General features: G+C 48.9%; 1 protein-coding gene across 1 annotated transcript; it reads right to left on the reverse strand.

Annotated features, from left to right (window-relative positions):
• Positions 1-2,177: 2,177 nt before the first annotated feature.
• Arhgap35 (Rho GTPase activating protein 35) lies at positions 2,178-104,774 on the reverse strand. Its single transcript, XM_051162454.1, has 8 exons — positions 104,654-104,774; positions 58,818-58,924; positions 55,019-58,782; positions 43,857-44,001; positions 10,743-10,820; positions 9,365-9,496; positions 3,087-3,192; positions 2,178-2,551 (listed from the first exon to the last, which is right to left on the reverse strand). The coding sequence occupies exons 3-8, from the start codon at positions 58,697-58,699 to the stop codon at positions 2,194-2,196; spliced, it is 4,500 nt and encodes a 1,499-aa protein (XP_051018411.1). The 5' UTR covers positions 58,700-58,782; positions 58,818-58,924; positions 104,654-104,774; the 3' UTR covers positions 2,178-2,193.
• Between the last annotated feature and the right edge of the window lie 24,381 nt (positions 104,775-129,155).

A 129,155-nucleotide genomic window follows, 5' to 3' on the forward strand; every position in this document is an offset into this window, starting at 1 on the left:
TACACCTCAGGGCGTGGGGGCAGAGCACAGAGTACCCTCACTTAGGGCATGCAGCAGGCCTTCAGGGATTCCCCCACTAGACCGTGGGTGGAGGCAGAGCACAGGAGGGCTCAACCTGCCCCTCTGGCCTGCAAGCTGCTCTCCACGTAGAGGGAGAGCCAGTGCAAGGGCTCCAAGAAGCCTGCTGCCTGCCTTGGCTGGGGAAAATGGAGAGAGTGGGGGCACACACAGAGCACCAGACATTTCCATGTCCCTACCAAATGAGATGAGAAAGGTGGGACAGTGCAAAAAGAGTGACACCACCCAGTGTACAGCACAAACCCCAGCCTTGCGAGCCATGGTGTTGCTGGGTGACACCAGGCTGGGGCCACCGCCAGGGAGACCTTCTGGACAGGGCAGCAGCTGACCTGGCCACCCATTCAGGGCTTATGACAGCAACCAGAGTGCCTGGAGAAGCAGGAGTGGGGGTCCAAGCAGGGCCCTACTGGCCATGTGCCTGTCTGCCACCCACTGCCACATTACACAGTAGGCACATGCAGCCGCCTCAAAGATGGCTGGTCTGTTCTACAACTCTGTTCAAAGCAGGATGGCCCCTCCCCCGTTCCGATCTCTTTGAGCCATTTCAATGGCTGTGGGGCTCAGGGCGTGAGGGCAGGGCAGGGGACTGTCTGCAACCTTAGTGGACACCACACACATTCTGCTCCTGTTGACTCCAGGCTCACAGCACCCAACAGACCCCTGGGGGGAGGAACATTTACGTACAACACATTTGTACCATGGGTTTGGTTTTGTCTTGGAGATTATACTTTGTAGGGGCAGCTTAGTGTTTGCAAGCACCTTATGTTGCCAAGTACTAGATGGGGAGACAGCTACCTTTGCTACGGCAGAACCCTGGGCCAGAGGCCAGTCACCCTACAGCAGCAAAGGCAGGGTGGCAGTCTACCTGGGGCCCTTGGGAACACACCCACGTGCTATTTCTAAAGTGCAATGGTGCGACCCATGCCCCTCCTATGCTCAGGGTACCTTAGTGTCAGATTTCATGGCCCAGTGCTTAAAGTAGTGGTGGTGGGGGGCAAAGGCAGGAGGAGCCAACTAGGGCTGCCATGTCAGGGGCAGAGTGTGGGGAGGCTGCTGGGGCAAGTGGCAGGGCTGGGTCAGTGCTATGTGACAAGCCAGGCACAGTGCCTACGCCTGAGAACAGGATCCTGTCCCATAACTAGATATCCCCGACACTCTTGCTGGTGGCATCCACAGCAACACCAAGCATGCCAGCCTGGGCGCTGTGTGCACACACCTGTAGTGTTTCTATAGTAGTGCATGTAGCGTCTTGGTTGGCAGTAGGAATGGGGCCCACGCCAACAATCCAAGGGCCCTCTAACTGTCTCCTCAGGGAGCGGGGTGGGGCAGTGGGTTTGCAGTCACTGCCCAGGTGTCCTTGCTTTGCTGTCACACACAGACAAGGGGCTTTTTTTTTTTTTTTTTTAAAACCCAGTGGTCACCTGGCAGGTGGAGTAGAAACTTGAGGTCTGCTTTCTTCCCGTGCGTTCTGTCATCCTGTCTCTGTGGGGGTTCCATCTGTCTTCCAGTGTTCCTTTGCTGAAGGGAATGGATCAGAAGCCTGGCAAGGGCTGAAGGGAAGCCACACACTGGATCTAGGCACAAAGCTCTCCTCTTGCTGTGCTGTTGGGCCACGACAGTGCCCCAGTGTGTACCGTGGGGCAGCAGAGCTGTAACCCACATGTTCCCAAGGACCCACTGCAGGTGTGTGTTGGTATGGAAAACGAGAGAGGATAAACTGTGGGAAATGTCCTCTTTAGAGGGGCCAGCCCTGCTGGGGTACAACCTCTGCCCCTGGCAGAGGCTGGGGTGAGTCCCGACGGTGGGGCCTGACGCTGGTGCAGGCAGACAGGTTGGGCAAGGGGTCCAGGGAGCAGTGAGGGTGCTGGGACCGCTGTCTGGTCAGTTCAGTCCTCAAGAGTGGTCCAAGCCAACGTCGAGACCTCACACCTTGCCACAGCCAGGGCCAGGTGAGAAGCAGGCTGCAGAGTGCTCGACACCAGCTACTGCCGCCACTCAAGTCTTAAAAAGGCGCTTGGCTCCAACCTCCACCCCAGGGGACCTGATCTTGTTCAAGGCCAAATGCCACCCTGTTAAGAAGACGACTGGCTTCCCTGCCTCCTGGGCTGTGGTGGCTCACAGCGTGTGTTCGGCTTGGAGCTGAGAGGAGAGCAATGGCTGCATGGGGGACTGAGGGGTTGGAGGAGGTGACTGGGGAGGCGACGGCTGACTGGCAGCAGGTGTAGAGGTGAGGAAGGGGACCGTGGGAGCCACAGCCGACGGGGAGCCAGGCATGGCCCCCGGGGGCTCGCTGATGGGCCGGTTGTAGAAGAAGAAGGGGCACTGCTGGATGAAGAGCTCGATGATGGTCTGGTAGGAGCGCGTGGCTGTGAGCGCGTCCATGCTGCTGAAGTCAGGCCGCATCAGGGTGGGCCAGAAGCAGATGGACAGGTTCTCGCTGGTCATCAGGTTCACCTTGTTGTTGTGGCTGACTCTGCAGGTGACAGTGCAGCCAGGTCAGAGGTGCATAGGGCCTCAGCTCAACCTGCCAACAGCTCCAGGGAGCTGCAGGCCCAGAGGTTGGGACACACAGCCCTACAAGCCCCCAGGAGGTACAGTGCACAGACCCACCAACCACAGCAATGGAAATGCTTGTGCTGGGCTGGAGGTTAGTACATGGCTCCAAAACCACCCTCTGCCAACAGGCCCAACATGAGCAGACAAACCCAGGGATCAGTTACAGGTTTTGCACACACGGCAGGCTGCTGCCCCAGGGCACCCCTCCTGATATGAGATCGCCTCACACAAATATGGAGATGTGGACTGGAACAGCTGTGACAATTCTTGGCTTTTTTGCTCCTGTGACATTTCTGAAGGCAATAGCACCTGCCAGAGAAACTACCCACCCCTGCGGACTTGGAGCCAGAGTCAGAACAAAAACTAAGGATGCCCAGGCCCTGGCTGTGCCCTGCTGGCCGCCTCTTTCAGCTGACTAGCCCAGATGCCTGTTCACACAGGAGGAAACCTACTTGTTGAGGTGGGAGATGACGTATTTGAAGACTTCGTGGTTTTCCTTTGGGAATCTCTTCAGCACCTCCTTAAGAGCATGCAGCTTCTGCTCTCGGTCGTTGATTTCTGAGAAAGAAAACAAGAGGCTTTCAGGGCTGAGTCTGGTGGGTGCTCTGGGGGTGCAAAGTAGAGGGGAGGCAGCTGGTAGGACATGTGGCTGCTGACTAGCCCAGGTGTACTCTGCACATCCTCTGGGAGGGCAGCCCCATCCTACTCTGTGCCCAGAGCCTGCAGTCATGGCCGCACACCTGGACTGGGGTCCAGGCTGCTTCTATGTCCCAGGCCCCTGCTGAAGGGCAGTACTGTGTGCCTGGGCTTCCTGCTCCCCCTCACCCCCCAAGACGAAGCATCCACAGGCTCTACCATAAAGAACACCATTCTTTGCTCATCGGTTGCCCCTGGAGACAGGCACCCCATGCAAAAAGACTGCTTGCTTCCTGGCCAGACGGAGGGTGCTGCCACCCACCCACACTGACAGACCATGGAAGGAGGGGGGTCTGCCACAAGACCAGGGCTCTGTCCTTCTTGCAGACATGAGGAGCTCTGCACATGGTGCGGTTGGAGGGGCTGCTAACAGTGGGCGATTCTTATGCAGCTCACCAAAGGGACTACACGCCCCTGTTCTTACTGCCGCCTCCTGTGCCCACTGAAAGTGCTAATGTGCGGTGGCAGGAAGCATGTCATCCGTGCCATGCCAGGTCAGTAGTCTCCACAATCTGCCCTGTTTTGAGGGTGGGAAAGAAGGAAACAAGACAGAATGGCTGTGGAGCCAGGATCTGAGCTGGCCAGCTGCAGAGCTGAGCTGAGCTAGGCTGATTCTGGCAGGGAGGCAAAAAATGGTCCAGATTCCACCTAGAGTGACACCTGGCAAACTCTGGTTCCTCTGCACATGGAAAGGTACAACCCCCCTGCCCCCCCCCCCAAAGGTTTCTTTGTGTAGCCCTGGCTGTCCTGGCACTCATAGGGACCCGCATGCCTCTGCCTCCCAGGTGCTGGGCGCATGGGCAAAAGCATTATCTGCTAAGCTTGATGACCTAAGCTTGACCCCAGGGACCTCCACGTGTGTCAATTTTCTGGGATTTGGGTATGTATGAATGTGTTTCCTGAGCCTTTTCTTTGGCTCTTTTCTTCTGCTGGTTTGCTTGTTCTGCCCTATTCTGGTTTGTTTTTTACTTTATCTTATTATTTTTCAGATGCCTGTTTGTTTCCTAATGAGACAGAAAGGTGTGGTAGGGCAGGTAGGAAGGTGGGGAGGATCTGGGAAGAGAATCTATAATTAAAACAGATTGTAGTAAAACCAAAATCTGTTTTCAGCTGGGTGTGGTGGTACACACCAGAACTTGGGAGGCAGAGGCAGCAGGGATTTCTGGGAGTCTGAGGTCCGCCTCAGCCTTCTATCTGTAAGAGAGACTGGAGGCAGCAAGAGGCTCTCAGTGAGCTCAGGGTTGGGCATGTACTAAGGGCCTGGAGCCGCTCTGACTGCAGGGAACCTGCGCAATGGGAGCCATCTACCTGTCAGAAGATGCCAGGAACCACAGGCATTGAGGTGACTAATCAGAGTTGCTTCAATGGTTCAGCCTCTGTGGCTGACCTGTAGCCCCGAGTTTTAAAATAATTTGTTATGTTTCAGTAAGTCTGTTTAGCAGAAGGAAGCCGCAGGACGGAGGGCAGAGGACTGGTTCCACAAGAACACACGGCTCACTCTCACTAGAACAGTGCACCCTCTCCAGATCTTAAGCATGCGTGTCCCTGTAGGCAGCCTATGACACGAACATAGCTTTTCACCAGGCACTGTGTGGCAGGGCGTCACAGACAGCAGTTTCACTCAGGAAATGGACCTGGCCTTCCCACCTGAGGAGCAGCACGGCTGGGGCTTCCTTCCTTTATCCAACCCTGGGGCGATGCTGGAGCTGTTCTGATGCTCATTCACGCCCCGCTCCCGTGGCCGCCATGCTCCTGTCCCGCACCCCCTCTCCCTACCTCTGTGATTCCAGCTCCCTGTACTCAGGAGCGCCAAGTGTCTGGCGGGAGCACCACCAGGAGAGCTTTAGGGTCATCCTTGGGAAGTTTGGCCCTGAGCCTCTGGCGTTAACCAAGGCTGGTTCCCTGTTTAAGGGGCTGGGGATGGAACCTAGGGCCTTACACATGCCAGGCAGCACTGTCCCACTAGGGCAGACCCCACTCCACCTTGCCCATGATCTAGCTCCTCAGCCACGGGCTGCAGTACCTGACATGACATCTTCTTGTGGAGGAGGCTCACACCTAACCATGCCCATCAGTAACAAGTTGGTTTGAGCCCCAACTGTCATTGTGCCAGTGGACACCCCTTGCCTAGTCAGGTAGGTAGGGCGGAGCACTGGGTAGGACTAGCGGTTGTCTTTTCGCCCACGCAGTCCACACAGCACCTCGTGGCAATATGCAGGCTAGCCAGTGCAGCTGAGGTTGGAATCTATGTCCTACGTCCAAAAGTGAGTGCCATCTTTAGCAAGAGAATCCTATCCCTGAGTTATGATGGGCAACCAAGCATCACGGTACGATCCTGTGTTGTTCTGGGTGCTCCATGACCAGAAGCGAGGAGGGAGGCCTCCCATTCCTGACACTGAGATTGTATTTAGTCCCCCTGTTAATATCTGCATGGTGATAGTGTGCCCTGGGGACCGTTTTCCAGCTGCTCTCTGTGCAATCCTTAACAGGCACTCGGACAGAAGTGGGGCTGGACTTCAGCCCTGCTCTCTGTACCGCACCCCCTGCCCTGTCCTGGAGCGTGTGAAAGGAATGGAGTGGGGTTGTGGGTAGGGGCCAGACCAACTAAGCTGAAGTCTGCATATACACAGATGCAGCCCAGAAGATCCTCGAGAACCCGTAAGGAAGAGGCAAAGTCATGACTTTCAGAGCTTGAAGGCAGCATGTCCTATAGAGTAAGATCTTGTCTCAAAAATCCCAGACCCAAACCAAACCAACCGGCCAATCAAAAACGTAAACTGTGAAAAGGGTCAAGAGCTGGCCCTGTCTATCAACCCCGTGGCGTGTGGCGAGAACCCGATCCCCACTGTCCCCACTCTGGGTGCTTACTGCCAACTAAATTCCAGGCTGCAAACTCTGCAATTTATACTAAACAACAGGAGAAACTGAGTACAGGCTTGAGAAATGTACACAGGCCCAGATGTGTCCTGGCCTTCCATGTGGCACAGGCCATGCTGGACTACGCTTGCTCGGCTCAGAACGGAACAGTTAAGACTACTCTGGAGGCATGGTCACACAGCAGCAAGCTGGGCAGTGTCTCTTCTCCACCAGACTGCAGGCGGAACCATATACTGTCTGTTAAAGCTGTGTCTGCATAGGGCCTCACACAGGTACTTGTAGTGGGGGACATGGGGTCCTTGAGCAGCCATCTGGACAGATAAGAGAGAGCAACATCCTGATATAGCATAAAACAGGGGCCCACAGGGCAGTGGGCACCATCCACCCCACAGCCTGGGATGTCAGTCATGCAGTGCCTCTTGCCTAAGCTGTCTCATCTGCCCGTCGGAAGGGTACACGATAAGCCTGCATTGAGTCGACAACCGAGCACCAGCGGGGCCTTGGCCTGAACCTGAGCCAAGGTGGACCTAGTGTAGGACTCCAACAGGGAAGGGACTGGCTATGTTGCTGGTGGAGAACAGGAGAGGAAAAGAAGGCCACGCAGGCTGGGACCATGTCCTGGGTGGGATGAGGTGTCAGGGAAGAGAGGGCACCACAAAGCTCCCACCTGCTGCACACAGCTCAGGACCCCTCCGCCTCACTACTCCCTGTCACAGAGCTTTGTGCACTTGCAGCTCAGCTCGCTCGAGTCTGTCTACAGAGACCACCAGCTTCCACCCAGGGAGAGCAGGAACTCAAGTTCCAGCTTGCCGGCCCCCAGCCGTGTGACCTGGGCCTCCAGCCAAGCTGTGTCGCTCTCAGAGCCTTGGGCTCCTCTGTACCATGGAGAGACAATCCTCTACCGCTCTGGTGACTGAGAGCATGCACCAATAAATACCCAGCAGAGCCTGCTACACACAGCAAGCAATGTCTGCGAGCTCTTGTTGCCATGTCACTTCAACTGAGCCAGGGAAACGACTGGCCATAACAACACAGATTCCACGTGGTGGGCACTATTCAGGAGTGTTCAATACTGTCAGATTCTAATGCACACACAATAATCAGACAGTGACCTTGGTATCTGTTGACGGGAGGCACAGCCGCATGCAGGTACGAACACACAGATACAGCTACTCTGAGGCAGTAAGTGACAAGAGCTGGTCAAGTTGCTGTTGCCATGGAAACCTGTGCTACCTCAGTGCATGGCAATCTTCCCTTGACAGCTTTCTCATGCCTGGCACCTGACTCAGTTAAGCCACCCTGATCCACAGAGCCCTGTGATCCAGGTGCTGCTTCTGCTGTGAGGTGCCATGTCAGCGAGGTCCCCTCCTCCCTGTCAGGCTGTCAAGAAAGGATAGACAAGAGGCAGCCCGGCTGACGAGAAGGGCTCAAAAAGTAGACAATGGGGAGGAAGTTATGAGACTCCGCCCTTCCCAGGCTGCTGTGTGGCACCTTCTGAGCTGTGGGTGGCAGAAGGAACTGTGGAAGTGGGGCTCCTATCAGCAGCACCCTCTCCTGCCCCTCCCCAGACAAAAAGGTGCCATGTCAGCTGTTCCAAGAAACAATGGCATGCTGTTGGGTGCCAGTGTTCTACACGCCGCTAGATGGCGCCAGGCCAAGGCAAGTGTGTGGAGAACCAGGTCTTCAGCAGCTGGGTACTAAGCAGCCCACACCTCCTGAACCTCCTCAACCATCACTTAGGGAGACAGCATGAGTCTGAAATGCTTCCCCACTGGTGCTAAGTGCTGCTTCCCAGCCTAGGTAGGTGAGTAAAAAGGAGAGGCCAGCAGATGTGGAAACAGGCCATATGCAGGCTAACCTGAGCTCTGCACCTTCCCCAGCTGGGGATGGCTTCCTTAGAGGAGCAGGAAGCCAGGACTGGAAGCCACCTGACCCATAACCTAACACAGCCTTGAGAGTAAACTGCCAGATTCAGGCAGGGGCGAGCTAGCTGAGGACCACACCTCCCCTTTTCTTGGTGCTTGGAAAGTGACCCCCACCCCCCAGCATTGTACCATTTGGCTGTCCTCAAACCCACAGAGGAATCCTCCTTTCAGCAGCTGTGGAGAAATTGGTGTTTCTTTTTATCCCCTGCAAGGGCACAAGCTTCCTTTGGCTAAACAATAGTAAGTGCCCTACAGTGGGCAGCCCCAATAGGCCAGGTCCCTTATGGCACAAGGCATTCTCCAAAAAGCCAAACAATGAGAAAACTCCCACACAACGGTCACCCTAGAGCAGGGGTTCTCAACCCTTTAATACAGTTCCTCATGCTGTGGTCACCCCCAACCATAACACTGTGTTCCTTGCTACTTCATGACTGTAACTTTGCTACTGTTATGAATCGTAATGTAAGTATCTGATGTGTAGGGACACCTGCTATGTGACCTCTGTGAAAGGGCTGTTTGCGCTCCAAAGGGTCATGACTCACAGGCTGAGAATTGCTGCACTAGAGACTGCCATTAAAACTAGGGGTTCTAAGACAGAGATGGTGGCACACTATAATGCCAGCCCATAGAAGGTAGAGGAAGCAAGACAAAAAAGGAGCCCGAGGGCACCCTGGGATATACAAGGCACTACCTCAAACAGCTCACAGAAAATCCCAGAGTACTTATGTGCTGCAGAGCCTTCTGATCTTCTGGACACTGGACACCCTCCTCCCCATCCAGGTAATTTTCCTCTTAAAATTAAAAAAAAAAAAAAAAAAAAAAAGTGTTACTTTTACCTTGTGTGTGTTGCCTGCATGCATGCCTATACATCATGTGTTTGTATACCCTGGAATAGGAGTTACGGCTGACTGTAAACCACAACGTCATGCTAGAAACTGAACCTGGGCCCTCTAGTGTTCTTAACCACTGGGCCATCTCTGCAGTCCCAGAGGTAACTTTCTAAGAGTTTATATGGCCTCAGATCACAGGCAGAAGAGAGGTGAGGAAAGAGCCCAGGACAGTCTGTGTCACAGGCAGTTCCAGCTTTACTCCAGAGAGCAAACTAAGGGGAGACACGGGAGGTCAGTCATAGCAGAGGTTTAGAGACCTGCAACTGTCCCGGTGGACCACTCAGAGAAGCACCTCTGTCCAAATGGCAGGGCTGCCTGGAACCTCTGGCTGCCTGTACTTACTGTGTGCTTCCACCAAGTCATTCTGCATGCTGTATGGTACCAGGGGGTCTGGTAGCTCTGAGAAAAAACTCTTCATGGCCCCTGCCACGGTGTTCACGGTGAAGTCTTTCTCTGCCAGGTCCAGATTGTGGTCTGAAGGCAAGCCAAGAAAGTGAGGCCAGATACATCTGAGTTAGCAGAAGGCACAAAAACACTCTCGATGCTGCCCAGGGGCAGGGGTTTGGGAGAAGCACCAACCACAGAGGAGCTGGCAGCCTGGGTTCAGAGACATGGCCTGAGCAGTCGGTCACCTCCAGCCTCTGGTCCCCTAGGCCACTTGCTCATCCCACTTGGCTCTGACTTCCCTTCCCGCCAACCATACAGTCACTGCCTCATCGCATGGCGCATGGCTCCATGGACCCCTCCTCTCATTTCCCTTCTCTCTCGGGGCCTTACTGCATGCTTGAATCTGTAAGACTTGCCTACAAATGGGTAAGCATCTCCCTGGGCTACCAGCTGCTCAGATTCTTACAGGTAGTCATGGACCACATAACCACTTTGGCCAGCAAAGGTCTGAAGAGGTGATTCCACTTGGTGACATTGTGACTTACCTTCAAACAGTGGCCCCTGTCAGCTGGCTCTCCCGTCCCCTCTGCTTGCCCACTCAGCTGCTGGATGAGAGGATTTCACTGCTCTGCTCTGGCACTGATGGTATAGCCTGGCATTCAGTGTGGGCATTTCTCACATTAAGAGCTGAGTTCCTAGCTGGGAGCCTCTCACACCTGACAACGTTAAGAGCCAGGCAGCTGCCCCATCCAAAGCTGATGTGACTAAGAGTTCAGCTTGGGAGCTGCAGTCCAGTGCCTCAGTTATCCCTCTCTCTCTCTCTTCTCCTTCTCTCCCCCGAGAAAAGGTTTCTTTTCACTTTTGTAGACCAGGTTGGTCTCGAACTCAAAGAGATCTGCCTGCTTTTGCCTTCCGTGTACTGGGACTAAAGGCGTGCACCACCACACCCAGCTACCTCAGTTATCTTGAAATATTTTTCCAACGTTTTTCTCCCACAAGGCCACTTTGAGGAGAAATGTGCTTGATGTAGACACCTCTGTCAAAACAGACTGGATCATCAATTCAAACACTGCCCTAGCCCAGGGAGGCTTTCCAGGAAGTGAGCCTGGGCCGGGGAAACCTGTGGTGGTGCCTGTAGACAGCAATGAGCAGCCCCAGCAGGGACAGTGTAGTGAAAGGTCTGGTCCCACACAGGGCCACACGGGCCTGGCTCCGAGCCAGCACCTCTTGCTCGGGTTCGGGGTTATGGGTGGAAGGAGCACCCATGCCCTGCTGGCAATACAGCCATGGCATCTGCTGTGGACCACTGACGCATGGCCAGTCTGTGCCTTACCTTGATCAAACTGTCTTTGCAAACTTTCCATCTCTGACTTGTTCCCGCTGACCCGGTAGATGCCTTCAGTGCTCAGTCCTGTGGAAAAAGAATAAGCAGGGCCTGTAACGCAGGGCTGGACAAGGGTGGTCTGCAGAGTCCACAAGGCTCCCACTGTGAGGGAGAAGCGGGGTTAACACTACTTTCTTTATTTCAGTTTTCTTCGAGACACGGTTTCTCTGTGTAGCCCAGGCTGTCCTGGAACTCACAGCGATCCGCCTGCCTCTGCCTCCTAAGTGCTGGGATTAAAGGTGTGTGCCATTGCGCCCGGCTATCACCCACATTTTAATGTGTACAGTCCTGAGTATTTTCCTAAAACACAAATTAAAAAATCATCACGTTTTGCCTGGGTGTATATCTGTGTACCACTTGTACGCCTGATGCTAATAAAGGCCAGATAAAGGTGCTGGTTCCATAGAACCTGGTTCTATGAAAGAACAGTCAGTGTTCATCTCACTAGCTCCTTTACCCTTTTCTAAAAAACAAACAAACAAACAAACAAAAAAACCCAACCCACTCATGTAGAAGGAATCTCTTGTGTCTGTATGGAATCATCACCTATCAATAAAAAGCTAATGGCCTATAGCTAAGGCAGGAAATAGGGGGTAGGACATCTGACACACAGAAAGGATTCTGGGATAGAGCCAGGCATGAAGCATGGCAGATTTGCCTGGGAAGATATGATGAGGACAGATGCATGTTACCTGAGCAGAGGTAACCAGTCATGTGTCAGGATGTAGATTAGTATAAATGGGATATTTTAAGTATGAGCTAGTCAGGGAAGAGCCTAGCTATATGGGCTAGGTATTTGCATATTTTGAGTCTCATGAGTCATTATTCCGGGAGCTTGGGGCTGGGAAGAAAAATTCATGCAACACACTTAGTTTAGTTTTGTTCGTGTGTGTGTGTCTGTGTGTGTGTGTGTGTGTGTAGGTGTGTGTGTAGGTGTGTGTAGATATCATGTAAGTGCAGTGCCCAAAGTATGCAGAAGAGGGCAATGGGCAGCCCAGAGCTAGACGTACAGGCAGTGGTGAGCTGCCTGAACTCAGTGCTCTTAACCACTGAACTGTCTCTCTAGCATGAGTGCTTTTCTACTAAAGCTAAAGATAAAAACCAGGCATGGTGGTATACACCTCAGTTCTAGAAGGCAGGAGCAGAAGGCCAGTCAGGGCCACAGGATAAGCTCCAGGTCTGCAAGGGTAACAGAGTGTGACCATGTCTCAGCAAGCCAGAAAAGGAGCTTGACCAGACAGTTCAGCAGGGAAAGGCACAGCCAAGGTTTTATCTCTGGAACTCACAGGAAGGAGAAACACTTACCTCCACCCCCCAACAAAACAAATAAAAATCAGCAAATACAGAAAACTCAGAAGATAAAGGGCTGGAAGTGTGGTTCAGTGTGGAGCAGCTGCCTGCTACGAGCAGGGTCTTTATTCTAGTACCAGAGACACAGAAACCAGAAAAAGTGCAGCGTGTGTCACCTCAGCTGCTCACCCGCTGGGCACTCAGAAATCTTCTCTTGACCACAAAGAAATGAAATGTATACAGTATTCTGCTTGCCTGTACAGCAACACACCAGAAGAGGGCACCAGATCTCATTACAGATGGTTGTGAGCCACCATGTGGTTGCTGGGAATTGAACTCAGGACCTCTATAGGCTCCTGAGAGCCAGGCACCTCAACCTTGGTCACCACTGTGACTGCTGCATCTGGAGAAGCCGTATGATGAATAAAATGCCTCGGCTCATCTGTTCTAGGGCCTTGGGACAGGTAGGTGGGTGGGTGGACTCTGACAATCATGAAGACAGAGGTCCCCAATTCCTGATCTAAAAAACTAAACGCCCACAGGCCTTTGGCCCAAACTCAGCAGCAGCAGCTGGCCAGAGAAGCCACCATGTCATGCTATCCTCTGCCTGCTGGCCCAGAGTGTCCCCACACCCACTCACTCGTGAGCCAGGGAAGCGGATGTGAGCACTGGCTAGAGAGAGCCAGCTAGGCCAGGGGAGGCACAGCTCTTTAAGCTCATGTACCAGCTGGGGTCCAGGCGCAGTCTCCTCAGAAAACTGCATGCTGCTTTTTTTTTTTCTTTAAACACCCTCCACCTCCAACCTAAATTTGCTGGGCAGTGGTGGTGCACACATTTAATCCCAGCACTTAGGAGGCAGAGGCTGGTGGATCTTTGAGTTTAAGGCCAGCCTGGTCTATAGAGTGAGTTCTGGAACAGCCAAGGCTACACAGAGAAACCCTGTCTCGAAACACACACACACACACACACACACACACACACACACACACACACACACACATACACAGAGAGAGAGAGAGAGAGAGAGAGAGAGAGAGAGAGAGAGAGAGAGAGAGAGAGAGAGGGAGAGACCCTGTCTTGAAATACCACCCCCTAAGACAGCTTAATTTAAATTATGTGTATGAACTAGGTAGGGGGTAGAGACCTTTAATCCCAATCACTGGAAGGCAGAGGCAGGAGGATTTTGGTAAGTTTGAGCTAGGCTAGTGTATCTATATAGAGTGCAGAGCACCCACCCAGGGATACATAGTGACCCTACCTTAAAAAACAAACAACCCACTAAACAAACATTTGTAAGTCTGTATACAGGTGTGTGCATGTGATTGTAGGTGCACCAGGTCCTCTGAAGTAGGTGGTGTGTGTGCTCAGAATCAAACTTAGCTTCTCTGTTCTTTAAAATAAAATAAATAAAATAAAATAAAAGATTGTTTTTTGTTTCCTTTGAGACAGGACTTCTCTGTGTAGCCTTGGCTGTCCTGAAACTTGCTTTATACACCAGGTTGGCCTTGAACTCACAGAGATCTGCTTGCCTCTGCCTCTTGAGTGCTGGGATCAAAGGTGTGCGCCACCACACATGGCCTCATTGCTCTACTTTAAAAAAAACTTGCTGCATCACATGTATGACTGCCTTGCTTGCATGTAGGTATGTGCCTGGTACCCTGAGGCCACAAGAGAGCGTTGGAGCCCCTGCAATCAGCATCATACACGGCTGCGAGCCACCAATGGCTGCTGGGAACCAAAGGCAAATCCTCTGCAGAAGCTGCAAAGCTGCTGAGCCATCTCTCCAGCTTTGGAGATGGTTGTTTTTAACTCTTGTCCCGTTTTACTGATTACCTCTTGAGCTAATCTGTTTTTGAGAAAGGGTGTCATATAACCCAGGCTAGCCTTTAGTTAGCTCCTGCGTGCTGTGCCGCCATAGGCTTTCTACATGCTAGGCAAAATCCTTACCAACTGAGCTACATCTCCAGCTTTTTTCAGATGCTGCCGCCGCCGCTGCCAATAATGATGGCTGCCTTGCAGCTATGGCACCCACTGGAAGATGATGGTGTCTTGCTATGTAGTCCAAGCTAGCCTTGACTTTATGGTGATTCTGCCTAAGCCTCACTGGGATTACAGGCACACACCATTACTAGTCTGGAGCCATGTTCCAGGCTCTCTTCCCTGTCCGTCCCAGGATGGTATGGCACTCCTGGCACCAGGGCTCCCTTGGGTCAGGCATCACCCCACTGCACAAGAGGGCAGAAGAGAAGCCACGCGCTAGCTCTCTGGAAATGAACTAGGGTGTGGGCTGCAGCCCCACTACAGGATCATTACAGGGACAGCACATCTGGGAACAAGAGGCCAGCTCAGAACATCAATTAATCATCAGCTCAGCATTTCCTGTAAGCAGCCTGCCTGTTTGTTTTACCAAACCTCATTTTAAAATAGCAATCCTGCTGCTGTTGTACCCAACGCCATGGCATAATTTAGGAAAGGTATCATTAGCGTGGTGAGCACATTTTATTACAACCACCACTTAGAATCAATTAAAAACAAACAGCACCAAGAGCTGACTGTGCCTATCATGAGGGCTGAAAGTGACCAGTGGACACCAGGATGCTGTACAGGGCAAGGCCATTGACATGGGCCTGAGACCACACCGAGAACCAGAAAGAGAATTCTAGGGTGACATGCTCACACCTGCCAGCAGAATTCTTGATTATAATGCCTGACATGAACTATGTCAATCTCCCGGAGACTGAGGCATCCTGCCTACCACGAGTCTCCAGAGAACCCCTCTTTAATAAAGCCCCCTTGCCCAGCAGCCTCTCATCTCTTACATGCCTCTTCTGACCTACATGTCTTCTCTGGGGGCTTGCTGTGCAGCCAGTCTGGCTAAAACAGCAAGTTCCAGATTCAGTGAGACTTGGTCTCAAATGTAAGGAGAGGCAAATGAGGAAGACAGCCAGCTGTTAACCCCTGGCCTCTGCATGGGTGAGCTGTGCATGCACACACACAAATAAAACAAGAAAAAACCAACAGTGGCCAACGTCACTATTCTCAAATACCTGAACAACTGCCATGCCATGTGCAACAGTCTTGTTCCAACAGCTCTAGGGAGCGGAGCTATGACTAAGAATGGAAATTACAGGACAGCAAATATTCTCTCAATACATAAAATAACTATTAATAGCCATGGATGTCACTTAAAGAATGGTGCAGAGCTTTTCATGTCCCTCCTTCATGGATAACCATCTGAATGGGATGCTGTTTAGGATCAGTATCTGGCCCAGGGAGGAGGTACCCAACAATAATCTCCATAACGAGCCGCATGCCAGGTGCTCATCAGAAAGAGGCCCGGGTGCACGGTGCTGGCTTGTCACAGATATGAGGACAAGCACCGGAGTCCCCAGAGCAGCTCCTTAAGGCAGGCTCGCTGCAGGGATAGAACACTGAAGTTAACAGACGGCACAGCACATACAAGGTGGAGAGCTTCCACAGACACCGTCTTCATTCACCCTGGTGGATTCCACCCATTCAATAGGGTGCTTTGCCACACGGGGGGGGGGGTGTGGGCGGGGGGCGCGTGGCTGGGCTTGAACAGAACAGGCTCCCGCATCCTGCTATGCTTTGGAAGGGAACAACACATTTCCAAATGTGGCTCTAAAAAGTGGCCATTCTAGAATTTATGTCTTTTCACTACCTAAATTCCATGAGTATCAATAAAACCTGTGGACAATACAGGCAAAACAAAGACGCCTTCACAAATAAGCTTGTCCAAAAATGCTGTGACTGCTCTAAAACAAAACGAAACTTTCAATTGTGTGCCTGCGTGTGTATACATGACTGCTGGTGACCTGAGACCAGGTGTTGGATCCTGGAGCTGGAGTTACAAACAATTCTGAGCCACCCAACGTGGGTGCTGGAAACCAAACCTAGGTCCTCTGGAAAAGCAGTACATATTTTATTTTATTTTTTCATTTTTTGGTTTTTCAAGACAGGGTTTCTCTGTGTCCTGGACTCAATTTGTAGACCAGGCTGGCCTCGAACTCATAGCAATCTGCCTGCCTCTGCCTCCCGAGTGCTGGGATAAAGGTGTGTGCCACCACACCTGGCATTGTAGTACATATTTTAAACCACACTGCTTAGGCAATCTGTCCAGCCACCCACCATACCTTTTTCTATGTAAACAAGCCCGTAGGTGTCACTGAATTTTTAACCATGGTCACATATAATAGGATTGGGTATGGTAGTGCACACCTTTAATCTCAGTACTCCAGAGGCAGCCAGATCTCTATGAGTTCAAGGCCAACCTGAACTCAACCATCGCTCACCCTCTAAAACAGATAAAAGCAAAATCTATTCCTTCATTCAGTAAGAATTTACTATAGCTGGGTCTTATGGTAGCACTATTCTCAATTTTCTGAGAAAGTTCCAGAATGATTTCCACAGTGGTTGCGTAAGTTTGCACTTCTACCAGCAATGGAGGAGTGTTCCCCTTTCTCCACATCCTCGCCAGCATATGCTGTCACTTGAATTTTTGACCTTGGCTATTATGGAAGATGGAATCTTAGAGTCGTTTTGATTTGCATTTCCCTGATAACTAAGGCCTTTGAGCATTTCTTTAAAAGTGTTTCTCAGCCATTTGGTGTTCCTCTGTTGAGGATTCTCTGTTTAGCTCTGTACTCCATTTTTTAATTGGATAATTTGGTTTAATGGTGTTTAATTTGTTGAGTTTAAAAAAAAATATTTTGGATATTAGCCCTTTGTCAGAAATAGGAGTGGTGAAGATCTTTTCCCAGTCTGTAGGCTGCTGTTTTGTTCTGTTGACAAATGTCCTTTGCCTTACAGAAGCTTTTCAGTTTCATGAGGTGTCATTTATTGATTGCTGATCTTAGAGCCTGAGCTACTGGGGTTCTGCTCAGGAAGCTGTCTCTTGTGCCAATGAGTTAGTTCAAGGCTCTTCCCCCTTTTCTTTAACAGATTTAGTGTGTCTGGTTTTATGTTGAGGTCTTTAATCCACTTCGACTTTAGTTTTGTGCATGGTGATAAATATGGATCTACTTGCATCTTTCTACATGTAGACACCCAGTTAGACCAGCACCACTTGTTGAAGATGCTTTCATTTTTCCATTGTATGGTTTTGGCATCTTTGTCAAAAATCAAGTGTCCATAGGTGTGTGGGTTTCTTCTTGGGTCTTTGATTCAATTCATTGGTCAAGAGATGTAAGGACCCAGAGGGTTCAGGAACCCCACAAGGAGACCATCAAGGCAGGCAGACCTGGACCCAGGGGGGGCCTGCACAAACTGTTGCACCAACCAAGGGCAATGCATGCAGTGAACCTAGACCCCACGTTCAGATACAGCCGATGGGAAGCCCGCTCTCCAGTTGCCTCTGACATGAACTCTGGTGCTCCCCATTTCATCACCTCCCCTTGGCAGGGAGACCATGCTGGCCCACAGATGAAGGGGAAGAAGGCTATCCTGATGAGAGCTGATAGGCTGTGGCCAGATGGCGGGGGAGAGGTCCCACCCGATCAGAAGTCTAGGAGAGGGGAATAGCACGGAAGAGGGAGGGCGGGAGAGGAGGGAGATAACAATCGGGATGGAATATGAACACACACACAGACACACACACACAGAACTGACTGCTGCTTTTTGTCCTTTTGGCATGCCCAAGTGGCAATCATGAGCTCACTAATGTGGCAGGCAAGTTACTGTGCAGAGCCCTTAGTATTGGTGAAAACTAGTTTGGCTACAAGTGGCCCATTTTCATTCTTCAACCATCCAGATCCTGAGAGAGGCCAGTGGCACAACGTCTCACAGGAGCCTGAGAACTTAGGGAGAACTGGCTTTTGGCCAATGGCTGACAGGGTTTTTCTACATAGCCTTGGTCAGCATGGAACTTGCAGAGAGCTGCCTGTTTCTGCCTCCTGAATGCTGGGTGCGCAATCACACCCAGCTTTCTGAGCAAATGTGAACAGCCAAATGAGCTTCTCTCCCCACACCGGCAACCCGATGGCTAGGAGTCTTTCTGTAAGGCTGCACCACTGTTCCTGCACACCCACCACTCGGCTCTTCTGATTTCCTTTTTAGCAGTGAATCAATACTTCCTCCGATGCAACCTGGATTTGCTTATGTTTTTACTTTCTATATTTGGATATAAAAATTCAGCACTTTAGCTTTTTTTTTTTTTTTTTTTAAATAAGGAACTGCACATTGAAACACTCTACCTAGAAAGGATGGACAGTATGCAGTTCTGTGGACTTTCTCAGAGGCAGAAGGGATGACATGGCCCATTCTTATCCTTTCTGATGTATCTGGGGGTCAAGGGAACATAGTACCACACCACACTCTTTTCTCGAGGACTGGCCCTCAGGGGGCATCAGCGGCTCTTCCTTTGGGACAGGTGCCCACAGTCTGACATCACCTCACCAAACAGGGTATAGAGTGCTGAGGGTTGAGCCCAAGCCAAGAGCAAATGTGCTGCATGCCCTTCTGTGGGCACTGAAGGCACAGAACCTAGCTTAGCAGAGTGGTTTCCGTTTGGCTCTGTGTTTAGAGTGGCGTCTATCGTAATGTAGCACTAGCAGGCGCTGCAACACCAAGTCCCGCTGCCCGAGCTCCTCCACCTGCCACCACAGGCACAAACAAGTGAGGCCCTGCAATATCATGCCTGCTCCTAGCTGTTTCTGTAGTGTGCGTTTTTGTTTTTGTTGTTTTTAAATCTGGGGTGTCCCACAACAGGTGGCACTGCTTTTGGGGCTTACCCAAGTTCTTGGCCTCTTGGATACACTCAGCCTTCCCAGTTAATCTACGTGGGTCTTTGACAATTTTTGTAACTGGCCTCAAAGGGCAGAACCGGGCTTGTTGCAGACAAGGTTTCTTGGCTTGGCCAGTGATGTTTAGTGACCTGTCCTCTCAACTGCCCAAAGCTCACCTCAGGTCTATAAATGAAAGTGGGGAAAACTAATAGACCTCCAAGCTGGACTGCTGTTTCTATGCTGCCTACAGAGCATCAGCATTGAGTCTTGCTTGCAAGAGTGGTGTGCTCAGGAAGGCAAGGTGGCAGCATCTGCCAGCGCCACTCACTGCTACCAGCAGGACTGGCAGGACACCCACCCTTCAGCTCTTGGAAAGCTCAAGTGAGAGGCCCTGAGTGTGATGCTTCACCCAAGTAAGATGGAGGAATGGCGATGCAAGGACAGACAGATACTAACAGGTCAAGAGCCAAGGCCAAAGGAACTCCCTAGGTCTCAGCTAGATGGTACAGTAGGCCAGCCTATGAAGGGACACCCTCACAGGACAAGCTGCTGTCCCCATGACCCTGCTTTCCTTGCATGGCAAAAGGTCCCCTCTCTGTTCACTTAGGGCAGGGCAGCCTGTCTCTCTGATCTTCTCCAACACACCGAGGGCCAAGGCAGCCAGGCAGAGTGGGCCTGTTGGAACTGTGATGGGGACTTGGGCTGACACCCAGACTATTTCTGTCTTGGACGGAAGGCAGGGTTACTTGGTGAGACATGCTCCACTTCTCTTTGGCTGCTGGGCTCTCCAGGCAGCATGCCAGGGCGTGCTGTTCTGATCAGGCAGGGCACGCAGCGCTGAGGAAACCCTCTAGCATGGCACAGTCAAGCTAAATGAGCTCCACTTATCTGAATCATGCAAGAGCTGGCGAGATGACCACCTGGACGCGTGGCAGTGAGGAATTTTTGGAATGCAAGTGGCTTGTGCTTGCGTCACTTATAAGGAAGCAGGGACACAGGAGGGTGATGAGGGACAGCACAGAACCACAGAAGAGGAGGGGATACTAAGTCGCACAGGCCGTCCAACCACAGCTTCTTGTGTCCTAGCGTCTTACCAGCAATGGGAAGGGCACAACGCAGGCCTCACTGTTGTTGTGTCCTCACTGTGTGTGCAGGCTGTAGTGCATCTGTAGGCTCCCCAATAGCTCTGTCTAGTCCAAGACTCTAACTCACAGTTCCATTATGCCCAAGCACAGAAGGAAGGTCTGCAATGATGCTGTGAGCAGCCAGTGTCTAAAGGACCCTGGGATTTTTGTTTTCTATTGTAAAAAGGGATTAGTGTGGCTTTGAGGTTAACACTGTCCAGCTCACGAGAGATTAGCTAATGTATGGTGAAGCCAGTCTTCGAGGAAAAAAGCTCTCCAAGGAAAAAGATGCCGATGCGGATGGGGGTAGGGGGCCTACGTGCGCTTTCCAGCTCAGGTTGCGGCCTCTAGGCCCCTTGCGGGTCTCCTCAGGGGTTGGAAGAAGTACAACTCCAAGGATTGGACGTAGGAATACTGAGGAGGGCAGGGTGGTGTACCAGGTGTTTCTAAATGCTCTGGAAATTTCCTGCCAACTCTGGAAAGTAGAGTCAACACTGGAGTGTGTGGTGGGTGGTGTCATCCTGTCAGATTTGGACACTCAAGAGGCAGGCCCTTGGGCGCAGAGGAGTTGGGACCCAGGACAGACTGAAGTGCTATCTGGCCTGATTCTGCTCCCCTGGGAGGCTCCAGGGGTATGCCTGACGTGTCTTTTCTGGCCTCTGATAATCCCAGCCATGGGAAGCTAGGAAGACAATGGCTCTAGGTTTGAGTCCCAGGGCAGTGGAGGGGCCAGCTCTTAGGGGTGTGAGGAGGGACAGAAAGAGAACTAGGAAACCCAGAGCCTGGCAGGTGAACTCCAAGTCAGTACTTGGTGTGTACTGTCCCTTGAACACCCACAGGTGTTATTTTTGTCTCATGCAACAGTCAAGGAAATGGGCACCCAGAAGTGGAGGAACTTGCTCAGAGCCACTCTGGCCACGTTGCCGCAGACGCTGTGTTGGCACCGTGTCATGTGCTAGGTCCAAATAAAAGTGCATTTCCTAACTGGATTGGGCAATCCGGGAGTTCACCGACAGCTGGGAGGAGTCAGCTCGGGCAATAGTTGGCCTTTTGTCCCGCTGTCCCCCATCAGGGAGACACTGTAGTTGGCTGGGTTAGTTACAGAGCTGAAAACATTTGCATGTCCAAACTCTTAGCGGCTATTTTCCATTTAATAGCTTGGTGGAATTTTTTGGAGATTAGTTCCAGGAAAAACTGGGTTGGTCTTTTCTGAATTGTGCATCACACTCTCAAGTGCTCCCTAATGCTAGACATCTATTTCCCAAGATCACGTGAAATCCAGTACAGAAGTGTGCTACTGATGAGAGATAAACCAAAGCTATCTCGGTGGCGCACGCCTTTAATCCCAGCACTTGGGAGGCAGAGGCAGGCAGATCTCTGTGAGTCTGAGGCCAGCCTGGTCTACAAAGCGAGTCTAGGACAGCCAGAAAAACCCCGTCTCCCAAAACCAAACCAACCAAGCAAGACAAACCCACAAAAAAACCCAAAAACAACAACAAACAACCACCACAAAACACAAAAACCCAAACAAACTGAAGCTATCCTCAGACTCCAACACAACCAGATGAGAGGTCTAGCTAACTAATTTTGAGCCTGTTATACGGAGGTGAGATGAGGGAGGTAAAGCCAAGGGTGAACTCAGTACTGTGCTTAAACAGCTACTGGTCCCCACTATCTGCTTGTTGTCAGTGTACTTTCGGAGGGATGCAGCTGCAGGGACGGCACTGAGCACCGCCAGAGGCTGACACCAGGTGACTGGGACTCCACTAGGCCTTCCTTTGTGAAGAGCATACCACAACTCACAGGCTCAGTCACCCTGAACCCTCCCTCTGGGGGCTCTCTCATCTCTTTTAAAACACTATGCCTCTACCTTTGAAGGCCAGGATCTTAGAAGGCTGAACCACATGGTGGGTATTTCACAAACACTTTGGCCAGATAGTATGATGGTTCACCTTCATGGCCAGCTTGACTTGGTTTACTGTCACCTACAAGACAGGCCTCTCAACTGAGGGTGAGAAGATCTACTGTGGCGGTGGGTGGCACCCAGAGGAAACGCAGCCCTGGACTCAAAGTGACCACCTGTGCTGCTCGCACGCCTTCCAACTGTGAGCCAAAGCGAACCTTCCCTCCTTAGGTGCTCCTGCTGCAGCACTGCGCCAAGTGACTACACACAGTGCCCTGGGAGGGGGCACCGCTGTGTTCATCACCAGATGCAGGATATAAACATTCTGTAAACACCCATAGGATGAAGTCTCCATGTCGACTTTCAGGTCCGGATCTCCAGAAGCTCACTCAAAACACTTAACTGAACACCCCAAGGGTCAAACATGTAACTGCAGTTTTGCAAATGAAAGGTGGCAGGGGTCTAAGAATCTGTTGTCCCCTATTTTTGTTCTGTACCGCAGTGGGGACCCCACACATCAAATGCTTAAGTAAACTCCAAGGACAGCATATAGTAGCAATACCTTGTGTGGCACTCAAAGATGGAACAACATTCGTATGGAACAAAAATGGAACACCGAGTGAGGACCAAACACAACACGGAGGATAAAGGAAGAGGGCCGTGCTGACCAACTGCAGCCAATCAGAGGCCCTGAGGGGTCAGCGCCCATGACTCAGCCTGTACTATATCTTATGACTTGGTTTCCTTATTCACCTTACCTTTTCTCCCTTAAGCTATTTCTTGAAAGTATTTGGTCACAACAATGAAAAACCAACTGGCACTACCAATGCTGTTTTCCTTCCCAGCCTCCCAGGCGCCTCACCAAGTGGACACCGCCTTGAGCAGGCCTCTTCTTTCAAATCAACCCCCCCCCCCAACTGTGGACTCAGTAATAAACTAACCAACCCTGGAGAAAGGTATCTACTTATCCTCTACTTACTGTTACTATTTTAGAACTGTTGATTAACAATCCACATTTGTTTAATTCATTCAAAATATACAACACGAGGGCTTTGTCCGTCCCCGCCCCCCAGTAGGTCTAGGAAAATCAAACATCAATTCTACAATCATTCTATCAGCCCATAGAGAAGCTATCTGCATGAGCAGATACTCCAAATTCCTGCCTCCTTGCGACTGCTACCCAACTTTCTGAAGAGACAGGTTTACCTGTTTTGGACAGTTTGAGCACCCTGGGTTTTGTGACTGGTCTACTTCAATGACTGCACTGTTCAAGGACTTTGAGTACTCCACCCCTATGGCCCAGAGCCAGGCTGCAGTGTGGACGGGTGCTACTGTAGTTAGTTAGCCAGGCACAGGTTTGCTAGCTGGGCATTTACCCCTCTAATATGAACAGAAATAGCTCACCACAGTACTTCGTTACTTTCTTTTCCCAGACTGGAATCTGTTGCCAGCTCCCACCGGAGGACACCAAGTTTCCCATGAGCGTTTCTAGGCTGGCTGCTGCCTCATTCTGCTGGCTGGCAGCTACCAGTCTCATGCACGCTCCCTGTCTGCAACCTTCCCTTGCCGCACACCAAAGACAGAGGGTACTGTTCCCGCCAGGACACTGAAACCTTGCTTAGGACCTTAGTGTTACGTGTGTCTCTCCCTTTCCTCTTTTCTGTGTACACATGCCACATTTTCATGGCTAAATGGAGCTTTTGAGGGGTGGGGTCTTTGGAGTGCTCTACACTATTCACTCATTCATAAACATTTACTAGAGTCTTGTGCGCTTGGCTTGAAAGAAACAATGATAAAGATGCAGTCTCTTCCCTTGAGGAACAAGGCAAACAAGCAGGGTCTAGTGCATAGAGAGATCTTGTAGAGAAAGGTACGGGGCACACAGATGCTGCGGGTGGGCTCTGGCTTAGGGGGCAGGCCAGAGAAGGGTTCCAGGTAGGACTGTGGAAGAATGCTGGTAGTTCTGATCGTGACCTTACGTTTGGGGTGAGTGAAGAGGCAAGGCTGGCTAGCTGTGCAGATGTGGGACGACACCAGACTCTGCACCCAACATCGTTCAACTTTGTCCAGGATGACGGAGAACACTGACAAGGAAGTTGACACGGGCTCCACTGACTTTACAAGGATACTGCAGTGGTGTGGATAAGCAGCTGGCAAGATGAGCGACCTCTCACCAACGAGCTATGCTGGTAAGTCCAGGACTGATTGAGGCTAAGCTGGAGGCAGGGACCAGACTCAGGGTACCCTGAGCAGGAAGCCACAGCAGCACTGACTGACAAAGCTGGTTGCGGTGGAGTCACTCCCTAAGGCAGGCCAGCAACTTTCTACACACAAAACCTTTTCCCACCCCCTTCCCAAAACCTTTCAAAACCTATCTTCTCAGTAGAAACAATGATGGGAAAGTGAAAGTGGGGGCAGGATATCTCTTTCCCAAGGAAATCTTTTTTTTTTTTTTAATTTTTTATTTTGGAAATCTTTAATAAAATTGCAAGCCCGAGCATCCTGATGGGCTGGCCTATTTTAGCCCCCAAGGAACCTAAGGAAGAGTCTGCAACACCCTGAGCAACCCCAGGTGCTGCAGGCTGACCTTCAAAGGGTAAAAGCAGTAAGCCTATCACCCCTATCCACCACCCCTGCTTTGCACCAGTCCATCTTTCCCTCCCAGAATACTCGCCCACCCTCTGTCAGAGAACACGGCCTCTCTCACAGAAGACAAGCCTGCTTCCTTCCTGACGTTCCCAGCACTGAAGGCCCGCAGCTGCTTGGGCACTGGGTAAACAGGCCACACTAGCTCCCAACGACTGCTCTCAACATTTTCTAGCCAATCAGCTCTCCGGAGAGGGCTGGCCTTAGGCGTTCTTAAGGCATTCTGTGCACTGGGGACACACTGTTTGAACTCAACGGGATGCATTTTCAGATGGACTCACCTGCTGCTAAACTTACCATCCATAGAAAGGTGACTACCATAACAAGAACATATGAGACAGGAAAAGGAGCACAAGGACAGCAAGACTTTGCACTGAAAGTCCAAACACATGACAAAGACATTCAACTGCACATTTTAAACATAAACCAAGTAAGATAATGAGCTGGAGATGATGTTGTCTGCCTGTAATCTCAGCCTGGTTGCAAAGCTACGACCCTACTGAAAAACAGAAACAAGAATACATCTCTGGGAGCTGGAGCGATGGCTCAGTGATTAAGAGCACCACCTGCTCCTCTAAAGGTCTTGAGTTCAATTTCCAGCAACCACATTACATCTGTAATGTAACCTGGTGCCCTCTTCTGGCCTGCAGGTAAACAAGCAGACAACACTGTATACATAATAATAAAATAAATATTAAAACAAAAAAAAAACAAAACAAAACAAAAAAACACTAAAGTGCTGTGTGAAGACGTGACAGCAGGGCTGGGGACATGGCTCAGCGGGTACTGAGCTCAGCGGCCAAGCATGAGACTCCAGGGCCAATCCTGGGCTCCATACATGCCTGCGACCCCAGGAAGATCACCTTCCACTGCTTCCGGCTCACCTAGGCTGAGTCCCTCAGGGCATTTTTAACCTTTAGCACCAAACATAAGCAGTAAGAATTTAACACTATGAGGATACAAAATATTCTGGAGAAAAATTAAGAAAAAAAAACCAAGGGAATGGAAATTGAGTTGAAAATAATTACTTTTATAGCACACTTAAAAATAAGAATTTAGAAGCTGTGATTTTGATATGAGAAGAAAGTAAAATCAGTAAGACAAATTTTAGAAAATCCTTGTTTTACTTTATAATACTAAGTGTGTGTGCACAGACATGTTTGTGCACACCATGACATGTATGTGGTTAGAGAAAAACTTCGAAGAGTTGGCTCCCTCCCTCTACTATGTGGGACCTGAAGATAGAACTGGGGAGCCAGCCTTGGCGGCAAGTGCCTTCACCTGCCCAGTGACTTAGCTGTTAGAAAAGACTCAATATAAAGACTTATTATTTGTGTATGAGCCTTTAACCTCAGCATTCATGAAGTGGACGCATGCCTGTGAGCTCCAGGATGGCCTGATCAACACGTGAGTTCCAGGCTACTCAGGGGTTACATGGAAGCACCGTCTCAAAAAACAAACCAACCCTACAACACCACCAAAAAACCCTCCAAAAACAAAACAAAACAACAACAAAAAACAGAACCAAGGTTTATTATTCAAAGGGGCTGGTGAGATGGCTGAAGGGTGGGGTGTGCTGGATGCTCCTCTAGAGGACTTGTGATTCAACTCCCAGCACCCACGAACACCTGTAATTCCAGTTCCAGGTGACCTGATGCCTTCTTGTTGGCAAGCGTGGGCACCAGTAATGCACATGGAACACAGATATTCATGTAGGCAGGACACCCACACACAAAGAATAAAAAATGGAAACAGAGTTACCGTTCTATAAACCAATTGTTAAAACTCTAACAGAAAGCTGTCTAGAGGTAACATGACAGCTCAAAGCACACACGGAGGAGAATGAGGTCACATTGGGTTTATGTTTCGTATTTTGAGAAGCTACCCCAGAACTTGCCACACTGTTCTCCTAGAGTCCTGGGATCATAGATAGGCGCCCTCTTCCCTGGCTGAAGCTGCAGTCTTCTGCAAGTCTCTGTGGCTCTGCTTTGTCCTCATGTACACGCTCCCACATGCATGTTTCTCACACTGGCTGAAACGGAGCCAAACGCGACCCAGGCAGAGCCGCTTCTCTGACACAGCCCCGCTGGCTGCTCTGCTGGCCGAGACAGCTCCACTGTGCGCACACTACTACTCCAAACAGAGGGCTGGCTGAGGTGTGAGCTGCAAACTGCACACAGTTTATTGGACTGTCTGCGAGTCTCTGCCATAGCCACAGGTTCACAGAACAAACTAAAACTTTAAAAATTAAATTGATAATAATTTCACATGACAGTGATCTGGTAGGATCCACAATGGCATTAAATAAGCAGGGTATTAGGACTGGTGAGATTGCTCAGAGGGTAAAGGTGCCTGCTACATGAATTGTTAACCTGAGTTTCATCCCTGGGATCCACATGGTAGAAGCAAAAACTAGTCTCCCGAAAGTTGTCTTCTGACCTGCACATACACACTATGCTACATGCACGCACACACACAATTACAACATGTAATAAAACATTATAGAGTATATTCTTCCCTTGGAATCCACTCTGGGAGTTCTTTCTCACGTTCTCTTGGTCCAGTGGTTCTCAGTCCTCCCAATGCGGTGACACTTTAACACAGCTCCACATGATGCAGCCACAACATTATTAAATTGCTACTTCCTAACTGTCATTCTGCTACTGTTATGAATCGTCATGTAAATGTCTGATTTGTGACCCCTGTGAAAAGGGTCACAACCCCTAGGTTGAGAACCACTGCCTTAGTTCTCTTTGTTTTATGTTTTTTTTCCCTTTAAATCTATATACACTTGGATAGATAATCAGAGCAATAACTGAATTAATGAGATGCCTCAGCTGGTAAAGGAACTTGTCACTGGGCCTGACAACCCAAGACCCACATGGTGGAAGGAGGAAACGGATTCTCGAGAGCTGTCCCGACTTTCCCCTTCTGTGCGTACATTCATGTACTTAAGTAAATGTAGCAAACAAACAAGCAAAGCAACAAACTACTGGAAGCACACTGTTGGGGTATGGGGACACAAAGCAACCAGCTTTATAGGATGCTGTGGCTTACTTAGGAGGCAAGAGAAGGTGGGAAGGAAGCCTCATTGAAAGACAAAGGAGCCAAGTCTGCAGAGTGACCTGTAGTGGCATGAGATGAAAGCACACTGTGTAGCAGCCAGCTGATTAAATAACCTAATATACCCAAAGAACAACTATGCAGGGGAAAAGAGATGTGGGGAGGGGGAGGGGCTTACATAAGGTGAGCTTGGAAGAGGCCTGCAATCCCAACACCACAAGACTTGAGGTGTTAGTGAGACACTGTCTCAATAAAGCAAAGCAAACAAGCAAAACACATCATACAAATGCACTGTTATTTGAATTTGTTGTTTCCTTCCTTTCTTCCTCTTTTGGATTTTCCAGACAGGGTTTCTCTGTGTGTCCTTGGCTGTCCTGGACTAACTTTGTAGACCAGGCTGGCCTCGAACTCACAAAGCTCCACCTGCCTCTGCCTCCCCAAGGGCTGGGATTACAAGCGTGCACCACAGGCCAGGCTAATTTGTTGTTTCTTTGAAAGAACTACAACAAAACCAAGAATATGTGCATATGCAGAAATCTCTGCAAGGGAGTGGCTGGAGAGATGAGCAGCAGTTAAAGATCACTGGAGGGTGTCTTGTAGCCCCAGTATCTAACACCCTTTTGTAGACTCTGGAGAGCACCGAGACTCACAGGGTGCACAAACCCACACAGACGAGCATGTATCACAGAAGGATGGCTCAGCAGACAAGAGCACTTGCAGAGGACCTGGGTTTGATTCCCAGCACCGGTATAGCCCACACAGACCAACAAATAATAAACTAAGCAGTAATATAAAAAGATAGAACTCCAGTTCCAGGGGATCTGATACTCTCTTCTGACCTTCATGGGCACCAAAGCCCATGTGGTAAAGAGACATACATGCATGCAAAACACTCATACACATAGAATAAACCTTAAAAAAAAAAAAAATAAGGCTGAAAAAAAAAAAATAAGGCTGGCCATGATGGCAGAAATTTTTAATCTTTAATTTGGAAAACAGAGGCAAGAAGATCTGTGAATTCAAGGGCAGCTAGCTCTACACAATGAGTTCTAGGTCAGCCAGGGCTACATAGTGAGACCCTGCCTCTTGAGAACAAAAAAGCACCTCTGGTTAGCAAGGACAACAAAACTCTGTCTGTGCTGTCTGTCTTACGATGTTAAGGCCATGGAGGCTGGGAAAGTGGCTCAGTCAATGTATTACTTGCTCACAGAACCATGAGAACCTGAGTTCAAATCCCCACAAGCTGGATGTGGGGTGACCCTGGCCCTGTAGTAAGGGGGAAGTAGAGACAGGTGGGTTCCTGGAGCTCACTGGCAGCCAGCCTAGCCTAGGGCTCAGTGAGAGACCCCTTCTCAAAAAGTCAAGAGTGTTTGAGGAAAACAACTAAAAGAAAGACACTTCTAGCCTTCACATGTATGTTGCATGCTCATCCAGAAACATAGATACCCTACACTCTCTGCTTTTAAAGCATAAATTACCTACTTTTGTTTGTTCATTTTTCTGAGACAGGGTTTCTCTGTGTAGCCCTGGCTATCCTGGACTCACTTGGTAGACAAGGCTGACCTTGAACTCAGATATCCGCCTGCCTCTGCCTCTGGGATTGAAGGTGTGGGCAGCCCCTGCCGCCGCCGCCACCACCACCACCGGTCACTGTTAAGTGACAATCACTTAATAGATCTGCTGGAAGAGAAGCTGTGAGAAGCCACCTCCTCACCTGGAGAGGAAGAAGGCTAATAGCCTCTGATCTTGCATGTTTTATTGCTCAGGCCCCAGGCATGCTATACTGGGCAGGTGCTGTCACTGCGCTGCGCCCACACAACACTTTACTCTCAGTATCTGCAAATCTTTATGTCCTTGTCAGAAGTCAGCCTCCCAGAGCTGCTGCACAGATCAGAAGATACAGGCCCTAGGAAGGCCCTAGTCAAGTTAGTGGAAGTCCTACTTCAAGTTAGGAGACTAACATGGTCTCAGCAAAAATAAGTTGTCAAGTTTTATAACTTATGGAAAGTATTTACATGCATTTCTCTTTTTGAGATCATCTTTCTTGGAGCCTAGGCAGAGAAGATAGGGCCTCCATTCCACAGCCAGGTTAAGGACGAGAGAGCACCAATCACAGTGCTGTCACTCCTCAGGGCCGTCGCTATGGTGCTGGGGACACAACCCAGAGCCTCTAGCACACACTCTATCGTTGAGCTACACTCTAGCCTTTCCCAGCCATTTGAACACAACAAATTTCCATGCAGCCTCGAGCTCCCATTTGTTGTCTAACGCCTAGGGACCACAACTGTGCACTAGTCACACTAAACCATTCCTTTAATAAATCAAATCAGGGCCGGGCGTGGTGGCGCACGCCTTTAATCCCAGCACTCGGGAGGCAGAGGCAGGCGGATCGCTGTGAGTTTGAGGCCAGCCTGGTCTACAGAGAGTCCAGGACAGCCAAGCCAAGGCTACACAGAGAAACCCTGTCTCACAAAACCAAAAATAAATAAATAAATCAAATCAAATCAAATCAAATCAAATCAAGTCATACCCCCTCACCACCACCACTAAAGGGGAAAAAAAAAAAAAAAAAAGAGAGAACAGTTTGGAAGGATTTTTGTTTCCCAGTGCTGGCCAGGCAATCGTTGTATAACTTAGCTACACTCTGGAAGATTCTAGGCAGGAGGCCCTACTACAGAGCTACACCTCCAATCTGTTACTGGTGGGGTCTAGGCAAGCACCCCATCACTGACCCAGGCCTACAGCCCTACTTCCTAAGCGCTGAGATAAAGGACATGCTTGGCTTTAAAAATCATTTTAAATGTGGAACGCTAAGACCTATAAACAAGTGTTTCCCAAATACTTAGACACAGTTAAACATAGGATAAACAGATGCTGGGTATGTGTCTGTAGCTCCAGTTACTTAGGAAAACAAGGTAGGAGGATCCTTTTTGTTTGTTTTTCGAGACAGGGTTTCTCTGTGTAGCCTTGGCTGCCGTGGACTTGCTTTGTAGACCAGGCTGGCCTCGAACTCACAGCGATCCACCTGCCTCTGCCTCCTGCATGCTGAGATTAAAGGTGTGTGCCACCACCAATGGCTCTGGTAGGAGGATTTTTTTTTTTTTTTTTTTAAGATTTATTTATTTATTACATATACAGTGCTCTGCCTGCATGTACACTTGCACACCAGAAGAGGGAACCAGATCTCATGATAGATGGTTGTGAGCCACCATGTGGTTGCTGGGAATTGAACTCAGGACCTCTGGAAGAGCAGATGGTGCTCCTAACCTCTGAGCCACCTCTCCAGACCCTAGTAGGAGGATCTTTAAGTCCAAGAGTTTGAGCCTAGCCTGAGCAACCTAGTAAGATCTAGCGCCAAAAACCAAAAACTCAGGACAACATAATATGCATGTATCTGAGTCAAAGAGATGCTTGGCAGATAAAGGCGTCTGTCAAGCTTGATGCCCTGAACGCCACCCCTGGGACCTCCACGACTGAGGAGAACCAACCCCCTCAAGCTCCTCCGACCTCTACACAGATACTGTAGTACGTGTGCAGAGCCATGCCCATGCCCAGCCAGCTGCTCCACATTATCACCCTTCCAGCAACGTGGTGCTTAGATCTGTGTGCAAGGCTTGCTCCTGCTTTTTTCAGAACAGAAAAGATGTGCCTGGGATGTAGATTTGTGCTGCTGCAGCTTCCCTAACAAGGATTTGTGTTTCATGCCCAGTACCACAAAGGGGGGAAAGGGAGAAACTGCATGGCAACAACACAGCAATTCTATTTTAAGTAAAAAGAAAGGAAGAAAATGTTTAGTTCTTCCCTGCAAAGATCACTTAAAGATACAGCCTCCCTGCCCTAATACAGGAGCATGAGCAACATAGTAGGAGACGCACGGCTGCTGCGACAAGTCTGCTGAAAGGTAACCACGAGATGTGAAGATGCCTCTAAAACAGTAGCCAACCCAGTCTGAATTATTATTAAAAGAGGCATTACCACACTCTTCTCATCTAGCCTGTGTCCATTTTAATGTCTTCCAAACCGGGCCAACTTAGTGTCAATGCCCAAGCCTCCCACTAACCACCCATCTCTATGGAGGGGGCAGCCTGGGATCAGAACCTTGTTCAGGGGCTGGGGAAATGGCTTAGCAGGTAAAGGTGCTTGCCATGCAAGCCTGATGATCCAAGTTCAGTCCTCTGGAACTCATGTAAAGTGGCCCGATACAGCAACGTGTGGCTCTTAGTCCACGGCTACTTTGAGATGGGATGTGGAGAATGCCTTGGTGCCTCCCAGTCCACCCAGCCTGGAGTACCATAGCGCATCATAGAAACTGTGTCCCTACTTCAATGAGATGCGAGTAGACTCCTGAGATTTGTTCTCTCACCTTCACAAGGGTGTAACAGTGCACACACACACACACGCTGCACACAAGCACATATAGAGAGACTATGTTTAGGCTGAACAGAGGGGCAAGCCTGTCATTTCAGCACTTAGAAGAGAGCCTGTGGCAAGAGGACTGAAAAGTTCTAGAGCAGCCTGAGCTATATATGTAGCATGACCACATCTGTCAGAATCAATGCAATCCTATTCAGTCAAGTCCAGGGCAGGCGTCCCTAGTTTCTATTCTTACTCCATCGTCACAGACCTTGCTGTTCTACTAGCATAACAGGCTAGGGGCATGTTGAAAATCACCTCAAGAGACTTGTGGACTTGGGGTCCTGCAGCACCCTCTGCTTAGAAGAGAGCACAGCCCCCCTCTTCGTGGAGCAGCCAGCCAGAAGTGAACACCTAGCCCCAAACTGCTCACAAACACTGTCCTGCTGTCACAGCCCAAATATTGGCTCCTGACAACCACAACAGAAGAAAGAGTTCTCTGTTGTGGCTTTTGAAACCCACAAAATAGATCACCAAGCACAGAAACCAATTGTAGCTTCACTTATCAGGAGCTCTGGGACACACACTAGAAAGGTCTCATTTCAACACAACTGCAGCTGACGTGAAAAGATAAACTGTGTTTTGTTTTAAGCTGTTGGGAGGCCGCCGAACTTAAACAGCTGAAGGATTCCAGCCAAGAGTGAAAGGACCTAAACCAGGGTGAAATCACAAGGTCTTGCGCCATCTCTCTTTGCAAAAGTGAGGTTTCATTATCCGGTTCCCAAGTCATCTTCCATTTCAAACCAGCTCGGCAGCTGAGAGCCAGGCACCGCACAAAAGAGTATCTTTATCTTTCCTGCCGGGGGTTCTCAAGTGTACGCTCACATCTTCATCTCCGCCTTGTCCGTCTGACTCTGTCGCCTCAATTCCCGCTCCTGCTGACCCAGTTCTTTGCTGTGTGGTCTCTCTTACTGAGGCTCTGGGGAGTGGGGAGCTGGGGCTGAGGAGAGGCTGGCGGAGTGCTGATGCCCTAGCAACCCTTTTGCTTCAGCGCTCACCACTCTAACCCCAAAACTCATCCAAAGCTTACCCCAACACCCCAGACACTGGGAAACAACACAACATTTACGCTCTGAAACTTGTGGAGCTAGAAAGTTCAAGATCAAAGTGACAACTTAGTTTGTGGTGAGACCCTCCTCCTGGCCTGAAGAAGGCCTCCTTCTTGCTTTGCCCACGTACCCAGGCTGTCAGTCAGCAGATTCTGAGAACCAAAATCTTATCTGTGGTTTTAGAAGGCCTGGTGATGGCTTACTCTGGGGTAAACACCAAAATAGAGATCTCCCCAGAGCAGCAGGCTGGGTAACACTGGACTGTGTCCACCCTAGACGTCTTAAAACTTGTCATTGAAGCTGTCTGTACGTTAAGAGAGCGCACCTTTCATGAATACAGATGTGTGCGTGATGGAGCACGCCTGTGCTGCTGCAGCCAGTGCAGAGAAGGAGCAGAAAGCGAGCAGTCTCCAGCCAGGCCCTAGTAGTTCTTTCCCTCAGGAAGGGTAAGCGCTGTCCTGTTCATGGTCCAAAGAGAGCAAGAACAGATGAATTCTCTCAGGGCTTTTCTTATGAATGGCAACGCACAGACAGACAGACAGACAGACAACTCATCTATAAAGAGATGTGCTAGGGGCTGGAGAGGTGGCTCAGTGGTTAAGAGCACTGTCTGCTCTTTAGAAGGACCTGGGTTCAATTCCCAGCAACCACATGGCAACTCACAACTCTCTGTAACTACAAGATCTGACACCCTCACACCAATGTACATAGATTAAAGTTAAATAAATATTTAATAAAAAAAAAAAAAAAAAAAAAAGAGATGTGCTATATAGCAGCCTGCCAGAGTGGCCCAAAAGACAGGAAGGAGAGATGAACAAGGATGTGGAGACATGGCACATTACACTGCCTGTGTAAAAATAGCAGGCTTGGGCAGACAAGCTCTGTCTATGCTGTGTTTTCCCAGCGAGGGCTCCTGTTCAGGTCACTCCCAGGTTAAGCTGCATCACTCCAGCTGGGACTGCAGGTTTAGGGGTGTAGCAATGTCGGGGACCAGGAATTCTGTGCCTTCTCTCCTAATGGAGGAGCAGAGTCAGACTTGTAGAAAGGCAGCTACAGCAAGAGCCCTGGAGCCCTCTAGGCTCAGGCAACCTACAGTGACATGGTTGCTTTACTTTTTAAAAGGAAGACAAATCCCACCTCTCCACTCACAGCCCTCAACCAACAGTGCTCTTCCTGAGCACCAAGGGCTCTGCCAACAATATTGCAGTCTCATGGCCTTTCCTACTCACGACCTCTGTCTGAAGGTTCTTCTCCAGGACAGAGAATGGCTCCAGTTCTGATCATTTTTATTCTCCTCAAAAGCAACTTAGCCCAATGTGGTAGCACACACCTGACATCCTCTAGCATTTGAGGAGGAGGCAGAGGCAGGAAGCTCCTGAGTTTGGAGTCGGCCTGGGCTCCATAGTGAGTATCAGGGTCAACCAGAGCTACACATTAAGCCCCTGTTGCGATAAACCGATCCACCCAAAAGCCTAGCTCTCCAAGCTTTACTACATGATGCTTAATCCAGAGACTGCCTATTCTTGGGGACACTTCACTTCTTTTCTCTGAAGCACTCATCACTAGTATCCTTCCCAGTTTACTCATAAGCACTGCCCTCCTTTTGCCCACGGTGGCATTTGCTCCGTAGGGGCGAGGGCTTGTGTGCTGTCCTGCAGTGAGTGTCTAGCATCCTGAAGCACGGGGTGCTCAATCTCTACTTGCGGAGCCTCGACTGACGCAGGCTCACTTCTCGGACTCTCTGAAGCAAGCAGGTGTGAGATCTCTGGGGGGGGGGGGGGGGGGGGGGGGGGGGGGGGGGGGGGGGGGGGGGGGGGGGGGGGGGGGGGGACCAATTCCTAATTTCATGGCAGACCTGGACAGTAGGAAGTGCTGTGAACAGAGTAGTGGGATTTCAACCCTAAGAGTGAGTAACAAGAAGTTAGAAGTGAAACTTCACAGCACGGCTACAACAGCTTCCCACTCACTGTTCTCAGGTTGTCTGAGCTAAGCAAGCACTTTATACACAAAGTTTTTGAGGTTCAGTCCTAGAAGGTGGGCAAGGGCTGTAGAGACAGGAAGCAGTTTGGCCTACATACACAGCGTAACATATGACGTTTTATTGCAAATTATACGGCTTCCAGAGTTCATGCTGACCCACCCTGCTATGACCGTTAGCAGTTCATATTGTGGGGGAGGTCGCCTTTTCTAGACCCCGAGAGGGGCACCTCTGTGTAGAGGGCAGATTAGGATGCCGTATGCTGGACAGTGTGCACAGCAGCCACCGCAGAGGCAATGACAATGGGCTTATTAGTTATGGCCACCAGCTATTGCTACAAGGTCTGCAACACACTGACTCATCCTACTGACTCAGAGTGCTTTCACCAGCCCCATTTTATAGCCCAGAGTGAAGGCTATGCAAGGTTAAACATTTGCTAGTAAGGAGCAAAGCCAAGCCTGGGCTTGAGGTTCATGAAGCACTGGCGAGAAAGAAACACCACCAAAATGTGCTAAATGCATAGCAGGGGCGTATGCTGAAGGCCTCTGCAGCAGACCCACTGTTAATAGCGACAGTGGCACTCTGCGCCCTCCCCCACAGGCATGCTCAGTTGGCTCTGAGAGTGTTTGCTGCAAGGCTGTCTCCCAAAGGCCCCTGATCTAATGGCAAGAACTGTTCCCTGAGGATGTTCCCATCAATTAGCAGTGAAACCTAAACCTGCCGTGCAGAAAGCACTAGACACACTTACCCAAGCAAATGAGCTCAGGGGGAAGGCCACAGCTCCGAGCCGGTCTGTTTATGGAGGGCTTCACTAGTGCTGAGGAGCTGGGGGCTGCCTCTGAGTAGAGACATTAACACTGAACCACATACACAAGAGCACAGGGAGTAACAGAAGTGTGACTGCAGGCCCCTGGATGATCTAGAGCTTGTTTCCTAAATTGTCCTCCCACACCACCTGAGAGCTGACCCTTCTGCTCTACGGTCTGGGTGTGAGACCTACGTGTCATTGTCAAGTGTCACAGAGAGCACCCTTGCCTGCTCCACACATGGGCAACATTTAAGCAAAGAACAATGGCCAGGCAAGTAGAATCCTGACCTCATCAAGATTCTGTGAATCAGTTTGAACAAGAAACCACAGAAAGCCACAGTAAAGAGAGGAGCTGTAGCCGGGCGGTGGTGGCATACGCCTTTAGTCCCAGTACTCAGGAGGCAGAGGCAGGTGATCTCTAAATTTGAGGCCAGCTACAGGACAGCCAGGGCTACATAGAGAAACCCTGCCTGAAAAACAAAACAAAACCACCAAAAGAGAAGCTGCAGGGCACAGGTGCGGCCAAGTGCCTCCTACAGGAAACCACAGAGCCACCATGTTCAGCATGCTAAATAGAATCATTCAGCCTGCTTTCCTTCTAGGTATATGCCGAAGCGCTGACTGCAGGACTGACTGCTCATAACTGCCCCACAGATACCATGCTGAAGGAGGGAAGCCAGGTACAGAAGGAGAACCTGGTGCCGTTCCACTGTTAAAGCTATTCCACCTGTCAGAAGCCAGGACAGCGCTTACCCTTCCTGAGGGAAAGAACTACTAGGGCCCGGCTGGGGACTGCTCACCTTCTGCTCCTTCTCTGCACTGGCTGCAGCAGCACAGGCGTGCTCCATCATGCACACATCTGTATTCATGAAAGGTGCGCTTCTCTTAACGTACAGACAGCTTCAGTGACAAGTTTTAAGACGTCTAGGGTGGACACAGTCCAGTGTTACCCAGCCTGCTGCTCTGGGGAGATCTCTATTTTGGTGTTTACCCCAGAGTAAGCTATCACCAGGCCTTTTAAAACCACAGATAAGATTTTGGTTCTCAGAATCTGCTGGCTGACGGCCTGGGTACGTGGGCGAAGCTGGTTGGCTTCACACTGGGCAATGCAGGGAAGGGCCTTCACTGCTATCGTATTAGGTCCCCTTGTTTGCAATGACTTTTTTGTTGAGGTTGGGTCAGTCGTCTTGTAAATACAGCACACTTGCTTTATCCGGTCGTTGTTTCGTGATAAAGACTCAGATGAGATATTTGGCAAGGTAAGTTAGGATGCACTGCTAGTGGGCAGGCTACATCCAATCACCGTTAGCATGATACCTTAGCCCTCTCCAACATTAGGCACCTCAAGTACTAGGTAACGTGCTTGGTGATCTCTTTTTCTTTTCCTTTTTGTGGAGGAAAGGTCTAACTGTGTGTCCTGGCTGGCCGACAACTCACTAGTTAGACCAGGCTGGCCCCCAAAATATAGATCCAGCGGCCTCTGCCTCCAGAGTGCTGAGATTAATGAAATGTGCCACCATGACCAGTCATTTATAGCTACACAAACATATGTAGACAATCATTTATTGCTGAAACAGCTTCTCTTGCTTCAGCCTCCCAAGTACTGGAGGCATGAACTATCACAGCTGACTGCCATAGGCTTTAAGTCCATAAAACATTTAAGACTTCTGAACCATTCAGCCAGCAACTCCAGTTCCTTAAGACCAACTTCACTAAAGCACGGTTTACTGAGGTATCCATTAAAAGTACCAACTATAAAACTTGTGTGTGAGCAAAATCACCACCATTAAGACAGTGACCGTTGCCCCCTCAGGTTCTTTGTGGTAAGTCATTCCTGGGCCAGCTCCTAGGCTGCACTGATCTGCAGCTGCCAGAGTGTCCTCACTTCCAGAGTTACGGAGTTATTTCTGTGGTTTTGTGTCTGGCTTCTGTCACTCTTGGCAGAATGGCAGTCTATCCTGTTACTATTGCCTTTAGGTTCCATGTTGTACTCCATGGGTGGATGTGCCACAGTTTGTTCTTTCACCTGTTGAAGGATATCTGGGTTCTTTCCAACAAAGCCGCTACCAACTGTGGTATCTGAGTCTGGGTCAACAAATGCTTTTATTTCTCTTGGGCAAATAAACACCTAGAAGTGGATGGCGAGTATATATTTAACTTTTTCATAATGTGTTGAAGAGCTCTGTGAAGCCACCCACTTTCCCTATGGCCCTCTGTGGTTTCTCTGAAGGTGCTAACCACTCCACCTCCTCGCCAACACTTGATCCAGCTAGTCATTTTATTCCTTTTCACTTTAAAACCCAATCATGTTCTCTGCTGATTAGTTATGGGTATATAATTCCCTCTCTCTCCCTCTCTCTCTCTCCTGTCCTGGACATCATAAGGGCAAGCCAAGTTCAACATAGTGCTTAGCATACAGCAGGTGCTTAATATTTGCCAAATATTGGCTGGACAAAATCTGTCACCCCCCACCAGCAGATTATTTTTAGGCCTACTCATGTTTTCAGGAAGCTTCTGTCTCCCTACAAGCATGTGGTCCTGCACCTGGGACTTCCCCACTCAGGCAAGCCTGACCAGTTACACTGTCTAGCAAAGTTCAGTGTTCCGGAAGGGTAGATGGGCCAGCAGCAGTGGCTTCACAGACCACACACTGCACTGTAATAAAGGCGGAGCGGCATTACTTCATTCTAGGACTTCCCACTTTTTTCAGACACGACTTCACTATGTAGCTTTGGCTGGCCTTAAATCCAGAGCTGTCTGCCTCTGCCTCCTTTAGTGCTTATACGTCAACACCACACCTGGCCTACAAGGAACTTTAAAAACAAATGGGCTTCAAGTGCAACACTGCACCCAACTCCGGCAGCTCTTAGGGATGCCAGGCTTCCTCAAGGCTTGTGTGGTTTACGCGGCTCCTGAGGTTAGAGGGCGGGAGCACATGCACTGCCATCTTCTCTGCAGTGATGCTAACCCTGTTCTGCGACGGCAGCAAGGTCCTCCCAGAAGGACAGAGGGTTAGGATGTCCCTGCCCACCTAGCTTCCCACCACCCCTGAGTTTTTCAAACAATAGAAAAGCTATCATGAAGAAAGAAAACCTATCATGAAACACACACACACACACACACACACACACACGTCCTAAACAATGGTAGCTCACACCAACATCCATAAACATGTACAGATTAGGCAGTGTGGCCTGATGACAACAAGCCATCTTGGCATTATCTGGCATCTACCAAGCTTCCTTGACTTCAGGGACATTTTTAATCCATGGGAACTAACTAAAATTAAAATGTGCCAAGAGTGGGCTGGAGAGACAGCTCAGTGGCTAAGTGCAGTGGACAGAGGACCCTCAATTCCAAGCACTAACCTGATGGCTCACAACTGTTCAGTTCTGGGTTCAGACCCCTCTTCTGGCTGCCACAGATCCTGTACACACACAGTGTAGACACACACCCAAATAAAACACCCACATATATAAAAGTAAAGTTTTAAAAAATGTAACCTCAGATTTGAGGCCTACCAGCCATGCACACAGAAACACCTGAGTATTATGATTTAGGACAGCAGACAGGTCCCTTCTGCCCACAAAACCACTTCTGCCCGCCACGCTTCCCATAGGGCTGAAGACTGGGGACCCCTCAGAAAGCAAACCAATTAAGAAAGGCCTAGCATGGGGCTGGAGAGATGGCTCAGTGGTTAAGAGCACTGCCTGCTCTTCCAAGAGACCGGGGTTAAATTCTCAGCACCCACACGGCAGCTCACAACTGTCTGTGGCTCCAAGACTGACACTTTCACATTAATGCACATAGATTAAAATTAAATAAAATATTAAAAAAAAAAAAAGAAAGGCCTAGCAGATGGGAAACCGCTGGGTATCACTCTACCCCATCCCCTCTCAGAGAACAAGGTTAGAACTCACAGCAAAGTTGGTCTTACATGTTATTGTGCGCCAAGAGCAGGGTTTACCTAAGTGGCTACAGGTGAGGCTGTGTCACAGTCGGGGAAGAACCCCTATGTCCAGTGGGTGCCAGGCGCTGAGTATCCGGGACACACTGAGGAACAAGGCCCTCATAGGTCCTGTGACTCTACAGCACGAACATTTCCTGAACCACCGGAAAGCCTGACTCAATCCGGCTGGAGACCCAGGGCAATTCCAAATCAAGTCTTCTTCTGAGCAGGTACTCTCAGAACAGAGAGGCTGTAAAGTGACCCCTCACCCTACTTCTAGACACATAAACTGTGTACAGCTGAACACTCCTACTTCCTGCCATGAAGCAGGGAGCTCAATTAACTTGGCCACTATTCTCCAGCACTTAGGAGTCACACTGCTCCACGAGGGAGCAGTGACTCTATGGCCTCAACCAATTTTCCGTGTAAATGAAAACCAAAGGCCAGGGAGGGCATATGACAGGAGGACAGCCTCCCCACGCCCAGCGACTCTCATGGAGGTCCCAGAGCAGCTGTGGTAGTAACATGCTCTCTTTCAGCCCCTCCATGTAACTGGAGCTGAGAGGATGGAAAATCTAACACCCTATTAGCACAGCAAGCACAGAGGCTGACCCCACAGCTGCCTAACAGCATCTGCAAATCAATCCGGGAGCTCTTCTAACCACTGGCCACCGCCTCAGCACAACAGTTTCAGGCAACACGAGACAAAGGTAAAGAAACTGGTCATGAAAAAAGACAAGATCAAACCAGAATCAGTCTGCTCCCATGATGTCCCAATGTTCACCTAAGGAGACAATGTACTCAGGGAGAGCTTCAACAGAAGCCAGGTTATAAACACAACATTGAGAAGGGCAGTTTTCACATGAGAAAGAAAGCCAGGCTGGGCGGTGGTGGTGCACGCCTTTAATCCCAGCACTCAGGAGGCAGAAGCAGGAGGATCCCCGTGAGTTCGAGGCCAGCCTGGTCTACAAAAATGAGTCTAGGACAGCCAAGGCTACACAGAGAAACCCTGTCTCGAAAAAAACAAAGGAAGGAAGAAAGCCATGGGAGGTGGAGCAGAAGGATGAAGAACTCACAAGTTCACCGTCACCGAGCCTGGGCGCCATAAACCGCGCCCCCCAAAAAACCCCAACCAACCACCACAACAAAACCTCAAACCCCACAGTTTCTAAAGGTGCAAGGATGGCGTAAGTGTTGTGGACAGTGAAGTCCCACTCTGCTGAATGTGCTCCTGCCACTTGCACTGTTTATGCTGGGGGTGGGGGTCCCACCATGGGCCCCGAGGCTGCGGTCTGAGCTTTCAAGCCCTCCCTCTGCAATGCAAGGTGCAGTGCTTGTTTTATCTGCCAAAGACATGAATCAAAGGTCCAAAAATGAAGGGGACAGATGCAGAAACTGGGGTTCAAATGATTTTGATGTTGGTCTGCTCAGGCTTGCTTGGACACCCATATCAAACTGTGCAGTTATATGGTTATTCCTCCTGTGAGTGAAGAGCAGGAGAGATGAGACACCAGTGACAGCGCCCTCTCTCCTGAGGGAAATAACACCAACCTACAGGGCTCTCAGGGTTCCCATCACAGATGTGCCCTGCCTGAGGGGGATGCAGTGGTCCCATGTCCACAGCACACTGGGGACTTATCCCAGACCATGCTCTGAGGAGGCTGTGGGTAGTGCTTACATGGCCTGCAGAGAGGTCCAGACAGCACTCTACACCAAAGGGCTATTCTGGAAGGCAACTGTCTAGAGAGGTCATGTTGGCAGTAGGGATGGTGGTGTAGGGGTGGGCGGAGAGAGGACAGTTCCAGTAGTCAAGTGTAGTGTGCAAGTGTTTGCATCCTAACAGTTTAAAGTCAGCTGAGCAAACTCAAAATGGACTGCTCGTGAAATGACACTATTAACACTATCAGGGGGAATGATATTCTTCTTTCAGGGCCTGGAGGTGAAACCCACAACTTATGCCTGAGCAATGAGATGTGCCCCAGCACTGTTTTCTTTCAACATTTATTCGTGTGTGTGTGTGTGTGTGTGTGTGTGTGTGTGAGCGCGCGCAGGTCAAGGACTTCTGAGGGGGCTCTTACCTTACACCATGGGTTGTAGGTTTGCTACCAAAGGCTTTTTTTATCAACTGAATATACTGCCAGTCCCCTGGTGAATATTCTTATATTCACAGGTGGCAATGGCAGTGTACTATGAATGTTCTTTCAACTGTTCAATAGCTTTTACTACCTTCAAATTGGCAAACTAAGAGGAAGGGGTGGGGTGGGGGAAGACATGGGCGTGTGACACACACAGCTGTGATCCCAGCAAAGAGAAGGCAGACCAAAGAGGCCAGCTTGACCTGCAGACCAGAGTTCATGACTCGCTTGTTTGTTTGTTTGTTTCTTTGTTTGTTTTTTGGTCTTATTTATTTAAATTTTATGTGCATTGGTGTTTAGCCTACATGTATATCTGTGTGAGGATGTCGGATCTTGGAGTTACAGACAGTTGTGAGCTGCCTTATGGTTGTTGGGAATTGAAACCCGGTCCTCTGGAACAGCAGTCAGTGCTCTTAACCACTGAGCCATCTCTCCAGCCCCCAGGCTTACTTTGTTTTTCTTGCATAAAGCCCTGATTCACAGTGGAGCCTGGCAGGGCCCTCTGAACAGACTCTGTGGAGTGGGCTTCCACAAGATGATTAGTGAGCGCCTGATAAGGAGGCCTGCTGAACACAGGTGGCCTGGGCATAACTGCCAGGGTGGCAGTGTAGCCCCGGCTGATGTGTAGCCGTCATCAATGCTGGCCATCATCAGTCGCTTCTTGGGCACACTAGCAGAGGCAATGCCAGTGCCTCTATGGGCAGAGAATGAGATGAACCACACAGAGCCACAGCAGCCTGTCAAGATTCAGGACTCTTAGAGCATGCCTATGGGCAGTCACCATCACCTGCGCCTCTCATACTACGGCCCCTCCACGAGGCAGGCCACTTACAAGTGGTTATTGAGCCAGTGATGGACAGATGACTGAGCAGTGATTCTGCTCCAAGCAGGGCTATGTGTTGAGAGCTCTGTCAGGACTCCAGAAGACCTGTACTAGCTATTATGCCCCTTCTTCTGACACAGGGTCTCTCTGTGTAGCTATGGTTAGCCTGGAACTCAAGAGATCTGCCTGCTACTGCTTCCCAAGATTTAAGGTGTGCACCACCATGCCTGGCTTCCAAGCTTACATTCTTTTCTTTCTTTCTTTTTTTAAAAAAATATTTATTTATTTATTATAATGCATACAGTGCTCTGTCTACAAGTACACCTGCCAGAAAAGGGTGTCAAGTCACATTATAGATGGTTGTGGGGCTGGAGAGGTGGCTCAGAGGTTAAGAGCACTGACTGCTCTTCCAGAGGTCCGAAGTTCAATTCCAAGCTTACATTCTTAAGCTCAACCAATAATGCTTGGGAATTCAGTGACAGGTGCATGCTCCAGGGCCTCCTCGAAGGTCCCTGAGAGCAGCCAGGAGAAAGTAGAGAGAAACAATGGTGTGAAACTGGAAGACACAGAGACTACGCCTGAGCCCAAGTCAATAAAAGGAAGCAATCCACAAGTAAAATTGTGTTATCTCAAAAACAGAAAACCTTGAAGGCAAGTTCCCTTTGATGTGTCTCATATTCTCCTGTATACATATTTTTTTTAAACCCACCTACCCGATCACAAGACATCCAAGCATTGTGACTGTTTTCTGACCTCAGAGCAGAGACCCTGAGAGTCTCAGATGCCTCATCAGAATGCCAGAATGACAACAGTCTCAAATACTTGTTCCTATTATTAAATGTAATGTGTCCCATATAAAGCCCTGTCCCTACTCTCAAGTAATTTACAGACCTACAAGGGGGACACAAATAGCCAGGCGACTACCAAGCAGCTAGCCACGCGCTAAAGCAAAGCTGCTCTCACATACTTTTATGTCTAGCCAAGGCCACATGCAGGGTCCTGACTGAGGCCGCAGCTGTCAGGCCACCCAGCTCCTTCTCTGTTAGCAGCTCTCATTTCCAGAAAGCTCACAAATCCCAGCTCTCCCAGAAGCTCCCTGCAGGGAGTGGGGGGCACTATCCACTGTGACGGATGCTTACCTGTGGCTTCAATGTACTCAATGCATCTTTCAATAAAAATGGGGATTGGCTTCTCTGGAGTCACCACGGTTGTTAAGGGCACCCCAAAATAGGTACTCTCCCAGGTTGCCTTTGTGATGGATGGCCGGGGTTTGGGCTTTGGTTTCTGTCCAGGAAAGAAAAGAAACACAAAAGCAAAATGAGTATCGTGTGTATCGGCAAGGGCTGCAGAGAGGAACTGGCAGTTGGCACAAAGTGCTGAAAAGATGTCAAGCAGATGAACAGACCCAAATGTGCTCATCTCACTAATGGCATTTTCTGGCCTCCAAATATCACACAAGATACTGGAAAGCTGTCGCATGGCCACACCTTTAGTGTGACAGTGCATTATTGGAACAGAGATGTTTATAAGAACCAGGCCAAGTTTACTTAATAAAGTTAACCACATAACGGCATCCACATCCTCCACTGGGGACACGCTAGAGTAAACAGGAAGTTTTCCAAACAGTCAACATGGTGATAGACGGCAAAGACTCAGAGATGGCTGATGCCTTGGAAAGATCAAACATGGGTGCAAAAACCAATACATTCTTTTTTCCAGAAAAGAAGTATAGTGATCTATTGGCCTGTGGTTAATTCTTGGTGTTTTCCACATTAGGAAATAGTAAAGCCTACTAACCAGAAAATAACATGACCCATGCCTACAACTTCAGTCAATAGGAAGCTGACCCAGGAATGTTACCAGTTCCAGGCCAGCCTGGGCTACATAGTGAGGCCACGTATCAAACCAACCAGCCCACCAACCAGACAGATGGGGCAGTGATAGCCACTGAGATTTTATTGTTACCAAACAAGTTCCAGAACATACATCCTTTAAGACCTCAAACCCTTTTACCTTTCTAAGAAAAAGAAGTCTCACAGACCTAAATGACTCAATTAGTAAAAATGCTTGATCACCAAAACCTAGACTGTCTAACCCTATAACTGAGACAGAATGCCTCAAAATCATTCAAACTGTGGCCCCCCCTTAAATTTTAGTACTCCTTATAAGGGGACATGTTACTTCCTATTAGTCTGAGATTCTTTAAGAGTTTCCTATGCAATTTAAGAGGGGTGGGAGTATGTGTTGGTATTAGAGAGGGTAGAGACAAATTTAAAAGTATACTGGGCTGCTAATTGGAAATAAATCAAAAGGCAAAGAGAGCCCAACTCTCAGCCTGCTAAGTAATACAATGTGGAGGTCCATGGGTCCCACGTGGCTTGGCCCTGCCAGACACAAGCCATACTCTGAAGGCAATGACTTTAGGGAGAAGCAAACTGGTGACTTGTAATCTTTCTTTATTGCCCAGCAGTGTCTGTGTGATGCTGCCTGCTAACCTATCCGTGTGTAAAGCTCGACATAATGAATGTAAGCTCCGCTGCCGGGCACTATGTGCCAGCCGTGTGCTCAGTGGTGTGACTGCTGTGGGGTAACCAACTGTTTCCTGACTGTCGCTGAGGCCTGCTCCACAGGAGGCGTGCTGGTACAGTAAGCCTGGTGGAAACTCCAGCATGGATGAAGGAGGGACTCAGGAGGCTTCATCTAGCTCAGGAGCTATTGACATATAACATTTGTCTTGGAGAGGGAGCCAGTTTCCTTCCGGGATGTGGACACTGGTGTGCTGACCATGTGCATGTAGCTAACATCACTGTACTCGGTGTATTATTAAAAGAGAGAGAGAGAGAGAGAGATGAAGGCTAAGTGGGTGGTATGGGGGATGGGTTGGAAAAGATAGGTATCATCAAGTTACCCTGTACATGTATGTATGAGATTGTCAAAGAGGTGGAGTGGTCGCCCACACCTTTAATCCCAGCAGGGCGACGGAAGCAGGTAGATCTCTGTGAATTTGAGGCCACTCTAGTCTATAGAGTCTAGGACAGCCAGGGCTGGAGAAAACCTATCTAAAAAAACAAACAAGTAAATAAAGCCTGGTGGTCCCAGAAGGCAGGATGGCAGGCAGATCTCTGAGCTTAAGGCCAGCCAAAAAACCACACTGAAACTCGTCCCCACAGTCCCCAAAGAATTTAACTTGCTGCTCAGTTGACAGCCTGCTGCCTAGCACACAGAACACTCTGGGTTTGATGCCCAACAATACTAAAACTGGGTGTGGTGGTGCATGCCTTTACTTATAGCACTTGGAGGTGGAGAAAGAGGATCAGAAGTTCAAGGCCATCCTTGACTAGATAGCGAGTGTGAGGCCGGGCTGGGTTACGTAAGACCCTATTTCACAAAACAAAGAGATTTCAAGGCTTTCAATATGACTGATGTGGCTTGGGTCAAGTATTCTACCATGTCTAGCTGCCCCCCCCCCAATAGCACAGAGTGTTTTGGGGGGAGTCTTCAGCTGATGTACACTGTTGCTCTCCTTTTGACCATCCCTGCCTTTTAAAAGGTCAGTTCTGGAGTGTGAACCACCAGTGATGACCGGCTGGCTGTATTAAACAGCACTTCCACCAGTCCTGACAAATTTCTCTGGCAAAATGCAGACAGCATTACTCCTCTGGAAAACGGAAGCGACTTCCAAAGAAAACACTGCTAAGGCAAAGAGTGGAACTCAGTTCTCCCAATCAGCACCAGATGCCTTGTAGCCCTAGTTCTAGCATCTAGTCACACTGACACAACAGTCCTGAGAACAACGCTCAGGTGCATGCTACCAAGTTACTGGCTACAGATTTGTTTTACCCAAGTTTTCTTTCTTTTTCTTTTTTTGGTTTTTCAAGACAGGGTCTCTCTGTGTAGCCCTGGCTGTCTTGGACTTGCTTTGTGACCAGGCTGGCCTCAAACTCACAGCGATCCTCCTGGCCTTTGCCTCTCTGAGTGCTGGGATTATAGGCTTGCGCCACCGTGCCCGGCCACCCAAGTACTTTCTATGCATCACATTCCAAGTTTCCTTCCTTCCTTCCCCCTGCCTGAGCCTAGGGCAGAGAACCTCACAATAGCAAGCACTCCACTACTAAACTCCCATCCCAGCCCCTTCTCGTGATCCTAGGATAGCGCGCTACTGCTTTCCATGCACCCAGGATACCCCACAAAAAGCATGCACACTAACAACCTGGGGCCACTGAGCTGGTTCGGCAAATAAAGGCCCCTGTTATTAAAGGCTGTGGACCCTTTTCTATTCCCAGGACCCACATGGTGGAAGAACAAGCTGTATTCCTGAAAGTTGTCCTCTGATCTCTATAGGCACAAGACATGTCTGGGCCTACACAGAAAATAATGGAGGAGGAGGAGCAAGAGAAAGAATGAGGGAGGGAAGGACGGAGAGAGGGAGGGAGGGAAGAAGAGGAAAAGGGAGGGAGGGAGGGAAGGAGGGAAGAAAGAAAGGTAGAGAGGAAGCCTGGAGGTCCCCCCCAGGTGGGTCTGTGAGGTTGCGGAACTTGTGCTTCTAGCACTACAGTTTACATAAGCTTCTTGGGAGTTCTTGGGATAGGCAGAATGAAGAAATGGATGCTGGGAAAGGACTAAAAGCGCATCAACTATTTGGAGAACTTCTAAAAGTAATGTACATTGGTTTACCAAAATTCACTTGGATTTTTTCTTTTTTCTTTTTTTTTTTTGAAGATTTTATTTGTGTGTATGTGTCAGCTTGCTTTTTATTGCTGTGATAGACCACAGGTAACCTGAGGAGGATAGGACTTTTCCTTGGTTTACAACTCTCTATTACACTCCACCATTCAAGGGAGTCAGGGCAAGAACTCAAGGCAAGAACCTGGGTACAAGAACCGAAGCAGGGACCATTGGGGAATGATCTTCCTGCCTGCCTGCCTGCCTGCCTGCCTGCCTGTCTTTCTCCTATTTTGGTTTTTGAGACAGGGTCTCACTGTGTAGCTCTGACTGGACTGGCCATGTAGAGCAGGCTGGTCTCAAACTCACAGCTCCCCCTGCATCTGCTTCCAGAATGCTGGGACTAAAGGTGGGCACCACTGTACCTTATTCTAGTTTACTTCGTTATGTACCTCAGGACTAACTGTCCAGGGATGGTGCTAATCACAGTGCGCTGGGACCTTCTATATCAGTCATCAGTCAAGAAAATGCTCTGTATGTAGGCTAATATGATGGTGACATGACTCTAGCTTGTGTCAAGTTGATAAAAAATTAGCCAACCCATCAGTGTGCGTGCATGCATGCTCACTGATGTCCAAGAGGGGTGGTAGTGCTGTCAGGTCCCTTGGAGGCAGAGTTACAGTGGGTTATCTGTGAGTCATCTGATGTGAGTGCTGGGATATGGACTCTGATCTTCTGGTTACAGCATTAAGTGTTCTTGACCTCTGAGCTATGTTTCCAGCCCCAGATGCCATTACTACTACTACTACCACCACCAGCACCACCACTAATACTACTAACACTACTGTTTGGGAGTTCAGGCTGGCCTTAAGGTCCTGAATCCTCTTGCCTCTGCCTTCTCAGTACTGAGATTCTAGGCATGGGCCACTATGCCCAGCTTCTATCAGGCAATTTCAAACTGGGGGGTGGGGTGGGTGGGAGCCCTAAAGCAGTTCCATTCAAACAGTTGTGGGGCCCCTACCATTTCTCAGGAGCAAGCTTATTTTGTATAGTTGTGCTGCAGAGATGAGAGCAGGATAAGAGAGAGATCAGACTGCTTCTTGTCTCTTTTACCTCAAAGATTCCAAAATCTAGCTGGACCCTTCAATTATGAATGTGGCAATCAAGACAGGCCCCCTTCGTCAAGTGACAAGAATTCCACCCCACCACCCCTTGTGCACTCTCTTAAGATTTAAACCCTGGATTACAGAGTGTCAAACCCATTCTTTAGTTAACTGAAGGTTCTCCAAAGCATCACAAAACTACAAAGAATTCTTCACAAGTATTCTAAGCCTTCCTCATTGGGCAGTCAGTCAGTCTGTGGGCTGCCATGCCAAGAAGAGCTGGGCTGGCTCCAGAGATTACCAACACTTCCGGCATCTGAAGGGTTACTGCGTACATTTTAGTTGCAATTGCCATTCTCCCCAGCGGCTTGCCAGAGGTCTCATGTCCCTCTTCAGGGAATCACAGGGAGCACTCTCACAGCAGGTGCTCTCAACATCCATCTTCTTTTGGGGGCACTCAATTAGCAGGCCACGCTGGAAAAAGCTAGGCGAGGCCACGCCCTAGAGTGACCCACACATCTGTGCCTCAAGTGGGCCAAACAATGCAAGGGCAAGCAGTTCCCTAGGAAGGAAGCAAGGTGTTGAGACCCTGCAGCCATCTTGCAAGGCAAAGGTGTCATCAGCCCCTTTCACAGCACAGATCAGAGACCCTACAAAGGCTATGAGCAACTGCAGCCAAAGCCCATGCTGCTTCCTCCAGGGGTATATATGTCAATGCCCCAGGTGAGGGGGGCCCAGCTTAAGTCACCTCCTCCTATCCTTTTAGAAATATGCTCATAGAATGAATAACGGATCCACCGTTTCAGACCGCTTGGTTTCCTTAAAAACAAAGTTAAAGCTGTGTGTACCAGCTCACACCTGCAATCCCAGCGCTTGGGAGACAGAGGCAGGAGGGTTGCCCAAGTCTGAATAGCCAGCTTGGACAATATAGTAAAAGCTCGGCTTGAAAAGCAAAGCAAAGAGCACCACTCGGGCTCCTTCACCCCTTCTTGAACTCATCACCAACACTATGATTTTCTAGTGAACAATTAGTCTCTCGTGTTCCCAAGAGGGCGTCAAAGGGGCCCTTCCAATTAAGCTATCCATGCTCCGGGCACTCATCAGCTTAGAGCACTTTAACTCAGGGCAAAACAGGAAGAACACAGCCCTGGCCTCCCCACCATCTAGCCCTCCTGAGCGGAGAAAGGGAGGACGGCAGAGTGAAGGAGTCTGGCAAGCCGAGAATCTTGAGACTCAATTCGTGGACACTGCAGCTGTGGGAAGGTGGGAGTGGCAGCTGGGTCCAGAGATGGCCTGGACTCCCACGCACACTGACTCTGGCTCTCCAGAGCTGGGGGCCTGGCCTGGGGTGGGGGTGGGGGGCGATTTTCCCGACTGCAACTGATCTCCCCTGGGCCCTGCAGAGGTCTTTTGGTATGACCAGGTGGCGGGGGAAGCTGGCTTAGGGAAGCACCACAGCAATTCTTTGTCCTTTGAAAAGAAGATTCAGTCTATGTATTTTATTTAAGGAACAGGTATATGCAAGCTAAAGCGGAGAGTTAAAAGATTGTCTATTTTTATCAGCAAAAACGCACTACAGAAGTTCTCTAAGTTTACTATAAACTAAGAAGCACAGGCCTGACGGTACACATGGTCCTAGCCCTCAGGTGTCTCAGGCAGGAGGACTGCACTTGGCCAACCTGAGCTACATACAGACTGCCTCACAAAACATAATACAACAAACCCGAAATCCATGGGCATGAGTTTAAAACAATGTCTTAAAGTCTCAATGGCTAATTCAGTCCCTCCATGCCTATGCTGGCCCTACTCAGCTAGCTCTGAAGGCTGAAACCACAGCAGCATGTTCTTAGGAGGAGCAGCGTGAAGAAATGGACTTACTAACCTAGTCCCTGCTTGAATGGAAACACTCAAACGGATCACTAGTCTTAACAAGTACACATGAGCAGTGAATACTAGCATCTTTCTTGTAAATGGGAATGGTGTAAAAGACTGGCCTCAAAAACTCACCACTCTACTGCACACTGGTGGTGGGTCTCATGTAGCCAGACTGGCCTCCAAGTCACTATGGAGCTGAGGTTGGCTTTGAACTGACGGTTCTACCCTTACCTCCCAAATGCTGGGATCAAAGGCAGACATCACCACCTCACCCCTAGGGTATGAATGGGCTCTGTTTCCTGATCCAGCCAGCTGTGAAGAAGTAAGCAAGCCTTGCAGTCCTACCCCACTGAGACCACACCTGTTCCCATGCCTCATATTCCCACAATGTGCTCCAAAATAGTCTCATGTGAAAAATAATGGGGGGGGGGGAAACCCACACAAGTGAAACCACCTGCCAGTATGCTTTCCGTTACTTGGTATTACTTTTCTGTTTCTGTGGCAGCCACACTACAGACTGTACCCATGTGAAAAGAGACTAGTCTCCCCTTTCCACTCTTAACTCCACACTGTATCCCCATCAACCCTCCGTCTTTAATTGCTTGCCTGCCTGGTGCCTTTTGCATGTTAGCTTTAAATTAAGTTCGGGGGGGGGGGGCTGGTTCAAGAACCCCTCAGTGTTCAATAGCTCCGTCTGGTAACACAAGGTACATACACGTTTATGTTCAGAAGCTATCACTGAGGACCACTATCTAGCACATCTGGACACCACATACACAGCAGGAAACGAGCACCCGCTGATGCCCTGGCACTGAACTGAGTACTGCCTTCCTACAGGGCACAGGTGCTTGCACATAGAAGCCGATGTACTTTCTTTAGAAGACTAATCTTTTTTAAAAATTAAAAATTTTAAATATTTATTTTTATGTACATGCATTTTGCCTGCATGTCTAACTACTAAGCCATCTCTCCAGCCCCAACAAACCTTTCTTTTAGAAGTCAGAAAAGTCATTTTTTTTTTTAAAAGGGCAGTTTTTGGTAGCCTGCGTTGCCTTCAAACTCACTCTGTACCAAAGATGAGCCTGAGCTCCTGACCCTTCTGCTTAACCCTCTCCAGTGCTGGGCCACAGCAAACCAGGTGTCTGGTCCTACAGCTCACTCAGCAGAGCTAAGTGCAGAAGCACACACTGAGTTTTTCTGAGTAAGTTACAAAGAGCTCTTATCACATTCCACTTGTCTGTCAAATCCAACATCCCTCCCAGGGGTGTGGGCAGCCTGACTCCCCAGCTGGTTTTCATTCACACTAGAAACTTTAACTCCGTTCTAGGCCTCACAAAACGAGAGCTGTGTCCACACAAAGCCACAACAACCAGCCAATTCACTGAATCCAATGAAATAAGCCAATTCACTGGGGCGACACAAACTGTCAAACTGGTTACTTGGTGCCTTATAGACCAAACAATGCGTGATTCAAACAGTTCACTTTTCAATAGGTTGTCTTGTCATGTGGCAGCTACAGCAAGTCAAAGATTTTCTTTATCACAGTTTTGTCTTTTTATTAAACACAAGAGTAAGAACATTTCTGACAGGAGGGTAAATAGCTAATCATGTCTAGTCTTTAAATGATGGTCAAACACACCAAATTTCGGTAAACTGAATGAGCCCCAAAGGCACAATTGTGGAGCAAGGCACTACGGCCTGCTTTTTGGCTTTAAAATAAGAGCTGCTGGTCCCGATCTCGTCTTTGCAAAGGCACAGCCTTGAGGGACAGAGACGTGAGCAGCAGCAGCTTTAGACAAAGCTCTATTCAGAGCAGCCCAAGTGCAATCTTGGAGTTTCAATTTCATTCAGCTGAGTGCGGAAGGCTCCCACTGAGGGTGGGCTGCTGAATGGATCCGTTGGGAAAAGGACCCAAGAGGGAGCACTGGCTTTACAGTCTGCACTTTCATTAGAGGAGATGAAAGCGTCCCTCTCTCTGACTATAGTTCTATAGTAAGGTACTAATCTAGCAAATTAGCAAGAGTACTGAGCAGTTTTTTTTTTTTTTCCTTTCTCCCCATCACATTGGTACCCAGAGCAGAGCCTCTCTTCATTACGCTGGTTGCCAGGGTGAGCAGAGAACAAGCAGCTCAATCACTGTGAGCTAAGCCTGCACCAGAGAGGAAGTGGCGTGGTTGGGGGACCACAGCAGACTCCTCCCTGGGTACAGTGCCATGTTCTACCTGCCACTGGGGCATGCCACCTTATGCCATGCTCCAGGCTCAGCCCTCTTCCAGGTCTAGTTTCATGGTGACAACAGCCTAAACTTCTGGCCCTCTGAGGACCATCACGTGCTCAAGGTCCAAATGAGAAAGCAGGGAGTGGGATCTGACCCTCAGACTCCATTCCCAGAGCCTCAGCAGCTAATAGCGACCCCCACTCTGCCTGAGTTATCCTAGCCTGAGCTCTGTTCACGGGCCTTCCCTGGGCAGAGAGGTGACCTGTTCATAGCAACTGTGTAGATCTGGCTGCCCTATCTGGGTGCTACAGCTTGGGCCAGAAGGGGGGGCACTTCCCTAGAAGTCCGGCCTGCAGGAGTTGCATTCTATGACCAGTGAAATCCAGAGTGTTTTCCCCCTCACTTCAAATAAATGTTGTACTGCTTTGTCATGCCAATAAAAATCAAAAGCTAACCCCCCACGGAGGGCGGCTTGCACTCTCTGCCCTGATGGTATCTTGTTCTTCCAGTAAAACAAGTGTGGGTCTGCGTTCCCAGCGGCAGTCCTAACAGGAGGCTTTCTCCTCTCCTCTCCTCTCGGCAGGGATGACAAAGCACTGCTCTCCAAGCCAGGGAAACACAATGCCAGCTTCTACCCACTCTTCCCCAAGGATACTCCTAAGAGGACTGCTGGCACACCATGGTTCTTGGGCCAGCGGAATCATTTCTGTCTGATTTGGAGAGGTGTGGTCCTCATAGCTCAAGACAAGTTGGATGCTGATCTAGCAGCTGGGGACATGTCTGGTCCCCACCAGGAACACAGCTCAAGATGCACAGGCTAGCTGTTTCTCCTGAGTAAAGCCTTTGCCATAGTGTGCAAGCTAGAAATCATGGCTTGTTTGACAATTTTTTTAAAAAACCACCTATTTTCATTTTTTTTGAGAAAAGTTCCAGGCTGGCTTTAGATTTGGTAGGATCTTCCTGTCTCTACTGCTGGAGTGTGGGAAATATAGATGTGCATCACTGCACTTGGTTTTATCTGGTGGCAGAACTGGAACCCAGTGCTTCTCAAAGGCTTGACACATCCTCTACTGATTGAGGTATCCCCAGTCTGGGAACATGTTTTCAAAGCATCGTTTGCATTACTAAAAATATTTGCCAGAAGTCAGAAAAAGACATATAATTCAATGTGCTATTATGTCACCTTCCTAATTCCCAGGTGTGCCAAACACCCCCACAAATCAGAAGACTGTCAGCATTCATATAAGCTGTTCCAGCAATGGTTTTTACCATTTAAAATGCTCAGATTCGGTATCATTAAACAGGGGAGCCTGGGGAAACACGAGAGGTTGGTTAGCTTTCTAAGAACTGTCACTGGGTCTTCCCTCCAAGTCCTGAAAAACAAAATCTAAAGGCAGCATGGACTCCACCTAGACAAACAAGTGGGGAAACTACATGGGAAGAACACAGTGACTGAGGAACTCTGCGCGTCCAGGAGCACAACGCGGCATGCTCCTCCAGGGCCAGGGCTACCACCATGGCCTCTCTGACACCTCGTAGGACTCCAGGTTACACTCCAGATGCTTTCTATGTCACTCCACGGCAGGGAGCAGGGGGATTTAGTGCTGTCTGTGGCACAAAAAGGCCATCTCTGAGCAGCAGTCCCCTACACAAACAGCAGGCAGACTTGGGTGGAGCGTTCTCCGTCTCAAAGCATAAGCCTAAGAGGGCAGGGCACGGTCTCCAGCTCAAACACCACGCTGCGGCCTTCAGCAGGAAGACCCTTCATCTGCTGCCGCCCTAGGAACAAGCCTGACATGTAAGACACTGCTAGTAACTTCTTCCCTCCCACACCTGTGGTCCCCGAAGTTTAGATTCACTGATGGAAGCAATGGCTGCAGAAGGGTGAAGTAAGGGACATGGGAAATCTCATGTAACAAATACAGATAAGCGCTATCCTCAATTTTTCTTTCTTTCTTTTTTTAAAAATTTTTCTTTCTTTTTTTTTTTTTTCTTTTTTTTTTTTTTTTTTTTTTGGTTATTTCAGCACATTCGAGAACCATCAGCTCCTCACTAGTGTAAAACGCAGCACCCTCTGTGATCAGCAGGGGAAGGAGGATCATCTGGGAGGCACACAGATGATGGATGCCGAGGACAAAGGGTGCAAATCTGCAAGCTTTAAGGGAGGAAAGAGTGTCAGGACACTGAAGGGCTCTACAGCACACGCTCATTTGGGTAATTAGTGTTCCAGGCAAAGGCAATCCTGGGTACTCACACAAAGCACCACCTACACAAGACTGCCAGCAGCAGGTACCTGACGCACAGGCTGACTAAGGATGAATGGACTGTCATGCTTATGAGCTCACGCGCATTTTTTAAAAAACCAAGCTGTCCTTCACCAGTTGTCATCATCAATCCAGTCTTACCAAGATGAGTAGCTCATCCTGAGTCAGCCGGGTCTTACCTTGGTGTTCCTCCTTAGACTTCGAAGGATATTCCTCCTCCTGGGGTCCTCGTCTGTCTCGTACGGGATGACAGCATTGTCCCCTTTATAGCCCTGGGATGCCTGGTCCTCCTCTTTCTTCCGGATGGGCCCCAGCTCGTCATCACTCCCCACACTGAAGCTGGTGCGGTAGCTAGCAAACCGGCCCAGCCGGGTGCATCTCGTCCTGTAGAGCACAGGCTTGCTCACAGCGGATGCCTTGCGGCCTCGCTCTAGAGAACTCGTGTCCATTTCACTGTCAGAGCCGTTGCCGCTGCCATTGGACTGGGCCTTGTTGATGTTCCGAATAGTGATGATCTTGCCCTGGGTGCTGTCGTGGGGCACCGAGTAGATGTTTTCTTCCTCATTCCTCGGCTTGACCACAGCGTCCATGGGTTCTGCGTAGTCAGAAGGATCAAACCCATCCTGAGGCAGCCAGGGGCTAGAAGACACAGACTTCCTCTGTCCCTCCCGGTGGCCTTGGTCTAGGTAGGACAGATCTTTAGTGATATCAAAATGGACAGGAGGCTTTGGTTTGACTGGTGGAGGTACTTTGTTGTTCAGTTTACTCTCAAAATTGCTCATTATAAAAGACAGCCCGTCATTTCCCTCCAGTTCCATGGAGAACTTGGAATGGTCTTTGGACAGGGAGGGTAATGTTGCATCTTCGCGAAACAGGTGGTACGATGGAGGCTCCACATCTTCTTCTGAGTCCTGCAAGTTTGAGTTGCAGAGTGGGGAGCCGGCCCTGGGGGAGTTGAACACCTCTTCAGTGGTGCTGCAGGCCTCAGCAACGTTATCGTACATGTGTGTGGCCTCAATGATGTTCTTTTTCTCCACCACGTCTTTAAAAAAGGGGTGAAAGATCTCAAGTTTATGCTGGGGCTGGCTACAAGGGATGCTTGTGAACCTCCCATCAATTTCTTGTGCAATTTCCTCCCCCTCTGTCAGCTGCTCCCGACTTACGTCATTGTCCAGGACATCTACAGCGCCATCCGTGAGTGCGACAAGCTGGATGGGGATAAGGTCCTGCACTTCACAGAGAAAGGCACGCAACATTGCCAAGGAGGCCTTACGCTTGGCCGAATAAAAAACAATGTACCCATGAACCAAGCGGCTCTTTCGGATGCTGAACGAGGAATGGTACGAAAGAACCGACAGCTCAATGCGCTTCTTGTGTAGGCCGATTGGAAGTTCAAGTAAAACAGAGCTGCTGCTCCCACAGTGGGAAGATTTACAAGTTTGGGACTGCAAGACAGGAGAGAGTATGTCATCTGCACTAAAGGGATCGCCACACATCAGACACATGACAATTCGTAGGTCTACGTCAGCCAAGTCTTTGATACTAGCAGTGGAGCTGACCAGGTTTAAGTTGCGCTTAGAGTCCAGGAGTCCCTTTAGAACCTGACTGATCTGCTTCTCGTTAATGTTGCGCCCATAACCAATGCCAGCAGAAGCAGGATCGAGAAAGACACACTGAAGCTTGCTTGCAATCTGCTGGCCTTGTTGTATCAAGCTGTGCAGGGTCTCTCCACTCGTGTCCCCTCTCTTGTTAACTAAAATTAAGGTCAAGGGGAGGTGGACCAAGTGGTTATCCCGGCGGCCCAGCGTGGACTCTCTGCTCTTCTCTATACTCTCCACCACATAGGACAACGACTCCTTTGAATTGTACAGGCAGAGGCAGCCATGGGGTTGGAAGGTTGGTGTCTGGAAAGAGTTCACAGGAAGCCTGACGTTCCCCTCTATTGGCCTCAGAGAAAGCTCATACATTTTACCATCTATGACATACTTGTCATCGTTTGTACAAAGAGCTCGAATTTCATTGGCCAATTCTCGGGCAAGGCCATCTTTGCCTAAGATAACCAAATTGATCCTATCAATATTGGGGTCAGACAGAGAGTTCTTCTGATTCCTATCAGATGGTCGGATAAAGCGAGAACTGATCAAGTGTTCGATCTTAGCGTCTACGCAGGCTGGGCAGCTCGGGCACGTGTCCTTCGTGGGGTGGTACACGAAATGAATGTGCTTCAGAATGAGAGCATCGCGCTCTGCTTGGAGCTTCTGCAGCGCTTTAAACCGCTGCTCTTCCCCCAGAACGTCCTGGATGACGCCCATCTTTTCCTTGCTGGGCTTGGCATCCAGCTCCAGCTCATAAAACAACTCGGAATACTCCAAAAGCAACTCTTGGAACTCCTCCTTTGCTCGGTCTATAATCTGCTTTTGGTGCTTGCCATAGATGTCCATGTACACAGATTCCTCCAGCCACTGGTAGAAGTCCTCGTTCATAATAAAACTACGAGCCTCTTCCCAAGGCTTCCCGGGAGTTATGAAAGGAGAGGTCTCCAGGTTTTCCTTGAATGCCCTCCGCATCTCAGCTCTCTTCCTCTCGTTCCTCAGCTTCTCCAAGTGGGTCTCATACAGCTGCTCCGCAGGGACGGTATCCATCAAGTCAAAGGGGATCCGCTCATTTTCCATGTTGTCGATGTGGCTGGTGGCATCCCACGGTGTCTCTTCAAGCACAACGAACCACTTTAAGAACTCTGGCTTGGTCTCTAACAGCTTTTTGGCTTTAATGCAGCTCAGGTGGTCCACTTCATCTAGGTTAGGTATGAGGGCTTCAAAAGCCAACGGCAGGGCTGCCAGGTACAGCTTTCTCCGGCGCTCGATGTGCTCATGCTTGAGGCGGTGGGTGTGCTGCAGGAAGAGCTTCTTGGCCTTCTGTGTCCCTTCCAGGTAGACATAGTCCTGGTACTCTGGGGAGGCCTGCATCTTCCGGCTGACACTCAGCCAGTTCTCGTTGTGATTTTTCACAATTCGGCTCACCAACCACTCGTACTTGTCCTTCGCCGTAGCTATCTGCTGACTCTGTTGCTTGAGAGCTTCAAAGTAAGGGATGATTTTTGTCTTCCCTCGACTCTTATCAATGAGTTGCACTAAGGTGCTGAAAGCCAAGTCCACATTCACATTGGACCTTGCTGAGGTCTCTACAACCTGGAGGTTCTTTTTGCTTAAGGCAAAAGTATGTGCGTCTCTAATGTACCGCTCAACGCCCTCATCACACTTAGTCAGGACTACCACTATGGGCTTTTTTGTTTTTGCAAGCTGATTGTAGAGATTAGAGACAAACTTGAGCTGGTCATCGAAGTTCCTGTTCATGCCCCTGCTAACATCGATGCCCAGAAGGAAACCGTCAACCAGCAGCTTTCCATCTGGCATCTGTTTTTGCTCAAAGTCCTGCTCCAGCCCCAGCTGGTCAGTGCAAAAATACATGAGTTTTTCAGCTGATGCGAGCTTGGTGGCTGCAGCTCTCTTGATGTAGGGCTGCAGTGCCGTGCTTCGATGAGGTTGAAAAGTCTGATCGTCGATAAACTCAGTCTGCTCCACAACGTGCATCTTACATTCTACACAGTCCTCCAGGGAGCGGCTAACTTCTCCCCAGTACAGGAAGTGGTCATTGTTGACCACCCGCCCGCCAAAGTCACTGGTGCTGAGGACAGAAGTGTGGTCCAGGTGGAACTCATCAGCACTCGGGCGCACAAAGCGGTTACACAGACAAGACTTCCCGATGCCACACTGGCCTTTCTCCTTCTCGGTCCCGGACAAGCCCACCACGCTGATGTTGTAGGTGGGGATGCGGACATCTTGCTTTCTTGCCATCATCATCTTGGAAACATCCTGCCACGATCAGCCACTTCCGAGATCAGACTGGCGACTTGCAGTAGAGTGAGAGGGCTTCTCAGCAGAGCCTGTGCAGTAGAGTGAGAGGGCTTCTCAGCAGAGCCCGTGGAGAGCGGCTGCCCCAGCAGCACGAGAGTCAGGTCCCATAGTGTTCTAAACCAGTGCGGTATCAGTTCTTAGTACTCATCGCCAAATAGTCAACATGTCTGCCTAGATGAAGGGGGGAAAAGAAAAACCATCAGCATCCAAACGATTTTAACTACTGAATTGCAATAGAAGTATTTTCAACCCAACAAATACTGAGTAACCATAATGTGCCAAGCCTTATATTGAGTCATAAAGGCTGACCATCAAAGTTGTGTCAGGCTGTGTAAGACTGACAATGCAAGTTCAATTCCTGGGTCCCACAGAGAAAGGAAAGAAGCAATTTCCCGAAGCTGCCTTCTAACTCCCACACATATGCTGTGCCTATATAGGAGGAGGGATGCACACGCACCATACACATTGATAATGACAATAATGAAAAGGCTAATATCAATGTGTTTTCAAACAGATATAGTCCAGAGCTAGACAGGAGGATATAAATAAGGGGAGGGTAAAATGCTAAGATGACAAGGGAGTAATCAGATGTGGCTAACTCTAAGGCTGGGTGAATACAAGATGGGCCACAGACGTCTTTTTGTTTTGAGACAGGATCCTTCTTTCTCATACCCAGGGCTAAGGGGTTGGTGTGGTGGAAGGGAGGTAGAGGCTTCAATACCCCAAACAAAACAGAGTTATAAAAAACAAGTGTCAGTCAAGTGTGGTGGCGCACCCCTTTAATCTCAGCACTCAGGAGGCAGAGGCAGGTCACTGTGAGTTAGAGGCCAGCCTGGTCTACAGAGTGAGTCTAGGATAGCCAGGACTAAAACAGAGAAAGCCAGTCTCAAAAAACCAAAAAAGTGTCCAAACCAAACCAAACCAACCAACCAACCCAACAAACAAAAACCAAACAAATGTCAACAAACATTTCACAAGGACTATGGTGTCATCTTTTATGGTGTCATCTTGGAAGGAGCTCCCATGAGTAAGGTCTAGGATAATCTGAGAACTAAAGGGATTATACAGTAATGAATTACACTCCACACCAAAAAAAATATAAACTAAAGTCCATACAACTGGATCAGGGGCTGGAGAGATGGCTCAGAGGATGAGAGCACCGACTACTCTTCCAAAGGTCCTGAGTTCAATACCCAGCAATCACATGGTGGCTCACAACCATCTATAATGAGATTTGGTGTCCTCTTCTGATGTGTAGTTGTGGACACAACACTGTATACATAATAATTAAATATTAAAAAAAAAAAAAAGTCAGCTGGGCGTGGTGTAGCACACCTTTAATCCCAGCACTCGGGAGGCAGAGGCAGGCAGATCGCTGTGAGTTCGAGGCCAGCCTGGTCGACGAAGTGAGTCCAGGATGGCCAAGGCTACACAGAGAAACCCTGTCTCGAAAAACAAAAACAAAAACAAAAAAAGAAAAGAAAAAGAAAAAGAAAAAAAGTCATAACCAAAGGTTAAATGAAGGGGAAATCTTATGGGCAGGATGTTGACAGCTAAGTCAAGTACCTCCTAAGACTGCTTATTGATTACAAGGAGGAGAAAGCCAGCAACAGTAGTTACAGCAGAGAAAGCAGACAACACAACACCTTCAGTGGGTAGTCAAAATTTACATCCTCAGTATGGTGCAGAAGCACTGAGGAGACCGAGGCAGGAAAGGCCTGACTACAGACACGGAAGGAGGAGGGCAGAAGACAGAGGAGGAGGAGGTAAAGAACAGAGCTGGAAGACTCATAATCTTGCTTTCAAAATTTACTACAAAGCTAAAACTAAACAGTCATGCAGTAACGTGAAGCACAGACCGATGGAAAACAAACAGAAAACTCACAGCTACATCATCATGTATGTCACTGAGTAACTGTTTTTTTTTTAGGCGGGGGTGGGGGTGGGGGTGGGGGTGAGGTATGGTTTGTGACAGGGTCTCATTTATGTAGTCCTGGAACGCACTACGTAAAACAGTCTGACCTCAAACTCAGAGAGATCGCCTGCCTCTACCACCATGCCTGGCTGGCTAAACAACTTTTGACAAGGATGTTCAAGTCATTTGCTGGGGCAAGGACAGACTTTTACCAGTTGATGCTGGGAAAGGTGGGTCTTCACACAGGAAAGGATGGAGTTAAGTCTTTATCTCCACCATATACAGAAGCTGGGGCTGGGGCTCAGATGTGAGAGTACTTGTGTAGCATTTGCAAGGCACTGAGTTCACCTTAACAAAAACAAAAAACAAAAAACCCCAGTTGTGTGGGGTAAGGATCAAGTTGGTGCACATTTTTAACCTCAGTACTTAGGAAGTGGCAGGCAAACCTCAGGTCCACACAGTGAGTTCCAGGGCCTCCAAGACCACACAGTATGAGCCTGTCTCAATTTAAAAAACCCAACCAACCAACACCCAACTCTAAATGGACCAAAGGCCTAAAACTACTAAACACTGAAGAAAACCTAGGACAAAAGACTCCCATTAGCACTGGTGGGTGGTGCAAAGGTAAGTAGTGGCCACCAAGCTGGTCAAAGAAGATGTTACCCCATCAAGCTATCTCCCTTAATGCACAGGCACACTGTGCAGCATGCACGCATGCACACGTGCACACACACACACACACACGTACATGTGCACATACACAATATACCACAATTCTGAAAATTATTTAACAGTAGACTTAATACAGTATTTCTATATTAAGAGTTGTCAGAGGCAGAAAGTGTAATAACACTGGCTGCCACAGACAAGGGAAGGAGTGAACAGGACCCTCCACTCACGTGTGGAAGGAAGGCACAGGGACAGGTGGTGGTAATGACTACATATTATGAACAGTTTGAACACTGATGAACTGTGTACTAAAAAGATGGCTAAGATTATAATTTTGTGTTACCCATCTTTTACACAGTAAAACAATGCAGGTGAGGGACAAAGCTCAGTGACTAAGAAGAATACATCACAAAAAAGGAAGAATCAATACCAGTGTATCTGAAATGGATGGTTATACTGAAATAAAGTATTCCTACTTTTAGAGAAGTCATACAAAAGTATTTTGGGGGGAAAGAGCAAAAAAGAATGTAAACGTTTGGGAGGAAATCTGAGAGACAGTAAGAACGCTAACGAGGGAGTAGGGCTGTGGCTCAGGGAGTGAGGGCCTGCCTAGTGTGAGGGAACCCTGGTCTTGATCTTCTCCCCACGCAAACGGGAAGTGGCAGTGCTTGCCTGTAACCCTACCCCTTGAGAGACGCCTGGCTGTGCAAGGCCACACGAGAACCTTCCAAATCCACTGCAGAGGAATAAAACGTTAAGAGGTAAATATGGATTAAGTATGTGTGTGCTGGTTAGTTTTATGTCAACCTGACACAAGCTAGAGTTACCTGAAAGGAGGAACTTCAATTGAGAAAATACATCCATAAGATCTGGTTATAATTAGTGATGATGCGGGAGGGCCCAGCCCACTGTGGGTGGTGCCATGCCTGGGTTGGTGGTTCTGAGTTCTAAAAGAAACCAGGCCGAGTAATCCATCATGAGCAAGACAGTAAGCAGCAGCACGCCTCCATGGCCTCTGCATCAGCTCCTGCCTCCAGGTTCCTGCCCTCGCGGCTTTTGAGGATGGACTGTTATGTGGAACTGTGAGTGAAATAAACCCTTTCCTCCCCAAGTTGATTTTGGTCATGGCATTTCAGTGACTAAGACAGTGCATATGACATTCTTTTGTGTTGTTTTTACTGTTATCAATGACAAATTCTCAAGAGTGTAAATATGCAATGGTTCCTCTGATGAGAGCTAGCCCTGCAAATTTTTCACATTTGCTGCTGCCTCCTCCACCGATAATACTTACAGAGAAGTAAGTTCTGCGGTGGCTACAAAGCACATGCAAAGCTCTTGAAAGCCAGCTTTCTAGACTGAGGCATTCCATCACAGGTGATCCCTGTACGGCATTCTAGACAAAGAGAGTGGATTCCTCAAAGACCACTTCCTCAGCAGAAAAGGTCAGGATAGTTAGGGGACCAGCAAGAATACAAAGTGTGTGGAGAGACGATGGTATAGACACATAACCCAGTAAGCAGGGGCCGGGCTGAGCCACTTAAAATAATGCAGCCTTTCTTTAGTCATTCCCCCACACCCCCTTCTTTCTTTTGGTTTTTCAAGACAGGGCTTCTCAGTAGCCCTGGCTGCCCTGCAATTTGCTCTATAGACCGGGGGGGGGGGGGGGGGGGGGGGGGGGACTCGAAATCACAAAGATCTCCCTGCCTGCCTCTGCTGCCCAGGTGCTGGAGTTAAAGGTGGTGTGCACTACCACTGCCAGGCTAATGCAGTCTTTCACTGCCAGGATAGGAGAGGCAGAAGGATGGGGCTGAGGAGAGGCACTTTAAGGGATCTAAACTGTTAAAAAGTTTTAACAATTTCAGTTCATGGTGCCACACAAAGTCTTCAGCATCCTTTCAACTGAAGTAAGTAGAATAAACCACCTTGGCTACTTCTGCACAAATGGGCCTCTGGCACCAGCTATTCTGTGGCACTGACGTTTACTTGCACACTCAAGTGTAGCTGTAAGACTGCTGAGTCTGTAGCCAAGCGAACAGTCTCCTGAGACTATCTAAAATAGCAGGCAGACCAATTTTCTTCTGAATCTCATTTGTATCTGGTGGGAAGCTGGCATTTCTATAATCTTCATACTTTTGTATGCTTCACAGGAATGTCAAGAAATCAGATCTTTTCTTTAAACTTTTTAAAGATTTTTAAATTTCATTTTAAGTGTATGAGTGTTTTGTCTGCAGGCATGTATGTGCACCCTGTGCATGCTCGATGCCCATGGAGATCAGAAAAGGGTTCCCCAGAAACAGAGTTATGGATGGTGTTGAGCCACCATGTGGTTGCTGGGAAAAAACTTCTGCAAGAACAACAAGTTCACATAATTGCTGAGCCACCGCTCTGAACCAATGGTTCTCAATCTGTGGGTCGTGACCCCTTTGGGAGATAACGGACCCTTTCATGGGGCTTGCCTAAGACCATCGGAAGCTATGATTCATAACAGTAGCAGAATTACAGTTATGAAGGAGAAGCAAAGATAATTTTATGGTGGGGGGGGGGGTCACCACAACATGAGGAACCGTGTTAAAGGGTTGAAGCATTAGGGAGGCTGAGAACCACTGCTATGGATGCAGAGCATCGTTTTGTTGCCCTTGTTTGCTTTTGTGTAATGCTAAGAGTACAACCAAAGACTTCGCACAGGCTGTGCAAATGCTCTACTGCTGAGCCACGCCCCCAGCCCTTCCCTGGTGGGTTCTAACTAAGCATATGCTCTCTGGTAAGCCACGTCCCCAGTTCTCTCTCTTCCCCCTCCCCTTTATAGTTCCAACTTGCTGCAATTCTCCTGCCTCTGCTTTTTACTTTAACACAGGGTCTCACAGGCAAGCCTGAACTGTATGTTCCTCTAGTCCCTGCCTCTTACAGGTATGAGCCACTGGGCTTAGTAACACCACATTTTATTCTAAGGGACAAAAAAGACAGCACTTGTGTCCACTGAGATGATGACATCTTCAAATGGCCATTGGTCACTTCTGAACATTTTCCATGACAATTTGGAAAACCAAAACTGCTAAAGAAAGCCGAGATGTAGTATGTAAACACTGACCATTCAAAAGAAAAACCTCCAAGCCTGTGTGTGCCCAGCCTATAGATGACAAGCTTGATGTCAGGCTGCAGAAGTCAGCAGGAAGCGCTGGGCACCTGGAGAAAACCTTCAGCTCCACTTCCCTAAGTGGCTGCCACACACACAAAAAAACTAAGAGCTGCTTGTAAATACCTCAAGCGTATTGACCACCCATCCAACACAGAACAGCGAAGAGCCATACAAAACCCAGTGAGCTTGGCAGGGTGGGAACAGTACACGTAGCTTCTCTTAATCTGCGACAAGAGAGGGACAGAGCTGGGGAAGGAGTGCCGATGAAGGCCCAGGAAGGCAAGGGTGCTCACCCAGCAAAGCTTTTGCCTACCAGTCCTCACCCCAGGGACAGGAGTCACAAGGTCTCAAACTTACCTATCCTGACACACATTTAGCAACAGGGTCCTCCTTGAAGTGACTGCTACACACAACTGGCAATCTGTGATCCAGCTCTCTGCACAGGGGTCTAACAGCACGCGCCTTCCCAGAAACCTCAGAGAAGAAAATGAAACAACAGAAAGACTGGACCAAATCTGAAGTAAAAATGCATCATCACCTGTTCAACCCTTGCTTAGCTATAATTTTCAAACGGCAGGATGCTCTTAGATGCAGAAAGCTGAAATGAAAATAGCCAGCTCTGAAGAGGACAGCTACTAATGTGGATGCAGTTTTGCTGCGTTTTGAGGCAGGGTCTCACTAGGTAAGCCACGCTGGCCTTGAACTCCAACTCCCGCTCAGCCTTCTGAGTGTGTGTTTGGATTCCAGACAAGTACGTGCCACCATGTCTGTGGTCTGAATGCAAAGGATAATTTAAACTCCAAATTATGTTCACAGCCAAAAAAAAGTTACCAAAACTCACAGATCCGGTGGCATGGAAGTAGTTAATTTTTGGACACCTGCTAACTTCTACTTGTTAGAAACCTAATAAGTTCCTTGGTATAAGTGCACTCTCAGCTTTGATGTCTGGACAATGCGGTTTTACTAGTTCCTCAATTGGACCGAATTACACAGTAAACAAAGCTGGCCATAAATCTAAGGATGTCCCAAACACTTAGTTTAGAGGAAATAACTTTAAGTGCCTGGCCACATCCAACTTTTCAAAGAGCTGGCTAAAAAATTTAGCTGAGCCACTAAACTTAATATCAAAAGACCATAAAGAGAGCAGGGAAGGTGTGTCCAAGACTCCATGATGTCCAGTGTCCTCCAACCTCCATCTGGGGAGGAACAAATCCAATATGCACCGCAGTGTTTCCAGCCCTAGTCCTTTCAAAACTGGAGAGTGACAACAGAGGAAGAACACATCTTTAAGCCTTGCGTCCTGGTGTTTGGCTGGCTGCGCTTTCTGGAGGCTGCAGAGGGTATAGCATGGCTGAGAGCGCTCATGCCCAGTGTCCACGAACAGCCTGTCTGACAGCCGTCACTTAGCTCAGGCTTCCTAAAGCCGGAGGATCCAGAGAATCCGAAGCTCAGTACAGTTAGGTTCCCTACCTGTAAGAGCCTTTCAAGTCTGTAGCTTGGATGAGAGGCAGCAGCCAGCAGGACTCTCTGCTGCCTGCCAGACTCTTTTCTTCCTTTGTAAACACACCCAGATACTATTATTTCAGCTTGTATTGGGTTGAAAGGTAGAATTATAGTTGCCATGCTCAGGTGGAATTTTCTTTCACATGAGATGACTAATTCATTAGAATGTGATAATTTGTTGGGTAAAGAGTTCTGGTGGGAGCCCGGCTGAAACGGGCGCATTCATTGGTCATGGGAATCTGATTCTATCCTCTAAGTAATTTGGCTTAAAAATGTTGGTTTAAGACCAGTCTGTAGAGTTTGACTGGCCTCAGAGCTTGAGAATTGTGTTTTGGGTGGAAAAAAGACTTGCTATACTGAGTGTGGGCCAGGCGGGATGGCAAGGGCGTCGTTGCAGTTCTGTTCTTGACACTGGAACTCAGCACCTTTACCAGGACTCAGGAAAAGGAACGGAGAGGGGCGGTTGGCAAATACTGTAAACAGAGTACTTTCAAAACACATATGAGCTTCCAGTTCTTGACCTAAAGTCAAGTCAACTACCTTGGAGAGGAAGACCCTTCAGGAGTATTTTCAATTCAGTGTCACAAGTGTGTGCTGCAGTAAAGCCATGGAAACCCCTGTGTGCTCTGCAGATCCTGTCACCAGGAATCCAGAATTGCCTGTGGTATGTACAGCACAGACTCTAAACTAGAGCCTCTGCTTACAAGAGGGAGGACACTGTTTAGCCAGCACCCAGAGTAAGAAGCTGCACCCGAAGCCAGGCGTGGTGACGCACGCCTTTAATCCCAGCACTTGGGAGGTAGAGCAGGTGGCTCTCTGTGAGTTCAAGACCAGCTTGATCTACAGAGTGAGTTCCCCACAGCCAGGGCTACACAGAGAGACCCTGTCTCAAAACAAAACAAACCAAGCTGCACACTATGACCCAAAGCACACGAACCACGACAGCTCAGGGGCTGTGCCTGGACTGTATTCCCTGACAAATATGGCTCCCCATGACCACCACCACCCATAGTAACACATGCTCCTGGGCTCTGGTCTAGAATGACTCACAAGACACAATATTCTTACCTCTACCCATAATTAAAATTACAGTGTCTAAGCTGGGTGACGGTGGCACGTGCCTTTAATCCCAGCACTTGGGAGGTAGAGGCAAGTGGATCGTGGTAAGTTTGAGGCCAGCCTAGTCTACAAAGTGAGTCCAGGTCAGCCAGGGCGCCACAGGAAAACCCTGTCTCAAAAACCAAAAACCGAACAGAAATTACAGTGTCCAAATATAAGAATATGCAACAACCTCCAAATGCCACCACCTATAGCTAGGAAGAAATAATTTCATGGGCCGCTACTATTGAAAAGCACAGCGCAGCACTTGTTACTGTCAGTTTTCTGCATCCTCGTCAGAAAATGAATGAAAACACATACAAGCAGCACAATGAGAAGGCGCCTCCCAGTCCTCTTCAACCTCAGCTTCTGAGTGTGTTTCAGAGGCGCCAACAGCGGCCAGGCAGTACAATGTCTGAGATTCAGCTGCAAGGGAGCAGGCAGGAGGAGGAGGTACAGTCCTTGCCCCTTAAAGGAAAATAAAGCAAGCAAGGAGTACAAACCAGGTGTCACAGTGGTCATCTATAACCCACGCTCAGGAGGCTGAAAACAGAAGCTCGAAGCTTTCTTGGGCAACTTAGGCCCTATCATCGAAAGATTAAAAAATAAAACAAAGGGGGGTTGGAGAGCTGGCTCAGTGGTTAAGAGCAATGCCTGCTCAATTCCCAGCACCCACATGGCAGCTCACAACTATCTATAACTCTAAGATCTGACATCCTCACACCAATGCATATAAATTAAAAATTAAATAAAATATTTAAAAAATAATAAAAATAAAACAAAGTGGGGCTGCAGCTCAGTGCTAGAGTACTTACTGCCTTAGCATGAGGTCACAGTTTCAATCCACAACTTGATTAAAATAAGAACAGAGGAGTCAATAAGCCCTGCTCTCAGGAGTACGGTTTGTGTTCAAGACCCAGGCAGGGCTACAAAGCAAGTTCAGGCAGTAGGATTACAGTAAGACACTGCCACAAACAAACAAACGAACAAACAAAGAAACATACCCCCAAACCTCGGGATCTGGAGAGATGGCTTAGGAGTTAAGAGCAGGTGCTGGCCCTGCAGAAGAGCGGGATTCAGTTCCCAGCAGCCACATGGCACATCTAACTCTGACTCGGCTCTAGGGGTCCACCCCTCCCCTCTTGACTCCCACAGGCATCAAGCATGCATGCACATGGCTCACAGACACACATGCATACAAAACAGTCACACACGTAAAAGAAAGTTTTAATTTTTTGAAAAATATTTTTAAATTATGTCTGCCCCTCTTGATGTTATTTTTTGAGTCAGGGTCTCATACTGGCTTCAAGCTGACAACGACCTTGAAACACGCCAGAGTCACTGGGATTACAAGCACATGTCACCTCAGCCAACAGATGGAGCGCCGCGCAGGGGCTTCTCGTACAGTAGGCAAACAGGCCACCAATGAGCCTTACCAGCAGTCTCAGCCTCATGTTTCTGTTAGTGATATTGTCACCTAAACTTTGTTTTGTTTTTTGTTTTTCAAGCCAGGCTTTCTCTGGGTAGCATTGGCTGTTCTGGACTCCCTTTGTAGACCAGGCTGGACTCAAAATCACAGAAGTCCCTCTGCCTCTGCCTCCCCTAGTTGGGATTACAGGTGTGTGCCACTGGGCCGGGCTCCCACCAGAACTCTTTACCCAACAAATTATCACATTCTAATGAATTAGTCATCTCATGTGAAAGAAAATTCCACCTGAGCATGGCAACTATAATTCTACCTTTCAACCCAGTACAAGCTGAAATAGTAGTATCTGGGTGTGTTTACAAAGGAAGAAAAGAGTCTGGCAGGCAGCAGAGAGTCCTGCTGGCTGCTGCCTCTCATCCAAGCTACAGACTTGAAAGGCTCTTACAGGTAGGGAACCTAACTGTACTGAGCTTCGGATTCTCTGGATCCTCCGGCTTTAGGAAGCCTGAGCTAAGTGACGGCTGTCAGACAGGCTGTTCGTGGACACTGGGCATGAGCACTCTCAGCCATGCTATACCCTCTGCAGCCTCCAGAAAGCGCAGCCAGCCAAACACCAGGACGCAAGGCTTTAGGTCAAGAACTGGAAGCTCATATGTGTTTTGAAAGTACTCTGTTTACAGTATTTGCCAACCGCCCCTCTCCGTTCCTTTTCCTGAGTCCTGGTAAAGGCGCTGAGTTCCAGTGTCAAGAACAGAACTGCAACGACGCCCTTGCCATCCCGCCTGGCCCACACTCAGTATAGCAAGTCTTTTTTCCACCCAAAACACAATTCTCAACCTCTGAGGCCAGTCAAACTCTACAGACTGGTCTTAAACCAACATTTTTAAGCCAAATTACTTAGAGGATAGAATCGGATTCCCATGACCAATGAATGCGCCCGTTTCAGCAAAAGCACTTCCTTAAACTTTATCCTCAGCAGCTGCAACCAGGCAGCTTCAGAATTCCAGCCAGCCTATCTGATCAAAGAATAAGACAAAAATAAACAAAATCAGAAAGAAGCTGGTTCACTGTAACTCTCTAGGTTACCTGCCTGCTATGTTATAAAATATGAATCTCATTTTATTCCTGTCTCCTCGCTTACTACTAAAATCTGTGCAATCATCACAGTAGTAAATGTTCTTTTGTACGCTGATGGCTTTAGAAGGGAGGCAGCTCACAGGGAAAAACAGGGCAGGATTAGAGAGGCCTGTACCTCCCACCTCTACAGAGCTGAACACACACAGCCAATGATCTAATTAACCATCCCTACCTATTGAAGCCTCAATAAAACCAAAGGAGAGGGCTCAGGTGGCTTCACACATCTGACAACATGGAAGCTCACGGAAGGTAGGCCTGTGGTCACACTGCACCCTCTCATCCGCATCCTTCATAACATCTACAGTGTCTCCCTGATATCTGTGGACCACTCTAGCAAATTAACCAAGCAAGAGAGGGGGTATGGTGTAGGAGAGCATGGGTGAGATACTCAGGACTCAGGTGGGAAGCAAGGGAAGAGCCCTGATGGGCTGCGCCCCGACCTGAGGGGCAACATTACCCCTGGGCTGCCCTGGGAGGACTGGCTGGGGTCTGCTGCAGAACAGTCTGTCTAGTTGGTGGGTGGGGATCCTCTATATTTCTGATGTTAGAACTAAGGTGTCAGAGTACAGCGAGAAAAAAAGTTTATATTTATTCCTGTATTCTCAGAATTGCTGTCACAACAGGGATTTGCTGAGCCGGATGTGGAGGCACATGCCAGCTCTTGCACAGTGGACACAGAAGGGTCAAGAGTTCAAGGTCATTTTGGGCTACATATTGAGGCCAGCCCAGCTACATAACATCCTGTCTCAAAAACCAGAAAAAGAACATTTATTGCTCCCTCGGAGTCCTCTTTCACTCTCAGAGTTTATTTTCCCCTTCACTTTCCCCTAATTAAGCTATTTGCTCTGTTTTAAAGGGGGTGGGAGTGCTAGAGAGACTGTCTCAGTGATTAAGAACGTGTGGTGCTCTTGAGTACAGTTCCTAGCACCCATGTGATAGCTTACAACCATCCCTAACTGCAAGTCTAGGCAACCTGATGATGTCTGCAGGTACCACAGGCATGTGCATGTGTGCATGCGAGTGTGTGTATATACACATGTAGGCAAAACACTTATACACAGAAAAAGCTTTAAGGGGGGGGGTAGGAAAGGCAGAGGGAAGAGGGTGAGGTAGGCAGGGAGGCAGGTAGGGAGGCAGGGAGGCAGGCAGGCAGGCAGGGAGGCAGGGAGGCAGGCAGGCGGGGAGGCAGGGAGGCAGGCAGGCGGGGAGGCAGGGAAGCAGGCAGGCAGGGAGGCAGGCAGGCAGGCGGGTGGGCAGGCGGGCAGGCAGGGAGGCAGGGAGGCAGGGAGGCAGGCAGGCAGGCGGGTGGGCAGGCGGGCAGGCAGGCAGGCAGGGAGGCAGGGAGGCAGGGAGGCAGGGAGGCAGGCAGGCGGGGAGGCAGGGAGGCAGGCAGGCGGGGAGGCAGGGAAGCAGGCAGGCAGGGAGGCAGGCAGGCAGGCGGGTGGGCAGGCGGGCAGGCAGGGAGGCAGGGAGGCAGGGAGGCAGGGAGGCAGGCAGGCAGGCAAGCAGGCAAGCAGGCAGGGAGGCAGGGAGGCAGGCAGGGAAGCAGGCAGGGAGGCAGGGAGGCAGGCAAGCAGGCAGGCAGGCAGGGAGGCAGGTAGGGAGGCAGGGAGGCAGGCAGGGAAGCAGGCAAGCAAGCAGGCAAGCAAGCAGGCAAGCAGGCAGGCAAGCAGGCAGGGAGGTGGGCTGACTTCCTAGGACAATGCTGGTTCAGAGAAACATAGACCGGGAAGGAAAACCACAAGTCAAACGTGCTCACTGTGCTCAGCCACTGAAGGTAAAAATTAGTACAATTATTCAGAGACACGTTCAAACTGCCAGGAAGCTGGTCTGCTGGATGTACAAAAACAGAGGCACACAGCTTTAACCCCAGGATTCAGGAGGTAGCAGATCTTTGTGAGGCCAGCCTGATCTACACAGTTTGAGGGCCAATCAGACCTCTCCCCCTTTGAAAAATAAATAAAAAGCTAATGAAGAAAAATTCCCAGGATGCATTATAGTAGTAGCAAGACACATCAGTCACGCTCCAAGGAAGCTGCATGAGACTGAGAGAACATAGGAAGGCTGTCAGGGTTGACAGCATCTCTCCCCCATCTGGTGCTAGAGTGGACAGTTAGGCTTCCGCTGACCCACTAAGCTCCCTGCCCTGAATGTTCCACCTGACTGTATGTGGTGACGCACAGCGCTCTCACTAGGTACTGTGTCCCGTTAAGACACAAGTGTAGGGGGCTGGAGAGATGGCTCAGTGGTTAAGAGCGCCGCCTGCTCTTCCAAAGGTCCTGAGTTCAATTCCCAGCAACCACATGGTGGCACACAACCATCTGTAATGTGATCTGGCGCCCTCTTCTGCAAGTACATGCAAGTACAGTACTGTATACATAATAATAAATAAATAAATCTTTAAAAAAAAAAAAAAAAAGACACAAGTGTGGACTCCACTTTCTGGCAGGACTAAGTGGACGTGTGAAACTGGAACAGGACTGCTGCCCAAGCTCCCCAAGCCCACGCCGTGTGCGGCAGGAAGGAGGGCTGGCCCGGGCACGTTTCTGTGCCGCAGCCCCAGGCACAGCCTTGACGGGAGCTCACAGCAACAACTCGGCCAGGCAAATTCAATGTGCGGGCTTTCTCTACCTTGCTGTGGGACACTGACTGAAGCTGTCCCTGTGCTGAAGGGCACACACAACCCAAGGGTCCTTGACGTCTAGGTGAGTCACTCCTGGGACAGTATAGTCATTAGCACCACACACAGTACCTGGGACGGTCGGGAGGAATATGTGCACTCTCTCCCTAGGACTAGAGATGCTAGGGCAGTGTCCTATAGCCACCTGGGAGGATGACCCTAAGGAAGCAGGGCTGAGGACACAGCAAAGGCACAATATAGAACGGTGTGCAGGTCTGCGTGGGAACATGTGCAGGGACCAAAAGAGTTTATTGGTTCCCATGGTAAGGAAAACAAAGGCCGCTAATTAGGATAAGCTGTAAGCACTAAACATGAAAGGTAACACAGACACCTAAACAAATTCAAATTTGAAAGCATCTCAACAAGCCAGCCGGGCATCGTGCAGCCTTTGTAGCCACTGGCACAGTGTACTTAGGTATCCTTAGCAAGGTAAAAACAAACAAACAGAACAAGTGAGCCTTAGCCTCACATTAAGACCAATTTTACCCAGACTGTGAAACAGAAAGCCTGTAAAATTACTTATTACATTTTTTCTTTGGGGGCGGGGGATGCAGGCCGCGATGTGTCCGAGTCACTGAGGGATAACCTGTGTATTTCTCTCTTCCTACCGTGCAGATCTCAGGTCATCAAGCTTGGTGGCAAGCACCTCTTGTCACTGAGCCATCTTGTCAGCCCTCACCATTTGCTTTTAAACACTTATAATCTAATAGGGTTTTTGTTTGTTTGTTAATTTCTTGGCAGCAAAAAGTTCTCCAGCCTTTGGGAGCCAGGCAAAAGGATGGAAAGTTCAAGGTTAACCTGAGTTCCGAGCGAGACCTATCTGACAAAAAAGAAAATGAATGCTCTTGACTGTGCACAGTGCATTGCTGTTAACCAAAAAGGAATTTTTTCCCAGCCGGGTGGTGGTGGCACAGCCTTTAATCCCAGCACTCCGGAGGCAGAGGCAGGTGGATCGCTGTGAGTTCGAAGCCAGCCTGGTCTACAGAGTGAGTCCAGGACAGCCAAGGCTACACAGAGAAACTCTGTCTCGAAAAATAAACAAACAAACAAAAAAAGAATGTTAGCCTAGTTTTAAGTCCAGCAATACACCTTACTAGTCCCCTGACAGCATTTCAACATGACAATTAAGATTTCAACCCATTATTTCTAATTATTCCTCTTTATTCATTTGCATTATTCTATAATTTGCCAGTCCTAAAACAGGCTACTGGGCAAGTAACAAGACTTAAACCAAATGGATAACCTTTCAGAGAGGGACTGGGAGGGGGACAGGGGGAGAGGGGAGGGAGGGAGGAGTGTTTAGCGTCTACGCTCTACTTCGTTTTGTGCCTGAACTGCAAGGTAAGGAGTAAGGCCGGCATCACACCCAGCAAACTTGAATGGAAACAGTTGGATTCACATGGTTATGACCAAATTTAAATTTATACAGGCAAAACACTCATTCATCTTGGCCATTTTCTGTTCCCCAAAATTATGTATATGCCTGTCTTGTTTAAATGAAGTTAAAAACAGCATCATGAATTAAATAAACAAAACAAAACACAAAACTGTGGTAAAAGAGCTGGACAAATGACTGGAACCTGCACAAACTGTGCCCTAGGCCTAATCTTATCTCAAAATCTGCTCAACTGGGGCTTTGCTCTTTGTTCTCCTGCAGAAGATTGTGCTTTAAATAAGCTAAATTTTTATTTTCTATTTTTCTTTGTTTTAAGACAAGGTCTCAGCTGGGAGCAGTGGCTCATTCCTATAATCCTGGCACTCAATACCGGAGGTGGCAGAGGCAGGCAGATCGCTGTGAGTTTGAGGACAGCCAAAGCTACACAGAGAAACCCTATCTCAAAAAAGGAGGAGGAGGAGGAGGAGAAGGAGATGATGATGATCCTGGTAGCCCCCAACTTGAGGCTGAGGACAAAACAACTGACCCTCCTGCCCACACCTCCTGAGTACCGGGGTTTACAAGCACATTCCACTGCCTTTATTGATGCGCAGATTCAAGTCATAGCGCTGCGCATGCTAGACACACTCTACAATCTGAGCTACATTCCTAAACCCAAATAAATGGACTGTCTGAGGAAAATAGTTGCTTTACTATCAGCGAAAGCATTAGGAATACACCGGGCCGGCTTACCGGCACCTACTGTTAGGCCTAGGCCTGCGATTCCTAGAATTCACATGATGGAAACAGCCACAGATACAGCAAGGCACGTGCATCTCTCTCTCTCACACACACACACACACACACACACACACACGCGTTCTATGTTTTTTCTTTTTAAAACAAAATACTGAATGTTCGGACATTTGGAAGTCTGATTCCAAAGATTCTGCCTAAAGGTAGGAGTCAAACAAGTTGCCATTATCCCCTCAAATTCTTCCTCCTCTTCCTCCTCCTGGAAGCCTATCCAGATAAGTGACTGTGACACAGAGGAAGGAAGCATCAGTTTAGGCAGGGGCCCTGGAACACCAGGATGCAGCCTTCACTGTCTGAGTGTGCTTGCACGAACACGGCAGGGCAGGTCTGGAGAGGAGGAGGCCACCCTCCTGCTCCTCCTCCTTCACCCTCCCAGGAACCACTTTCCATGTAAAAACCAAGTCCAACCTGCTTTTAACAAGTACTGTGGACAAACAGCTGCTTTCGATGGCATCACTGACACACTGGTGGTGTGGGACGCTTTTCTGAAAAGGCTTGTCGGGCCTGGGCTATATAATTTAGTGGTGGCTCACAGGAAGTGCTGGGAGCCAGATTCTTTCTGCCGGTGTTCAAGGCCGTAATTTCCTTCCCATACTCAAATCAATGACCCTGTGGCTCTCTGTCAAGGGAGTAGGCCGAGGGTAAAGGGCAGAAAAATAAGAAGCAAAATCTGAAGAAATTGGGCTAATCTGAAAGGATTCCTAAGATTCTTCTCAAGATTAACTAAAGAGGGCTGCTGAAGAACATAACCCGCAGCCTCTCACTGAGATCCCCCACATGGCAGACAGGGCTGGTGGCCAGCTCTCTCAGTAAGGCCCACAAGCTGACCAGGAAAAGAGGCAGCCCCAAAAGTCACTTCAGACCTGGGGCCATCTTGTGCTCAGCCAGGGTGGGATGATAAGACTGAGAAGTGTGTGGAGCCGAGTGGTGGGGAGGTGGGGGCTGTTGCTCAGGGCAGGCATGGTGGGACACAGCTCCTGCAGCCGAGGGAGGCTAAGGCAGACCCAGGATCACGAGTTTGAGGCCAGCCAGTACCACTGACTTACAGCAACAGCTCTGCCTCTACCACAGGCATATTTTATGAGCCTGCCAATCTGTTTCATTCAGCACCTGTTCACCCGTCTACACTTCAAGAGCAACTTTAAACTGTAAAATAATGTCTTGTTGGAAAGTCCAACAGTTGTGCTCCTATGAGGAATCTAGTAAATACTTTTCTATATAATGCTAGCTTCGTGACTTCCCTTTAGATAACAGACCAGAATAGTAACTAGTTCCTCCTTATCAGCCACCATTCCTTAGAAAGTGCTTGCCTGTAAGTTTTTGAAGATCAGTGAGTCACGTCTTTATCACTGCTGCCCTCAGCCTAAGAAGGAAAACAGGCCCGGCACACTCTTCTGCCGCAGCAGCTGACCTACCTGCAGGAGGAAATCACCTTGACCTCATGCATTTGGCTGTCCTTTGGAATTCCTCCTCTCCTGGCCCAAATTACCACGAACACAAATACCTTTCTCAGCTGCACAAGGGACATTCACTGCACAGCCACTGCCACCAAACAGGACCCTGAAGAGCACAGCCAGCCACAGCAGCTATGGTCTTACATTTATGTGAAAACAGGTAGCAGAGCTAACGCCATATTTCCTGCTGTTCACACCATTCAAAGCCTCGGGGCCAGCACCTCCTGACTGCTTGTACCTTCCTTCTTCTCAGACCTCAGCCCTGACTCTGCCTGGATCCATCTATTTCTACTGCCTCCTGCGAGAACCCACCACGCAAGAGCCTGGCTGGGGCTAAAAATGACCTGACAAGCCCTTCCTGTTAACCCTCAGCAGCAAGCTGTGGAACGAAACTTATATAACTTGTGCATGCCAAGATGCCGCACCAGACACATTAACCCTTTCACAGTCTTTGTGAAGGATATAGATCACACTCAGCTAAACAGATGACACTTTTCTGCCCAGAGAACAGTCATATACAATAAACAGCACAAGATGAATGTGTGTTTACTTTGTGAGGGTCATTTGTAATAATTTGTCAATCTGTAGGCTTATAAACTCTTCAGCTGTATTTAAAACATAAAAAAGCAAACCGTACCAGGCTGGGGAGATGGCTCAGAGGGTAAGAACACTTAGCACCACATTCAGAGCCTCAGCACCCACATAGGCAGCCAGGTGTGAGCCAGGCGGTGGTGGCGCCAAGCCTTTCATCACAGAAGTAGGCAGATCTCTGTGAGTTGAGGCCAGCCTGGTCTACAGCGTGAGTTCCAGGACAGCCAAGACTGCACATAGAAAACCTGTCTCAAAAAACCAAACCAAACAACAACCACCCCCTCAAAGAAACCCAGGCAGGTGGCGATCTTGTACACCTATACCTCCGGTGTGCAATGGCAGGGGGTGTTCTAGTGGAACACGGTGGGGAATAAAGCAGAGAGCAACACAGGAGGGCCATCAGACCGCCTCTATCCTCCAAACACAGGCACACACCTTTTCAAAACTGAAAACACAACACAGCCCCACCAAGACCATGAGTTCAAAACACTTTAGGAACAACTCTACTTTCCTTACTATGTAATAGAGAACTCAACTCAGCTGAATTATGAGAGCCAAAAAAGCTGAGCCAGGCCCACACAGAAGTCAACGAGGCTCAAAAGCTGTGGGTCCCATCTACACTAGTAGGTCTACAGGGTACAGGCAGGGCAAAGCAGCTGGCCTGTGTGCCAGCCAGCCTTCTTGCACCACCACCTAATACAGCACCATCCACAGTGCACACCCCACTGCCGGCTGCAGCCAAAGCTTTCTCTCTGCTTGCTTCTAATTAAAGGCCGTTTGATTTTTAGAACTTCGTAAGGCAGCCATAACCTGGAGCGCTCTGTAAGAATGTGGAGAATGCTAAGTGCCCACTGAGTCCGCTCGCACAGTGGCCTTTGCAAAGGGCTGCCTCTGCTGCTCTGCCAACACGTCAGGAGGCAAAGCGTTCCTATCACAGGCTACCAAACTTGCAAAGTCATAGACAACAGAAAAAAAAAACTTCTTTAAAAATTCAGAGGCCCACACTTTTAGGAAAAAATAGTGCAAAATCTCAACAACAACAACAACAAAATGGCAGAATCATGCTGAGTGTGAGTGACTGTGCACACCTTCAAGCCCAGCACTCAAGAGGCAGAGGCAGGCAGATCTCTGAGTCTGGTCTGTCCACATAGGCAGACCCTGAATCAAACAAACAATGCAAAAAAATGGACTTTAAAAAGTCATTATTCAGGGACCAGGTGCTGGTGGCACAGACCTTTAATCCCAGCAATCAGGAGGCAGAGGCAGGAGGATCTCTGAGGACAGCTAGTGAGTGAGTGAGTTCCAGGACAGCCAGGGCTACACAGAAATACCGTGTCTCAAAACAAACAAACAAACAAACAAACAGACACACAAAAGGGCCATTCACTGTGAGCGAGCGACTGAAAGAATTCAGAGCAAGGTAATACTAACATTTTCATGGAAGAGTACTTGGCAAGTAGCCAACAACGCCTGGACTCTTGCTAGCTGGGTCATCAAATCCTGCCATAGGGAGGGAAAGCACATATAGATAAAAACCAGTTAAATGGCATTTCACAGCCAAGCTATCTTGACAGCTCTCTCCTGTCAGCAAGATCTGTGGACGGCGACGTTCTTCAAGAAGGCAGGTAGAGATCGCAGTCTAACCTAATAAAAACCTAAGTGCGTACCATTATAATCAGCCTGATAACCATCAGCCCCTGCCCAACGATGGACACTTCAGAGTCAACAGCTGAGACAGACAACACACCTGCTGTGAGGGAAGCTGCTCTGACAGGTCAGCAAGGGGCTGGGAGGGTAAGAGGCCATGAGCCAGGCCAAACGACCTCAGTTCTTCCCCAGGGTCCACACCACACCACGGAGAGAACCAACTTCTGCAAAATCTTCTCTGGCCTCTACACGTATGCTATGACATATATATATTTAAGTGCACAAACATCACATTTGAAGGAAACGATGTTGAGAGCAGGCCTCAGTGTGAAGGCTGAGAGTGAAGTCATCCAGTGGCCGACCCAGGAGTAACGCAGGGCGGCCGGGTGAACTCCAGCAGGAGACAGCGACTCCATGTCCTCATAGCCAAGAGTTACCTCTCACTTAACTCCAGAAGGAGAGTCATCTAGCTCCCATTCAACCTCGGCACAACACAAAGTACATGGCTTATTAAATACCTCCTAAATGGGGCAAGTTTATATCACGCCTTTAATCCCAGCACTTGGGGGGCAGAGGCCAGCCTGGGTCTATCAAGGGAATTCAGGACAGCCAAGATAACACAGAGAAACCCTGTCTCAAAAAAAAAAAAAACAAAAACAAAAACAAAACCAGGCGGAAGTGGTGGCCCACACCTTTAATCCCAGGACTCCGGAGGCAGAAACAGGCGGATTGCTTTGAGTTCGAGGCCAACCTGATCTCCAAAGCAAATCTAGGACAGGCAAGGCTACACAGAGAAACTCTGTCTCCAAAAAACCAACCAAAACAAAAGCAACCCCCACCAAGTTTATATAGCTGAAGAGACAAAACAAAATGGGCAGGAACATTGCTCAGTAGAGTACTTGCCTAGCATGTGTGGCCCTGGGTTTAACCTCAGCTCAAAAAACCAAAACAAAGCCCAGCATGGTGGCGTAAACCTTTAATCTCAGCACTCAGGAGGTAGAGGCAGTTGGATGGCTGTGAGTTCGAGGCCAGCCTGGTCTACAAAGAGACTTCCAGGACAGCCACGGCTACACAGAGAAATCCTGTCTCGAAAAAACAAAACAAAAACAGTATCTCCAGTAGCTGGGAGATGGAGGCAAGAGGATCAAAAGTTCAAATGCAGCCTGGGCTAAACAAGACCTCTGTGGGGTGTTTTGTTTTGTTGTTCTCCCTGAAACACAGTTTTCTCTGTGTAGCCCTGGCTGTCCTAGAACTCATTCTTTAGACCAGGCTGACCTTAAACTCACAGAGATCCACCTGCCTCTGCCTCCTGAGTGCTGAGATTAAAGAAGTGTACCACCACACCCTGATACCTTCCCTGTTTGTTTTTGCTTTGTGAAATATGGTCTCCTCACGTAGTCTTGGCTGTCTTAGGACATGCTATGTAGAGCAGGCTAGTCCAACTCACAGAGATCCTCCTACCTCTGGCTCCCAGGGGCTGGGATTAAAGGAGCACATGGGGGGGGGCAGAGAAAAAAAATTCCAGCTTGTTTAGAAAAACAGGAAATCAGATTTTATTATTATGCTAATCACGTCCCCCATCAGCTAAAAGCTTGGAGTTGGTAGTCTTCTTCAGCTCCATTACAAACTCTAGTCCTGCTTTTCACTCTGAGGCTCACTCACCCTGCTGTGATGCTCCCTTCTGGTTTGACCAGGTCAGGGCATGGATGTCTGTAACAAGCAACCTACTGACTGTCCTGAGGGTCCCTCCCCAGCCTTATTCCAACTATCCTTTGCAGGACACCAAGTTGCTTCTTGCCGTGCTGTGAAGATCCACTTCCACACCCGCTCACTCTGCCTCTGGGAAGTCACTGCACCTCTGCTCCACAGCTGCGATGTCCTCAGCATGAAAGAATGCCTTCCCTCCCATCCCCACCACCCTTGCCTTCCCTCCCATCCCCACCACCCAATCCTCAGCACCCCAAGCACCTACAGCAGTGGTTCTCAGCCTTCCTGAACACTGCAACCCTTTAATATGGCTCCTTATGTTGTGGTGATCCCCAACCATAAAATTATTTCCGCTGCTACTTCATATCTGTAATTTTGCTACTGCTGAGTCATAATGTAAACATTTTTGGAGATAGAAGGTTGTCAACGGGGTCGAAACCCACAGGTTGGGAACTACTGACCTACAGCATTCATCAAACCACACTTGCTTGTAGGGTAGAGAATGGGAGCCTGCAAATTATATTTCCCATAGTCCTCTGCCACTTGGCTCCAATTAGGTTCTGCCAATGGCAAACGGAAGCTGGACGGCAAGAAGAATATAACTGTGTGGCTAGTCCATCTCCAGAAGCACGAGCTTCTGAAGCGCTGTGGAGGAATGCAGGCAAGTGCTCAACACAGGCCCCGCAGCGGCAAAGCTGCCTGCGGCCATGACAGCAAGCTCCTGCACTCGGACAGCGTACTGGCTTTTAGTAACACCCTTTCCCCCTTTCCAATACTCTACAGCAACGCGTTGGTGTTAAACACTTTTATGTTCACCTTATCTACAGCTGTTTCTACTTTCCTCCTCGGACAACAAACAGTGGGGATGAGAGGTGAGAATAAGAAATAACAGCAGCAGCTGGGTGCAGGGGTCTATGCCTCTCTGAGTTCAGGGCCAGCCTAGCCTACAAAGAGAGTTCCAGCAGCCAGGGCTGTTGCACAGAGAAGCCCTGTCTCAAAAAAACAAAAAATAAAGTTTCCTTTGGGACTGGAGAGAGATTAAGTGTTAAGAACACTGGCTGGTCTTCCAGAGGTTCTGAGTTCAGTTCCCAGCCACCACATGGCGGCTCACCTTCTTCTGGTGTGCAGGCATACGTACAAACAGAACACTGTACATGTAATAAATAAATAAATAAATAAATAAATAAATAAATAAATCTCTTTAAACCTTTGAATATAAATGTGCAAAACATAGCTTTCATCAATCATTATTTTTTGGTATCCCAGAAATCAGCTACAGAAACTTTCTCCCTGGGGGATAGTCCCATGAAGGCCTGAACTGTGACAATTAGGGTGCTGAGTTAGGGCTGGTAAGAAGGCTCAGAGAGCTAAGGTCCTTCTCAAAAAGGCTGAGCTCCATCTGCAGGACCAGCGCACTAACTCCAGGAAGCTGTCCTCTGACCTCCACGCATGTACCATGGCACTACACCAAAACCCAAGAATAAAGAAATAATGTGAAAGGCTAGGGTGGCTAAGCATGCCGCTCGCTCCTTGTGTTACTGTGAGACAGGGTCTCCCTGTAAACTCTCAGGTTCCCTTAGCTCCTGCTGTAATGTAAGAAGGAAGGTGACAGAAGCACATTCCCAGGGCTAAATCAGCATCTGCAGATGTGGAGGAGGCTGTGTTTCCTCACATGTCTCAGCACAGGTTAAGTTGTTGGACTTCACATACATATAATTTCCCATGTAGCCCAGACTGGCACTGAACTTGTGATCTTCCTGCCTCCACTTCCTAACTGCTGGGATCACAGGTGCACACCTCCATCCACCCTGGCTCTCAGCAAGGGCTTCTTAGGTATTTGTGAGTGTATCTGACTGGTGACGGTTGTATAACAGTTTGAAGACAAATCTCAGGCACAGCACTCAGCAGAAGACACCCCAAACTCTTGCGCTCCTCAGATGTGGACACATTCCAAGGGTTTGCAGAACCAGATCACTCCATGCTTAGCTTCACACGCGTGCACACACTAGCCTCTATGAACTCAAAGCATGGAAATACTCCCAACACTTACCTGTGAGGGCAACGGAGGGTTGCGGCCACACACGTAGCATATGGGTTTTCCCCCCTTCCTTGCTGGAGCCTCCTATGAAGACAATGTCTTCATTCCTAAGGGCCTGCAAGCTCTGGCTGAAGAGCTAGTCTGAAACTGCATCCCAGCAAACTGCCCTCTCAGGAATGACTGAGGGCTGTGTGGCTCTCACAACCTGCTCAGAGGTCACACGGCTGTCCCTAAGCCTCACACCAAACTCACTCACTAGCAAGACAGTAAACCAACATAAAAGTAACAGCTAGCTGTTTCTAAGGAAAATAAAACGCTAAACAGAAACCAGTCATTTGGGCTAGACAAACAGCTCAATGGTTAACAGTATCAGCCGCTCTTGCAGAGGACCCGAGTTCAGTTTCCAGCATCTACATGATGGCCCACAACCACCTCTAACTCCAGTTCCAGGGGTTCTGACAGCCTCTTCTCACCTTCAGGGTTACCAGGTGTACACATAAAACAAAAACCAACCACCACCACAAAAACTAACTGCAAGTTTCCTAACTACTAAGCCCACACTAAAGGCCCTTCATCAGTACCTACTGGCCCCATTTTCCATGAGAGAAACGCCTCGTGAGATCCCTTCCTGGAGAACACGAGGCTTGCCTCTTGCTGCTTTCCAGGCTGTCTGAAGTAAGTGGCCATCAGCTATGGGTGTCGGCACCATTCCTTTGTTCTTACTTTGTTTTCTGAGTCAGAACCTTCCTCTGTAGCCTTGGCTGGCCTGGTAAGTGCTATGTAGCCCAGACTGGCTTCAAACTCTTAACAATCTTTTTCTGTCAACCTCCCAGGTACTAAGGGTATAGGCGTGCATCACCACACAGGCTCTAACCATTCTTTTAAAAAAAGAGGCCAATGTAAGTGTCTCTGCAGCCGAATCCAGTGTCTGCACAGACTGGGAGCCACAGTGCACCACCACGCCCAGATTCACACTCATCGTTTCTTTGCCAAGCGCTTCAGCACTGCAGCAGCTCCACCGTCACCTGTAACAGAGGACCACAGGATCCACGGCCACAGCTAGGCCTCAGCTCTCCTCAAGATCTGGATATAACACACATTCCTTTCACAGAATCAAACACCTGGTAAAAAGGATGTTTCTGCATGCTTCATTGTGACAATGAGATAAGACTGCCTCACAGAAAGCATCTCTCAATAAATTAAATGTCATAATTAAGGCACTGCCTCTTAACAGAGGCCTGAGGTCCGCCGCTGGCTCGAGGTGTGTTGAGGGCCTGCTGAGGACAGAGCAGGAGTCCTGTGCCAGTGTGAGGTGCTTTCACTGCCCAGAAACGAGCAAGGGAAGAACACAGGATGTGTCAGGACTGACTTCAGCATAATTTCTGTCCACGGTTCCTCATAAGCCAGGTGCAGCACAAGTGAAAATGGCCATGACAGGATGTAGTCCAGGCACCTGTGACTTTACAGAATTCTCCATAATAACCAACACAGCAAGCACAACACCATCCTCACTCTACAGAGCGTGAAAGCATCTTAAAGACATCAAATGACTCCTTCCTGGTTAGAGCCGCAGCTGTGGCCCGCTGAAGGGCACACAGGAGGCCTAACCATGCCCTGGCCCTCCTGCACAGATGAGTGGACGAGAGCAGCTGGCAGCGTGGCTTTCTGGACACACAAAAGGCTCCAGTACCACAGCCCCTCCCCTGGTCATTTGGCAAAGCTCTCCACCATGGGAAAGGCTCTTATCAGCCTAGACTCACAATTCCAATAACCTGCTTCCCACAATGCACTATTAATGTACTTTATGCTGCTCAAAATATTACTTAATGTTCCAGGAAGGATGGGCAGCTATCTCTTCATTCTACACGTGAGAACACTGAGGCCTGGAAGAGGTCACTCAACCCATGTCTCCTTCACAGCATGTCTACTGAGCACCTAGCCTCACAGAAGAAGCACAATTTCTTTTGTGTTGCTGGGTTGTTGATGTTATTGCTTGCTTGCTTGTTTGTTTGAGACACAATCTCATGGAAAACCTACACTGTCCTGGAACTCACTATAAAATCAAAGCTGCTTTAAATTCTCGGCAAGCCTCCTGCCTCAGCTGCTTCCTCCTTGAGTACTGGGATTACAGCATTTCTTCCATAGTTAGCCACAAATACCATAACCAAAGTGGAGAACGGAGTTTCTTTTCTTTTTCCTTTAAAAAAAAAAAAAAATAAAATACGTCCCTGGGCTGGAGAGATGGCTCAGTGGTTAAGAGCTCCGCCTGCTCTTCCAGAAGTTCTGAGTTCAATTCCCAGCAACCATGTGGTGGCTCACAACCATCTATAATGTGATCTGATACCCTTTTCTGCAGATAAAGCACTCATATACAATTTAAAAAAAAAAAAAAAAGACAAGGTTTCCCTATGCAGCCCTGGCTGTCCTGGAACTTACTCTGTAGACCAGGCTAGCCTCAAACTCACAGAGATCTGCCTGCCTCTGCCTCCCAAGTGCTGGGATTAAAGGCGTGCGCCACCACAGCTAGCTAGAAATGGACTTTCAACTTCAGTAATAAGAATTAATATAGGACTGGCAAAACGGCTCTGTGGAGGAAAGTGATGCTGCCAAGATTAACAGTCTGACACTGATCCTCAGAACCCACATGGTGGGATGACAAAACTCTTCCCAGTTGTCCTCTGACCTCCACATGTGCACTATGAAACACAGCCCCACCCCATCGCCTGCATCCAAGACGCACAATAATGTAAAATAGTATTTTAGAGTTAGTATCATTTCAGTTATTTGCCCCACTGTGCACGTCTCTTTGCTTTCCAAAACCAGAAAAAAGGTTAAGCTGGGTGTGGTGGCGCACGCCTTTAATCACAGCACTTGGGAGGCAGAGGCAGGCAGATCACTGTGAGTTCGAGGCCAGCCTGGTCTACAAAGTGAGTCCAGGATGGCCAAGGCTACACAGAAAAACCCTGTCTCGAAAAACCAAAAAAAAAAAACAAAACAAAAACAAAAAAAAGGTTAATACCATAACAGTTTTCCCCTTAATTTATCCTCAGTTTTCCTCATCCTACTGAAAAAAAAAAAAAAGTCAGTTTTACTCACACAAAAGGACTACCTCTTTAAATATAAAAATCACTAAGCCTCCCCCCTCTCCTTTATGTAATGGTACTATTTTAGGGATAACACTGAAGACTCCATAAAAAAAAGTACCTTTTCCCAGTGTTAGCATGAATTTGGGCCTTCACGAGAAGAACGATACAGTTAAGTACTGGGGGAATAGAACCAGCCTTGAATTTAAAGGAATGAAAAGTACCACAGAGAGAGAAAACGGGGACTCAGGAAACAGCCAAATGAGACTGCAAGGGTCTGGGTGTCACTGCTGGCCAGAGAGGGAGCACCACAGGACCAGAGTGGAAGCGAAGTCTATTCCATCTAAAGTTTCAGAGTATCGATCAAATGAACTGCTTTACTTGTAAGTCAGAGCTGCTTAACATATCTTTTGCAGTACTCCATGTGGAAAAGCCTTCTTGAGTATCTCTCTTTACAGGACGCCATGGGGGTTTAGGGATGTAACTTCACCGGCAGAATCCTTGCCCAGCACACAAGCAACAAGCCTTCGGTTCCACCCCAGCACCACAAAAACTGGGCATGGTGGTACATGCCTGCCAAGTCCAACATTTGAGGAAGGGGAGGGGGAGGGAGACACAGGACCAAAGTCATCTTCCGTGACCTAGAGTCTAAAGCCAGAGGAAAATGGAAGAGAGGTCATTTCATCTTCCAGGTTTTATGTTGTATGTAGTTGTCCTTAAAATCCACAGGCAACAGACTGCATCCTGATTGCATCATTTGCTCTTTGTTTTCAGAGTGTCAGGGACAATCCTAATACTAAAGAGTTGTGCTTAACAATTACTCGTCCTTGGCTGAGAGTGTCACTCATGCATGCCCAAGCCCTGGATTCTATGCCCAGAACCAACAAAATCAATCATTTTTTCAGCTAATTAAAAAATATTCAGTCTAATAAAAAATGGAACTGCCGGGCGTGGTGGCTCATGCCTTTAATCCCAGCACTCGGGAGGCAGAGGCAGGTGGATCAATGTGAGTTCGAGGCCAGCCTGTTCTACAAAGTGAGTCCAGGACAGCCAGGGCTACACAGAGAAACCCTGTCTCGGAAAAGAAAAAGGAATTACTTAGAGGACAACTTTGGTATATGGTCCGGCATAAGAAGAAATCTGGCTTTCCCTAAGAAGCAGTTTTCTTGACCCAAAGTGTATTTAGTACTGGTAGAGATAGTCCGTTATCGGAAAATCAACAGGAGAAACACATGGAAAGAGAAACATAACCTAGTGCAGAAGCCCTGCAAATTTTTCATAAGCAAATGCATTTCTCTCCAATAGGCTTTGCATGGAGAATATGGTATTCCAGTTCAACACCAAATCAGTCAAGGAATTCGCTTACTAGTTACGTCCTCATCTCTGCCCAAACGCTGACACCCTCAGTAAGAGCTCCTGTCCAACTTCAAATAATCTTCATCTGTTTAAATTATAGACAAAGACAAGAGAAAAGCATTCATAACTAACACGGAAGCACATTCCCCCATCTTTAAGTGTTTCCTCACATGCTCCTTTATGTTCCAGCAGGGCCGGAAAGCACGCATGATCCCAGCTCTGCCCTGAGCAGTAGCCATGCGTCCTGGCTGCCTTCCTCTGCAGGCTCATGTCCACAGCACATGCTGGTACAGAAGCAGCCCCACAGCAGCACCCAAGCCCCAATTCTTCCTGGAGCGAACCCAGTGCAGAAGCGACATGCTGCTGCCAGGGCCCTTCTACTGCCTACAGATTATGCTCCCGTCCTGAGCGTGTCCCAAGCTCCCTCCAGATTTCAAATGGCTGCCAGGTAGTTATTTTGTATTTTTAGTCACTCCGACTCCTTTAGCGGTGCTCTGTTCCTTCATATGCAACATTCTTTTTCATTTACTTAAGTTCCAGAACCCTCTATTAGTGCCAGCCAGACTCCATGACAGGAGAAGGGATGTTCCAGGTGGAGGCACCTCATGAGTTGACAGCCTACAAGCGCAGTGAGATGAAAGCAGACGGTCCAGCACAGCCACAACGTACGGAAGGAATTCCCAGCTGGAGGAGCTGGCAAGGAAGGTCTTCACAAAGTTCCTCCTGACGGCCCCTCCTTCCCTCTTCTCACTTCCACTCTCCACACACCCAACAAGAAAAGAGCATATGAAACTTTTAAAACTTTCTATGCCTTCCTTATGTTTCTTTTCATTGGGAAAAGCTTTCTAGGAACATCGCATTAAAATCCACAACCGCAGGGTGAAAGATAAACTACAGCTCCACACTCCCCAAAAGGCCAAATGAGCCAAGTTTAAAGGGTTGCGGATGGCTGTGAGGTGCCATGTGGCTGCTGGGAATCAAACTCAGGTTCTCTGAAAGAACAGGCGCTCTTAACTGCTGAGCCATCTCTCCAGGATACCTCTCACCCCGCACCCCTTGGTTTCTCTGTGTAGCCCTGGCTGTCCTGGAACTTACTCTGCAGACAAGGTTTGCCTTGAACTCACAGCGATCCGCCTAACTATGCCTCCCCCAAGTGCTGGGATTAAAGGTGTGTGCCACCACCTCCCGGCTCTCAACCAATTCTTTTTTTGGGGGGTGGGGAGGAGAGGAGTTCCAAGACAGGGCTTCTCTGTGTTGGAACCCTGGCTGTCCTGGAACTAGATTTGTAGACCAGGCTGCCCTCAAACTCACAGAGATCCGCCTGCCTCTGCCTCCCGAGTGCTGGGATTACAGGTGTGCACCACCACGCCCGGCTCTCTCAAGGACTCTTAGAGTGGTCAAAGATCCCTCAGACAACCTATGAACAATTTAGACAATCTGATCCAAATTTGTGCTTACACAGAAACAACTTCAAGAGCCCTGGATCAGGAGCCTTCATCCTAATCACGTTATGTAAGAAAAAGCCCAAATATAAAATACTTAAGCCACTGTTATAACCACAATATCCACTTTCCCACTTTCTTAAGTGCATTATTCTTTCTTCCTAGTGGCTCAGTAATTTTTTTTCAGGTCATGTGTGTACCCATACTCGTGTGTGTGTGTGTGTGTGTGTGTGTGTGTGTGTGTGTGTGTGTATGTGTGTGTGTGTGTACACACCCATATTCGTGTGTGTGTGTGTGTGTGTGTGTGTGTGTAGGCCAAAGGTCAATAACAAGTGTCTATCTCAATTGTTCTCCACCTTGTATTCTGAGGCAGGGTTTCTTCCTGAACCTGGAGCGCACCAATTTACCTCGGCCAGTGAGCATCTGGGATCCTCCAGTCTCCGCTTCCCCAGCACTGAACAGCAGTCATGGCCCAGTGCTGCAGCATGGCTGCAGTGAGTGCTGGGGACTGAACTCAGGAGTTCAGACAGAGCAAGCCTCTACTGACTGGGCCTCAGCAACAAAACAGGTGACACGCAGGATCCCACATCTTGTCAATGCCCCGATGGGTAACAGTTGTATTATCACTTCACCTAAGTGAAAACAGAGGCCTGGCTGAGGCTAATGAGCTCTGGAGCTCTGGTATTCAGATCTCAAAGCCCACCAAACACAACCTGACACCATACAGATTACTGGGCAAGATAAGACGTAAGATGAATGACTGAATACCTGGGCTTGAAAAGCAAGACTGTTTCAAATATGAAGACACAGCAAACAATCAGAGAAGAGACAAAGGTTTCAGAACCAAATTAACAAACTTTCAAAAGAACAACTTACACATTTCCTTTCTTACAACCTCAACAGCAGAGTTCTCCTGCACCAAGGACCTCTCCAGATCAGTGTCAGAAAAACAGCACTCGGCCTCTACAGTACAGGAGGGACAAAATGAGGCCATGGGGCTCAGCATTACTTTAAACCAATGGCTCTAAGCTTTTTGGGTCATGAATTCCTTTGAGAATTTGATGAAAGCTACAGATCCGCTCTATGCAGAAAATAAACAAAACCAAATTCAGGTTACAGCCCAAGAGCATCCTAGGGATCCATGCATCATCCTGAGAGCATCGCAGAATCCTCTGCTTATCGCCTTTGCTCTGAATCTGTGCTTTTGGTCATGTCTAACTGAGGCCATCCAGACAGAATGAAACTTGAAGGCTGGAGTAGGAGAAGCCAGAGTACTGCCATCCCTAGGTAGCCTGGAAGTTACCGTGTAGCTCAGACTAGCCTCAAATTCAATCTTCCTCCTCCCTCAACCTCTCCGGTGCCAGAATTAAAGTCATGTGCCATCACACTTGACTACATTTTAGATATTTAGCTCTTATTGACTAGTTTACTAAGTAACAGGCTTAAAATAACACATACATTATCTTTTATGATGACGTGAGCTGTAGATTCAAGTAGTACAAGAAAAGATCATGCTGCATAACTAAGCAGGGTTTTAAAAACAAAACCTTTCTCCAAATGGGACCCCAGGGAGCTTGAAATACAAGGAAGCCTACACAAAAACTATTTCTCCTCTCTACAGAGCCGAACTTCCTTCTCTGGCAGAACTGTGGCTCTCTTCAGCACACACAGACACAGAGAGATCACAGTCACCCCTTTCCAGGATATGAAGGAAACTGTGAGTAGAGCCTGAGGTGTAAGCAGGAACCTTGCTTCTGCTGTGTAAGTTATTTCTTCCACCAGCATTTCCTGATCACTGACAATGCCCAGACACCCCTGGGTTATGTGCCTACAGAAACAATGACAGAAGGCCCTGACCAAAGGTTCTGACATGGGAAGGACACGACACAAGCCAAAGGAAGACAGAAGAGTGAGTACTGAAGGGCACTCAGCATGAGACAAGGCACTTCCTTCTGCATGTCACGGAAGGCTTGTTGGGGAAACAAACAACGTAAGCTATGTATCAAGAAGTAAACAGAACCTAGTCACTTCTATTTACCCCATAAATCAATTCTCAGTGCTATACAATGGCTAATAAAATATAAATGCTATATAAAAAAAAAAAAAAAAAAAAAGAAGTAAACAGAATTAGTCAAGCTATGTCTTTAGGTTGCCTTTGTTGGTTTTCTTCAGTCTGACTGAGGGGCAGCATACAGGAGACTACCTCAGATACAAGGCATATGAAAGGTGGGTGATATAGCTCAGGTGGTAGTGTCTAGCATGCATGAGGCCCTGGGACCAACTCTCCAACGCCAAAAGCTGAGCATGGTGTGGCATGCCTGCAACACCTACCTGCACACAGGAGGCAGAGCCAGGATGATCAGGAGCAGGTGGGGGGGGGGTGGTTCACACCTTTAATCCCAGCACTTGGGAGGCAAAGACAGGCAGATTGTGAAGAAATCACTGCAAGGCTAGCACCAATGGTCAAATATGTCCACAATTTCTCAGATGAGGAAGCTGAGGCAATGTGACCTCATCTGAGAAGTGGGACCAAGCACGGTATCAAGCTCACAAGGGTGTGTGTTGTGTGCATGGTGTCTGGCAGCCAGGGAGGGCATGGTGCTGGCTGTTATTATTATTACAGTCATCTATATGCAGCTTGGAGGATCTAGTTTGTCTGGCTGAAACCTCAAAGGGGTTCTTACCCTAGAGGTGAGATCCCAAGGGAGAGGGATGATGTGCTGACTGCTGCATTAGGATGGCGTCTCATTCACCCTAACAGACACCTTCCAATCATGTCCTATGGGCTGTGAGGGCGGCTGCACAAGTGCTGCAAGCTGGAGGGTCACCGCAGCCTTGGGCACCCAGGTAAGTGCTGGTGTCGGCTTCCCCAGCCACAACACTTCATCCAGGCCGCGGGGAATGGCCTAGCACACACGGAGTGCTGTTCTACCCCCAATACTGACAAGGGAACAACAAAAAGAACTCGTCCCAGTGACGCCCTCATATGCCAGGCACTCACTAAGCACCACCGACAACCCCACCTTCAGAAGGGAGAGCCAGGCCGGGGTGGCGCACGTGCCTTACTCCCAACACTTGGGAGGCAGAAACAAAGGCACGTGCATCTCTCTGAGTTCCAAGACAGCCTGGTCTAAGTAGTGAGTTCTAGGACAGTCAGAGCTATGCAGACAGACCTTGTGCTCCCCCCCCCCCCAAAAGGAGGGAGAGCCGGGCACAGTGGCTTTCCACAGAACCTAACAGGAACTGGGAATACAGCTCAGCCAAGGCAGTGCTGCCCAGCATGCAGGAAGCCCTGGATTTGATTTCAGCACAGTGGCACCGTGTAGAGGCAGGACTATCAGAAGTTTAAGATCATCTTTGGCCACATAGCAAGTTCAATACCAGCCTAAGCCATGTGAGACCCTGTCTCAAAAGAAACAAAGAAAAGAGACAATTCCACTCCTCCGAGTTCTCCTACTGGCTGGGAAATGACACATTCAAGTCTTCTCTGCAGCACTAACTGGGAGCACACATGTCTAACAGAACAAAACTCTGAATATGAAATGATTTCCCAGGACATTAAATAAAAAAAGATACTAACACAAACTACAGCACGACACCACTCAAGCAAAAGGAGAAGGTGACACATCTACACCTCTGGTGAAACATGGATGCCTCCAAGGAGGGCGACAGGGCAGCCGGGGACAGGGGCAAGGGAACAGCACAGGGTGCTTTATGACTGCTGACTCAGAGCCCTAGGAACATGTCACTATACTGAAACAAGTGACGTGTGTTGAAGAGCAGGCTGAAGAAATCCAAGCATTCAGGGTCTCAAAACATGGCTGCCGGAGATGCTGAAGGCTGAGCAGGGAACTCACCAAGCAGAAGGGCCGAGAGGGGGCAGAGGCAGGTGGATCGCTGTTGAGTTCAAGGCCAACCTGGTCTACAAAGTCTAGGACAGGCAGAAGTACACAGAAAAACAATGTCTCAAAAAACCAAAACCAAACAAACTTTCCCCCCACCATCCTCTCAGCTGGTCCTTAAATGCACTAACAAGGCATTTGCCGAGCACGGACCATGACCCAGGACTCACTTTTCCAAGCTTCCCAAGCCTACCATTAGAACTTGGATTTGCACATTCACTGTGGCGGCGGTCAGCTCTGCTCCACTCTGCTCAGGCTCAGTCTGTCTTGCCTAAGGGGGTTCAGCCTTAAGTGAGAGGGAACGGACTGGGACAAGGTGCAGGCAGCAGCCTGCCGAGAGCGAAAGTGGCTGAGGTCTGGCCTAGGGCTGGAAGGTCTGACAAACATTAACAACTGATGTTTGGCCTGTGACCAGGAGTTAACATCTCCAAATATGAGATACCTGCTGATAAGACCCCAAAACTCAGTATGTCCTGGGGGCAAGCTACTAGCAGTTGGGTTGTGGAGATAGCTGTTCAAAGAGCAAGTGATAACAAGGCTCGCAGCTGGTCTGCTCAGGTTACCCCAGCAAATCCAGCCTGGGGCAGCCTAATGCTTACCTGGACATTGCTACACTGTCCATCCTTGCCACAAGCTCAAGGGTTTCCCAACTTTACAGCGTTCTCATCACTCTTAGCCCATGGTGGTGAAAGATTACAGCAGGCAGAGTAGGTATTGAGCCCATTTTATAGACAACTCACAATAAAAATAAACCATCAGCCTCCCGTCATAAGGTTGGTAAGAAGCAAATGACAACAGCAGAGAAGACTGGACCATGTGAGGAATCCCAGTAAGGACCAAAGTACTTGGGCATCCGGCCAGGCTTCTCCTCAAAGCCTTACCTCCTGGAAGAAGTGGCGACACCACAATGAAGACGGGGTCGCTTGCAGCCCAGGCTGCCCTCAAACGCAAATGCTTGATTTAAGCAGTGGAACCCAGGGAACACTCTATGAAGTGAGCTTAACCTCCTGCCAGCTCCCCGCACCTTTTTTGGAGACAGGACCTCATGCAGTCACAGCCGGTCTTAAAATTCTAATCCCCTTGCCTCCACCTGCCATGCGTTGAGATTACAGGTGGACATCATCATGCCCAGCACAGGTCCTGCTGTAGAAATAAAAATAATGCAACGAAGCTGAAGGCGTGAGCATGGAGGCCCTGGGTTCTTCTGGTCTTGGGACCAGAACAAGAAGAACAACACACACACACCCGCACACAGACAAATTCTCACAGAGTGGCCTAAAGCCTTGGCTTATTTACTTTATTTTACTTATAGGGTCTTAGTTCCTAGAGGTCCACCTGCCTCTACCCAGCCTTCATTTTTTAATTTAAAACAGAAACTTGCTACGTACTCCAGGCTAACCTCAACACAAGTTCCTCGGCCTCCTGAGTGCTAAGATTACAGGCATGCCTCCACTCCCAGCCCCACATTTGCTATTTCCTCCTCATACGCTCCTTCACACAGCGACTGGCCCTCAGGTCTTCCGGAGCTAGCCCTCATGAGCAAACACTAGTGGCAAGTAAGAACGCATGTGCCACGCACATGAGTGTTCTGTTAAATGGCTAATTATGCCTTCTTCCCTGTGGTGCTGGGGATGAAGTCGGACTGTGCACCGGCAAGCACTCCACCACTCAGCTACACACTGGCCCAAATTACTCCTTATTTAAGAGAAACATGAAACCGGACTGGTTTCCTAAAAATGTTTTTTTCCTCAGATGCAATCAGTCTTAGACCCAGTCAATGCATTCTTGCATTGAAATGTTTAGTCACACTTAATTCTTTAAGATAAGATCAGGAAGAAAGAATCAGGCCACTGGCCTTCTAAAACGTGTGCTTTTGGGTACAGAAACAGTGTGCTCCCTGTGCTGCCTGTAAGGGAAGAGAGGACTTTGTTCCTGAGTGGCCCACATACTTGGGGAGCAGGATGCTCCGTTTGTGTACCTGGCTGCAGAGGAGGTGGAAGACTAAACACAACTTCTGTTCTTACGCCCGTGAGCTACAAAGAACCAGTCTGCTCTCCTCTGCTCAGCAGCTCCTAACCATGTAAAGTATTTGAATAGATGGGATTAAGCAGATTAGATATTCAGTAGAACTATGCACATCTTTTTTGAGACAGGATCTGCAGCTCGGGCATCAGGTAGGCCAAAATGTCCTAGCTTGCTGAAGAGGACTCTGAACTAACTCAACAGCCTTCCCCTCCCACCTCCCGTGGGCTGTGCTATTGGCTTAAATTACTTAACTCTTTAAAAAACATTTTGGCCCATAAAAGAGAAAGCCTAGGTCAGGTTTGCTGACACATTGCTGTAATCTCAACCCTTTGGAGGCTGAGGCAGGAGGATCTCCAGTTCAAAGTAAGCCTGAGCAATCTAGTGAGACCCTTGTCTCTTTCTCTGCACCGTAACCTTTGCCACTAACGCCCCCCAAAATGTGAAAAAGACATAACTAACTTCATAGCTATTCCTGACTTTGACCTGACTCTCCCTGAACCAAGAACACCTAGGGGACAAGGGATTTGCTGAACAGAACTATACTCCAACTGCCAGCCACCAAATTGACTGTAGGTCTCTTCGGGAGATCACTGTGTGGAACATTCTGGAAAGGGAAAAGCAGATCAGAGAAGCTTTCCACACAGGCTGGTTAGCCAGGTAGCGGTAGGCCAGCCCCTCGCTCCTATGTCTCAATTCTCCACCTAGAAGCTGCCAATGCTCCCCACCTGGGAGGGTGACTGGGCGGCAAGGAAGGAGTGCTTGGCAGCCGCTGGTACAAAGGAAGCAGTGGCTGCTGTTAATAATTAATTCAATTACGCTATGAGAAAGTGACTGCCCTGGAGGGACTAGAGTCCAAAAGATCTCCACGTTCTTAATTTCTTGTTTTTCAGCATAATTTTCTTTCGTGTTTATATAGAAAAATATACAGTACAACCAACTTGGTTAACTTTTTTTTCTTAAATCAAGAATCAGGCGTAGTGACACATGACTTTAAACCTAGCACTGGGCAGATCTCTGAGTTCAAGGCCAGCCTGGTGTACAGAGTGAATTCCAAGGCAGCCAGGACTACACAGAGAAACCCTGTCTCAACCCAACCCCCGCCCCCAAAAAGAAAATACACTCCACAAAGCTGCCCACTGACCTCCACACATACCTAGTGGCATGCACAGCACCCCTCGAATCTGCCTATGTTAAAATAATTTCTCAAAAACATAGTAAAGGAGTGCTGGCTGGAGAGATGACTCAGTAGCCAAGAGCACTAGCTGCTCTTCCAGAAGATACAGTTTCAATTCCCAGCACCCACAGAGGCCCTTACAAACATCTTAACTCCAGTTCCAGGGACTCCAATGCCTTCTTCCTGCCTCTGAGGGCACCAGGCAGGTGTGGGGTGCAGACATACGCACACAAAACACCTATATACATTAAATAAATATTTAAAATAAAATACATTAAAATCCAGCTGGCATGGTAATACACACCTTTAATGTCAACAGAGCAGATTCAGGGGAAGGGAGGCAGATCCCTGTAACTTTGAGGTCAGCCTTATGTACACAGCAAGTTCAAGGCCAGAAAGGGTTAAGTGAGACCTAGTCTTTAAAAACAAACCCGCCAGGCAGGTAAGAGAGCTTAGTGGTTAAGGAACTTTGCTGATCTTGTTCATGACCCAGCTTCTGTTCCCAGCACCCACATGTTGGCCACAGCCATCTGTAACTCCAGTTCCCGGAGATCCATTGACTTCTTCTGCCCTCCTTGGGCACAGGCATGTGATGCACAGATAGCTATATGAAGGTAAACACACACACACCATGCACAACTCAGGAAAAACTGGTTCTCAGATCAAACTCGACAACGCAGATAGCTCAACTAGCCCCTCAGCACAGTCTCCCTTCCCCTCTTCCCGTGTTTTAACTGGATTCACCCTGTGTAGCTCTACATCCTGCTTTCCCCACACACACCTAATTTTGTGTGCACTTTCCCATGTCAAGTATTCTTGAAAAACATTTTTTAAATGACTTCAGACTCTTCCATAAGTAGTGATTCTCCTAAGGTTAAGACATTTATATGTTTTTCTATTAAGTTTATAAACGTCACTATAGTCAACATGTTCATATAGGCTCTTGGTCTGCACCTCTGTTTCTTAGCCTACACTCATAGGCCAGTGTGGTGCTGCATGCTTGCAATTCCAGAATTCAGGGGGCTGAGGCGGGAAACTAGCCAGCACTACACAGTGAGATCCTTGCCTCAAAATTATTTAATTATCAGGACAGTGGTGACACATGCCTCTCATCTCAGCACTGAGAGGCAGAGGCAGGCAGATCTCTGAGTTCAAGGTCAGCCTGGTCTACAGAATGAGTTCCAGGACAGCCAGGGCTACACAGAGAAACCCTGTCTCAAAAAACCAAAATTAGTTAATTAAACAGGTAACTATGTATACATCTACAACTGTATAACTCTTAAAATTTTGCCTAAGTGGCTGGGCATGGTGACACAGAGCTTTAAAAGCCCAGCATTCAGGAGGCCAAAGCAGAAGGGTCTCTGTGTGCTCAAAGCCACCAAATTGTACAAAATATGTTTCAGGTTAGCCAGGGCTACAGTGAGACCTTGACTTAATAATGTGTATATGTATATGTACACATATGTACACACACACACACACACCATTTGTTGGGGCTAGGAGGATAACAGTCAGTGGTTAAGAGCACCTGCTACAACTGCAGAGGCCCTGGGTTCAGTTCCCAGTACCCACATTAGAGGCTTATACTCCCTTATGCCTTCAGTTCTGGGCACCTAACACCAGCGTCCTCCACAGGCACCAAGCTGTGGAGCATGTTCATACAGGAACTCTCAAACCCGCCACCCACGAAGTCAGTAATAATAATAATGAAGTTAACTTAGAAAGATCTGTGTTCCTCATAAACACATCACAAGCCCAAAAGCCACTGCCATTTTCATTCTTTGTGGCTTTAATGCTGGGCACATGCCAACAGCTGGGGCTCACTCCCTTAGCTGTCAGAATCTGTCCTCCCTTCTCCATTTCTCAGAAAGGGTTCTGTCTGCGTTCAATTGACCAATCAGAGGGAGACATTTCTTAGAGCCCGGCAACAGTAACAGCTCGGAGGGTATAGCGGTATCAGAGCACCATCCCGCCTGCCCGCCCCAGGTGGTCCTCACCCTGAACCATTCTGCTGAAGACACAGATTTCAAAACTCCAGTAAGCTTGTATTAATGCAGCGCTGACTTTCATTTGTACACAATCAATTTGTTACTGAACAAAGAGCCCTTTTTAATTACCTGTGGCAATTAACAATGATCATTTTCTTTTGTCTTATGCCTAACAGAGGCTCCAAGGGATAAACCACAATTTTGACCTTTCATTTAAATGCAGATAGGAAAAGGTTCAGCACAAATGCACACGTATTTCTTTTCTTTTCATTTATGTGTATGGGAGTTTTGCCTGCATGTTTGTTTGTGCATCCTGTGTGTCTGGCGCCCACGGAGGGTGGAACAAGGCAACAGAGCCTGGAACCGAGTTACAGACAGTGTGTCACCTTGTGAGTACTGGTAATAGACCCCGGGTCCTCTGAAAGAATGTATTCTTAAATGTCCTGTAAGTGGGAAGGCTATGCATTAGCCACAGCTGGCTAACATACTCTCACCCCAAAGCCGTTTTTCAATTGCAAGTCAGTATTACTAAATAATTATAGTGAGCTGGGCAAGACCACCCAGTGTATGGAGGGTCCTGCTGCCACATCTGACAACCTGAGTTTGACTGAGTTCAATCCCCAGGTCCCACATAGTGGAAGGAGAGAATTGACTCTCATATGGTGTCCTCTGACCTCCATGTATGTACACACACACAAATAAATGAACAAATGTAATATTTGTTGTGAGCAAATAAGACGAAACTAAGAAGCAGTGCTTTCTCCCTATACATCTAGGTATGTTTTCTTTTTGTTGTTGTTTGGTTGGTTGGTTGGTTTGGTTTTTTGAGACAAGGTTTCTCTGTGTAGCCTTGGCTGTCCTGGACTCACTTTGTAGACCAGGCTGGCCTTGAACTCACAGGGATCCGCCTGCCTCTGCCTCCCAAGGGTTGGGATTTAAGGAGTGCGCCATCTTTAGTCTCTTAAGTACGTTTTAATGTTTTGCATTGGCTGACTACAGTTCTAGAAATGGAACCCAGGACCTGATGCATGCCAGACAAAAGATGACCACTAAGCTACACACCCACCTCCTAACTTTTTGAAAGTAAATTGACAAACTATGGCAGTATCACACCTATATATTTCCAGTTGCCTAACGAATATTCTCAAAAGAAAAAACCCTTGGCAGGGGCTGTCCGTCAGTGGTGGAGCACATGCCCAGCAGCAGCTGTTCCAGGGCTCCTGCCCAGCACCGAAAAGCAGCACTCTAGAGGTACTTAAATATCTCTCTCCTAAAAAAAATATGAAGTAAAGCAGTCAATACTTGGCGAAACATTTGTAGCTTCTGTTACTTTACCTAATTTTATGATACCTGGATTTAACAAAAAAAAAAAAAGACCAAATCTCACAACATGTTGGCTAGACAGTAAGGCAGGGTAGGAGCCATCTGACACACTCCCTTCATTCTGCAAGAAGGAAAACAGTCTTCCCAAATTACACAGCTAGTAAGTCAAAGGGTCAGGATGGGAGTTTCCTCAACATTTTTTCTAGTTTGTTTGTTTTTTTAGGGGGTGTTTTTGAGACAGGATCTCATGTAGCTCAGGCTGGCCTTGAATTTATTAAGTAGTTGAGGGTTGCCCCTCCTTCCACCTCTCTAGCATGGTGTGTGCAACCATGCTCAGCTGTGTGTGTGTGTGTGTGTGTGTGTGTGTGTGTGTGTGTGCGCGCGCGCGCGCGCACGCATAGGAAGCTTTCTCTCAATGGCCTAATTTCAATTGCCAGCTTGCTGCAGTCACCACAGTGACCAGGAAGAGGCCGGAGAAGAACAAAGGTTTATGAAGACATAAACAGATGCCTGCCCAAGTCACAGGGCTCCAGAGTCCCTAACAGAGCAGCACTCCTTTCGTAAGGGAAGGTAGGCAAGGTGGCTATTTGCAGCAAAAACAAATATTACATTCTTGTAACGATGCTTCATGCTGGAGGTGCCCAGGTCTCCACTGAGCTCAGTGGTATTCCTCAGTATCCGAGATATGCCCACAAACGAAAAGTCAGGTTGACAGGTGCTCACTTATTTTTACAAATTCTTTTTTTCCCCCTCATGAATTCTTTATAGATAAAGTCTGATAAAGTATTGTATCAAAAGTTAAACAGAAATAAGCTTTTGGGAAGATGAACATGAACGATTTGTTTGCATTTCTTAATACCAGCAATTCAAGTGCTATTCAGACCATTGCTATTTGAGAGCCTAGGCCAACAATGACTCAGCTTGAGAAATTCCCTACCATTTTATAAAAGAGGTGTAGGCTGAGTTATATAGCTAATACAATCTGGAGAGAGAGAGCCCCCCCCCCATGCTATAAACTAATTTCCATGTGAATGCCTGAGAAAGTGGCAGTGTTTATTTTCTATGGGGGGGTGGGGAGAAGAAAAAAAAGCACCCACAAGGGTAAGGCTGTTCAGTCTCCTCTAAGCCCTAGAAAAGCCCCATCTCAGTTGTTTCAGAACATGACAAGGGCAAACGGGGGATCCTAGTACAGCGCGGGGTGCTGAGCCCCAGCATGTTCTACTGAGTGGAGTCTGCCATGACGGAAGGACTTCTTCAGACGGGTCTCCAGGCCACTGGAAAAGCAAGCTGTCCCCAATGCTAACTACTTAGGGCCAGGCCTTGACAGAAGGCAAGCCCTGCTCCTGTCCCGTGCTCTTCACTATGGCAGAAGCCTACAGCATGACCCCAGGCAAGCCTTTCATTTCCCCACCTGCGAAGGAGGCGCTGATTTTCAAACTAGGTTCCTGCAAACTCCAAGGCCTAACAGGGCATTTCTGCCAGCTGCCTTCCCTCTACAGGCGAATAATCTTGGGGTTTGTGAAACAGAAATTTTAAAGAGGTAAATGATTAATCAAACATCACACAGACTGGATAAATTATACCACATGTGGTACAATGCAATCCCTAAATTTTAGAAGCAGAAGGATGAGCTGAAAGCTACCCTCGGCTACATGTCCAGATAGAAGCCTTGTGAGATACTGTCTCAGAAAAAAAATAAAATAAAATAAATGAACAAAGACACTGTTTAAACTGCCAGGTGGCAAATGACAACAATCCCAGGAGATGACAAGAAGGGGCCTACCAGAGGTCCAACACCTTTCAGGAGACCTTAACAGGCCAAGGATGGAAAAGCAATCTAAACCATACGACCTTACCCACCTTCAGCTGTGACCGCCTGCTCTGCTCTATCTGGAAGACTGACCACACACACAGCCCACGAGGCTATGGCTTTCCACTACCTATGCAACCTGCACTATGGCCAGACTGTCCTTTTCCAAAAGTCACCATTCGGGCCGGACACCTGCAACCGTCTGTCTGGAATGAGGAAGACTGGTGGTTTCTGACTTGTTATTTTTCCTGAAGCACCATCAGGCCAGTTAAAAAAACAACAATAACAAAACAAAACACTGGAGGCAATGGGCAAGGGAGAGGGGGCATGAGCACAAAGAAAGGTGGTTTTCAAGAGACGGGGAGGGGCTGAGAAAGGACCAGAACTCTTAGCAGGCTAGTTCTAGAAATCTAGACAGGGTAAAGAGCCCTTGAAGACATGCTAGTGCGCTGAAAAAAAAAGTCGTCTGCTGCCATCTCTTGCCTCACACTCCGCCCCAACTGGCACAGAAACTGCTCCAGAAGGCCAAGGCTACCACCTCACATCTCTGTAGCACCCAATCCCATAGTGACAGCAAATGTCAGTTCTGGCATTGGAGCCTCCACCACCATCAGAGAACCATGACAGGCCTGGACACCAGTTCCTAGCGGGGAGGAAAAGCATCTCTTTGTTCTGTCTGTCTCTTCTCTATTATGTGAACTCCAGCTTTGAGCACGCACAACTTTAGGCTGCCTGTGTTAGGAAAACTCTAGAAAACACACACTGTAGCGGTGCTGCACACACAGTCGTTCCTATTCTCAATTAGGTGTCACCGCCACACTAAGAATGAAAAACAAGACAACTGTTTGTACTGGCACGGGGAACACAAACTCTAAAATAAATTCAGGAGACTGTGACACGAGGCCAAAGAAAGAAACCAAAGTTAACACCCAGCATCAAAATCCCCACTCCCCTCGTCAGAGTTTAAAGTCCTGCAGTGCAGTGGCGGCGGAACAAGCCTAGCAACGTTCCACACTGCCTTCCAACCACAGTACAGAACTGAGAAGAAACAAGATCCAAACCCAGAAAACCTACAGTCCTAAAAAGCTAGGAGAGCCACACACATCTATTGTACAACCCCCCCCACCCCCGTGTTCTTGTACACAAATGCCCTAACATTGGATGAGTCAATGGTCTAATTCTGTAGATGACAGTGAAGGGTGGTTTGTTTTTTTTTTTTTTTTTTTTTCAAATGTGTTCACACAGAACTATTTCTAAGCAGGTGCTGAAATAAACAGTCTCATCATAGCTCAGTTAAGAAAGAAAGCCCTTCCAGTAAATGTGCCTTCACAGCTGGACAGCTGTCTTAATATGCAATTGCCCTAGGCCACAGGGAGGGGGAAAAAGAGCCTTTTGATTTAGATTTATGTTTACTTAAGAAATAAAATAAATAAACCAACTGCGTGCCAGAGGTCCTCTCTCCCAAGTTAAAGACGGCTATGGTCAGGTGGCTCTTCGTAAAAAGCTACCTCTACCTCTGAATGAATTTCCTGAACCCCACCACAAAGTCACCAAGGAACTTAAGGAACTTGAGGAACATAGGGCTAGAAGTAGGAAAGCCACAGTTCACCAACAGCCATCCCAAATCAGCCAGTGCTCGGCAGCTGTCTCCAACTCTACCCAACCAAGTCCTTCATAACACGCAGGCAATTGGAACTCACGAACTGGTTCTCCGCACGCTCAGGAGCTCAGTAACCCCGCACGGGCCCGCCCAGAAGCACTGGGCTCCTGTGGCTGGGGTGCTGGCAAAACCAGACGGCATTCTTTCTTTCTTTCAACAACAACTGCAAAGTGCTTTCCAAACCCAGGCCCTCGCCATTTTTGAAGACCAGGAAGCTGGTGGAGTCTTCCAGGGGGCAGAGGTGAAAAGGGGAAGAAACCTACTGGGTCCAGCCCCACCCCCAAGGTCACAGCATTAACCAAAGGCCAAAGGAGAAGCCAAGACACTTCTCAAGGCCGGAGCAGTAAACATCAAGTGTGGCCACAACACCCCCTCGGGACCTGCAGACTTAGCATTTCCCTGACCCGGAGTAAAACAGATGACTTTTCAGCTGCGGGGGGGGCGGGGGGAGGTTGACTGGGGTGGGGGGGGGGCGACAAAACAAAAAAGCATACTTCTGAATGCTCCCCTGGTGGTGCTGGTGTGGAGGTAGAGGAGTGTAGAGGTCAACAGTCTACAACTGCTCAGAGAGGCAAGGAGGGAAGTGAGAACAGGGCAGCTGCAGTCCCCTTCCCCAAGGACACAAAGTTATTTAGCCCAGAGAGGGAACGGGAGGGAAAGGCGGGGTGGGTGGAAGATGGAGCAATTGGATGAATCCTACCCACCACCACTAACCTTGGTATGAATCAGAGAAATGGGGAGATGCTCCAAGACTGCAGAGAGCGGCAACCAGTGAAGCGCGCTTCTGTAGCAGATCTCAGGAGGACTTTTGAGGATAAAAATCCCAACACTCAGGGCTCCACAGAGACTCTGCAGCCTGGACTGGTGCCTAGAGGACCTTGGTCCAGCCTCCCCCTGGCAAAGGCTGAGAGATGTAGAGCAGGTGATGCAGACATAAAGGGGTAAAGGGGGATTCCCTCAACGCGGAACCTATCGCAGGCAGCCCCCGTAGGAAGCGCCGAGAAGCTGGTTGGGTGGGAGTGAAGTGTTGGAAAGGGAGCCGGACAGGTTCGAGAAAAAGGGGTAGAGCCAGAGAGGAAAGGAGCTGGGAGAGGGGTATCAAAAGAAAATAAGCATCTATCCAGGAATTTGGAGGCGCTAAGAAAGTGGGGGGGGGGGCGGCAGACGGGAATAACAAAAAAGAAACGACACACACCTTCGGGTCAGAACTAATGGAAAGGAGGCTAAGAGGCAGAGCCAAACGGGGCCAGCGAATGAAGAGAAAGAAAAGTCCAGCGAAAGGCTGAACGGAGCTCAATGAAAAGGAAAGGCTGGTGGCTGGCTTAGGTATGAGAGGGACCAAAGGTAGGACACATAGGACACAAGCAGGGCTCAAGTGGTGAAGATGACCAGTCTGACACAGGCAGCGATAGTTAAATTTAAAATGGGTCAAAAATACGTTGACAAATGGACAGCTCCAAAAGGGAGGGAGGGAGGGAGCTGTGGGGAGGGGACACCAAGGGAAGAGAAGGGGAAAGCCCGGTTTAAAAAAAGAAGAAAAGGAAGGAAAGGTAGGAAGGAAGGAAGGTAGGTAGGTAGGTAGGGTAAGCCTAGGAAACGCAGAACGGGCAGAGTGTGGAGGGCCAGGGTCTGCGTCATCTGAGGTGCAGAGGCACGCCAGCAGCCTAGAAGACACAGACAGCAGGTGTAGAGGAACTTACAGAAGATTGGGCGGGGGGGGGGGGGGGGGGGGGGTTGAGGGATGGATGATGAATGGAGCAGAGCAGAGGACCACTGAAATAAGGGGTGGGAAAGAGAGGATACAGCACAACTGAGTGCAATTAGGGTTAGGGCAGAGGTCTTCAATAGGGAATGGCAGAAATGAGACAATTCTGAGGGACAGAAAGGGGGTAAAAGAAGAGGCAAAAAAAATAAAGAAAAAGAGGCCAGGCACTGCAGGGGAGTGCGTGCAAGATCAAAGCTCCGGCAAGGGGCAGAGTTGGCAGGCAAAAGGGTCTGGAAAAAGAGGACAGGGTCTGAATGATAAACGGGAGCAAGCCCTAAGAAGGGAAGGATGCAAGCAAGGAGCATCTGAACCTGAGAACGGTTGAAGCAGCTTAGGGGCATCAGGGAGGTGCAGCAGGTCTGGGCCGGGGAGGGCTGGGGGGGGACATAAGTGTGGGGCTGTTAGCCCCCAAGTGAGAGGAAGAATTAAGTCTAAAGGAAAGACCGGGAGGGCAGCAGTGCCTACATCTACACAGGTCTAGCATGGACCTCCCTGGAGGTGGAACAGCAGGTCCTAAAGGGACAGCTCCTGGGAATGCAAGATGTTCTAAGGCAGTAATAATAACAGCAGATAGGCCAAAGGAGGAGGACGCCTGGGACCTCCCCCCTCCCCCCAAAAGTGATGCTAACAGAAAACAGCTAAGGCAGAAGGGCCACGGATGTCCAAAGTGGGCGTCAGAAGGGATGCAGAGGTCGTCCCAGGAGCACAACAGCCCACTCCAGGAGGCGGCGAAGGGTATGCCTGGGGGAGGGGGGGGAGGAAGTGGGAAAGGTGGCGGCTCAGGATTGGGAGTCAGATATCTCGAGTGGAGGCTGTGAGACATCGAGATCAACCACCACCACCCCCAAGCCTCAAATCGGGTCGTGGTGGGGCGTGTGTGTGTGTGTGTGTGCAGGCAGACGCCGGGATTGCAGGGCTGCGGGGACAGCGGCGAATAGGAAGGGCAAGGCGGGCCGCGCGGGCCGGGCCCGGGCATGCAGCGGCTGAGACGCGGGGACCGTGGGGCGCTTGGGGGGGGGCGCTGCCTCCCCTCCCCCTCCGGCTCCTCCATTGTTCGCGGGCTCCCGGCCCCGCGGTCCCCGCCTTTCCCCCCCACCCTTGGATCCCGCAGCGGGGCGGCGCCCGACGCCTCGCCCGTCCCCCACATTTCCCCCCTCCGCGGGCTCTCCGCCGCACTCACCAGCCTTGGGGGCGCCCTCAGCGCGGCCCCGGCCTCCGCGATCCCGGCCGCAGCGACGGCGGGCCGGCGCCATGTTCCCCTGGCGACTCGTTCCTGTGGCGGCTGTGGCGGCGGCGGCGGCTCCGGCGGCGGGGGGCCGGGCGGACCCTCCCTCGCGGGCTCCCTCCTCCGCCTCCTCCACCACCTCCTCCTCCTCCTCCCGCCGCACCGCGGCTCTCCCTCGGGGCGGGGGGCGGGGAGGGGGAAAGGGGGGAGGGGCGGGAACTAAGGGGAGGGCGGACCAGCCTCGCTCGCTCGCTCCCTCCCTCCCTCCCGCGCAATGGCGGCGGCGGCGGCGGCACCTCCTTCCTGCGGCCGCCGTGGCCGTGCGCGCGCTGGAGACCCTCTCGCCAGTGCGCGTGCGTTTCTGATGTGTTGTGGGGGGTGGGAGTGCCGGACGGTGGATAGCAGCCCTATGGGGACAAGCGCGCCGCGAGGACGGCAGCCCGGGAAGGCTGGCTGGCTGGCACGCGCGGACACGAAGGGCGCCGAGTGCGCGTGCGCGCCCGAGGAAATCGCCGCTACCCGAGCGGCTGCGGCGCCCGATTCACGGCGGCGCGCGAGGACAAACCGCGCAACTGGCCCCGGGAGGGCACGGCGGCAGGGGGGTAGGGGGGCTTGGGGGGGAGTGGGCTCAGTGCGCGTGCGCACGGACGGCTGCAGCCTGCGAAGCCACGGAGGGGAGGGAGGGGGTGCGCCCGGCCCTGCGCGCTCCGGGCTGCAGATCCCCGCAGCCCCTCCCCACACACAACACCCCGCGCGCGCCGGCTCCCGGAGAAAGCCAGCTCTGAGAGGCAAATGGCCTGGCTCCTGAGGGGCGGGGACTTGGGGGGGGCTCCATCCCGCTCGCGCGGGACCTCACCAGCCAATGGGAGATGGGGGGAGGTGGATTCGCCTGGTCGAGCTGCAGCCTCGGGTTAACGGGGGATTGGGGGGGCACAGAGAGAGAGAGAGGGATGGACGTAACGTGGGGTGTGGAGGCGGGGCTGCGAAGGAGGGAGCGTACCCAGGGGGAGAGCCTATTGGGCGAGGGGAGGGGGCGTGGTCCGCCACAGCCCAATCCGAGCCTCGCAGTTGGTCGGCCCGGAAGAGTGGGCGGGGACAGAGGGCACGTGCTCTTTCCCGGGCGCTGAAGAAAAAAAAAAACCTGTGGGCCGGGCGCGTTGATACAGGTTGCTGGTGATTTCACCGAGTGCTCGGTCCCGGGCAGAGGGAGGGCAGGCCCTGCATTGCAGCCTGGGCCAACCGGGTCATCATCGGGCAAATGACAGCATACCACATGCCACCTTGGGTGCTTGCAGGGGAAATGGTGATGGGAGAGGGCTCCCCTCTAATCCCCAGTTTCTCTGGGAGCCCTCCGGAAGGATGGATTGTGAAAGACAGGCTTTCCCGGCGCCTGAATAAGAAGTGTGTGGAATGCATAAAGGAAGCACGTGTTTCCTAGGCGGCGTTGCGCTACTTTTCATCCGTAAAGTGGGAATAATAGGACCCAGCTCAAAAGGGCCGCTTGCTTGGAGGATTGGGTGCGGTACAATGGCCCCTATGGCCACGATTCCCAGTGGGGTCATCGAACCACTAGAACGCCGTAAAACATGGGAGCTCCCCATACAGTAACATCTATAATAGTCGATGAATTACTTTCAGCAAGGGATTCACCACGACATCAATAGAACAACTATGAATATGTTATGCTGTAAAGAAAGAAATGTGAGTGTGCTCTCTTATTTATATCTCCCAACTGGCCTCGGGTGACTGAAACATCAGATAGCAACATGGGAGTTAAGGGAGAGCTACTGTGTCTCTAGATGTACGAGGGGGAGGGGGGTTGGCGTAGGGGAATGACTATTTGCTAAATAAAATTACATGTGCACAAAACCACTCCAGCAATGAAGCCTCTCATTTAGAGTCTGTTAGGAGGGCAGGTTCTGAAGAGAGTAGTTCTTCTCCAGCCTGGTCTACAGAGTTCCAGGATAGCCAGAGCTAAAACAGAAAAAAAAAAAAAAAAAATCTTAGCCCTCAGGAGGCAGAGACCAGCTTGGTCTACAGAGGGAGTTCCAGGATAGCCAGGGCTACACAGAGAAATACGAAGAGGGAGGAGGAGGGAAGGAAGGAAAGAAGGAAAGGAAGAAAAGAGTGGGTTCGGGGCTAGGGAGATGGCTCAGAGGTTAAGGACACCACCTGATCTTCCAGAGGTCCTGAATTCAATTCCCAGCAACCGCAGGGTGGCTCACAAAAATCTATACTGAGATCTGGTGCCCTCTTGTGGCCTGCAGGTGCATATGCAGGTGAAACATGGTATACATAATAAATAAATACATCTTTAAAAAAAAAAAAGTGAAGCCGGGCGTGGTGGCGCACGCCTTTAATCCCAGCACTCGGGAGGCAGAGGCAGGCGGATCGCTGTGAGTTCGAGGCCAGCCTGGTCTACAAAGTGAGTCCAGGATGGCCAAGGCTACACAGAGAAACCCTGTCTCAAAAAACCAAAAAAAAAAAAAAAAAAAAAAAAAAAAAAAAAAAGTGGCTTCCTGCAGAGGTCCCAAGTTCAGTTCCCAGCATTCAAGTAACAGCTACCACATGTAACTCCAGTTCCAAAGGAACTCGAAAGTCCTGGCCTCCCTGGGCACCTGCACCCAAGTTCACAGATACACACATAGACACATAATTTAAAATAAGAATAAAAAATAGGAGATCACTACCTGGGTCTAAGGTTAGAACTCGTTTGTAGAATGTTTGCCTACATACACAAGGCCCTGGGGATCCACCCTCAGCACAGAATGTCTCAAAGTAGCTAAAAATAAAGATATACTTTTTTTCACACTAGGTGTCCCCCCTGACTATTCAGGGATTGAACATGTGACAGTCCTTTTGCCTCTTGAGTGTTGGGAGAAAATGATGTTGGAGTTGCACCAAGAAGAACAAAGCAGGGGGCTGGAGAGATGGCTCAGTGGTTAAGAGCACTGACTGCTCTTCCAGAGGTCATGAGTTCAATTCCCAGCAACCACATGGTGGCTCACAACCATCTATAATGTGATCTGATGTGCATTGTATACATAATAAATAAATAAATCTTTAAAAAAAAAAAAAAAGAAGAACAAAGCAGAAAATAACTCAGCAAGACAACTTACTATTAGTACTACTGTTATTAGTATTTTCACGAAAGCAGTGCTTGCAGGGAGGTGTAAAGATGCACCAGAGGTTAAGACCACTAACAGTTCTTCCAAAGGACTCAGGTTCTATCACAGCTCGCAACTGCCTGAAACTCCAGTTCCAGGGAAACTGGTGCCCTCTGCTGGTCTCCCTGGGATCTGCACAGACTCGTATAGCGTATAACCATGTGCATAAAAATAAATGGCTGCAGCCGGGCGTGGTGGCAGAGGCAGGCGGATCGCTGTGAGTTCGAGGCCAGCCTGGTCTACAAAGCGAGTCCAGGACAGCCAAGGTTACACAGAGAAAATCTGTCTGAAAATAAAAACCAGCGGGAAGGGGAGAGCAACAAATGCTCTTTCAGGTGATCTGAATTCGATTTCCAGCACCCATATGGTTGCCCACATATAATACCGTTCCAGGGGCTCCGATGCCCTTTCCTATCCTCCACTGGCACCAAGCACACGTACCCATGCAGGCAAACCACTCATTCACATAAAAATAAATAAAAAATAGGCGCATGCCTTTAATCCCAGCACTCAGGAGGCAGAGGCAGGTGGATCGCTGTGAGTTCGAGGCCAGCCTGGTCTACAAAGTGAGTCCAGGATGGCTACACAGAGAAACCCTGTCTCAGGAAAAAAAAGAAAGATTTAAAAAAAATAAATAAAAATTTAAAAAACGAAAACCAAACCCTCTCACTCTTGGAAAGTTTGTGACTGGGCAATGTCTCACTCGAAACTCTTGGTTTTTCCCTTTTGAAGTTTGTCGCCTTTTCTTCAAGTCTCAGGTTGAAGAGTCACTTCCTCTGTCTTTGATAAATGTGTCCACTAGGCAAGGGGTATAGTTCAGCTGTTAGGGTGCCTGGCTAGCATGTCCTGGCGTCAATCACCAGTACCACATAAACGGTATGACAGCACATAGCTGTCGTCACAGCCCTGTGGAGGTACAGGCAAGGAGAGCAAAGTTCAAGGTCCACCTCGGCTACATTGTTAGTGCCAGTAGCTCTGGCTCAGCCAATATACATGCATACATCACACATGCATACATAACTGAATACCAAACAAAAGAGTTGCCATTCAACCTCGTGGTAGTCAAAACGACAAAGTCCTTATCTGCTCATCCCCTGTCCTTTCAGAAGTCTCTCAGTCTGGATCCGATGGCCCATCCCTCTACCATCCTAAAGCCCCTGGACCACCCTGGGTCAGTGCTCTCCCCCTCCCTCCCTCTCCCCCCTTGGTATCTCTGTCTCTGTCTGTCTGTCTGTCTGTCTCTCCTGGGTCAGTGCTCTCCCTCTCCCCCCCTTGGTATCTCTGTCTCTGTCTGTCTGTCTGTGTCTCTCTCTCTCTCTCTCTCTCTCTCTCTCTCTCTCTCTCTCTCTCTCTCTCTCTCTCACACACACACACACACACACACACACACACACACACACACACGTCTGTCTCCACCTCCCGAGTGCTGGGATTAAAGGTGTGCACCCCCACAGACTTTATAATTCTCTCCTGTCGCACGACCCCAGGTCTAGTGCTCCCATCGACGTCCCTAACAGGACGGCTCTAACAGGTGTAAGCACAAGAGAACGGCTCAGAAAGTGTTGTTGTTGTTGTGTGACGGCACCGTTGGGCAGGGCCTTCCCAGCTCTGCAATTCTTCCCACTGCTTAAGAAGGCGAATGGTAGCTGAGTAAGCCAACAACAGGAAGCGGGCTTCCCTGGGGGCAACCACCCCGCGCACCCGCCCCCCCCCCCACTCCAGGATAAACAAACATCCGACTAAACAATTAGCTGACGGAGAGAAGAGCGGGCTGCCGGGTTGGATCTCTGTCAAGATTTCCCAAGCCTGGCCCTGGAGGCCCGAATAGCTGGAGGTCACATCCACCAAGAGTGCTAGGGACCCGGTTTGGTATTGCAGAAATGGGTGGAGGCGAGGTTAACCGGACCAAGACACAGCCACAAAAGTTCTGCAGAGAAACTGGCGATTCGGAAGCCTATTCAGTCTCTCTATTCCTGAGAATTAAACGGAGGGGATGTCGGGGACCTGGGCCGAAAGTCGATGGGCAAGAAGTCGATGATCCTACAGCGCCTCCTACCATCCGAGCAGAAAAAGCTGCATCTCGCTGAAGCTGCGGGGAAATTCGGCAAATGACAAGAATCTTCCGGCTTTGGCCAAAAAGGCAGCCCAGGATGAGGAAGGAAGGAGAGACCGAGGAAGGGATGCTCACAATCACAGCCGAATCACAGCGCTCCAGGAAGGGCGCAAGACATCTCGTGCCCAGATTTTGTTGGAAGAATTCACTATCAATCTGTTTCTATAAACGTGTAAAATTAGCCGAGCGTGGCATAACCCCAACATTTAAGAGGGAGAGAGGAGGGAGGATTGGGAGAGTTGAGACTAGATTGAGCTGTGAAGTGAATTATGGGCTAGCCTGGGCTACTAAAGGCAGCACGGGAAACAGCAAAACCCTGCGTCAGAAAGCAATAGGAGGAGGAGGGGAGATGAAATAAATCTAGTGTAAATTGGAGTAAGGCACAGATCACACCTTATTTGTTTGTTTGTTTGTTTGCTCTTTCTCTTTTTGGTGGCAGAGGGGTGGGAGGCAAGCTCTCCACCACGGAGCTAGTCTTCAGGCTTCTTCTTTTTTTTTTTTTTTTTTTTTTTTTTTTTTTTTGGTTTTTCGAGACAGGGTTTCTCTGTGTAGCCTTGGTCATCCTGGACTCACTTTGTAGACCAGGCTGGCCTCGAACTCACAGCGATCCGCCTGCCTCTGCCTCCCGAGTGCTGGGATTAAAGGCGTGCGCCACCACGCCCGGCTGCTCTTCAGGCTTCTTTTTACCCTTTATTTTGAGACAATTTAACCAAGTGGTTCGGGCTGCTCCGTCTTTCTGCCTCAACCTCTGTAGACGCTGGAGTTAACTGATTTTGCCATCGGGCTCTATTTATTTGTGGTGGTATTCTGTTTTTTGGGTTTTGTTTTGTTTTGTTTTGTTTTTAGTTTTTTCCAGAAAATGTTTCTCTGTGTAACACCCCTGGCTGTCCTTAGACCAGGCTGCCCTCAAACTCACAGATATCCATCTGCCTCTGCTTCCCAGAGTGCTGAGATTACAGGCATGTGCTACCATGCCTGGGGTGTTTTGTTGTTGCTGCTGTTGTTGTTCAAATGGCAGAATTTCACAGTGTAGCTCTGTTTATCCTGGAACTCACTCTATACACCAGGCTGACCTCGATCCATAGACCAGACTGGCCTCAAACTGAGAAATCTGCCTGTCTTTGCCTCCCGAGTACTAGGATTAAAGGCATGTGCCACCCGTCACCTGACATAAAGAAAAACTTTTAAGAGCTGGGCGTGGTGGGGCACGCCTTTAATCCCAGCACTTGGGTGACAGAGGCAGGCAGATCACTCTGAGTTCGAGACCAGCCTGGTCTACACAGGGAGTCCAGGACAGCCAAGGCTGTACAGAGAAACCCTGTCTCGAAAAATCAAAAAGAAAAACATTTCGTCAGGGCTGGCTGGCTGGCATAGAGGCAGGAAGGATGGGGGATGCAGGCAGACATGGTACTAGAGGGGCAGCTGAGAGTTGTGTATTTGGATCAGCAGGCAGCAGGAAGAGAGAAACACTGGGGGTCTGGCTTGAGCCTTTGAAACCCCAAAGCCGCCGGGCGTGGTGGCGCACGCCTTTAATCCCAGCACTCGGGAAGCAGAGGCAGGCAGATCGCTGTGAGTTCGAGGCCAGCCTGGTCTACAAAGTGAGTCCAGGATGGCCAAGGCTACACACAGAGAAACCCTGTCTTGAAAAACCAAAAAAAAAAAAAGAAACCCCAAAGCCCACCCCCACTCTCTCCAGCAAGGCCACACCTCCTAACAGCGCCACCACCATAGGGTTTACGGTGAGCATTTTATTCAAACCACTACATGCAGGTAAAAACACTCATGCGCTTAAATCATTGAAAGAGAGAGAGATCCAGGTCAGTTCTTTCTATACAGTGAGATGCTATTACAAAACAAAACAAGGGGCAGGGGGCCGGAGAGATGGCTCAGTGGTTAAGAGCGCCACCTGGTCTTCCAAAGGTCCTGAGTTCAATTCCCAGAAACCACATGGTGGTTCACAACCATCTGTAATATGATATAATGCCCTCTTCCAGCCTACAAGTGTATTTGCAGGCAGAGCACTGTATACATAATAATGAATAAATCTTTTTCAAAAACAAAACAAGAGCTGGAGAGATGGCTCAGATATTAAGAGAGCTGGCTGCTCTTCCAAAGGTGCTGAGTTCAATTCTCAACAGCCACATGGTTGCTCACAACCATCTATAATAAGATCTGGTGCCCTCGGGCCGGGCGTGGTGGCGCATGCTTTTAATCCCGGCACTTGGGAGGCAGAGGCAGGCGGATCACTGTGAGTTCGAGGCCAGCCTGGTCTACAAAGTGAGTCCAGGATGGCCAAGGCTCCACAGAGAAACCCTGTCTGGAAAAACCAAAAAAAAAAAAAAAAAAAAAAGATCTTATGCCCTCTTCTGGCCTACAGGCACACAGGCAGGCAGAATACTGTATAAATAAATAATTAAATAAATCTGGGGGTTTTGGGGGGGTTGTTGTTTTTGTTTTGTTTGTTTTTCTGAGACAGGGTTTCTCTGTAGCCTTGGCTGTCCTGGACTCCCTTTGTAGACCAGGCTGGCCTCAAAATCACATCCGAGTGCTGGGATTAAAGGCTTGCACCACCACCGTCTGGCTAAGACCCAGTCAAGAAAAGGTGAGAGGGCCGGGCGGTGGTGGCTCACCACCAAGGTTAGGGTTAGGGTTGGGAGGCAGAGGTAGGCGGATCTCTGTGAGTTCGAGGCCAGCCCGGTCTACAAAGCAAGTACAGGACAGTCAAGACTACACAGAGAAACCCTGTGTCAGAAAACAAAAACAAAAAAGAAAAGGTGGGAGCGGATATGGTTGGGGGAGGGGGAAGGGGATGTGAGCAGGAGGTTGCAGGAGGGAAGGGGGGATAAAAGAATTTCAGTTGCTCTATTATTTTTCCAAATACTTTGTTTTGGCTCTTTTCCCCTTTGATTTTATTTTATATATTTGGGTGTTTTGCCTCCATGGATGTCTGTGCCTGTTGTCTAGAGGGGCCAGAAGGGTATGTCGATCCTCTAGAACGGGAGTTAACAATTACGAGCCACCACAGGGTACTGGGAATTGAACCCCGGCTTCTCTGAAAGAGAAGTCAATGTTCTCCACCACAGAGGCATCTCTCCGGTCCCAAACGTCAACCTAAGCATTTTGTTACCTTGCTTTGCTTTGGTTTGTTTGGTTGCTTGTTTGGTTTTGGTTTTTTGGTTTTTTGTTTTTGTTTTTGTTTTTTAGATAAGGTCTCTTGCTGGTCTGGAATTCTCACCAAGTAGACAGACTAGGCTGGCCTGCGAGCGAGCCTGCCCAGCCTGTGAGCCTGCGACAGCTAATCTTGGTTGTTAACCTCTATCAGATCGACCTGCGGCCTTGTCTGCAGGGCACTATCTTGATAGCTAATTGATGTAGGAGGGCCGAACCACTCTGGGTGGTGCCTGTCCCTGTGGGCGTAGGGGGACTAAGCTGTCTAAGAAAATCAGGCAGGCTGGGAGCCTGGAAGCAAGCCACTAGGCAGCAGTCTTGGGGGGGGAGGAGGGGGGTCACTCCTTCAGTTCTTCTGTCCAGGTGCCTCTTCTGTTTTGGGGTTTTGGTTTGCTTTTGTTTTTTCGAGACAGGGTTTCTCTGAGTAGCCCTGGCTGTCCTGGAACTTGCTCTGTAGACCAGGCTGGCCTCAAAACACAGTGAGACCCGCCTGCCTCTGCCTCCTGAGTGCTGGAATAAAAGGTGTGTGCCACCTATTTTTTTTTTATCTTTTTTTTATCTTTTTTTTTTTTTTTTTTTTTTTCGATTTTTGGAGACAGGGTCTTTCGGTGTTGCCTTGGCTGCCCTGGACTCTCTCTGTAGACCAGGCTGGCCTTGGAACTCACATCGATCCACCAGCCTCTGCCTCCCGAGTGCTGGGATTAAAGGTGTGCTTCACCATGCCCGGCTTAAAATCATGCTACTTACCCAAATGTGGGGTGGGTAGGTTTTTTTTTAATTTTTATTTAATTTATTTTTAATGTGCATTAGTGTGAAAGTGTCAGATCCCTTGGAACTGGAGTTACAGACAGTTGTAAGCTGCCATGTGGGTGCTAGGAATTGAACCCAGGTCCTTTGGAAGTGCAAACAGTGCTCTTAACCACTGAGCCATCTCTTCAGTCCGCGCCCACCCCACCCCACCCCCGGCCTCTTTTTAACAGTGGACCTGTAAGCTGAATTAAGCCTTTCCTCTTCAATTTGCTTTTAGCCAGTGTGTATGTGTGTGGTTTTTGTTGCTTGTTTGTTTGTTTTTATTTTTCAAGACAGGGTTTCTCTGTGTAGCCTCGGCTGTGGTGGACTCACTTTGTAGACCAGGCTGGCCTCAAACTCACAGAGATCTCTGCCTGCCTCTGCCTCCCTGAGTGCTGGGATTACAGGCCTGTGCCTCCGCACTGGGTTTATCCAGTTTTTTGGGTTGTTTTTTTTTTGTTTGTTTTGTTTTGTTTTGTTTTTTTATCACAGCAACAGAGCCAGCTAGGATAGGAATTGATGTGTAGGCATCACTGTAATAGGCCTGACCATGTGGCGTTCATGTTTTGCTGGAGGAAGGGGTGGGATTTTCAAGCTCTGGACTAGAAAAGCACAGAGTTTGATGAGCTGTTGTGGAAACTTGAAAGATGATGCTGAGAGCAATACTTAAAATGGAGGAGGCCTGACTTGTAAAGTATGGGCATGAGTTGGGGCGGAAGGGGGGTGGGGATCAAAGTTTCTGTCAGGACCATTTGTGTGTTATGTGTTTGAATTAAGAATCTGTGGTCAGGGCTGGAGAGATGGCTCAGTGGTTAAGAGCACTGACTGCTCTTCCAGAGGTCCTGAGTTCAACTCCCAGCAACCACATGGTGGCTCACAACCATCTATAATGTGATCTAATGCATACTGTATACATAATAAATAAATCTTAAAAAAAAAAAAAAAAAAAAAGAATCTGTGGTCAACCGGGCAGTAGTGGTGCACACCTTTAATCTCAGCACTTGGGAGGCAGAGGCATTCGAGGCCAGCCTGGTCTACAAAGTGAGTCCAGGACAGCCAAGGCTACACAGAGAAACCCTGTCTCAAAAGAAGAAGAAGAAGAAGAAGAAGAAGAAGAAGAAGAAGAAGAAGAAGAAGAAGAAGAAGAAGAAGAAGAAGAAGAAGAAGAAGAAGAAGAAGAAGCAGCAGCAGCAGCTGTGGTCTTAGGACCTCCCAAGTGCTGGGACTAAAGGCGTGCGCCACCACCACCCGGCTTTCTTTTTGATTTCTTGGGACAAGGTGTCATGTATTTCAAGCCGGCCTCACACTCGCTGTGTAGCCAAGGATGACCGTGAGCCTCTCTGATCCTCTTGCCTCCAACTCCCAAATGCTAGAATTATGAGCATGTGCAGCTAGCCTAGTTTTGATTTTTTGTTGTTTTTTTCCATTTACATGTATATACTCACACATATATAAAAATGTTAAGCCGGACTGTATTCTCAGGATTTGGGAGGCAGAGGCAGGAGGATCATCAAAATTATAGAGGCTAGCCTAGTCAGTATACCTAATGAGTCAAGGTGGCTGCATACAGTTTTTTTTTTTTTTTAATAGTTTTTGGTTAGACAGTATCTCCAAGTATGAAGGCTGCCCTTGAACTTCTTTATTCTTTGTTTGTTTGTTTGTTTGAGACAGGGTTTTTCTGTGTAGCCTTGGCTGTCCTGGACTTGCTTTGAAGATGAGGCTGGCCTCGAACTCACAGAGACCTGCCTGCCTCTGCCTCCCTGAGTGGTGGGATTACAGGCGTGTGCCACCGCGCCTGGCTAACTTCTAACTTCTAACACTCTTGCCATCAGTGCTGGAGTTCCAGGTGTACACGGCTATGCTCTGTTTCGAGCAAATAACTTATTTTATCATTAATATATTTTTATCATTAATTTATTTAGCTTTAAGACAGGGCCTCTCTACATAACCCTGGCTAGTCTGGAACTTGCTATGTACACCAGGCTGGCCTCCAGTTTAGAGGATGCCTGTCTCTGCCTCTGGAGTGCTGGGAGTAAAGTCCTCTGCCGCTGCCGCGCTTGGCTATTCCTGTTATTTTGACACAGGGTCTCCATATGTATGTAGGTCAGGCTAACTTTTGAACTGAACCTGAAAATCCTCCTGCCTCCTCTTGAACATTTGGCCATTTTATTCTGTCTTAGTGGTGCACCCCTGTAACCATAACCCACGGGAGGAGGTAGAAGCATGAGGCTCAGGACTCACAAGGGCATCCTCCACAATAAAGCTAGTTCTAGGTTGGCCTGGCATACACGAGACCCTGTCTAAACACAAAAGCAAAACAAACCACCAAACCAAACCAAAGCCAAACGGAAAACACTGGCAGCAAGATGGATTTTGTAGGGGTGAGGCAGACTGCTGCCTGTCTGGTGCCTTGAAGGAGGTAGGTGGCTGAAGAGCCGGGCTGGCCTGGGAGTAGGAAGCAAGAGACCTCTGTTTCTTTCTATTGCTGTATAACATTTTACTGCATCTTTTTACTTCAGGCTTCCTGTGGGAACTTTAAAAAACACATCAGCCAGCCCAGCAGCAGTGGTGGCGCACGCCTTTATTCCCAGCACTCGGAGGCAGAGGCAGGTAGATCGCTGTGAGTTCGAGGCCAGCCTGGTCTGCAAAGCAAGTCCAGGACAGCCAAGGCTACACAGAGAGACCTTGCCTCGAAACACCAAAACATAAAAAAATAAAAAAACACACCAGCCTGAGTTCAGCGCAGGTACCTCTGCTTTTCCCCAGGCTCGTGCACAGTGAACATAATAGCTAACTCAAAATGTATAACCCTAGCTGAAAACTTGGCTGAAGCCTCACTCCTCCCCATCACCATGGAATCTCCATCAGGACCGGCAGCAGCCTGTGGTAAGGATCCAAAACATCCAATGCCAGGTCCCTTTCCAGACCAGAGGAGCTGGAAGTGATCAGCAAGGCCTAAGCACTAGCCTGTGCATAGCCACATTGTCCCATAGATGGCGCTGGTTCTCTCTCTCCTTCCCTCCCTCCCTCCCCTTTGTTAATGCCACAGGACAAACGTAGGACCTCATTTGTGCTGGGGAAAGAAGGCTTTCCCACTACCTCCTTTACTAGCCCTGTGTCTCCTTTTTTTCTTCCTTTTTTTTTGTTTTTGTTTTTTTTGTTTTTGTTTTTTGTTTTTTGAGACAAGGTTTCTCTGTGTAGCCTTGGCTGTCTGGACTCACTTTGTAGACCAGGCTGACCTCGAACTCATAGAGATCCGCCTGCCTCTGCCTCCCGAGTGCTGAGATTAAAAGCGTGCGCCACCACCGCCCAGCTATCTTTCTTTCTTTCTTTCTTGTATGCTTATTTCCCCATTTTATTCTCTGGCATTTGCTTATGCTCCTTGAAGTAGGGACCTTACTTTCTTAACTTCCGTGTCTTTCACGAGGATATAAAAATCAGGAGAAGATGCTCTGGGTACCTAGCTTGTGTCCCGTGCCTCCCGTTCATAGTTGCCGCCCTGCCGGAAGTCACAGGTTGCCTCCGACGAAGGTGTGCATGACTCTGGGCCGCAGAGAATGGCAAGGTCACATTCTGGTATTGGTTTTGAAGGAAGATGTAAAGTGCACTGTGGGAGGCGGATCGCTATGAGTTCGAGGCCAGCCTGGTCTACAAAGTGAGTCCAGGACAGCCAGGGCTACACAGCGAAACCCTATCTCAAAAAAAAGAAAGAAAGAAAAACCAACTAAATAAGTAAATAAATGCTCTGTGGGGCAGAAGGCCAGAGAGAGTATGGACAGACAGATCTACGGAGGAACTGTGCTATGGATTGGTGGTGGAAGGTAAGGAAGGTTAGAGAGGAAGGAAGTGTGTGTGTGTGATATAATCACCTGAACTTTAGCTCAAAGGAAATCAATGCCTCTGGCCTCCGGAGACACTGGTACACACAGACAGACAGACAGACAGACAGACACACACACACACACACACACACTGAAAAAAAAAAAAGCCTGCTTAAAAATAAAGTTAGACTGAATCCATCCATGCCCACTGTGTCTTGAGGCTTTTCTTCTGCTTCCCTTTCCTGTAAACGTTTTCTTCTGTGGGCAAGGTGCTGTGTCCCTGTAACACTAGCAATGGTGAGACGGGAGATGAGGCAGCTCGCCCCTCAGAGCTTGCTGGCCTACCATGCTTCTAAGCCTGTGGGAGACGGTCTCATTAAAAAGAGGCAAGAGACCCCATAAATGTCTCCAGGTTGTCTTATGACTTCCACTCTCACCACATAGAGAAATATGCACACGCACGCATATGAAATAAATTAAAACACAATAAAAATTTAAGCCTCGCTTTTGCGTGACATTTATTATTTATTGTGGTGGGGGGTGGGGGTGGGTGCCCACACACCATCGCCTGTGAGTGAAAGTCAGGAGACAGTCTCAGAATTGGGGGGTTGGGGGTGGGGTGGGAGGGACACGCTGGACCAGAGAGGCCATTCTTACACCATCTGGCTAAAATGCAAGCCATGAGGTTAGTTACGCAGCCTTTACCACTGAGCTCTGTAAACTTCATTTTCAGATGTGAAGTTGCTCAGTGATGTGGGCTGGGCTACCCCGACAGTCCCTTGAAGTTGATGTGCAGAACTGTGGTTCATAATCCTAGCTGTGTCCAGGTCTTTACCTCCCTGCAGCACCCCCAGCGCCTCGCCTGACTGCTGTTAAGTGTAATTAACAATCATGGACACGAGGCGGCAGCAAAGCACCGCCGGTGTTGCCTAAGACTTAACCTGGCCTTCATCAAAGATTAATTCTGTTCTACTCCCTTGTAAAATGACAAGTTTCAGGTGAGTGTGAAACATTTGCGTTTACAGCTGGAAGACACTTTAAAGAAGAGCTGGTGAAACTTCAATGTGCTTACAGACCACTCAAGGTTATTTATTGGTTTTAGTTTAAGAATCTTCCCCCCACCTGTCTTTTTGTTTGTTTGTTTGGTTGGTTTGGTTTTTCAAGACAGGATTTCTCTGTGTAGCCTTGGCTGTCCTGGACTCACTTTGTAGACCAGGCTGGCCTCGAACTCACAGCGATCCGCCTGCCTCTGCCTCCCGAGTGCTGGAATTAGAGGCGTGTGCCACCACGCCCTGCCGTTCCTTAGATTTCTGAAGAAACAAGGCAGAGGGAAGCTGAGAAAGAATGGATGTGTTGAAACAGTATTCATTTTTATTGTTTTTTTGGTTTTTTCGAGACAGGGTTTCTCTGTGTAGCCTTGGCCATCCTGGACTCACTTTGTAGACCAGGCTGGTCTCGAACTCACAGCGATCCGCCTGCCTCTGCCTCCCGAGTGCTGGGATTATGAAACAGTATTCAGAGAAAAGGGCAGTACTGGTGGAAGGCACTGGAAGTTGTAAAACAAAAATAGGAAAAACCTAAATACATGTAAGACTCCTTCCAAGGAGGAAACATTTACTACCTCTAAATCAGTTGGTTTTGTGTACTTGATATAGTTAAGTTACACACACACACAAATGTAAAAAGTCACAAGCGGGCAGCTTGCTTTAGCTAAAATTTTAAAGGATTCACAGAAGATTTGTAGGTGTTGGGAATAAGCAAACAAAACTTATTCTAAGTACTGCCATTTGTTTCCAGGTTTCACTTTATTGTAGGGAGAAACTAAGTTCAAGTCTCCAGACCCTAGGGGAGCTGGAGACTTCCCAAGAGCTGAACAGCTTCTGTAGCAAGGAGACAGTTGTTCTGAGTCCAGACACCTCAGGGACAACGTCTCCATCTTGCTGATGGGGGTCCAAGAAATTCATGTTCCCAGGCCCAGGGACCTATTCCTATCCTGACTGATGGAAGCTCCCTTGCTCAGCCCCTCATGTCAAAATATGATTGGCCAGTGCTACAGCCCACCCCGCTCCCCCTTGCTCTGTCATTTTATCCTTTAAATATGTATTACAACATCCCTTCAGGGTCGCAGTTCAGCTCCCGAGTCTGTTCTGTGGCCCTGATGAATCAGTGGTGGCTTGATGACAATACATTTTTGTCACTTGTGTTTGAGTTATGTTGGGTTTAAGTGGACCCCACATCAATAGGGGCTGGAGAGCTGGTTCTGTAGTTAAGAATACTTTTTTTTTTTTTTTTCCTGGGCATGGTGGCACGTGCCTTTAATCCCAGCACTTGGGAGGCAGAGACAGGTGGATCACTGTGAGTTCAAGGCCAGCCTGGTCTACAGAGCGAGTCCGGGACAGCCAAGGCTACACAGAAAAACCCTGTCTCGAAACCCTCCCCCCCCCAAAAAAAAAAAGAAAGAAAAAGAGAACTCTATTTTGAAAATTCTTTAGAGGCTATAACGAAAGCAAAGAAAATTCTGGGAATAGCTTTCTACTAAATTCTGTGTCAAATGGAAATAACATGTCCTGGTTTAAGATAAAGGCAGATGGAGAAAGAAATATCCTGCTATATTACATTTTTTTTTCATCTGTAGCCAGGCATAGTGGTGCGCACCTTTAATCTCAGCAGAGGCAGATGGCTCTCCGTGAGTTCAAGGCTAGCCTGGTTTACACAGCAAATTCTAGGACAGCCAGAAATATGTAGAGAGGCCCTGTCTCAAAACTATTTTTTTCTTCCTCACTTATAAGAGCTGTGTTCTCTCAGGAAAGCCACACTCGCCAGGACCACGGCCGTCTCTTTTTTTCACTCTCACACTCAAACCTATGAGCAACTGTCTTTATCCTACAGGCCAGTCCTAAAATCCCTTTAGCAATGTTGAAGCCTTGAATCCCAGTTTGTCCTGTGTCAGGTCCCTAAAGTTTTGGGGACTTCCTCTGGCTTCTGAGGGTGGCAAGGTGGGACTGCATCACTCCTGCAGTCCATCTTTTCGTGGGGTTCCCTGCCCACAGGAGACCCACTTACTGTTTCATTGCCAATAGCCCTCAAAATAGAAATTCCTTACCTTCCTAATATCTCAACCTTTCTAATACAGTTTCTCGTGTTGTGCTGACCCCCTCGCAGCTATAAAATTATTTTCGTTGCTACTTCACGACTGTAATCTTGCTACTGTTATGAGGCTTAGTTAAATCATCTGTGATCCCTAATGGTCTTAGGGGGTGGGTCGCGACCCACCCACAGGTTGAGAATGCCTGCCTAGGTCCCCCCCCACCCCCCACCCCCGCCATACTTGGTTCCTGGCTCATAATAACAAACACATGGCTTTTGAGGGGATATCATCCTAAGACTTGATATCACACACATCTGAAGCCAGTCTCTTGCCTCTAGAGAGCAGCTCAGGACACCACGGGAACAACTTTCCTGAAGCAGCCTGTTCAGAATTAGCTGCGTCCTGTCCGGTCCGACCTTGTGTACTTAGTCTCCAAAGCCAGAGTCTGCATCTTGACACTGCCCGCAAAATTAGCATTTTACAAGGTGAGGGGAGGGTCGTGGGGGAGGGGGGATTAGGGAACTATGCCGGCCTCAGAATTGCTGAGCTAACTTTTTTGTTTTGTTTTGTTTTGTTTGTTTTTCGAGACAGGGTTTCTCTATGTAGCCTTGGCTGTCCTAGACTCGCTTTGTAGACCAGGCTGCCCTCGAACTCACAGGGATCCGCCTGCCTCTGCCTCCTGAGCGCCACCATGACCGGCCTGAGCTCTCTAACTTAATATGGTGAATCTAAATTTAAACCCCATGCGTTCTCACTTTATATGTACCCATTGGGGGTATTAGGGAAACATTAAGAAAAAAAATCATCAATAAAGGGGCCTCCCCTTCAGTTATTTAACCCTTGAAACAAGAGGTATGTTAACATATAAACACATATATAAACATAAGCATTACAAGGATTTTTGAGGATTAAAAAAAGAATCACTACTGCCTCTTTAAAATAAACAAATACAGTGCGAGTTCTAGGACACCCAAGGCTACACACAGAGAAACCCTGTCTCAAAAAATCAACCAAACAACCAAACAACCAAATGAGCTAGGCCTGTTAGTGCACACCTTTGATCCCAGCACTCGGGAGGCAGAGGCAGGTAGATCTCTGTGAGTTTGAGGCCAGCCTGGTCTACAGAGTGATTTCCAGGACAACCAGGACTACACAGAGAAACCCTGCCTCCAAAAAAACAAAACAAAACAAATTAAACAAACAAATAAAGGAACAGACAGGACTTTCAAGGTCCATAGCTTAGCCAACCCTATGTGAGATACAGTGCTAGAGGCTAGAGAGACGCCTCAGCACCATCTGTAAGTACAGTCCCAGGGGATCCCATGTCTCCTCCACTTCCACACTTACCAGGCACACTCTGTGGTACCCAGACATACATCAGGCAAAGCACCTGTACATACAAAATTGAAGAAGAAGAAGGATGAGGAGGAGGAGGAGGAGACAGAGACAGAGAAGGAGGCAGTACAACTCTAAACATATTGTTAATTTTAAATTTATTTATTTATTTTATGTGTATGTGTCTAGGAATTACAGATGGAAAAGAGTCATCTTGTGGGTGCTAGGAATTGAACTCAGGTCCTCGATAAGACTATCATATATTCTTAAACACTGAGCCATATCTTCAGCCCGCTTTATTTTTAAGTGGTCATTTAAAAAAAAAAAAAGAAAGAAAAACCTACTTCAGGGCAGAGCGTGGTGGTGCACACCTTTAATTCCAGCACTCGGGAGGCAGAGGCAGGCAGATCCCTGTGAGTTCAAAGGCCAGCCTGGTCTACAAAGCGAGTCCAGGACAGCCAAGATAACATAGAGAAAACTTGTCTCAAAAAAACAAACAAACAAAAAAAGGTAAATAAATAAAAACCTGCTTCAGTGGGCCTGGCATGGTAGTGTTCATCTTTTAGTTGTTTGTTTGTTTTGTTGTTTTTTGTTTTTCGAGGCAGGGTTTCTCTGTGTAGACTTCGCTGTCCTGGATTCGCTTTGTGGAGCAGGCTGGACTCGAACTCACAGCGATCCAGCCACCTCTGCTTCCCAAGGGCTGAGATTGCAGCCATGCGCCGTGGTGTGCCTATCTATGGTGGTGTTCATCTTTAATCTCAGCTCTTGAGAGGTAGAGACAAGTGGATCTCTAAGTGACGCTGGTCTACAGAATGAACACAGCCTGGCAACACAGAGAAAACCTGTTTCCAAAAAACCAAAATAAGTAAATATAAAAGCCGCTTCAGCCGGGCGTGGTGGCGCACGCCTTTAATCCCAGCACTCGGGAGGCAGAGGCAGGCGGATCGCTGTGAGTTCGAGGCCTGCCTGGTCTACAAAGTGAGTCCAGGATGGCCAAGGCTACACAGAGAAACTCTGTCTCGAAAAACCAAAAAAAAAAAAAAAGCCGCTTCAAGGATCATAAATATATCCCGTAAAGTTTACAATAATGTATTACATCCTAGTAATCTTCTTGGGACAGTTATTCATCTTTGTGTTTCGAGTCTTAACGACAGAGTAGGTAAAACGATTTAGCATACTTACCAAAAAGGTAAACAGGTCACTTTAAAGAGATGAAGTACAAAATGCCAACAGTTACTCCTGCTACAAATGTGTCGGAACCCCTAATGAGAAATGAATGTTTAAAAGAATAAAACCAACAACAAAAAAAACAGCAACGCAGGGTGTGGTGGCACACATCTGTAATCCCAGCACTTGGGAGGCAGAGGCAGGTGGGTCTCTGTGAGTTCGAGGCCAGCCTGGTCTACAAAGTGAGTCCAGGACAGCCAAGGCTACACAGAGAGACCCTGTCTCAAAAAACCCAACAAACAAACAAAACAACATCAAAGTGCCTGGTAAAATGACCTAACTCTTTTTCTAATTGCATAGTATTTTTGTTAAACATTTGGAACTTTCGCATTAATGCCCCCTGATCACGTTCACTTCCCAGTCCTGCCAGGTTCACCCCCACCCTTAAGACCTCCCCAAAAACAAAAGAAGAAGAAAAAAAGAAAGAATAATAACCAAGCCCAATTTGTGTCACCCATATACTCCTTGGAGCAAGTTCAAACTCCTGGGCTTGTTTTTTATTTGTTTGTTCATTGTATGAGTGCTCTGCCTGCATGTACACCTGCACGCCAGAAGAGGGCATCAGATCCCTTTGTAGATGGTCATTAGCCACCATGTGACTGGAAGAGCAGCCAGTGCTCTTAGCCTCTGGGCCATCTCACTAGCCGCGAAAAGAGAAAAACGTTTTAAACGAAAACCATCCTTTGGATGAGAGAAAGTAATGTATAGTCAGTTACTGCTCCGAAATGGAAATGTAGAAAAAACATGTTAGATGATTAAACCGTGCTGTAGGAAGATGACGGAGCTGGGCGGTGGTGGCGCACTACTTTAATCCCAGCACTTGGGAGGCAGAAGCAGGCGGATCGCTGTGAGTTCGAGGCCAGCCTGGTCTACAAAGTGAGTCTAGGACAGCCAAGGCTACACAGAGAAACTCTGTCTCAAAAAAACAAAAAAAGAAAAAAAAAAAAAAAAAAAGATGACAGAAAAACTCTGTAAGGCCCAGAAACAATAACCCTGAAATAAAAAAGTTAATGTGTGGCTTTATTTACAACCATAAAGTTTCCTTTCCTCCGCCACCCCCATTTTTCCCTTTAAAAGAAAAAAGACAAGATCTCACTCACTATGTAGACCAGGCTGTATCTCAGAGGTCTGCCTGCCTCTACCTGCAGGGTGCTGGAACAAAGGGTGGGTGCTACCAACCCCGTGTGTGTTGCACCTGTTCCCTCTCGGGCTCACGTGGTTTCCCCTTCTTAAAGTTACTATTGCTATTATGACAACCCTGGGCAGTGGGTGGCACAGGCCTTTAATCCCAGCAGTGGGGGGAAGGGGGGCAGCCTGGTCTACAGAGTGAGTTCCAGGACAGCAAGGGCTACACAGAGAAAACCCTGTCTTGAAAAACAAACAAGCAAACAAACAAAACGCACCGTGACCAAAAAGCAAGTTGGGAGGAAAAGGTTACACTTCTACATCTCTGTCGATCATGGAAGAAGTCAGGACAGGGACTCAAACACAGCAGGGACCAGGAGGCAGGAGCTGATGCAGAGGCCATGGAGGGGTACTGCTTACTGGATTGCTCCCTGCGGCTTGCTCGGTTTGTTTCCTTTTCTTTTCTTTTTTGGTTTTTCGAGACAGAGTTTCTCTGTGTAATAGCCCTGGCTATCCTGAAACTCTCTTCGTAACTAGTCTGGCCTTGAACTCACAGAGATCTGACTGCCTCTGCTGGGATTAAAGGCGTGAGCCACCATGTCTGGCCTCAGTTGCTTTCTTTTATTTTTTTGTTTTGTTTTTCGAGACAGAGTTTCTCTGTGTAGCCTTGGCTGTCCTAGACTTGCATTGTACACCCAGCTGGCCTTGAACTCACAGCGATCCTCCTGCCTCTGCCTCCCAAGTGCTGGGATTAAAGGAGTGTGCCACCACCACCCAGCCTCAGTTGCTTTCTTATAGAGCCCATGGACCGCCAGCCCAGGGACAGCACCACCTGCAGCCACCCCAATCAATCAAGCATTAAGAAAATGTCCTGCAGGCTTGCCTACAGCCTGCTCTTATGGAGGGGCTCTCTTAATGAGGTTCTTCTGCTCAGGCGACTTTAGCCGGTGCCAGGTTGACGTGAACCCATCCCTTTTATTTTTCGTCTTTTAAAAAGTGACTCAGTGAAGCTGGGCGTGCGTGGCACACGCCTTTAATCCCAGCACTCGGGAGGCAGAGGCAGGGGGATTGCTGTGAGTTTGAGGCCAGCCTGGAACTACAAAGCGAGTCCAGGACAGCCAAGGCTACACAGAGACACCCTGTCCCGGAAAAAAAAAAAAAAAAAAAAAGAAAGACTCAGTGCGTTTCCATAGGAGACCTCAGGTTCTTGGGGGCTTGCTAAGTGACTGCTGCCAGAATAAACCTGACCTTGAATGCAGTTTCATCACGTACATACAGGCGGATGTGAGCATGCACCCCCAAATATGAAAAAAAAAATCGAACTGGGTATTAAAAACGCTTTCATTAGCCACAAAACTGAGAATTTTGTAAATAAATCTATGGGCAGGCAGGGCCCTGAGCAAGCATGCATGCATGCATGCATGCATCCATCCATCCATCCATCCACACGTATATGAGTCTTTCCTAAGTGGTTGCTCTACCCTAAACAGCAGCCTAGTTCTACTGGGCTGAATGGCAGAGCAGTGAGGGCCTCTCTAGAAGGTGCATAACAGCCACGGCTAAGCTTGGTCCTCTGGCTGTCTCCTTCTGCTATGCTCAGCAGGAAGAACAGAGCTAGATGCAGGCCCGGGCCATCAGCCAACTGCTCTGATAGGTTTCTAAGAAACAAATCCTCTTGCCAACTGCTTGTCCTCACGGGCCCAGTTCAGCAAAATCTCACAGCTAGGCAAACGGTAGCAGACTACTGGATTGGGGATGCTTCACTGTTCATACTTAAGGTGACCTTTTTGTGTATGTGGGGGGGGGGCAGGTTTGGTTTTTTGAGACAGGGCTTCTCTGTGTAGTCTTGACAACCGTGGTTCTCCACCTTCCTAATGTTACAATGTTCCTCCTGTTGTGGGGACCGCACCCCCCACACCACAACTGTAACGTTATTTTTCCATTGCTACTTCCCAATTGTGACTTTGCTACTGTCATGAATTGTAATGAAATATCTGACAGGCAGATGGTATAACCTCCAAAGGGGTCTCGACCCACAGGTTGAGAACCACTGCCTGTCATACAAGTCAATGATCCGCCCGGCATGGTGGCGCACGTCTGTAATCCCAGCACTCGGGAGGCAGAGGCAGGTGGATCGCTCTGAGTTCGAGGCCAGCCTGGTCTACAAAGGGAGTCCAGGACAGCCAAGGCTAACACAGAGATACCCTGTCTCAAAAAAACAAAACAAAACAAAACAAAAACAAAAACAAAAAACAAGTCAACGATCCTTTACCTTGTGTTCTGATAGGAAAACTGAGAAACAGAAAACACAGCAACTGTATCCAGTCACTAGGCCCTAGACAGCAGATCATATGGAGCACAGGATACCCCTTTACAGCCCCGACAGCAACTCCTCCACCCCAAAGGCCTTAGGAAACGGCTGTGGGCCAGAGAGGGGATGGCAGAGATCCCTGAACATGAACTACTCTCCCATTGGGTCCTCTGGTCCTTCTCAAAGACTGTGTGGCACAGCGCCCCCTGCAAGACACCAAAACCAGAGTCCAAGAGGTGGGGTGGGGGGTGGGGGCGCTTGGCTTTCTTCACCTGCTTGTCCCCTGTCTGACACTGGAATCTTCAGTAGCCACAGTCTGGAAATGAACGACGACAGAATGACGCTTCCCCATGAAAAACCGCTGGGGTCAGCAGAGCTCCCTCTGAGGGGCCGATGGGGGTGGGGTGGGGTAGGGATAGGGGCGTGCCTATCAGTGTGAAGCCTTCAAAGGTCTCACGCCTAAGGAGGGTGACCCAGTTAACATGTCCGTGATCAATGAGTGAGCACTCCTCCCTTTCCACACCACAGTGGGGGAAACACTTCGTCAGTGGTGTGAAAAACGGAGAAGTGAAAAATTATTAATTAAGCCGCAGAGAAGGCTAGCACGGTGACGCGTGCTTGTCCTCTCAGCGGAAAGGAGGAGGCAGGAGGAAAGTCCGAGACAGCTTCTGGTACAGCGTGAGGCCCTTTCAGTACGGCGAGCAGAAATCTAAAGGGGCTAAGAAGAGCCCGGGGTCCGGATCAAACACATAGTCAACCCTCAGAATCCGTGGGGAACTGAATTCAGGAGCCCTACACACCCCCAAAAGCCATGGAAGCTCTGAGTCCCGTGTTAAACACGGCACTGAACACCACCCCTCAGATGCTCCAATCTTTTCTGATACCCAGTACCAATACTGTCTAGATAACTTTCATGTGTGTGACGTGGGGAATAACGGCGGGAGGTCACATTGCCCGTGTGGGTGTGACTTGCTTCTGAATTGTTTTGCTTTTTTTGTTGTTGTTGCTGCTGTTGTTTTCAAAACAGGGTTTCAGCCAGGCATGATGGCGCACGCCTTTAAGCCCAGCACTCTGCAGGCAGAGGCAGGAGGATCTCTGTGAGTTCGAGACCAGCCTGGTCTACAACGTGAGTCCAGGACAGCCAGGGCTACACAGAGAAACCCTGTCTCGAAAAACCACCACCAACAACAAAACAAAAAAAACAAAAAACAGGGTTTCACTGTGTAGCCTTGGCTGCCCTAAAATTCTGTAGAAGAGGCTGCCCTCAAACTCACAGAGGTTCAACTACCTCTGTCTCCCGAGATGTGCATCACCACCACCTGGCTTTAAATAGTTTTGATCTGCAGTCCCGTCTTCTTCCTTATCACTGTGGACGCTTTCTGCCCCGCTTCTGCCGCCTGTCAACTTGGTGTCATTTTGTCACCCGCAGACAGGCACGCAGACGAGAGACACCATGTGCTGCGTGATGTGAGAGTGCCTGTTAATAATTAAGGAGAATAAAACAGTTCTCGTTCCCCTCAGCCAAGCTACCAAGGTAGGAGGGTTAAATGACAAATTGCTGTCACTGCAACCTCTGCATTGCTGTGGATTGTTATCCAATTAATCCTGACACTGTGGAACGACATACACGTGCTCATCTGTTTCTGGCAGCACAGCCATGGGCAGATCCACCAACTGTGGGAGAGAGAAGCATGCTTTTGTGCTGATCCCAAGTGTGGGATGGGGAACAGACTAGTGAGAGAGCAGGATGTTTATTTATCCCCTTAGAAGCACTTCGTGGGGGAGCTTGGAGGTTGCCAGCTGAAAACATCCTAGGAGAGACTCTGAGGGGAGATATATATATGAGCCCAAAACAGAAGGCTGGGAAGAGAGGATTTGGGATTCTTCTGGCTGTTCATCCCTGCACTTCCAGAGATGCTTCTAGAGAGAACTGCTCCAGGGAAGGCTTCAACCAACAGAGATGCAGAGCGTTTCTTTCTTTCAGGCGCTCAGCATGGCCTGGTCCTGCTTTTCTTTGACACTCTGGGCTTCTTGGCTCGTTTCTGGATGTTTTTTTGTTTTGGTTTGTTTTTGGTTTTTCGAGACAGGGTTTCTCTGTGTAGCCTTTGGCTATCCTGGACTTGCTTTGTAGACCAGGCTGGCCTTGAACTCACAGTAATCTGCCTGCTTCTGTCTCCTGAGTGCTGGGATTAAAAGCGTGTGCCACCACCACCCGGCCCTTGGCTTGTTTCTCAAACCCTTCCCCCTCCCTCCCCAGTGGCGCTGCCCTGTGCTGGTGTGCTATGCTGACCTCCGTGCTTGACTCACACACCT

This window comes from Acomys russatus, chromosome 19, assembly GCF_903995435.1.
Source record: "Acomys russatus chromosome 19, mAcoRus1.1, whole genome shotgun sequence".
Lineage (NCBI taxonomy): Eukaryota > Metazoa > Chordata > Mammalia > Rodentia > Muridae > Acomys > Acomys russatus.

Excerpts from the sequence above, each read along its gene's own strand:
- Arhgap35 (XM_051162454.1), bottom strand. The coding sequence starts at position 58,699 with ATGATGATGGCAAGAAAGCAAGATGTCCGCATCCCCACCTACAACATC. Across the intron at positions 9,497-10,742 it reads GCAAAGACAGTTTGATCAAG|ACCACAATCTGGACCTGGCA; the intron begins GTAAGGCACAGA and ends GCTTGCCTTCAG. Across the intron at positions 2,552-3,086 it reads GTCATCTCCCACCTCAACAA|AGTCAGCCACAACAACAAGG; the intron begins GTAGGTTTCCTC and ends TGTCACCTGCAG.